This window comes from Rhipicephalus microplus, unplaced genomic scaffold (assembly GCF_043290135.1).
Source record: "Rhipicephalus microplus isolate Deutch F79 unplaced genomic scaffold, USDA_Rmic scaffold_16, whole genome shotgun sequence".
NCBI lineage: Eukaryota > Metazoa > Arthropoda > Arachnida > Ixodida > Ixodidae > Rhipicephalus > Rhipicephalus microplus.
The window spans coordinates 12,407,317-12,517,584 of record NW_027464589.1 but is presented as its reverse complement, the minus strand read 5'-3'; the positions used below and the strand labels follow the sequence as shown (position 1 = coordinate 12,517,584).

Here is a 110,268-nt window from a genome sequence, read left to right as displayed (position 1 = left end):
AGCGCGACCTGTCATTCTCTGACTATGCGACTTCAAGGAAGAGCAGGAAATTATGCGTAACTGTCACAAGCTTAAGGGTTCGCGCGTCTCAATCAGTGATGACTTTTCAAAACGCGTGCTACACAGCAGAAAGTGCCTTTAGGAAAGCGCTAAAGACGAGAAGTTGAGTGGAAAGCGGGTGCGTCTAGCTTACGATAAGCTCTACGTAGACGGCAAGGCGTATTACTGGGACGATTCCACTGATTCTCGTAAAGAGTGCCGAAACGCTCACCATTACGAGAAAGACACCAGCTTGGACGGCAGTGGAAATTTTTCTTGACAAGTTAACAGTTATGAATGTTAAGGCACGTAGTATCTGTAATAAGTCATCACTCTTTGAGGCTGCGCTCTTTGAACATGAACCGGATCTTGTAATTATGACAGAAACCTGGTTAAGCGAATCAGTTGAAAATACAGAGTTACTGCCTCCCAATTATACTGCCCGTCACAAAGACCGAGGATCCAGGGGAGGAGGTGTTGCCATTATTCACAAAACTTCAATTCATTGTACTGAAATTTTCACCCCACCGGAATTAGAATGCGTTGCGTGCACGATACAAATGAATGGGCAGTATCTTGTAGTCATCGCAGTGTATCGCCCACCTGGCACCCCTGAAGAATATATGATACTCCTTAATAATTTCTTAACTGATAAGTTTGGCCATTCTAATCATAAGATCATACTGGCTGGAGACTTCAACTTACCGCATATCGATTGGGTGAATTATCAGGAAGGTTAAAATGAACAAGCTGTGTCTCGAGTTTTTTTTTTTTTTGGATCTGGCTTTCTCCCTTGACCAAACACAAATTGTAACTACACCTACGCGAATCCACGAATCAGGAGAATCACTGCTCGACTTGGTCTTCTTGAGCAGATCAGACGCGCAATCCACATATAAATGTGAAGTATTAGAAGGGATATCTGATCACAAAATGGTGATCATGCATATCGATACCACGCGCACTCGGGTAAAAAAGAATAAAACTACGACAGTTCTCGATTTTTCTAAAGCAGATGATACTGGAGCAATCGATCATTTAGAGCAGGGGTATGATAATTTCACTCAATATATCTCTCTGAATACTACATCGGTAAATGATGCATGGAACAGGTTTAAATGCATTGTTTGGAAAGCAATAGAACTATTTGTTCCAAGACGCACCAAGAAAGTTAACAGAAGAAACCCATGAATTACGCGAAAAATAATTCAGAAAAAATGACTCTTGAAAGAACGAGGGCTAAAAAACCATTGTCAACAAAAACACGTCATTACGTCAGTTCTCTTTCTCAAGAACTCAAAATAGAAATTAGTCAAGCGAAACACCGGTACATGAATGAAACTCTTACTGATTTCATTAAAACATCACGGGGAAGATTTTGGAGGTGCCTTTTAGGACCAAAACTTGGCATCTAATTTTTGAAGAACGATAGTGTAACTATTACGACTAATTATAAGAAGGCTTGCCAATTTAATGAATATTTTGAATCGGTTTTCATTAGAGACAATGGTTCAACTCCTCAAGTGCGAATTTCTAATGAGCAATGTCTACCTGAGCTAACTATAACACAAGAAGGCATTCTGGGTCTCTTACATAAAGTAGATGTGAAAAAATGCCTTGGACCTGATCAAATTCCTAACGCTTTTTTAAGGCGTTATGCCGAGTGGTGTTAATTTTATCTGTTGGACATTTTCACAAAATCACTTCAATCCGGTGACGTCCCGATAGATTGGAGGCGTGCCAAGGTAATACCGATCCATAAACAGGGTTCCAAATATGACGTCACAAATTTTTGACCAATTTCCTCGACAAGTACTTGTTGTAAAACACTGGAGCACATTTCGACTACTCACCAAATGAAGTTTGTAAAGAAAATAGTATTTTAGGTATTAATCAGCACGGGTTTCGCAAAAGGTATTCCACAATTTCAATTCTTACTGAGGTTACGCATGAAATTGATCAGTGTTTGGATAGAAAAGGTGAAGTAGACATCATATTTATTGATTTCCGAAAAGCATTTGATAAAATAGCTCGCAGAAAGTTGCTTAAAAATTGTCTTGTTTGACTGGTGACAGTCAGCTAATGAAATGGAAAGAGGCATATTAGTCAAATAGACAACAATTTGTTGAATTGAATAATGTCTCCAGCACCAATAAACCAGTCAGATCAGGCGTGCCGCAAGGGTCCGTAATAGGCCCTTTACTCTTCTCTATTTATATCAGTGACATGGGTGCCAATTTTTCTCAGCAAATAGCTATAAAACATTATGCAGATGACACCATTGTGTATGCGAAGATAAGCTCCACTGACAATCAGCTGGAGCTTGATAACCATTTCCAAAAAAATTAGTCTTTGGTGCGACGAATGGCAAATGGAACATTCAGTTCCATTTGCCATTCTTCATGCGCATGACACGTAAAAAAGACCCGTTATCCTTTTCTTAAAGCATTAAAGGCACAGTGCTGACTGAAGTAAAGAATGTTAAGTATCTAGGAGTTCATCTTACACATGACTTGAACAACTGGTCCATGCATGTCAACAGTGTTTGCAATAAAGCCATGCGTAAACTTTGGTCGTTACGACGAAAACTTCACGATGCCACCCCGCAAGCTAAAACAATGGCGTATAAAATGACTATTCTTCCAGTACTGACCTACGCAAGTCATCTATGGAAACCATACACCAAAACAAATGCACTAAAATGTGAGCGTATACAAAACAAAGCCTTACGGTTCATCTTCAACTCCTATTCCAGAACTCGGTCTATTAGTGAGCTTAGAGACAGAGTCGGTTTAATGGCGGTGAAACGAAAAATGCAACATAATCGACTGATATTCTTTTTTCAGATATTCAATGGAGCCTACAAAGTTCACCTAAAGGAACACATCGCAGTACAGCCATTTATCACATCCAGAACAAAACACTCAAAACATATCACACCACTTAGCTACAGAACAGATTTATTCAAGTATTCGTTTTTGGTTCGGAGCATCTATGACTGGTATCAATTACCTCAATACATAGTCGAACATTGCGATTTACAAAGGTTCCAAAAGGCTTTGTCAGAATATTTGTAACCAAATTGCTTGTTCCTCGTCGGTGGAATATGTTCATGGTAATATATCAATATGTTCAATATGTACTATATCACTTCAAATCTTTTTTTCTCTTTTTGGTGACGTGTACGAGATGAATTCGAACATGTTTCTTTTATCCGTGACCTATGCGGGATGTATTCTGATATAGTTTTGCGTTTTTGTTTTTTGTTATTTTCATATAGTGTGCGTCTTCAGCGTACAGTGTGAAACTTGTTTCCACATATGTTTTTTGCACGTGCCAGATATGTAACCCCAACTCCTGTCTTGTCCCTGGGGCTGACAGTATGAATAAATAAAAAAAATCTCGGCCACAGCACCAGTATATCGGTGGGCGCGTACTCGTTTAAAGACCCAAGATTGTCAAGATTATTTCCAAGTCTTCAGCTACGGCATGCCTTTCAATCGAATGGCAGTTTTGTCACCTTAGCAACATAATCGACAAGAACGGTGCCGCGCGCGTACCGAAAGAACAAAAAGCTGTCGCAGTGTGCAGACTACGACTCGATATAGCAGTAATATAACAAGAAACTTTCGCGTTTGTAGATGATTCTTTGATACCTCAATCTTCTCAATTTTTTATTCGTTAACCAACCAAGCTTTAAAAACTGCAGGAAGTTTCCCCAGGGATGACTGCTTCGCCATCGTTTGTTATTAATTGCATTTGAACCATGTGTTGCGGCTTTGACATTTCGTTTTTGTTTTGAATGCAAAACAAACAAACCATTAGAATGCTTCGCGCGGACGTGTCAGCAATTACGTATGCAGGCGCATATCACGAGATCAAATCCCGGCCGTGGTGACAGCATTTTCGGTGGAGGCGCCAATCTCGTGGTTTGTGTAACTAGAATTCATCTTCATCATCAGCCTGACTACGTCGACTGCAGGACAAAGGCCTCTCCCATGTTCCGCCAGTTAACCCGGTCCTGTGCTTGCTGCTGCCAGTTTATACCTGCAAACTTCTTAATCTCATTTGCCCACCTAACCTTCTGTCTCTCCCTAACCCGCTTCCCTTCTCTGGGAATCCAGTTCGTTACCCTTAATGACCAGCGGTTATCCTGTCTACGCGCTACATGCCCGGCCCATGTCCATTTCCTCTTCTTCATTTCAACTATGATATCAATAACCCCCGTTTGTCCCCTGATCCACTCTGCTCTCTTCTTGTCTTTCAAGGTTACACCTACCATTTTTCTTTCCATTGCTCGCTGCGTCGTCCTCAATTTAAGCTAAACCCTCTTTGTAAGTCTTTAACGTGCACCTAGATTTAGGTGCACGTTAAAGCACCTCAGGTGGTTGAACTTCCGGAGCACTCGTCTACGGCGTCTCTCATAGTCGTAAGGTAGTTTTGGGACAATAAACCCCTGCTATCACTAATATCAAAGCACAGAAGTGCATAAAAGGCAAAGCGTGAGGTGACAGCCCATGCTAAGGTGGCGCCATCTCGCGGCTGTCGATACCACTGCGTCAGCCACGGCTCCTCCCTGAACATACTACCCCCAATTCTAGTACACTATAGCCCAGAATCCGGCTGACAAAGTCAATGTTGCCAGGTCTTGGTGAGGGAGCGTTGACAAAATCAGACAAAATCGCCTGAAATGTGGCCAGGGAAGTATTTATCCACAACAAAACTAAAAATGATTTCAAGCCTCATTAACAAAAGTGATATTTAGCACTCGGAAAGGCAGCGATGATGTAGTCAACAAGCAAATGTCAAAATCTACTGTCGCCCGGCTCGGCGAGCTGGTATCACGACCGAGGCCATGGCGCAAAAAACTGTGAAACGAATTTTTTTAATGAAGTAGCATGCGATTTATAGCTTTTATACAGCACCAGCTGGCTGTATAACCATCAAAACAAGCGTACTACTTCTTACGACTGTGCTAAGCTTGCGTTGCGCGTCACACGGGCACCTATCATAACGGAGGGAAGAAGACGGTCGCGATCTGCGCATCGCAATTTTCAACTCTCAGGTCATGATTTAGCTAACGTCTTCGCCAAACGTGTGCGTGATTCTTCGCCCAACAAACCTGAGGGGTCTGATCACGATCAAAAGACACCGTTAGACAGAATCAGCAAGAAAAATCAGGTGATCCACGCAAAATCGCGAAAACCAACATCAGCTGATCCGATTGCAGCACACACTCCATTTCATCATGCCGGAGTTCCGAATGGTATGCAGCTGCAGTAGTCTTGAACTCGACATGCGTGAAAACCACAGTTGTACGTGCGAGAATGACGCGTAAATACTAAGCGAGAACAACGGCTGTAAAGAGGCGAAGAAGCACACAATTTTCGTCATAATTAAATTGAGTGGTAGTATAAAATGCTAGGCGTTGCCACAAGGGTGGATTCAAACTATACAATTCAATACAATAATACTGGTTCAGCCACACCGTGGGTTCAACGCTTCCCCAGAAATAAACACTGGCTACGTTCTTGAAAACGTGACCTAGCATGACCACATGTGTGTGTACTTTTAATCTCAGGTGCACCTCGCTCTGATTGCGACATACACCAGACCGCGCGAACGCAATACGGCAGCTCGTAAAATACAATAACTAAGCCTATACACGTGTATGGTTTATTAGTAAGAAATGCGCAAAGCCTTATTAGTCTACCTACGCCTGTCCGCTATTAACTTAGTCCTAACAACATTACATGCATACACTCGGAAAAAGTAGCAGATTATGTTACCAGCGAGCGTATAAGCAAAACATCGCAAAAATAACGAGGACTATGAAAGAGTGTGCACAACACGAGCGCTAATTTTCAAAATCTTTGACAGATTAAGTGCTAAGGAAAGCTCTGCATCGGTGCGAAGCGATCTTTCAGATTTTCACTTGTGTTTTAAGGCATAGCAATTATACCTGCTTCTTTTTGTTGCAACGATATTGCTGCACACTACTTTATCACTGTTTCACATATTAAACCGTGGAGCCACCACAACAGTATGGGATGGTTCTTTGATAAAGAGCTCTAGTCTCAGGTCTCTGATGACAGAGAAACAAAGAAGAAATAATTTTGCATATGGCAACTCAACCATGAAATCGATCTACTACAAAAATTATATTAGAAGCACTATCTCATTTGCCTGCAATTAAAAAGAATTTTCGAGGCAGCCATACAAAATATTTACAGATTTTGCCAACTTCACTCAGCCCAATGTGTGCTTAGTGCTGGTGTTACTGTGTACTGCGAATGGTGATAAAGTAGAAATCAGGATGCTGACGGCATAACACCAACAGTCAACTGAGCCTAGCTGTTTCAACCCTGCACCTCACATTCGTATATGATGTCATAGATATATGATGCAGCAATTTCCTCCGAAATTGGCCTGATGTGGTTCAAACATAAAATACTTTAAGAAGATGTGTATATTTCAAATAAAATACTGATAGTGACACCGTTTATTGTGTCTGATCTTTTACATATGCCATGCGGCTTGAGAAATTCCGCACATACATTTCAGCATTTTCTCCAGCCTTCAATTCTGTCATGCTTGCCTCAACAACCTACTCATCGCGAGTTCATCCGATGAGCACAGTTCACATCTGAATTCTGTAATCCAACACCTGAACAAGGAACATTTGTCAGCATAAGCAGGTGTGCATTTGATGTCCAAAAGCTCACCTGTCTTATCCTTGTGTTGTCCGCATCCAGTATGTAGCTCTACCCAGGCAGATTTATAGGTGTTGAGAGCTTCCCATCTCCAAATAATAGATGCTGATAAGCCCTAGAAGCTCCTTCGTCTTATTTTTGTGAACTAGGTACTATACTAACAATTTGTACCATGTTGCCAGGCCATTATACATATTCCCTCCACTTCGTGCTATTGATACAGAGAAAGGCTACTATATTGAGTTCCCTTAGACCGAGAACTCCCATACAAACTTTTGGGGATCAACAGATGCTTGCATGACAGTATATGCTACTTCCTGATTATCAAATGAGAGTTTCACTATACATCGTCATATGACACCTTGAATGATATTTGTGCTAGATCACCGACTCGTCAAATGAGTACCTACATATGGTGGCCAATCAGTTTCCTGGCATGTCCTGAAAACTTATGCCCACTATCTGAGCAGCATCACAGCATTTTTTGCGGAGTCTGAAGCCAATAGATCCTCAAAAATGTCAATGAATCATGTGGTTGACCCTGTAAACATATCCAGCAATGGGACAATGCAACTGAATCTTGAACTGTCGCAAAGCAATCTACTCAGGTGGTACGTACACCCACGTGACGCTATACTACACCTACGTTATTTGCTTGAGGAAGTCTTTGGACTTCCCGTGTACTTGGGTGTATGTGAAAGACTTTCTAATTGTGATATACCTAATTGTGCTTACAAGTGGCTTAAATAGTTAATGATTAAGTTATTACATTATTACATGGAAGAAATAACGTGATTTCTGTGTCATAGATTATGTCAGTACATCTCTTATCGGTACATGTTACACTCCTTCACTTACAATCATGACATCAATATTCGCATGAACTACTGCAGATGTCAAACATATCAGTAACATATCATAGGAGTTATCAACATTGTCATTGATGCCCTGTAACATAGCCCAATCAAAATGTTAACCTGTCCCTGAGAAGTATACACCCTTAAAAAGTGGCAACTGGCTGACATGGCAACGAATTCTGCCATCTGCAAGAAATATAAGCTTCGACGCTGCTAGACTTTCAGTAGTGCAAAGTCGTTTGCCAGTAACAGGAGATATGTTAGCTTCAACACATGCTGTGACCCAAGAACTGACCATTTATGCCCACTTGCAAGCACAATTAGGCATATTACTACACTGTCTTTCGTGGCCAAATACACGGGAAATCCAAAGGCTTCCCCTGGCAGATAACGTAACGTGTATGGCATCCCGTGGGTTTACGTACCACATGTGTCGAATGCTTTGCAGCACTTCAGGGTTCAACAGATTGTGACATTGCTGGATATGTTTGCAGGTCCAACCACTTGATTCAGCGACGTTTCTGAGGATCTTATCGTGTCATTGACTATACTGCTTCCTTGGAAAAGACAAACTTGTAGGCTTCTGTTGATTGCATGGTTCAGCGTTGGGTAGAATATATTCTTACTCCGGACATTTCTAGGTTACGCACTGTTGCTCCTGCTTTTGTAGCTGCTGGCTGCATCACTCATGTCATCCTTGGTCCCAACAGATAGAGAAAGCCAATATGAACCAACAGTATCTCACCAAGCCCTACCTCCCAATGAGCAATGAAATTAAGGAAACGTACATGCATGACATTCAAGGCAGACATTGGTTACAACACTGTAAAAGTTGCTTTAGGTGTGACTGTAGGTCTACCCAGTGACCATGTTCTTTTACTCTGATCGACATGAAGCTCACCTTCCTGCCAGTGACTACGCATCTCGTCTATGTAGAACCTTCTACCTATAGCTGTGTGACAGCGCATTGGAAGGCACTTATGGTAGCAGTGAACTAGAGTCTTGTACACGCATGCATAATGAAATGATAGGGGCTAACCATCCATAATCGGTGTCATGCTGCCACCTTTAAAAACTTTTCTTACAAGTAACTTTTACTGAAGTGTTATGAAAACAAAACAGACGATTCACTTCTTATGGAAAAGTCATCGTCGCTGCACAAACGGCCTGAAACAACAAAAATATACCGCTTAAATAATATCAATAAACATTCCCTACATTTCCGGCTATGATTAAAATTGCATGTTAACTGGTTGTTGAGTCAATCTAGCTAATAAAGCCATTACCAGCATCTTTTCTTCAGGCAATGTGGAAATATTTTTTCTGTGCTTTATGCATTTGTTATATCTCAAATATTTATTTAGGTGCAAAAAATGCACTTTTGGATTTCTAACGTCTCAGTTATGATGGCTACAAATATAATGAATAACAGCTTTAATGTCATCATATGGTTCAGTAAATCTATGTTTTGCATGGGTTTGCAAAGTTGCTAGCTCTCGAGGGCCAGAAATAAAAAGTGAAAATGTAATATTAGTTTTTATTGCCTGGTACTTACGCTCAAGTGCTATGAAAAAGAAAGTTTAACTTCATGTTTTCTGTGAGGTTCACCCCTGCAACCAGACCTCACTTAAAGAAGGTTTAGGCATCATTTTAAATACCTGAATTTTCTATCAGTAGGAATAAAAGACGGTGTGGTCTTGCATCTTGAGCTTTCTTTCAATTGTAGATCAACAAGGTCGTGGCCCTAAGTCATGCCAAATTGTCTTCCCTAACTCATTCACATCATAAAAGCACTGAAGCTTGTAAAGCCACATTTACAAAAACTAAAGATTAAGACCGTGCATGTGCCCCTGAACAGTAAAAAGCAATCTTTACATAACCAATGTGATGAATGCTGGGAACCCTGTTGTACATCAAACGGTCCTCCAAACATTTTGAGAGGTATGCTTGGTCTTAACTCTGACATGGTTTAGTAATACAACTATAGGAGCCAGAAAGCTTGAATAGGACTCACACAGACTAAGTTGTTAGAGATTCCTGATGTTAAAACAGTACAAAAAAGAATATTGAAAACAAATGAGCCACTGGAACACAAGTTCCGATTCGTGGCTGAAGATTATTCAAAACTACAGAACACATATATACTACATCAACATAGCAATAGGCAAAATTGACCAGCAATCTAAAAAAATAAAGAAACAAGTTGTACACAAGAGTGAAGGATTTGTTTACCCTGCAGTATAATTCAAAGAAAGCTGATGCATAATTGTTTTTCATTTTGACTGTACCTTTTCAAATAGTACCTTTTTTAAGAAAAACATCATCATAGGCCAACTCAGGAAGCCTGTGCTCGCACACGTTACTCAATAGTCTTTTTTTCCTTCTTTGTCGTGCCAGTCTAAAAACCATAAAGCTTACTGGATCTCAAGATTATATATAGTAGTAGTTTCTCTACTTGCTTACGTGAAAATCCGCTAGTATGAGCTCTTCGACTCCACTGTTGCCATAAATGCCTTGTATCTTCTGTCTGAGTAGTTACTTTTTGAGTCAGCTCTAGCACACCAAAATAATGCTACTATTCAGACTCCCGGTAGCTTTAGTGCAATGAACTGAATTTGTCACCGACAGTAAGTTACTGCAGCAAATTTTCCCGTAGTTCACTGAATCAAACACATATTCAAGGCAAATGAAGTAAAAGGACAGCTAGTGATGACATTTTTCATAATGAAAAAGTTATATGGAGCAAGGCACAGGATTATATTTTAGGAAAGGCCATATAAATTGAGGAACATGTTAGCCTTATCTATATACACTTAATAATATTAATACTAAAAATGAACATGAGAGCCGAGTCTGCCAGAACTACACAAGAAAGCACGTTGATTGTCATTCTCTGATCACCTTCTAAGCCTCACTTTAGCATAAGCAAGCCTGGATTTATCCACTCATTACATGTAGAAAATTAGTAGAAACACAGTACAAATATTTCTCTATAGTATACACAGTGTCCTTAGAGCAACAATTTGTTTTTTTTTTGTTTCTAACACAGTTCAAATTTGCAATAATTAAAGGATATCTCAAAGTTTACATGGCTCTCTTACTGATATTTATGTCTTTCATTCTTTTCATTAGGTACGACTTTTACACTAATATGTCAACGTGAATATAACAAATGGCTCAGACGTGAAAGGTGGTCAAAGATGACCATGGAGACCATTGCTCATTTATTGCAAGAACACCATCTGCATGCAGCCCCACCAGTGCCATCTGTCTTTTTCAATTTGAACACATTCCCAGCAACGATGAAGGTGGTGAGCTTATTAGAGAAAAATTTAGTGAGACGGTTTCTATAAACCAGGAAGCAAGAGGATCACGTAAAGACGAGGTGTGTGTGTGTATATATATGCCCCTGTTTCACATCATGGCGATGGGCAGCAGGTCATCGGAACATTCTTATCGTGTTTAGGATGTCTATATTACGGTTGGGAACGTTGAGTGTTTCCAGTGTTCAAGATTTCTCGCGGCATCCACACTACCATAAGTTCATAGTTGTGGGTTGACGTGTTCATTGTGTCGCGTTGTAGTCTGCCCTCATGTCTCGTCCACTTGCGGTAAGCACTTTTGAGGGTATGTTCAAGAGTTGTACTGAAGCCATTGTTAGAAATCCAGGTCCAAGTATCTTCCATCAGTGCATAAGAGCCCGATTTGAGTATTGGCTTTCTTCTTTATCAGTGTGTATTCTTTTTGATGTTCTTGTGCAAGAAAGGCATTGGAGGTAGGTTTTCATGACTTTTCAGTGGTGTGCATGAATTTCTGGTATGCCTGAAAGGTTTTTTTTTTTGTTGTTGTTGTGGTGTTGTCTCAGACACGGCCACACAGCCTCCTGTTGCTTTATAATATTTCGCTTCGTAGGATTGCTCTTTGCATGCTTCTTCGGTACTTTGTACTATTATGAAAGCAGGTACTAGCAGGTGTTGACTGTGGTGCTTTTATTTGGTGTTCCACATACTTCAGCTAGCTTCATTTGCACACAAAGGAAGAAGTCAAAGTATGATGGTAAAATAATGCCTTGACTTTTCTATTGTTCTTATTGTATTTTAGCCAGGGTTGGCGACAGGATTGATATATACCGGGGGTGCACCCACGATAAGCGAGGTTCTGTAGGAGGAGCAGAGAGGCGGGGAACTTGGCCATTCCAGCCTGTGTAACTTCACTGCTGACGACTTCGTCGGACAGCTCTCCCTCATGCACTCATTGTTTGTCAGTTACTTACTCGCCTTATCACTTGAAGGCTGTTCATGTAATGAAGACAAACCTCCGTTGGTTCATGTTTTGTCATTTCCTGATGACGCATTCTCAGTATTTTTTCTCAGTGTACCCTTATTTTACTTAGCTGGAAGATCAGAACAGTTATAACTTTGAACTCTTAGCATGTTTTTATGGACTGTAAAAGTGATCGCCGCTCTTTTCTCCTGCATTCCGTTTTGGATGGTTGGCACGTCAGTGCTTCTCTCACCTGGTGAGCGTTTTGTAAGTAGGACTTTGTCGCTGCAGCCTCCTGGTACTGGATGCAGTGCTCACTCAGCTAGCCTTAATGGCAATGCATAAAACATAAAAAGTGTGGACTAATCACTGCAGGCGTGCCCTTTCTTGGTTGCAGCTGGTGTATCTTTGCAGTGATGATGTCCTGAGTATGTATTACTAGCTCGACAGGCAAAGCCTCTTTTTTTAATTAGCTGCAAATCACGTGCTCGCAGCGCGTCCAAACGTGCCCGCCGCGCCGAGGTGTCTGAATAAATAATATAAGGACTTCTGTACAAACGTTCCCCCGCTTCCGTCGGCCCCATCCCGGCTACGTCACAGAGGCAGCCCCCCGGCCTGGAAAGAATTACCTCTAGGTGGTGTTGGGAGGAGCCGGCCGCTGCGGGCGCCGCGGCGAGCGTGCTGCGGGTGAGAGCGAGAGAGTGACGTCAGCTTGCACCCGGGAGGAGAGCGCGCGGGGGGAGCGAACGTCAACGCGCAGCTGCAGCGTGACCCTACTTGGCTGCGCTCCTGCACCTCGGGCGAGGCGAACGTGTTTTGGCGCCTTCGTACAAACTCACCTACGTACGGCGTTACACACGGGAGTCAGAGAGCTGCTTCACATTTAAAGAGAAGGTGACAGTAACGCATTAGAAAATTGCAACAAGTTCCGTACGCGCAACAAGCCTTCCGATACCAAATAATGTTTGGGCATGGCTTTGCACAGCCATGCCCAAACTGCATAGTTTACTGCATGCATTTTTGGCAGCGGCGGCGGTGGCACCGGCATCATCACTTACCCTGACCATCCTACACGCAGGCTTTTCATTGTTTCCACGTGCGGAGACTTGACTGCTGCCTGGGGACTTCACGGCTGCGTCTGCGCGGGATGCTTCCTGCGTTGCCACATCATACCGTCCAAACAGCGCTTACCCTCGGCCTGGCTTTCTGAGTGACGTCAGTCCCCGTGACCTCGGATTCGCACATCTTCTGGCTCTAAAGGAGCCACATCTTCTGCTTGACCGGCATTTTCGGCAACGGCGGCGGCGGCACCGGCATCATCACTTACCCTGACCATCCTACACGCAGGCTTTTCATTGTTTCCACGTGCGGAGACTTGACTGCTGCCTGGGGACTTCACGGCTGCGTCTGCGCGGGATGCTTCCTGCGTTGCCACATCATACCGTCCAAACAGCGCTTACCCTCGGCCTGGCTTTCTGAGTGACGTCAGTCCCCGTGACCTCGGATTCGCACATCTTCTGGCTTTAAAGGAGCCACATCTTCTGCTTGACCGGCATTTTTGGCAGCGGCGGCGGTGGCACCGGCATCATCACTTACCCTGACCATCCTACACGCAGGTTTGTGCAGGACTTTTCATACCCCTTCTGGAACTTTTTTCCGCTGCTGCTGCCAAACTAGGAGTGTAGATGCCCAGTACTCAGATGCCCTCTGAACTCAAGAAGTTCCTTAAAGATATTCGACAGGAAATGCGTGACATGCGAAGCGCTATCGAAAAAGAACTCAGAAAAGAATTCAAAGATATGAAACAGTCTATCGACTTTTTCAGCACTCAATTTGATGCGATGGCGACACGCTGTTCGGCAATTGAAAAAGAAAACGCTTCTCTCAAAAAGGAAAACACTGCTTTAATAACCAATGGTGCAATTATATACAAATTCCAAATCCGGACGGAGGCGGTCTGTCGGTGACGTCAAAAAATGGGCGGTCGGCAGCGGTCGCGAGGACGAAGGGAAGTGAACAGCCAATGAGCGAAATGAAGCCTTACGTCATCATTTTGACGTGGACTTGGGGACCGTATAGCAAAGTGAAAAGTGTTTGTAACGTGTTGAAAAATGTTTAACTACTATTGATCATTATCAAATTGTGTTGGCACAAGTTTTCAAAAGTTTATTAAGAAATACGGCACAATATAAACGTAACTTTTTTTCGTTATTGTTTTAAAATAAAGCTACATTTAGCGGTACGGTACGTGGTGGCGCTAAGTACAACCCCGTTTCAAGCAGTTACTGTTTTCATATCTCCCCCACTATACAAACCTAAACGGCGCAACTTTCGAAGTTGTTGGCTCAGTCGAGCGCAATCGTGGCGGAGGTCAACTGTACCAGTAGTCAACAGCAGCAGCGGCTCATCGGCGTTATCCGAGGCTCAGCGCGCGCTGGTGCTCTCCTTTATGGACGAACATCCCCAGCTCGTGGCGAATGCCATCGAGCTGCGGCACGGCGTCACCGTCGCCGCACGGTGGCGGCTGTGGCAAGAGCTCAGCGACGCGCTGAACCATGAAGTGCCTGTGCAGGAATGGCAGGCTTGGTGGCGCAGGCCGGTGCACGAGGCCCGCCGTGACACCGCCGCCATCAGAGACGCACAAACGTGAGTGACCGTCGAATGGCACGGGCAATTTGTTCTGTGACATTAGTGTATATTTTCAGGGGCACTGGAGGGGGTTGGCTGCCTGGCTTCCGCGGCCGGGTTCTACAGTTGACTGGGATGGCACGCTTCAGTGGCGTTTTTGGTCTCACCTATCAACAGGTAAGCACTCTGCCGCCGCAGTATCACGGGTTCCTGAGCGGTACCATGACAGAGTTTGATATCTGAAGGGGTGCCTTTATCGGAACCTTGTTAAACGGAAATAAAGCGCACGAGAAAGTAATCAAAAGTGGGTAGGTTTAACTAAAATCTCAGTTTGCAGCACTTGCAGTACAAGGGGTATTAATTTATCATAAACACGCAATGACTGCGGGAGAGTGCATGCACTAAAATGGTAATACATGAAATCAATGACCACTGAATAGCTGCAGAACATTTCCGCAGATGTTTAGTACTTAAGGTTGCAAAATAGCCAGAGTAACGAATACCCACTTTCTGAAAGATCATGCTTACTACACTTTCCAGCAGGCGAATGTTCCCACTGCTGCAGTGGAAATGGATGTGGAGGCCACTGAAGCGGCTGTAGATGGCAGTGACACAGTAACACGCAAGCATCTGAGAACTTAGTGCTTTATTGAGTGCAGGACTGAAACCTTGAGCAGGGCGACAAGGTGCTCAAGGTGAGTAGACCCTTTGTTTACATTTTACATAAGGGGCATAAGCATTCTCCATGTTCTATTATGATGACTGAAACCAACTTGGGCTGTAAACAAGAACCGTGCATTGTATTGAGGGCATGGTATCGGGTATGTGCAATGATAAACTGCCGGGCAAAAAGGTTGGTTAGCCCTGGGGCTCTTTCATGGTGAGAGATGCATTTGAGGACATTAATAAAGAGCAGTTTCAACAAATGTTTGTAGGTCCGCACGAGGAGGGCATAGCTTGTACACAAAGCTTCCCACTTTCAAAGGATGCCATCAGGCCGGTTGATCTTCAACTGAGGGGAAATTGTTGTGCCCGTTGCAATTCTTGGCAGCAGGAGCAGCTTCCAGCCACGAGATGGTTAAGGGTTTACCGGCAGCTCACTTAAACATTTACACCATGACGATTCATCGCAGGTGCTGTGGGAGATGAAAAATCAACCACCCGCATCGCTTCTGCAGCACGGCGTGTGGCAGCGGCACAGGAGAAGGCGGCAGTGGTGCAGGAGGGCACTGGCCATGGCTGAGGGCTTTCTGCGAGAAAGGGGTACGTAGTTTAGTTTAATTTTTCGTCATGTGTTCAATGTTTTTTTCTTGTCATCATTCATTAATGATTTGTCGGTTTCAATGTGTTTAGGTGCTGCTGTTCATGTTCAATTTTATACGCTTCGAGAGACATATACATAGTTTAGTTTGTTTTTCACCATGTTTTCAACTTTTTATCATTCATAATTGGTTTAGTGTTTTTGATATGTTTACGTGTTACTGTTCATGTTCTATTTTATTCGTTTTTTGTTTGCATTTAGTACATATTAATAGATTTAGGTTAGCATTTACTTTGTACAAGGAGTGCAGCATTTTTTATGATCAATATATGCATTTCTCAATGTATGTTCGAGCTGTTCTAGTGGCAGTGTTTTTTACCCACATTTCAAAGGTGTCTAGTCATTCACACGGAGACCACGAGTGTATAGTTGACATTTTCTGTTAATGTTTCTGTGATATTTGTATTGTCCCACTGTGTTTTCTAGCTCACTGTGATTTTTATTCAGCATTACCACATAGTGTAGTAATGTGATATCTTTTTGCATCACGCTGTTTTGCAATTCACTGTGATATTTTCATTTCAGCACAATGAGGCTAAGATGCAACAACTACATTCTGAATCTTGTTTGGGAGCGCTAAGCTAGTAAGTGGTCATCTCGCACAGTTTCACAAAGGAAAATGGTCATCACAGCAACATGCCAGCGATTGATTTCATCTAGTTTTCATTGTAAACGACTCTTTTCGGGAATAAATTTCGAACGTGGTATCGTTTGGGAGCCGCGAGATCGCTGAGCGAATTATTCATGCTGTATGTTATCAAAACAACTCGCCTGTTGTTTGCCGTCTTGATTTGCGTATTTTTTAGCAGCATGACTGCAGTCGTGAGTTCAAATTAAATGTTATTTTGACATTCACACAATGTTTAGGACAATGAGCAAAAAAACAGCACAACTTGACGAGCACAATTGCTCGTCAAGCCTGGCGTGCCCAATTGAATGCTTGTAGTCAGTCACTACGAGAAGATATGGACTTATGTATCATGTGTTCATACAACATGTTACTAATGGAATCTCGATTTTTATGCGTTCTGGTGGAAAGAATTTTGAGACGTTGCTGCATTGTTCGCACAATTTTGTGATAGCAACATTCAGCACAGAGTGCCGCTCATATATGCTTGCTCCAATCTAGTCTGCTGTGACTGTGATCGCTAATATGGAAAAGGGTGTTTCTGTTGCATATTTCATGTGCCATTTAAAGAAAATGCAGCATTTTGACATTTCCATCTTGCTTCATATTGAAGCACAAGTAAGTACTTTGTGTATTCAAATGTGGCAAACACAGCCCTTTCATGTCTAGATGCACTAGAATCAGTGTAAATAAATTATGTGTGGCTGTCACACCTGTCCCGTTAATTAGGGAGGCAATCGCCGGGCTAATTCTAAGAGCCGAAGTATCGGCCCCCCGAACCGCACCACGAAAGCGTGGACAATTTAAGAGTGGTCCTTATTGGTGCGCCAGCGGACGCCGGCTGTGGTCCAAAGAACAAGTCAGAGCAGAGAGTTGATAAACAAAACAAATATTATATTCTCAGAAATGGCAGATCGAAAACAATACACAAAAATGCACACTCCACAATAGTTGCATACAATATGTCACCAATCAAACCAATCAATCAACGTACTACACAATACAATCAGCCACACTTGAAACAACGGACACGGACAACAATACGCACTACAATGTAGTCGCATGCATTGAATAACCAAGGCACTTAAAGACTAAAGAGATATAAAACCTATTCAGTCCAAAGTCCTTTGAACAAAAGTATGAATGATACTCTTCCGAGAATCACTCACTCAAAGTCCAGCGTTGTTGTCGTTCCGCGCCCGCGATGTTTCTCTTCCAGGAAACCTCCCGTCTTCAATTGGCCACTCTTCAAACTTCAACTTCTTCGTCGGAAATCCGTCGGCTTCCCACACGCAGCTCTTGCCCGCGTCTTCGCTCGATAGCGGTAAACCCACGCTCTTGCCTGTAGCTCGAGCCGTCCCTACGGACCAAAACTTCGCCGACTACACGGCGGAATCTCTACGCACTCTGGCGCTCACTTCCGTCTCCTCCTGTTCTGTCACTACGGGCAGAACCTTCGCCGACTACACGGCGGAATTCCTACGCGCTCCGGCGCTAACTTTCCGTCTCCTCCTCATTTCTCGTCTCGGCCGCTCGATTAAATACCTTCCGCGCCACCTTCCAGAAATTTCTCGTCATTTCGTCGGCGCGATACGCAGCGAAGGCTGGGGAGAGGCACGAGACGGTTCGACTGCCCTCTCCGGAGGATGATTCACTCGGTCTGACCCCGCCTCCTTCGTTCTAGAAAAATCGCGGTCTTGCTGGGCCGCCGATGTGGGGTGAGGAGGATCGTCTGCGAAGCCGTGCTTCTGCGGGGAGAGCGCGCGCCCGGGAGCCCTGGATGTTGGCTTTCTTTTTTTTTTACCTCGCGGCGTTTCTGCCGCCCGTTGTCGCAAGGATTTGGCGGCGCGCTCTTGTTTAGCGCTCGTTCTGTGACACTGCCCCCCCCCCCACTTTAAGAATATCATCTCATAATATTCAAAACCACACAAACGAGCGCGAACAGTCACCACACATTCTCACAGACAGTAACACAATCCGTCGCTCATGACACTTCACATTCACAATATATCTCTCAATACAATCGTACATTGTAGTTCAATTCCACAACACATGAAATATAGCCACAGGTACATGCCTACAACACTTCATCACACATTCTAAACAATACAAACGTACAAAGTTCTGTCTATCCAACAATTATACAACACTATACATCACACCATCGCACAGAACACTGACTCACTCGACATACACTTGAGACACAGGATAACAAGAACATTAACACAACATATGTCACTCAGCCCTGCCGAACACATTCTGATTCCACCTCAGCACCTATCTTGAGTACTTCGAACAGCGCTTGCGCCCCTTTTTGCGGTGCTCGCTCGATCTATTCTTGTGTTTCCACGTTCTTTTTCGGCGAGCCCTTTCCCACGACGATATCTGAGGCGTCGTCTCAGCCATCATTGTCTCTTCCGACACCGTTAACGCGTCATTACATTCGACGGGTCCTGTCTGTCTATTTACCCGCTTGATCATGCCTCTACATTTTGCCCGGCTGGCCAACTCCGTCTCCTTTACACTGTCGGTCGGTTGAGGTCGTGCCGACGTAAGTCCGGTTGCTCGGCCCGTGAACTTATTCGACACGATCGTCTTCTCCTTCGCTGTCTCTTGCGCCGCGGCTTCGCCTCGGGCTCTAGTGAGATCCGTCACGGGATGCTCCTCCACTGTATCTCGCGGCCGCTGTGTTGGCGAGGGCTCTAACTTCGGGTCTTCTCCCAAACATTCTGGATCACTTGGCCCTCGCGCCCCGTCGATGTTTCCGATGACAAGGTCATACAGGGGGGTCGTCATGCATAAAGCAGTAACCTTCCCGCTGAAGTACTGGGTTTCAACTTCAATTTCTGCTTCGGGAAGCATCCGAACTGTACGGTCAATTAAGCAAACCGGCTTCGTTCTGCCTGTCAACTCACTTTCCCGTACCAAATTTCTCCGCACGATAACAGTGGAGCTGCCGGTATCTCTTAACACCGTAATCTTTTTGTCGGCAACTTTTCCAGGCAGCGTTGGCATTCCTTTCGTAACACCGGTTGGCTGTTTTGACATTACAGCACCCACAATAGGAATTTTCTCCCCATTCTTCAATTCTACGAATCCATCGGTGACGGCATTATTATCAGATTTCGGTGCCGCTTGCACACAGGATACCTGGTGAGTTTGACTCGCTCCGTTTCGACATGCATCTGCTTTGTGCCCAGTCTGACCACACTTAAAACATTTCACTACCGTAGGGCTCGTAAAGATCGTTCGACAGTTTTTCGCGCGATGACCCACTCGGTTACACAGAAAGCATCGCTGAATGCTCTCTGGTGCACGCTTCTTTTCTTCGGGCGCCAATTTCTTCGAATCATCGGGGCACTCCTTCTTTACCTTGGCCAAATTAGTGCCACCTTGCGCTTCCAAGAATTGATCAGCCAATTCAAGCATTCCTTCAAGCGACTCAGCCTTCCTCTCTTTCAAGTACAGCGACAGGCTCGGGTGGCAACTAGTAAGAAATTGTTCTCTAATTAGGAGCTCTCTAAGCTCATCGTACTCCTGCGCTGTCCCTGAAAGTTCAATCCACCTGTCGAAATAATGGCAAAGTCGGGCGGCATATTGCGTAGCCGTCTCACCGTCAGCTGGCTTTCCTGTCCGAAATCTGTCCCGGAATCCTTCTACAGTAAACCTAAATCGCTTCAGCAAAGCATCTTTCACCTTTGCATAGTTAGCTGCATCGGTCGGCGTCAGCCTACCGTACACACTGAGCGCTTCACCACTTAAGCAAGTACTCAAAGCAGTTGCCCATTGATGTTCCGGCCAATTCTGGCTCTTCGCAATCGTCTCAAATCGGTGGAGGTACGCGTCTAGGTCGTCCTTCCTTTCATCAAACGCTACGAGCAGCTTGCTTGGGTTCAAGCGGAAGCCGTGATCTTCCCGTTCGCTGCTTTCAACTCTAGCTTGGACGGGAGTTTCACTTCGCTGTTGCAAACGGAGCCGCTCGAGTTCCATCTCGTGCTGCCGCTGCCGTTCCCTTTCAGCCATCTCCGCTTCTCTTTCTTCTTTCAGCTGTCGCTCCCTCGCTTCTCTTTCTTCTCTCGCCGTTTCGGCTGCCAACTTCTCTTTCTCCAGCTCCAACTTCAATTGCTGCTCTCTTTCTTCTTTCGCCCTTTCAGCTGCAAGCTTTTCTCTCTCTAACTCCAACTTCAATTGTTGCTCTCTTTCTTCCTTCGCCTTTTCAGCTGCCAACCTCTCTCGTTCCATCTCAGCTGCTTTTTCTTCCTTGGCCCTCTCAGCTGCCAACCTCTCTCGTTCTAACTCAGCGGCTTTTTCTTCCTTGGCTCTCTCCGCTGCCAACCTCTCTCTCTCCAACGCCTCTTTCTCCTTCTGGCTTACCCACTTCCGTAGTTCGGCGCCAGAAAGACCCATCTTCTCACCAAGAGCAACTAGCTTTTCGAGATCCATTGTATCTCACAAATAAGGCCTTGCCGCGTGCAAAAATTATCTGCCTAAATCAGTCTATCGGAACACTCCCCTGCACTCGATAACGAGAACACTGAACAACACACAAAATCGTTCCGATAGCAGTATCAATAACTCGAGGCTCTTTCTCACTACTTTGGACACACTGTGCACCAAAAGGTCCTGTCGCGGACGCCAGATTAATTGTCATACCTGTCCCGTTAATTAGGGAGGCAATCGCCGGGCTAAGTCTAAGAGCCGAAGTATCGGCCCCCCAAACCGCACCACGAAAGCGTGGACAATTTAAGAGTGGTCCTTATTGGTGCGCCAGCGGACGCCGGCTGTGGTCCAAAGAACAAGTCAGAGCCGAGAGTTGATAAACAAAACAAATATTATATTCTCAGAAATGGCAGATCGAAAACAATACACAAAAATGCACACTCCACAATAGTTGCATACAATATGTCACCAATCAAACCAATCAATCAACGTACTACACAATACAATCAGCCACACTTGAAACAACGGACACGGACAACAATACGCACTACAATGCAGTCGCATGCATTGAACAACCAAGGCACTTAAAGACTAAAGAGATATAAAACCTATTCAGTCCAAAGTCCTTGGAACAAAAGTCTGAATGATACTCTTCCGAGAATCACTCACTCAAAGTCCAGCGTTGTTGTCGTTCCGCGCCCCCGATGTTTCTCTTCCAGGAAACCTCCCGTCTTCAATTGGCCACTCTTCAAACTTCAACTTCTTCGTCGGAAATCCGTCGGCTTCCCACACGCAGCTGTTGCTCGCGTCTTCGCTCGATAGCGGTAAACCCACGCTCTTGCCTGTAGCTCGAGCCGTCCCTACGGACCAAAACTTCGCCGACTACACGGCGGAATCTCTACGCACTCTGGCGCTCACTTCCGTCTCCTCCTGTTCTGTCACTACGGGCAGAACCTTCGCCGACTACACGGCGGAATTCCTACGCGCTCCGGCGCTAACTTTCCGTCTCCTCCTCATTTCTCGTCTCGGCCGCTCCATTAAATACCTTCCGCGCCACCTTCCAGAAATTTCTCGTCATTTCGTCGGCGCGATACGCAGCGAAGGCTGGGGAGAGGCACGAGACGGTTCGACTGCCCTCTCCGGAGGATGATTCACTCGGTCTGACCCCGCCTCTTCGTTCTAGAAAAATCGCGGTCTTGCTGGGCCGCCGATGTGGGGTGAGGAGGATCGTCTGCGAAGCCGTGCTTCTGCGGGGAGAGCGCGCGCCCGGGAGCCCTGGATGTTGGCTTTCTTTTTTTTTTCTTTTTACCTCGTGGCGTTTCTGCCGGCCGTTGTCGCAAGGATTTGGCGGCGCGCTCTTGTTTAGCGCTCGTTCTGTGACAGTGGGATATGAAAACATGAAAACTCACCGCTCCTGTGTACTTCAAGAAAGGTCCAAGACAGCGCTGCTGCCATCTCTGAGCAGCACGTTGCGTGGTGTGAGCATATGGCTCCCCCTTGGCTCTGCATCGTCATCCTCAGCTGGTGGCATGTCCACGACATACTCGTCCAAGGTCCAGTCGCCTGCATGCAATGCAATGTTGTGGAGAGCAAAGCAAGCATAGATGATTTGCGCTGCCCGATCGGGGTTGTAGAGCATCGTTCGAAAGTGCTGCAAGCAGCGGAACTTGCTTTTTAACACGGCGATACACCTTTACACAACATTGTGCATGGATGCGTGCTCCTTGTTGTATCGGCCTTCGGAAGTGTTGCACGGTTGACTGTCAAGGACTGGAATTAGGAGCCATGGCTTGAGGGGATAGCCTGCGTCTTCTGCAATGTAAGCATAAAAGCTGAGTGCTCTGCCCAGATAGTACACATTAATACTTACCAAGCAGATATTCGCCAGGCTGCAGATGTGCAGCTAGGCGTGCACGCAGTGGGTTGTGTCTGCTGTACACATGGCTACGACTTCCACTGAATGATCGATAAGTGAAAAGCTACGCGTTGCTCTTGGGAAAGAACACTCGTAAATACCAAAGCCAGCTCGTGCAATTGTGATTGTAAGCACTTTCGTGTTGGAAATACTTCCCTGTCGTGTATATACTTCTGCTACGTCTGCTGCCCATATTACCGATTACCTCTAAAATGCACAATTCAATTGCGTATGCATGCCAGTGCAAAAACGGCAACTGGCTCACGCACAAAACACTTGCCACTTATTATTACCGAGGCCTTGCGAGCCACCATCTAGCTCGCACCCCATTCCCTGCAGGTTCTTTTTCATTCGTTGCATTATTACTTTTCCAGCTTTGGCGTCACAACTGAACAATTGCTCCGAAAGGCGAGTAATAAACGATCCTAACAGTACTTACGATCATGACGTTCAGGACATAATAGCCCCATCTGGACATGAAGCTTGCCGTGTCGGCCAGTCTGGATCCCTCTGGCTTGCGAATGGTGACCAACGTGCCATTGGCCTACGCCAGCACCCCCGGGATGCAACCGCGTAGCACAAACTCCACCTTTGCCTCATCCTTAGCAGCTGTTGTCAGTAGGAAGTCTGCCACCCTCTTTCTAGCAGCCACGGTAATGATCGCCTCCGTCACCTCGAGGATGGTGTTGCTCACCGCCGGCTGAGACATGCCGATGTGTTCCTCGCGACCAATGCTCTTCTGGAAGCTACCGGTGGCGAAAAATCGCAACGTGCACAACACCTTTCTCTCTGTGGAAAGGCCACTGGCTCGCTGGCATCCGATGATAGGGTCAAGTTCGTCGCACAAGCTACGCACTGTTCGTTTGGACAGACGAAATCATTGCCGGAACTCTTCTTCGCTGAACTCTTCAAATGCATCTTTTACCTCGCGTCGTCGCCTCTGCTCGGTTAAAGCTACCGCACAGGCAAGGCGAAGTACCGTGTCAGTGGGAAACGCCATGTTGTCTAAGTGCCCCGGTGCCGAAAAGTCGCACATTTTTTTCCATTTCAATCCAATCCAGGCCATCTTGCAGCCATTTCAATCCATCCGGTTGCTTTCGGACAGTCTCTCCGACCGTTCCTTCGCCTTTCTCTGAAAACCGAAAAAAAAAGAGTCACGTGACACCCCAGTCCACGTCACTAATAACGTCACAGCATTCGTCACAGCTTGTATGGGCCAATCGCGTGCGACTCAATGGAAGAGACCGCCTTTGTCCGGATTTGGAACTTTTACATAATTGCGCCACAAATGTCGGGAACTTGGACACCAGGTTGCTCGCTTGGAAGAGAGGGTGACTACCCAAGAGCAGTATTCAAGAAACAAAAACGTTGAAATTAAAGGTGCACCGTTTGTAAAAAATGAAAACCTTTCTGCAGTTTTAGGGAAGCTTAGTAGCCTTGTAGGTGAATCCGTCTGTGACAGCGATGTTGATGTTTGCCACCGTGTATCACGACAGGACGGTGGGTGTCCGAATGTTGTCGTTCAGTTTCGTTCGCGTACGAAGCGAGATGGTTTCATCGAAAAAGCACGGAAAAAGCGCATATCTGCCACTGATCTGGGTCACTCTGATGACACTTCCATTTTCATAAATGAACACTTGTGCCCAACGCTAAAGAGGCTTCTCGGACAGGCTGTAGCACGAACGAAAGAAAGGCAGTGGAAGTACGTGTGGACACGGGAGGGCATAGTTTTCGCGCGGAAAAGTGACAACTCACGTGTACTTCGCATATCTGTCGTTCAAGAGCTTAAAAAAATGGAGTGATCTCACTCTTGAATTCGACGTTTTCTCCACTACGGCCCTTCATCATGGCCGATACGCTACACACACCTAGCAACGTCAGCAGAATACTTTCTTCAAAGAAAAACAAATGTACGTCCTTCTTGCACTTGAACACGCAATCGGCGCGCAATAAGGACGATCATCTGAGCGCGCTGCTGTCCTCTTCTGGTTTTCCATTTGACATTGTAATGTTGAGTGAAACATGGTATCGCAACGACGAAGTACTGCAGGTGTCTGGTTATGTTACGCATTATCTGAATCGACGCGATAAAAAAGGAGGTGGCGTTCTACTGCTAACTAAGAGTACCCTGCATTGTGAAGTGTTGAAAGATTTTACTCGCACTACTACTGACTTTGAAATCTTGACTGTTCAGCATGGTCGTAGCATTTTTTCCGTAGTATATCGCCCACCTGTAGGAAACGTGGTAAACTTTCTCGAATACATTGACAATCTACTGTCCTGGGTTAATGATAACGAATACAGACTAGTTCTGGGTGGTGATATTAATATTAACATGTTTCATGACAGCCCGCTTCGCAGACACACAGTACGGGTGCTTGAATCAAATGCATGCACTAATACAATTTCCACACCTACTCGTATCCAAGGTAACTGCGAAAGTTTACTCGACATTTTCGTCACAAATATTGATGCACAAAACGTTGAATCGGGTGTCATCACGGCTCAGGTCAGCGACCACTTGCCCATATTTCTCATTGTGAATTCATCTATGTTGCCCTTGCATCCTTCCGCAGATCAGCACTACACATTTCAAGATATCAACCCATTCACTCTTGATAAATTCCGCGACGAAATCTCGCGCAAGACGTGTACGACGAAAGCGACTGCGACAAAGCGTACGAGTTGTTTTTATCCGCATTTAAGAACGCTTACGCAAAATCATTCAAGCGTAAAACAAAAAAAGCTAGAAAAGCAAGAAAGCCATGGATTATTGACAGTGCGTTGAAATTGATAGAGCAAAAAGATGCTCTTTTTAAACAGTTCTTAAGGACAAGAGACGCAGTAGTTTTAGCCGCGTTTAAAAAACTCCGGAATAAAGTTAATGGGTTCCTAAGGGCAGCAAAGACACAGTACTTCGAGAAATTGTTCCCTGCCGAAACGATAATGCGAACCGATGTCACATGGAGAAAGCTAAATAGTTTACTGCATGGAAACCAACAGGCAGATAATCTAGAGGAATTAACAGTAGACAGTGAGCTCATTTCTGGCACGGCCTTAGCTGACGCTTTTAACAACTATTTTGTGTCACTTGTAAATAGCTCCTATGATCCCCAATGCATAAAATATTTAAAACCCAAAATCGTTCACAGTGCATTCCTAAACCCGACAGACACTCAAGAGATACAAAGCATGTTTCGCAGTATTCAGAATAGTAAAAGCTGCGATATCGATGACCTGCAGATTCGCCCAGCAAAGCATGTACTAGATCTAATCGGTCCTGTCTTGGAGCACGTGTACAATCTTTCGCTGGCGAACGGCACATTTCCAAGACGCATGCAAATCGCGAAGGTAACAGCACTTTTCAAATCTGGCGACAAAAACAAGTTCTCGAACTATAGACCAATATCAATTCTGCCTATTTTTTGTAAATGTCTCGAGAAGCTGATAAATGTAAGAATAACCTCATTCTGTAACAAGCACAATCTTCTTACAGATTTTCAATTTGGATTTAGAAAAGGTCGCTCAACTGAATTAGCATTATTGACCCAAAAAGAAATAATTCTGCAAGGCTTTGAAGAAAATTTGGTTACCCTTGGCATATTCATTGATTTTTCAAAGGCCTTCAATACCATCAATCACAACACTTTACTAACAAAACTTGATATTTACGGCTTTAGAGGAACATTTCTGAAATTAATTAGAAGTTATCTGCAGTATAGGTATCAAACTGTTGTTATAGGCAATCACTATTCAAAAAATTTACCGATACGTGCTGGGGTCCCGCAAGGGAGCATACTTGGACCACTATTGTTTAACATTTGTATAAATGATTTAACGAATATTAAGACTACGGCGCGATTTGTTATCTATGCGGACGACACTAGTTTATTTATCACTTCTAGAAACGTTGCCGAACTCATCAGCACTGCCAATGATACTCTAGAACAAATAAAAAAATGGAGTTTATCAAACTCGCTAACTATTAATGTTGCCAAAACAAAAGGCGTGCTTTTTCAACCAAAGAATAAAAAACAAGTAGTCCATGGATGTCTCCAGATAGGAACTTCCGGGATAGAAGTAGTACCTTCAGTCAAAAGTTTAGGCGTCATTTTTCAGGAAAACATGTTATGGAATGAACATGTCAACACTATTGCCAATAAGCTTGCTCGAGTCACAGGTATACTAGTAAGATTACGCCTCTTGCTGCCATTGAAAGTGAAGCTCTTACTTTATAATTCTCTTTTTCTATCACATATCAATTATTGTCATCTCGTATGGGGCAACACAACCAGCTCAAACATCAACATTTTAGTCCTTTTGCAAAAGAAAGCCGTTCGAACGATTTTAAATGCTCCATTCGATGCACACACGGACCCTATTTTGACCAGTTAAATATGATACCATTAAAGGCAGTGTACAATACAATTTTGCAAAAACGGTTTTTAATAGAAAGAAAGAATAGCATGGGTTTTCTAGAGCAATTGTCAAGGCTCACATTAAATTCAAGCACGTTCAGTACACGCCACAAAGAAACCTGGCATGTTCCACATTATAGAACAAATTATGGAAAACAAATGCTACGTCATGCCTTACCATCTTTGCTAAACTCTCTTCATTAACTGCCATATTTCCCCTCCCGAAGGGTCTGGTTATGCCAATCATACATCTCATTCGCTATTGTGTTTTAAATGAACATGGATTTTATGTTAAAAGTACAAGGCGAAGCGTTTTTGAACTTTTGTATATTCATTAGTGAATACTTCTTATGCTCGTATGTTTACTATGTATTTTTGTGTATTTTTGTGTTGAAGGTGTATAGCGACGCGTTTCAAACTTTGTATATATATTTGTTCATTGTTTTCGGATGCAAGTGTTTTAAATTATCTCTATTTCTTACTGTGCGTGTGTGTACATGAATCTGTTCTTGCATTGCATTTTTGATCTTGCCCGCCAACTGTTTGTTGCGAAAGAAAAGGGGCAGAGACCTCGTCAAGCCGTAATGTGGCTTTTTGTCTGTGTCCCTGTTAACTGTACAATGTATAGATGCGAAATAAAGTTCAAGTTCAAGTTCAAAGCAACCATGGCCATGTCTTGCCCGATGTCCGCTGGACCACTGAAGGTCACATTGTTATGGCATGATGAACGTGAAGACACGCCTCGTGACGTGTCTCTGAAGCCTGCGTTTGCGCGACCTTCCACTATAGCCAGGGGGCCGAACACCGGGCCTGTGCCCCCCTTCCCCTAAAACTTTTTTCGCCATAAAGATCCAAATATGACCATTTCAAGGGGTGCCCCCTCCCTTGAAATCACGGAGGTGTCCCCACCCCTTGCTCCAACGAAAAAAATTTCTGGCTACGCCCCTGGCTGTGGCAAGTCAGACTTTACGTGACCTCCGTTAAATAACTCCGACTTTTCGAAGTGCCCTGCAAGTGCTTTTGGTTCCTAATGCAGTGTTTCCAGCGCCGTATTATCCAATGCAAGGGTTCAGAAGTCGTGTGCACTGTATACGTTAGAAATAATCCGGTCTCTCTCACCAAATGCACTCCTTTGTGCATGCGGTGACCGTCTGCTCTTCTTTTTTCTTCACTTTTTGTTCCCCATTTCCTGATTCTCCGTGCTGTGTAGTAAACTGGACGCTTGCTTTCTCATCCATATTTGCAGGGATGTAAGTCTCAATCGGCGATGTCTCAATCGGCGAGTGCGGCGATGGCGCAGTAGTTAGAGCATCCGCCTCGCATGCAAGAGGTCCGTGGCTCAAATTCCGGTGCCGCGCAACTCCCAACCGGATTTTAAAAAAAATCCGCGTGTTGATGGAACTGCATAAAGAGGCCTGAGTGCGGCCTCACCGGTAACCACCACCACCGGGAACGCCCTCCCTCACCAGAGAAGGATTGGCCACCCTGGTGCAGTATCTGGCCGCTATCTGGATTGGCCACCCTGGTGCAATGGCGGCCTGTCCGATCTCTGGATCCGGACAGGCCGCCATTGTAACCTGAACTTGGCAACGTTTAACGCTAGAACCTTATCTAGTGAGGCAAGTCTAGCTGTACTATTCGAGGAGCTAGAGGGTGTTAAATGGGATATAATAGGGCTCAGTGAGGTTAGGAGGACAGATGAGGCCTATACGGTGCTACAGAATGGGCACGTCCTTTGCTACAGGGGCTTGGCAGACAGAAGAGAACTGGGAGTGGGGTTTCTAATTCACAGAAACATAGCTGGCAACATAGAGGAATACTATAGCATTAATGAAAGGGTGGTAGGTATCGTAATTAAACTGATTAAGAGATACAAGATGAAGGTAGTACAGGCTTACGCGCCTACATCCAGCCATGATGACGCTTCAGTTGAAAGCTTCTATGAAGACGTGGAAAGGCAATGAGTAAGTTAAAAACACAGTATACTATAGTGATGGGCGACTTTAATGCAAAGGTAGGGAAGAAGCAGGCTGGAGACCAGGCAGTAGGAGATTATGGCATCGGTACTAGAAACGCCAGAGGAGAGCTATTAGTAGAATTCGCAGAACGCAATAATTTGCGGATTCTGAATACCTTCTACCGAAAACGAGAAAACCGCAAGTGGACATAGAGGAGCCCTAATGGCGAAAATACGAACGAAATAGACTTTATAATGAGTGCACACCCAGGAATCATGCAGGATGTGGAAGTGGTTGGCAAGGTACGATGCAGTGACCATAGAATGGTACCGTCTCGAATTCGCCTAGACTTGAAGAGGGAACGACAGAAACTGATACACAAGAAGCCAATCAATGAGCTAGCACTGAGAGGGAAAGTACAGGAATTCAGAGTGTCGCTGCAGAACAGGTACTCGGCTCTTAGTGGAGGAAACCAACCTTAGCATAGATACAATGAATCATAATCTGACGAGTCTCAATACAGAGTGTGGAGTTGAAGTTGGAGGCAGGGTAGTTAGACAGGACACTGGCAAGCTTTCCCAGGAAACGAAGAACCTAATTAAGAAGCGTCAAATCATGAAAGTGTCAAGTACAACAGACAAAATAGAACTGGCAGAGCTTTCGAAGTTGATTAATAGACGTAAAGTATGCGATGTAAGAAGGTATAACATGGAGAGAATTGAACACGCTCTAAAAAAGGGAGGAAGCGTCAAAGCAGTGAAGAGGAAACTTGGAACAGGCGAAAGTCAGATGTATGCACTAAGGGACAAAGAAGGCAAAATAACTACCAATATGGATAGGATAGTTAAAATAGCGGAGGAGTTTCACAGAGATCTGTACAGTAGCCGAGACAACCAGAACCTTAATACTATAAGAACTAACAGTAACCCAGATGACACCCCACCAGTAATGATTGAAGAAGTCAGAAAGGCTTTGGAGAGCATGCAAAAAGGCAAAGCTGCTGGTGAGGATCAGGTAACATCAGATCTGGTGAAAGATGGAGGACAGATTGTGTTAGAAAAACTAGCCACCCTGTTTACGAGGTGTCTCCTGACGGGAAGAGTACCAGAGTCTTGGAAGAACGCTAACATCATCTTAATACATAAGAAAGGATATGACAAGGACTTGAAGAATTACAGGCCGATGATCTTGCTCTCTGTAGTATACAAGCTATTTGCAAAGGTAATTGCTAACAGAGTAAAGAAAACATTAGAATTCAATCAACCAAAGGAACAAGCAGGATTTTGAACAGGCTACTCAACGATTGACCACATTCATACTATCAATCAGGTAATAGAGAAATGCTCAGAGTATAATCAACCACTATACATAGCCTTCATATATTACGAGAAGGCGTTTGATTCAGTAGAAATATCAGCCGTCATGCAGACACTGCGGAATCAGGGCATAGATGAAGTATGTATAAACTGTCTGGAAGAAATCTACAGGGGATCAACTGCTACTATAGTGCTTCGTAAAGAAAGCAACAGAATAGCAATGAAGAAGGGTGTAAGGCAGGGAGACACAATCTCCCCAAAGCTATTTACCGCGTGCTTACAGGAGGTTTTCACAAGCCTAGAATGGGAACAGTTAGAGATAAGAGTTACTGGAGAGTACCTTAGTAACCTGCGCTTCGCCGATGACATTGCATTGCTGAGTAACTCAGGGGACGAATTGCAACTCATGATTACGGAGTTAGACAAGGAGAGCAGAAAGGTGGGTCTTAAAATTAATGTGCAGAAAACGAAAGTAATGTACAACAACTTCGGAAAGGAGCAGCGCTTAGAGATAGCTAATAGTGCACTTGAATTTGTAAAAGACTATGTCTACTTAGGGCAGGTAATAACCGCTAAGCCGAACCACGAGATCGAAGTAACTAGAAGAATAAGAATGGGCTGGAGCACATTCGGCAAGCACTCTCAAATATGACAGGTAGATTGCCGCTATTCCTCAAGAGGAAGGTATATAACAGCTGTATCTTGCCGGTACTTAGCTACGGAGCAGAAACCTGGAGACCTACAAAGAGGGTTCAGCTTAAATTGAGGAGGACGCAGCGAGCAATGGAAAGAAAAATGGTAGGTGTAACCTTAAGAGACAAGAAGAGAGCAGAGTGTATTAGGGGACAAACGGGGGTTAGGGATATCATAGTTGAAATAAAGAAGAGGAAATGGAAATGGACATGAGCCGGGCATGTGGCGCGTAGACAGGATAACCGCTGGTCATTAAGGGTAACTAACTGAATTCCCAGAGAAGGGAAGCGGGTTAGGGGGAGACAGAAGGTTAGGTGGGCAGATGAGATTAAGAAGTTTGCGGGTATAAATTGGCAGCAGCAAGCACAGGACCGGGTTAACTGGCGGAACATGGGAGAGGCCTTTGTCCTGCAGTGGACGTAGTCAGGCTAATGATGTTGTTGATGATGATGATGATGATGATGATGATGATGATGATGATGAAATCACGTGCGAAGTGTACTATTGTCGCGGCATAATCTCCTAGGCCCGTTTCTGACATCGACTGCACGCAAGAAGTGGATAGTCTTAGCCACGGACTATCTCACTCGTTACGCTGAGACTTTCTCGCTGTACAGTGCAACAGCTCTTCAAGTTGCCATGTTCTTCATCAACAACATACTCCTCAGAAATGGTGCGCCCAGCGTCGTAATTACAGATCGTGGCTCAGCTTTTACTGCAGACCTAGTGAAATGTCTGATGCGAATGACCCATACAGACCACAGAACTACAGCATACCATCCTCAAGAACTACAGCCTACCATCCTCAAACAACTGGCCTAACGGAGCGCCTCAACAGAACTCTCACTGATATGCTTAGAATGTATGTCGACGTCGAACATAAACTGTGGGGTGAAATATTGCCCTACATCACGTTCGTATATAATACAGCCGTTCAAAAAACAACGCGAGTGACACCATTTGAACTTATATTCCGCCGAACAGTCACCACTCCACTGGATGCCATGTTATCACTGAATGATGAAAGCAGCAATCTACCTGGCCTAGACGACTTTTTGCAAAGAGCCGAGGAAGCACGACAGCTGGCAAGATACAGAATACGCCGCCAACAGCGTATCGACTCCTACCGGTACAATCAGCGTCGTACCGAAGCTCATTTTCAACCAGGTGACAAAGTATGGATATGGACCCCAGTGCGTCACCGTGGACATTCTGAAAAACTTCTTAGCCGCTACTTCGGGTCTTACGAAGTAGTTCATCGTGTAAGTGATGTAACGTACCAAGTCAGATCCGCTATACACGGGAGCTCAAAACGCCGCAGCCCTACAGAGGTTGTACATGTAGTCCGGATGAAGCCTTACAACGAAAGATCATCGGAAAACCAGTGACGCCTACCACGAATCTATTCATTGCCTGACACATCTGGACGATGCGTATGAGGAGGGGGATTATGCCGCGACATATTCCCTGCATTCAAACAACGCGTCCATCAACGCGCGCACAAGGACATTCAGGCGCGCCGTCTAGTGTTGCGCAGAGACGATGATGATAGCACGAGAACCCAGCTGGCCTCGGCTGATGTGCACCACATGCTCGGGACTACTCTTGAAGAGGTAGAAGAAGGCAGATATCTTTGGTGTTCTGCTGTAACGCTCTACGACCGTAGTCCCTTTGAGTTGTGGGCACAGGTTCGCTCTTAATTAAATACGTTTTCTTACACCCCGAGTACTTCAACATCGTTACACTATTACCACTTGCTAAGATTATAGCCCCTTCAGGTGTGAAGTAGGTTGCGCTGTCAACAAATGTGGGAAATTCAGATAACACAATCACAAGGCACTCAATGTTACATTCCAAGAAAGAAAACTATGTGTTCTTTAATGTGAGGTTCAGCAATCCAATAAAATTTCTCTGAAATTAAATACATCATTGTGCTGTAAGTTAAATTTAGTTTTTATATAAAAATGGAAGTCATAAACTCTGGATATGTGTGCAATTAGTTTTTAATGCATTATTTCGGGAGAAGAAAAGCAACACTTGAAATTGGTTTTCGAACACGATTTGAACGACCAATCAAATATAACAGTTCCTTCACTAGAGTGATCAGCTACGGTTGTGCGCAGCAGACTGAGGTCACATCAGGACATACTGACTAGGAAGAAGGTACAGTTCATCTAACGAACTGTTTTTTTATTTTACTCTGGCCTAAAGTTGACGAAGCTAGCACAAACAAATTGCATACGCAAATTTCGCCACTGATGCTAAAGCATTATGTCTGTTTCTCTTAGAAAAATATTTCCATTTGAAAACATAAGGTCGCATAAACCTTGACGAAATGCTTGCACATGGGCCGTGGACTTATAACCTGTGATATAGGCGGAACTTTGCGTGGTGGAGGGATAGGGGGAATGACGTCCTTGGTCTTAAGTGCAGGCAAGTCGAGTATGTGTTATTTGGTTTTCTGTATCCCATTGCTGAAAATTTCAAGGGTGGGCCATTTGCCCAGTGTCCCATTCTTTGGCTACATCATTGCATAACTATAAAGCACCCGACTTGCACTTTTGTGCCTTCAGTGGCTCATCAATTAAACTGCCTCTCTGGTGGACGTGATCATTTCAGCCGTTGATAATACAGCTAAGCTAAACCTCTTGATCTGCATGTCAAACTAAAAGTGAAAGGGTCGTTTCAGTTTAAAAAGCCTTGAGGAAAATGTTCATATACCACATGAATATGAAAACCAATGAGATCTTCATGCGTGTAGAGCAGTATAGGTCACAAAGATATAAAATATGGTAAGGGTGATATGCACCAGCTACTTTGGCCAACTGAGCCGTTCCTTGCTTTTAGTTTGTGTTTTAATCTCCCACTGATTATAGGACGTCCTGAAGACACATACACCGCAAAATTGCACACAGAGTATGCGATAGTTAAGACCAATGAACTAGTTATTCGCTGATCACAACAATCCTGTTTGCTCTTCTGCACTGAGTCTGGAGAAAGGAAACTATAAAAATATGACTGAGCTAGACTGAGACACACTGTGAGAAATAAATCGCAAGATCTCACATGCCAAATATACAAAACTGCACAGCTGCTGACAACACTCACTTGTAGCTTAAGATTTATTCATTGATATTGTCTTTCATTTGTGAGGACCAGTCCTGACACCAGCTGTCAAATTATCCGCCTCATGTCGTGGAAATTACAGCAATTTTCGACACATTTTCGGGTTTGTAACGTGTACGTCCATTGATTTCTCGAAAGACAGCCAGCTGGCCTTAGCCACCCAACTAAATGGAAAATTATTGAAGGACCGCGAGTGTGAATTAAAACTCTCAACTTTACAGGAACAAGGTTGCCAGATCTGTGCAGAACACTTCCTTTTTTCCACTGACTTAAAAAAAAGCAGGAGGGAGGGGAGCGGAGAGTAGTCTGTGGTTCTGTATTTGATAAAACAACACGACGCCGTAAGCGTGCGTGTTTCTTGTTTAAAAACGATTTAGCCTACGTGTTGTGTGTCCTATGCTTGAGCACATATGAACTCATGGAAACGATTTTTTTGCGCGTCGTATAGCGTGTTCAATTAGGTCTACGTACTGCGTAAGCTGGCTGATATTTTGGGTACAGTAGAGCAATGTATATATATATCAAAATAATGTACAAAGAAACGTTCCACAACAAAACTGTAACTCCCGACGACCCACGGTGACAAGATGCCCGACGCCCACGCACTCCACCATGCTTTACCAACCGTTCGCTGCAATGTTGTAGGTCATTCGTGTGGTCATTGCGATACATGATGCGAGCGTCGGTGCATGCGTCAGATTACGGCGAATGCGTGTGTTGAAGATTCAATCACCGTAACGCAACTGATAACTCCAGTTCCCACACGTCAAGCACTTGTGTGCCGTTAATAGGTACAGCGCTGTGAACGCGAAAAAAATGATCGCAGTTTCCCGAGTGGGAACACTGGTTAGCATGCGGAGCATATATGTTGAACTGTGATAAACGTGGTTTGTATTTGTGACGTGCGTGTGTGTTATGAGGGAACACGAGTGAACACGCACACACTTATGCTGCGAAAGACGATGTTTATTGATGAGACGCTCTGGATATTCTGCACCTTTGGCACCGCCACCGGGGCACGCTCCCATGTCGTCGTACACCCCACCAGCGTGCGGCTGACGGCGTTCAGCCGCACGCTGGGTCGTTCAAGTCGCTGATTTTGGGTAGAGCTTCGATTTCGTTTTTGTCGTAAGTTGCGGCGGCGTCGTCGTCGTGGAAACGTTCGAGTCGGCTCTAGTCTATGCGTCTGTACAGTGGGGTGTTTTTCAAGTGTTTAAGCCCAGCGTGGATGTTGCTGCGCTTGACCAACCCTCGCTTGTACGTGGCCTTGTTCACCAGTTTCCGCTTGACGTGGACGTCGATGGCAGCGTGGTCTGGAGTTGGTCGAGGCAGACACCTAACGACGTCTGGAACTTCGATAGGGACGTTCACTACCTGGCCCTTGATTCCGTACTGTCGTTGCCGTGAGTCAGGTGTCGTATACTCATAAACGGGAGTCGAGGAGCGATGAGCCGTTCTTCGACATCGTTCAACTCGGGTAGATGTTCCGGTCGGGGTGGGTAGCGGTAGCCGTAACTCACGCTGAGCGATCAAATTTCACCAGCAATTAACGACTGCTTGTACGTAGCACACGCGACGTAGTTGGCAAATTCGTCAGCGTCGCTTCCAAACGCATTGCAAAGAACCGACCACGCTTTGAAACGATGCAGTTCATTCTCCCCTCGGGCACGCCCCGACACTGTGTTATTTATAGGGAGCCCCGGCCCCGGCCTGCGCATGCGCGCGTTAGCATACAGCTGGCGCACGAACAACTAAACGTCGCGCGGCGCGTCAAGAGGCGAAGCGAGCGCAGCGCGCGCTGTGTTGGGAGGAGGAAGGAGTGCACAGATGGCTGGTGGAGGAGGAGGGAAGGCTGCGGGCGGCTACGGCGCATGACTAGCCCCTAATATGACATGCTCCGCATGTAAAAACCAAATCGGTCATGGCGATAGCATAGCAGGACACATGATACGATACACTTTGCGTCCGATATCCGCGAAGTCCAAAGCGCTTGGCGTGGCATAGCCGGCGTGATGCGACAAAACAAACGTTGGCGTACGTGCACGACGGGTCACATCGAAGTGGGTCACATACGGCAGTGGCATCTGCGGTTGCTTCATCGCACAGATCTGCACAATTTTCATCTGAGAAAGCACTGCATCGGACGTCTGACAGGTGACAAACTCGAAAAATGTTTATCAATCATCAATCATGCATATCAACAAGGTGTGCATGATTTAATGAGAAAATTATATTACTCGTGTTCCCAGCATATTACTGTCTTGAACTTGAAAAATCGACACGTGAGTCGGACGAGAACAGCGCCAAAAGCAGCAGATGCAGTAATTAGCCCTTACTGGTCCAATTTTATGCCAACAAAGTTGACTCTTTAGCCGACACCTGCAATAACGTTCGAACGATGGGCCAATAATGCCAGCCTAATTGCATGGCTCCACCCATATTAGCTGCTGGTTGTACAACTCGGCTTATGTGGCCGTTCAAATACGCTAGCACGGCCAATATTTGCGGGAAGTTCTGAATGCTGGTCAAACATCATCGTTCTAAATATTCGGCTGGCACAGCCAATATTGGCGGAATGTTGTCCATTCTGGTCCAACATTGCTGTTCTATTAGGCTGGCACAGCCATTATCGGCAGTACATTGTCAATGCTGGTCCAATATCGCTGTTCCATTCAGCTGGCACAGCCATTATTGGCAGTACGTTGTCAAAAATGTGCCATTCTTGGGCCATAAACGACCAATCTCTCCCCAACATTGGGCCAACATTCTGTGCTGCCTGTGTAGCTTCTCTGCCCTCCAATGATGTCCATCCTATATCACCTTGTACTCCCTGATTTGGTGTACTCCCTTGAGCTCCTAAAGCAAGCCTACCTATTCCAGGTTGCTTAATTTATAATCTTGCTTGAACTTCTGATCTCATGCACAAGATCGCATTTCCCAACGTCAGACCAGGAACCGTGACCCCTTTTCATATTACTCTCACAACAACATACCTATTGTAATTCTACAGTGACCGATTTTTCATCGCTGCTGCATGGCTGTTTCCTTTAGTCATTACGTATATTTCGTGTTCCCTTAGGTACTCATTCCCTTGCTTATCCATACGACCAGATATTTGTATTTATTTGTTATCTCTAGCGTTACCTTCTGTATCGTAAGCTCACTACCTTCATTATCATTAAAAATCATGACTTCGGATATTTCTTTACTGAATCTGAAATATATTTCCCTCATCAACGCAGATGTCCATCAATCTTTGCAATCTTCAATATTTGAAACAATCAATCTTCCTTGTTGTCGGCTATTAGCATTATATCATATGCGTACACCAATGCTGGTAGTGCCTGTTCAAGGAGTTTTCCTTGTTTGACGTAATAGAGGTTGAAGCCAAGTCTACTTTCCTCTAGTTTGGCCTCTAATCCCTTAAGGTAAATCATGAGTGACAAGGGTGACAGAGGACACTCTGCCTAAGCCCCCGTTTTACCTCTGTGGGCTTGTATATCTGTTTTTCCCACTTTATAACTACCTTGATACTTTTATAGATATCATTTAAAAGATTAGTGACTCCATATTTCACACCTAGTGTGTCCAATATTCCCCACAAGCCATCTTGAACCACGCTATCGAACGCTTTCTTGATATCCAGAAATGCTAGCCACAGGGGCCTGTGTTCCTTTTCTGCTGTTTCCATGCACTGCGTCAGTGAGAACATATCGTCTTCCAATCTCCTGCGTTTCCGAAACCCATTCTACAGTTCCCCCAGCACCCCCTCCTCCTCTATCCTTGCCTGCAGTCTGTCCTTTTTAATGTGCATCGCTAGCCCGTACACCACTGATGTCACTGTTATGGGACTATAGTTGTTTAATACAGCTTTGTCTCGCTTTTCTTTATAGATCATGCTCAACCTGCGAAGTTTCCAGCCATTAGAACTTCACCATTGATGATAGTTTTGCTCAGCCTCTCTCAAAGTCTGTTTAAACTTCGGACCCAATGTCTTAATCAGCATAATTGGAATGCCATCTGGGCCTATTGATGACCTACTAGGAACCCTCTTCTCAGCCCTTTCTCACTCTTGTTGTGAAAATGGAGCCATTGCGCCACTTGATTCCTCGTTGTCTATTATGGTGCGTTTCTTTGTTGAAAAATTTCTCGCAAACAGCCGCACTACCTCCTATTGGAGAAGCAGATAAACACTTCGCGATTTCCGGCCAGCAGCCAGTGCAGCGGCTTTCGAAGCAGTGTTCTCTGCAAGCACCGAGTCAATCGACAAGTGGTTCTTCTTTTGCGTGTTTTTTAGAAAAGCTGTGAAATGCGCAGCTGTAGTGTATACTCAGTGCAAATCGCGGGCACCGCCGGATGCACCTGGTGGCACGTTTCATGTGTATGCGCTTTACTGTTGATGGCATTTGCTTCCCGAGCTCTCAGCTGAACGCTCCGTTGGTTCTGACTCATTATGTCAACTGAGAACAAACGTGAACTTTTGTTTTCAGTGTTGTAGGCATCGTGTTGCGTTTTTGAAGTTGTGTCGTTCACACGGAAGGACAATAAAGATTTCTTGTTACCGGACTAAGTGTGTATGCATCGTTTGGTGTGCCCTCGCTGCGTGTTAGTTGTGTGCGCACTGGAAATACACTGGTTAAGTGCACTGATGATTATTTGTGGGGTTTAACGCCCCAAAACCACCATATGATTATGAGAGACGCCGTAGTGGAGAGCTCCGGAAATTTTTTGACCACCTGAGGTTCTTTAACGTGTACCCAAATCTGAGCACACGGGCCTACGACATTTCCGCCTCCATCGGAAATGCAACCGCCGCAGCCGGGATTTGAACCCACGACCTGCGGGTCAGCAGCCGATGGTTAAGTGCACTAATACGTATGCAATGAAGCTGTGCTTTCTTACCGACGTGAAGTACGTCAAGAACTAGGCTTACATTGCATGGAATAACTGAAAAGCAAGCTCTAAAAATCGTGCATTGCCACACTGACGCTATATACGAGGAAAGAACTGATAATCGGCTTGTAGATCAAAAATTTGGCTAAGAAAAAGAGAGAGAAAAAAGTCTTGCAGCAAGTTGTGTTCCAATACCATAATGTAGTGGCTGAATGATTATCATTTCGACACGTACTGGTGCTTTCTGTGCCGTTGCACAAAAACCCTCCACAAAGTATTTTGCCACGCCGTGCTCTGGCCTAGCTCGCACGAACAGTCGGGGAAAGGTGTGCTTGCAACATTTTACTGCATGCAAACCATAACATACGCGTCAAACTAACGCCGGGACTATAGAAGCGAAACAGCGCTAAAATTCGCCACGGAGCGTCTGCTGTTTTGTTTGCCCCATACCAACTTGTTTGCCCCATAAATTTGGCTTCACTTCCGCCACACTTTTCGCAATGCATTGAGATATGATATTGCCTCTCCTTAGTTTTTCCTTCCTTTATGGGTCAAAGGCTGATAACCCCCTAAAACACGAAGACGCGTGACATTTAAGGCTCCCTAACTAAAATTGTATAGTGCTGCCACCTACCGGTGGTCTTGCGTTCTAGAAAGCGTTCCTTTCTTCAAGAAACAGCTAAATGGTGCCCATATCTCTTACTGAAAGAAGTTCTTCGAGACAACTAAAGTAGTACCGTTCGTGTCGAAGTGCATGTTCCTCCCCTCCCCTGTGCTAGTTAACCTTGGTAGTGCAAGTGACATGTTGTTTGTTCTAAGTCGCGTGTTTTATTTTACTTCTACAACGCCACTGGCCTAACCTCCACTGTGCGCCGGGAGAGGGTGTGCTTCTGCACTGTCGGACTCGACTCTTCTCAAAGCGGTGAACAGAGTCGAGTCAGGCCGTGACCTGTGTCGCTAGTTTTCTGACAGACGTTCTAGCGGCGCTGCTGCAGCTTCTGATAAAGGGCGCAGAGGTGAGGGAGCGTGATCTGCGCTTCCTTAGTTTTTTTATGAACTTAAACTAAGCGCCTACTCCTGAATTCTGTCGCGCAGAATGTCAAATAAACGTTTTATGCTCTCGCTTAAGACCTAAGATTATCGTCTTTCTATTGACATTTGCCTGTGAAGCACATTGATACACCACATTTTTTTATAGTTCTCAACAAAAGTGAAATATTGACGTCAACATGAGTTATAATTACGTCGCCACCTTACGTCACCAGAATCGGTGACGTCACAATAACGCCATATGACTACGACACCTCACATTGCATCGTCGTCACTTGTATTGAGGTGAGCCCTTCGCGGAGGCCCTGTCAATCAAGGCGGGGTGCAGAAGCGAATCAACCGTTTGACGAGGATTTGTGAGGGTGTAGGGGCCAGGGCTGGACCCCGAGGGCAGCATGCAGAAAATAACTATGCCTGACTCCGAAGAGGGTTTTTGATACTATAAAGTTTTGTTGCATGCCAGGGGCATGCCTACAGAGAAAACATTCATGTGACAAGTGACGTGAAGGACAAAGAAAGTTTCGGAAATAAAGGTGACTGCGCTTGAGAAGACGGACGCATGACACGTAGCATAGCACTCTCGCGAAGCCCGCCTGGTTGGCACTGCAGGCGTGCGTTTTCGTGGCAGTCATGTTCTTCTGTCTGCTTCTACGATATTGTAGAATAATAACAATTGTTAACATCTCAAAACTACCATCTTATTATGAGAGATGCTGTAGAGTAGGGCTCCGGAAACTTCCGCCATTCGGGGTTATTTACCTGCGCATAAATCACACGAGCTTCAAGCATTTTCGCCTCCGGCAAATTCAATGAACTTGGAGGCCATGTTGTGATGCTCGAAAAGTCTTTTCTGCAGTTTCGTTCGTCATGGATTTTGGCAAATGTCGGCTTTCGGATTGTTGTTCCCGCATATAAATAGTACCATGCGTTGAAAATGGCTTGAAGGTTGGCGAATTGGGCTGGTTGGTATTCCATGATCAGAAACTTATTAGCGTTACACTGCGAGCTGAGGATGCCCCGCCGTGGTGGTCTAGTGGCTAAGGTACTTGGCTGCTGACCCGCAGGTCGCATGATCGTATCCCGGATGCGGCGGCTGCGGTTCCGATGGAGACGGAAATGTTGTGGGCCCATGTGCCGAGATTTGGGTGAACGTTAAAGAAACCCAGGTGGTCGAAATTTCTGAAAAATCTGAAGCTTTGATGTGCAAGATAGACTGTTCGACACAAAATGGTGGCGCATGCATTTAATGTGAAACAAACACCACAATATTGTGGCAACACGCCTACACAAACCTACAGAACCGGCTGCACAAGACCAACGACCACCTTTTACGTGGCTATTTGGAGCAACTACGCACGTTGTGTCATGTAACTTATTCAAAAAGAAGCTGGAACGTTTGCCGTTGCATATTGTAATTTCACTATCGTGGTAACGCGAAATAGGGCTCGTTTTGTGAGCTTTAAACATCTCGTAACCTGACCCGCGTTGTTTTTCAGCTCCGTACGTCTTCCCAGGCTCGATAATGCTGCACTCACAGAAACTTGAAGGAAATGATTTCTTCCGCTTAGTCCAGGAACATTTCCAAAAGTTCATAGTTCAAATCATACTGTTGAGCAAGGTTTAACCTAGAAAATAAGCAGCATAATCAAGGTGGAAAAATTACGGGACCTTGAAGCTTTGTCTTCAGGAGTTGAACGCGATAGCGAGTCCTGTTCGTAGTGAGTACATCAAATACTCAGTGTAGGAAACCTTTTCAAGTTTGCTATGTAGCCGCTACTTGGCCTTAAGGTAATAGGCGCACAAGCGTGTGTGCATTTTGTAGCGAGATAATGGCTTTCAACTATGAAGCCATTATGATACCTACTTATTCTGACGCCCATTGACAATGTGCGCTTGACCACACGTCATTAGTGCGATATTTTATTTTATTTTGTGAAGCATCTATACAGGACGCTTCTGTCTGTGAGGCGTGAAAGCGTCTTTCACTGCAATTTCAAGCAGAGGAAGTTCTTTTCACAGTTTTCACAAGCAGAGGCAAGGTCGGGTGTAGAACAAATGCTTGTCACGCAAACGACTCGGGTTTGATCCCCAATAGGACCCAAACAACCCTCGTTGCCCCACTCTGCTCCGGGGTTTTTTTTATCATATATTCTTTATTTGCGTCGTTCTAGATTTTTGTTCGTGCATCAGATGATCAATTTTCGCTCGCAACCAATGACGCAGGCGCCAACGCCGACACACCGACACCCGAATTTTCGAAAAAGGAGCTCTTTAACGCTTTTGCGTTAAAAATTACAAGCAAAATGGCGCATGCACGCAGAAGATAGCACAAGTTGTAGAATGACTCGTTCGGATCGAGCGCAGTAATCAGAAACTTTGCGAGTCTGATTTCAAATGATTTTAGGCAAGCTCAATATCAATAAATTTGAGTCCATATCAGTAAAATTTTGGCGATCTTGGCTGAGAGTGATTTTCGTTCAGGAAAGATTCGGAGAATATGTGAGCCCGAAGCAACCGCATCCTCAAGAAAAAATCACAGCATACCTCCGAAATGAATGATAACAAGTGGGGCAATGCATGGATGAATGGACGGAAGCGCGAACAGATGCACGGACGAAAGGAAAGACAGGAAGACGAACGAACAAACGACGTGCGGACGGGTGAACTTACGCACGGACGGACGCACAGATGAACGCACGGAAACAAGGACAGACTGACGAACACTTCGCCCCCCTCATCATCATTCACTCCGTGGATATGGTGTGACACTTTTTTGATTGACGTGCAATGCAATTTTATGACCTTGAAAACTGGCTATAATGGCTATACGGAGCGGCATGGGACGTGCGACCCATTTATTTATTTATTTATTTATTTATTTATTTATTTATTTATTGTACCCTCAGGGCATACAGCATTATAGAGGGGAGTGGGTTTAGAAGAAAAAAATACAATTGAAACGTGAAAAACAAATCACATTCAGTACATGTGTACAACACTCGAGAACAACGTGTAAATGAAGCACCGCGACAACAGGAAGCACCGCGACAAATCGAACAAGGAATCAAAAAATCAAAATCAAACGAGGAAGCACCGCAAAAAAAAGAAAAAAAAGAAAAAAAATGAAAAAAAATTACAACATGGCACAACGTATTTGCGATACACAAATGAACGGTAACCGAACAGCAGCAAACAAAACCAGGGAAAAATAAAATGCGTTGAGCACATCAATGCATAAAATTTTCTAGTGCCGCCCGAAAGCGTTCATGATTAGTAATCGTGACTAGTGACGCAGGCAGGTTGTTCCAATCATGGCATGTTTTTGGTAAAAAAGAATGGGAGTATGTTACGGTGTTTTGGCGCGGAATATGAACCTTGTAATGATGGTCGAGGCGTTCAGATAGGAAAAAAGGAGGATTGAGCCAACGTGATTTAAGTATGGGGTTATGGTGATACGCTTTATGCAGCACACAAAGGCGAGCAAGTTTCCGGCGAGTAGCAAGAGGAGCAAGGTCGAGGCTGGATTTCATGTTAGTAACACTGGAAGTGCGGCGATAGTTAGAAAGTATGAACCTCGCGGAGCGGTTTTGCACAGCTTCAATTTTATTAGATAGTGTTACATAGCCAGGGTCCCAAACTGAGGAAGCATATTCAAGCCTAGGGCGCACGTAGGTTATATATAGCTGCTTTTTTAAGGAAGACGGGGACAGCGAGAAATTTCTTTTCAAGTAGCCTAGCATGCGGTTTGCATTAGATGTTACATATTCAATTTGGCGCGCCCAGGATAGGTTATTGGTTATGTGCACACCGAGATATTTGTAAGATTCAACTGACTCTAGTAAGGTATCTTTAAGAAAGTAATCAGGGCTAGGTAGTTTGTTACGCGAAATTCTCATTGATTTACATTTAGAAACGTTAAGATCCATGTGCCAGAGGTTACACCAGGAAATAATGTTGTTAAGGTCGGATTGTAGACAGGCAATATCAGTATCGTTAGTAATTTTACGGTAAAGCACACAGTCATCAGCAAAAAGACAAACTGGAGAACAAATGTTAGAAGGCAGGTCGTTAATGTATATTAGAAACAGTAAAGGCCCCTGCACAGAACCCTGAGGTACTCCTGAATGTACCGACACCTCGGGAGAGTCAGTTTCGTTAATGGATACAAACTGCGTGCGGTTAGCAAGAAAGATTCGAATAAACTGTAGTACTTGTGGATCAATTTTCAAATGGCTGAGTTTATGTAATAGTAGCTGGTGATTTACTTTATCGAATGCTTTCGAAAAATCTAGAAATATACAGTCAGTCACAAAACCTGAATCAAGATATACATGCAGATCGTTAGTAAACGTGATTAGTTGTGTTTCACACGAAAATAATTTCCGGAAACCGTGCTGCGAGTAATGGAAGAACTTATTTGATTCTAAATGCTTAACAAGATTGGAAAAAATTATGTGCTCAAGAATTTTGCGTGGAACTGAAGTAAGTGAGATGGGTCGGTAATTCGAGGGGTTATGTGCGTCGCCCGATTTGTGAAGGGGTACCAACCGGCCTGTTTTCCAATCTTTAGGCAAGTAACCGTCATCGAAACATTTAGTGTAAAGGCAATATAATATAATCGACATATACTCTTTAGTATTCTTCAGAAATTTTGAATTAATACCGTCAGGGCCACATGAAGAAGACAGTTTCAGGCTGCTGATGACGCCAGAAATTCCAGTTGGATCGAAAACTATAGGGTCCATTGGGAAAAAATTTACGCACTGAAGATCTGGAAAATTATCTACAACCGGGTTACAAAAAGACCTGGCGAAGCTATTATTTAACAGCGATGCGCACAGATGGCTAGAAACTGGTACACCGCGGTTATCAACCAGGCTTATTGTGGTGTCGTTTTTAGGCTTCATTATGCTCCAGAAACGCTTAGGATTTGTCTTTAACAATAACGGTAGAGTTAACTGAAAAAAGGTACGTTTTGCCGTTAGAAGGGCCTTGGTGTAAGATGCGGCTGCTAATTTGTAGGCTGACCAGCGTTGCGGCCCAGTAGATTTCTTGGCAGTACGATAGAGCCTGGCTTTCTCGTTAGACAATCGTTTCAAATAACGGGTAAACCAGGGAGCATTAGTGTTACTATAAACGCGCCGCAACGGTATATGTTTGGTGATTAATTGATAGACCTGTTGTTTGAAGGAATTTCATATGTAATCAACGCTTAGTTCTCTATAACGTGGCAGTAAGCTATCAAGAAAAATACAAAGCCCCGTATTAATAGCTTCGAAGTTGGCTCTATTGTAGTCCCCGATGCTTTTTATGCGCTTCTGTTTTCTTGTAGCAGGAAGGGAAAGAGCGAACTGCAATACGTCATGGTCGCTCAAGCCGGGGATGTGTGTTATTGACGAAATAATATCTGGGGAAGATGACAGGACGAGATCAAGCAAAGACGATGATTTCGGTGTTACACGGGTTGGCTGATCGACAAGCTGGGATAAGTTAAAAAGGGAGCAAACGTCGAGAAACGATGATGCATCAGCAGATGCAGGTTCGACTAAAGGAGTGGAGTGCAGCCATTGAATATTGGGATAATTAAAGTCACCAACCAAAACAATTTCTACTCCTGGATATTGTACCACAATTTGATTCAAACTATCATGAAGACCTTCACAAAAACCGGTAGCAAAGGATGGATACCGATAAGCGGCGCCAAGAATAATTTTCTTATAATTGAACGTTAAGCAGCACCAGATAATTTCAAGGTCTGTAGTTACAGAGACAGCAAAAGATTTTAGCTGGTCACTGATTGCGATTAGTACACCACCACCTGTCCTGCCACTGCAATCACGTCGATATACCACAAAATTTTTGTCACACTGAAATAACTCATCCACCGATATTTTGCTCGTGAGCCAAGTCTCCGTCAGTACGACGATATCGGCTTCAGAATCATTGATTAATGCGTTAAGTCTATCCTTCTTTTGATATAGGCTACGGATGTTGGTATACAGAACAGAAACATTGCGCGTACGGCCACTACCCCTCACACTATCCTAGCTACCGTTGGGCTGACTATACACACGTCCCGAACGCGTCGACCGCGGTGATGTAGAGCCAGACGGAACATCCGGAGAGGCAACCGCAGGAAGAGAGGAAACAACTGCACTAACTTCAAGAACAGAATCTGCATCTGCACAGTACCGGTAGTGTTTCCCGTCTGCAATAAGCTTGTTGTGGCGCAGTTTGTACGAAGTTTTCAAGCCTTTGCCGAAGTCAAGCAGCTTTCTACGTGCAATGCGCGTAGAAAGAGAGAAATTTTCTCTTATGTTAAAATCTGTGTTAGTTAGCAAGGATCTTTTTGCATGAATAAGTTCTTTAGTTTTGAAAGAAGAAAATTTAACTACAATGGGACGGTTTTTGTCAACTGAATACCGGCCTATCCGATGCGCACGCCCAATGTCGGTTGCAGGAATTTGCAGCTGCAGTATCTCAGAAGAAAACGAGATAATCTGGCCTTCAGATTCCTGCCAGCTTTCTTTAGGACTGTCTTTAATTCCGAAAAACAGCAAGTTATCTCGCCTCAATCGATCTTCTGCCTCATCAAGCTTTGCGCGTAACGTGGTTATTTCTTCACGCAGACGGCACCTTGGAACATCAGCACCAGCCTGATCTAGCTGGCAGAGCTCAAGACTGGCAGCCTGCTTTTCAACGGCTTCTAGGCGGGGGCTGATATTCGCAACAGTAGATACCATCGATTCATGACCACGTTTTAGTTCGTCAATCGCCTTTGCCATGCTGGATTGATTAGCCTCAATCCTTATACAGCGCTCGTTGGTTTCCTTAACTAATTTCAGTAATTCGTCTGGCATCCCGAGATTTTGCTCGATGTCCCCGCATATCACCAAAAACAATGCACAAAAAGGTTCAAGAACGGCTCCTGGGCATGGAACCACGACAATAAAACGGTTGTCAGACTTGTAGGATCTACAGGTCAGAAAGGAAGGATGACTGACCTGCGCAACAAACAAGAGGCGTAAGAACATCGCTCCGGCCGTGCTTCCATGCCCACTGGCAAAGTGGTCCGTGGGACGCCCTTTTGTATGGCTTGGCGGGGGGTGGAGCGATGACGTAGATGCTGGTAGGCTGAGTCCGAGAGTATCTTGCGATAGCTTCGTTGTGGCAGAGCTGGTTGCATTCCTCGATGATAGCAGACTCGAGATACCGGTGGGACAGCGAAACAAGTCCGCCATAACCGGGTTACTACTCGAGGCAGCAGTACAGGACTGCGTCACGGGGACGGTGCTCAGCCAAGGGCAAACCATGACGATCTGCGCAACAAACAAGAGGCGTAAGAACATCGCTCCGGCCGTGCTTCCATGCCCACTGGCAAAGTGGTCCGTGGGACGCCCTTTTGTATGGCTTGACGGGGGGTGGAGCGATGACGTAGATGCTGGTAGGCTGAGTCCGAGAGTATCTTGCGATAGCTTCGTTGTGGCAGAGCTGGTTGCGTTCCTCGATGATAGCAGGCTCGAGATACCGGTGGGACAGCGAAACAAGTCCGCCATAACCGGGTTACTACTCGAGGCAGCAGTGCAGGACTGCGTCACGGGGACGGCGCTCAGCCAAGGGCAAACCGTGACGATCTGCGCAACAAACAAGAGGCGTAAGAACATCGCTCCGGCCGTGCTTCTATGCCCACTCCAAGTCTCCATGGCGTAAGTAGCTTCGCCCCTCAAAACCGACATTGGTGAGCTTCAGTGAACTCACTTGATTTTGCCAACCTGCGCATATATGTGCACCTGAATAATTTTTTCTGTAAGCTTTTGGCACAGAGTTGCGAATTTTTACGCTATCTTTTTGAGCCACCATTATCGCCCCGCCGCGGTGGTCTAGTGGCTAAGGTACTCGGCTGCTGACCCGCAGGTCACGGGTTCGATTCCCGGCTGTGGCGGCTGCATTTCCGACGGAGGCGTAAATGTTGTAGGCCCGTGTGCTCAGATTTGGGTGCACGTTCAAGAACCCCAGGTGGTCGAAATTTCCGGAGCCCTCCACTACGGCGTCTCTCATAATCATATGGTGGTTTTGGGACGGTAAACCCCACAAATCAATCAAATCAATCAATGAGTCACCATTATCGTTTGGTTTAAAGAATACAGTACTCAAAATGTCAAATCAGCTTGTGATGTAGTCTTATTTTATGGTTGAGCACTGTCTAGACATATAGCAGCACTCTCAGTCTACATGCACTAATTTTAAAGTGTATTGCTTATGACACTTTCAAACAGACATGCATGCTGAAGTTGCAGGAAAGTTGGTCTGATTATCCATTAACTGGTATGTCTCAATCGGGCAATGCGTATTTCTGTTTCGCGCATGAACTACGAGACACTGGTACACAAGAAAAGAGAAAATGGCGTCATATCACCCTACATACGAGTGCCTCCACGGCGTGACCACGTGCGACTGATGTTCCGACGCGTTATAAGTGCAAAAAGAAAAACAAGGCGAGCTGTTTAAATTACAAGCACATCTGTCGTCCATCTATCCGTTGCTTTGAAATCGGTATTGTTTTTAATCGGTGTGCGAAAAACGTACAATTGCCACTCACCGTTCATCCTATTGTCATTCTCCACAGCTTTCCGTCTGCTCAGCTCACATAGGCGTTTAGCTACAATGCACGGCATAGAAACAATACGCACGCTCAACTCCCTCTTACGGATGTCGTTATAGGAAATCCAGTATCTTGCTCCTAGCAGGCGACGCACTGAAAATGTTCGACAGTAACAAAGCAGTCACTTTGAGCACAATCTCGTGGTGCAAGTACCTGCCTGGCATTCGAGCAGTAGTTGTAGAAATGCTTGATCACCTAGCGCGTAAGTATACAAATATATGGATACGCACAGCTCAAGAACGATGTTGACGCTAGAAATTTTCTTGAAGAAAAGCCTCCTGTAAAATACGGTGACCAATACCATTGCGATCATCTGAACACTACGCGTGCTTTTGCGTCCATTCAACCAGAGCTAGCACGCGTGTAACACCTTTTCCCAGGCTGCATCGCATGGTGGCAATGGCTTGCGGTAGAACCTGAAGAAGGTTTATTTGACAGCACCCATATCGAGTGGCACAAAAACAAAGAAAACTTATCAAGAAACGAGTTGAGAAAATGCTCTCTAATGACGTCATCCAGCCTTCCAATAGTCGATGGGCGTCTGTCATAGTGCTGGTTAAGAGAGAACACACGTTGATTCTCTGACGACTACCGGAAACTGAACATTGTAATCAAACAATATTTATACCCTTAAACACATATTGACAATACACTAGATCGGTTGTGGTGCTTAAAATATATCTCCACCTTGAATACGCATCAGATATCGCTCAGCACCTACGAGACAACCTCGGTTTGCAACAGTTTATACAACACTTGCTGGGTGTCGACGTTCAAGTCCCACGCATATTCTCTCGAGAGTTCCCTGTGTTCTGTTTTCGAGAAAGCGTCGCTCACAAGAGAAACTTCGAGCACAACAGGGAACCTACCAGAGTACTGCACGGGCCGGGCCGTCTGAAGCATTTTGCTGTGGACTTGGGTCATGCTCGGGCTTGAAATTTCTGGCTTGATCCGGGCCCAGGCGTGATGCTACGGGTCTGGGCGGGGCCCGGGCATGAGGCTGTGTGCTTGGCCACACTCCCACTCATTTGAAAGCCTAAGTCAGGCCTTCTAACACAAGCGAACTATATGCACTGCATTGTATAAAGCTATATGTGCATAAGTGACGTGTTGAAAGGGTTGGTGGAATTCAAAGCTCGCTATGATTAACTCCGTGGTAACTTAGTATGATGCGACAGAGAACTGCGCTGATCAAATGGAAAACATACTGTTGGAAGACGTCAATGTGGCCAAGTTGTTTGAGGTTGTTTATTATTAAAGCCCTTCAAAGAGGTCAGCGGGTAGCTTGCGTGCGACAAAGTAATACACTGCCGCTTGTATTGATGTGCGACGCAATACTGAACAAGCACCAGAAGTGTGAAAGCTCACGTCGAGGACAATAATCTTTTTGAATAGAACGGCCCAACGGAGAGTTTCACAATATGGCAACGTCCTTGTGGCCACCTCTACGCCAACTTTGCGTTCTTGAAGAGATGGAAAAAAACTTGTTAACGACAGAGTACGCGAAATGTTGATTGCTCTATGTTACAACCGGCCCCGCAGCTGGGCCGCGCCCCAAAATGCACGAACAGAGTGGCCAGGGCAAAAAGAGAGCGTTTATTGTCCGGCTTGGGTTTTTATAAGAACGAAAGGTAAAGGAACGGGAAGAGGGAGATAAGATAGAAAGCGCGCGCAGCGTAGACTGGCAGCGCTTGTTTAGCGGTGGCCAACAGTTCGTGGCATTCCTTCTTCCTTAGAATCCATAACGCTCTACTGGCTTCTTGATAGGTGTGGAACGTCTTAGCTCTGGGGGCGGGTAGCCCGGAAGACCGGGTCAGTAGCCGTTGGAGCTTCGCAATCTTGTACTGGAGGGTCCGGGCTTATCTGGGGGCTAGTTAGAGCATCTGGACTCGACGGTTCTTCGATGCTTCTCCGCCTGAGCTGGTCCATGTGCTGGTGAACAAGCCCGTTCTCCGTGTCGACAGACACGATGCGTGCACCAGAGGTTGACCGGACCTTCCCAGGTGTCCACTTGTCACCCCGGTCGTAATTGCGAAGGTACACAGGATCTCCCGGTGCGAAGTTCCGCCCGGCGCTGTCAGCAGAGTGGACATCCCCTGTTGCTCGGCTCCTGGGAGGAAACACATGTCTAATCGGGTGCGGAGCTGGTAACCCAACAACATTTCTGATGTTGAGCGCCCGAACGGAAGCGGCGTGTTTCTATAGAGGCACAGTGTTCTAGCCAGCGTATTTGACAAGTCGGCGTACCCCACACTTCTTTAGTCCGTCTTTGGTGGTTCGCACCGCACGTTCGGCGAGTTCATTACTCTGTGGATGGTAGGGGGGTGCCCGCACGTGAACTACCCCGTTCTGTTGCAAGAACTCGTTGAACTCCCATCCGGAGAATGGCGTGCCATTATCAGACACTACTGTGTGTGGCAGATCGAATCTACTGAACAGCGTTCGCAGGGCATCGACTGTGTTGCGCGAGGTCGCGTGAGCCAGGGGAATGGCCTCAATCCATTTACTGTGAGAGTCCACGACGACAAGAAGCATCTTGTTTTGGATCGGACCCGCGAAGTCGACATGCAGTCGCGACCATCTTTCCTGCGTCTCTGGCCAGCGAATGGGTGCTTGCGCGGGTGGCATGGGCAACGCCTGTACGCAGTGCCGACACACAGTGGCTAAGTGCTCAACATCGTGGTCCAAGCCAGGCCACCAAAATTTTGACCGTGCAACTGCCTTCATTGCAGAAACTCCTTGATGAGCTCCATGTAATAACTTCAGTAGCTTCTTCCTGGCTTCCGCCGGAACCACAACACGATGACCCCAGTGAAGCAAGTTATGCTGCACGGACAGCTCGTTCCGCCTTTTGTGATACTCCCGCATCCCTGTGCCTTCCTCCGCAGTGCGTTGTGGCCAACCTTGGATGACGTACCTGCACACACTTGACAGTACGCCGTCTGACTGCGTGAGGGCTTGAAGCTCTTTCATGGGCACCGCCAGCTCGTCCCACTGGTCCACGACGAGGACGTACTCGGCCGCATCCTCGTCGTCCTGCAGCGCCTGTTCAAGAAATTGGGGTAACCGGCTTAATGCATCCGCGTTGAGCATAAATTTTCCCGGCTTGTACTGCAGTTTATAGTTGTATGCACCAAGTAGTAGCGCCCATTTTTGTAATCTGGCTGCCGCCATGACGGGGTTCGGACGGTCGTGCCTTAACAAGCCGAGCAACGGCTGGTGATCCGTAACCAGAGCGAACTCTCGCCCCAACAGGTAGTCCCTAAACCTAGTAACACCAAATATCAAGGCTAACGCCTCGCGCTTGATCTGAGAGTACTTTCTTTCGGCAATTGTCAGCGTTCTCGATCGAAAGCCTACGGGTCGCTTGTCGCCTTCGGTGTGATGAAAAAGTGCAGCACCAACTCCGTATGGGGATGCATCACACTCCAAGAAGAGCTCACGGTTCGGGTCAAAATGAGTGAGTACGGGTGCCGCGCACAACGCATTTTTCACCTGGACAAAGGCTTTCTTTTCTTTGGTGCTCCACGTCCACTTAGCGCCCTTTTCCAGCAGTTTGTACAACGGTGCTAGAATGGTAGACAAGTCAGGCATAAACTTGTTATAAAAGGTTACCATGCCCAGAAATGAGCGTAGCTCACAGACGTTCTGTGGCGAGGGGGCTAGCCTGATAGCATCCACGTTCTTTTCCATGGGATGCAGTCCGTTCGCGTCAATACGGTGACCTAGATATGTAACAGAGGGCTCGCTAACGCGGCACTTATCAGCTCTAAGCTCAATGCCATGTTCACGGAAGCGCTCGAGCACACCCATCAGATAGCGATTTTGGCTGTCACCCTCTTCCGCTATCAACACGTCATCTAGGTACGCTTGCACTCCAGGCAAGCCCTGTAGGATTGATTCAATCCGCCTTTGAAATATCGCCGGTGCCGAAGCAATCCCAAACGGGAGGTGGTTGAAGCAAAATAGGCCCTTGTGGGTCTATTATCACGGCCAATTTGCGAGACTCTTCGTCTAGCGGGATCTGGTTGTAGGCGTCGCGCAAATTCAAAATGCTGAACCACTCCCCCCCCCCCCCCCCCCTAAGTGCGCAAAAATATCCTCGATAAGAAGCAGCGGGTATTGTTCCAGCTTGCAAACTAAGTTCAAAGTAATCTTGAAGTCACCGCAAATGCGAACTGTGTCGTCTTTCTTTAAGACTGGAACAATAAGCATAGCCCATTTCGAGTGCGTCACTGGTGATATAATGCCAGCTGCCACGAGTCGATCTAATGCCCCTGAAAATTTATCCAAAAGAGCGTAGGGTATCTTTCTTGCCTTGAAAAACTTTGGCGTCACTCCAGCCTTGATGTGAAGGCGCACCGGTGGGCCTTTCATGAGTCCTACGCCCTCCGTGCACAGGTCAGAGTAGCAGTCCAACACAGAAGCCGCGGGCGAAGACTCCGGGCTCGACCCGAGTGGTGGCGCAGCTACGTGGAGTACTGCTGCGCCCTGCTCTTGTAGTTTCTGCAGCAAATCACGACCGCACAGGAGAGGACCTTCGCAGTCCAAGACGATTAGGTTACAATCAACCTCCGCCGATTTGTGGCATACACGCATTGACAGTACTTCGAGTACGGGTAGCTTCCCCAAATAGCACGCCAGCTTTATCTTCGGCTCCTGCAACTTCGGCCATTGATGACGGTGGGCTTTCTAGGTTGCTCTAGGAATGACGCATACGGGCGAGCCGGTATCAACGTCCATCTTCAGCTTTACGCCGTTCCACGTGAACGTTTCCTGAATCGGTGGCACCAATGAATTCTTCGAAGTTACGGACCAAAGTTGCGACGCGCTGCTATCACTGTCGTTGGTTTGGGCTGTTACATTCAACGCGTTGTCGATCCTTTGGCACATGCATGCCAAGTGCCCTTGTTTTCCACATTTGTAACAGTGCCTCCCGCGCATTGAACAGGTCGCGCGCTTATGATTACGCTTTCCGCAGCACTCGCATGGCTTTCCGCCTTCGTTTTTCTTCTGGCCTCGCGGCACCCAGCGTTGCTCCTTCATTGCCGACACTGTTACCGGGGGTGTTTCTCGATTTATGTTCTCCGCATCTAACTCTGCACTTTCTGCCGCCAACGCAAGTGCCTCTGCTTCTTGTAACGTCAACTCAGGTTTCGCGAGCAGCTGCTTTTGCAAATTTCTTGAACGTACACCGCACACGATACGGTCCCTTAACGTCCTATTCAGCATGGACGAGAACTTGCAGTTATGCGCTAGGCGCCGTATTTCCACAATGAATGCGTGAACAGACTCTCCTTCCTGCTGGTTTTGGTGGAAAAACTTGAATCTTTCTGAAATTTCGTTTAGTCGTGGGTCATAATACTCGCTTAGAACTTTCACTACCACATCGTAGCCGAGTGCGTTTGGCTTCTGCGGTGCCACTCAACCACATAGCACATCAATCGTTCGCGACCCAAGTGCGGCTACCAACAGGGCTCTTTTCTTGGCATCGTCAGTGACTTCGTTTGGTTCAAAATATGCCTCAACCTTCGCGAGGTATGCTTGCCACTTATCTGTGTCGTCGTTGAATTCCGGGAGCCGGTGACTCATGCCTGTCGATGGGGTGGCTGCTTGCCCGCCTTCAGGAAGCAGCTGGGTCTCGTTCTTTGTTGAAATACTCGTCGCCACAGTTACAACCGGCCCCGCGGCTGGACCGCACCCCGAAAAGCACGAACAGAGTGGCCAGGGCAAAAAGAGAGCGTTTATTGTCCGGCATGAGTTTTTATAAGAACGAAAGGTAAGGAAAGGGGAAGAGGGAGATAATATAGAAGGCGCGCGCAGCGTAGACTGGCAGTGCTTGTTTAGTGGTGCCCAACAGTTCGTGGCACTCTACATCTGTGCTTGCCACAAGAAGCGAGCACAGAGCAGCCGGATAATGAACTCCCAGTGAAGTATGCATCTCTTGATGAGTTTAGGGAGTGACGCAATGCTGTGAAAACAAAAACAGCTGAGAGTGGGCTCGACAGTTACCTTCGGTATAGTGATTCTTGTGAAGACATTGAAACACTGTTTTAATGGGGAGAAGCCCATTGTCGAAAATACCATGATTTTTCACTGCTTGCGAAAAAACGAAGTGCTTTGCAATCCATCCATGGGCAGCAGCCGCGAACGCTATTTTAGTGCAAATGGGTACGTAGTTCACGACAGCAGGACCATTGCTGGTTTTGCCCTAGCAGATTTGCCTTTTTCTAGATTTCTGCCTTGTTTTGGCCTTTTCACACTTGATTGAAGATATGTGTGGTCTGTCGTCCCAAAACCACAAGTTTTTATGAGAGACGCCGTAGGAGAGGGCTCCGGAAATTTCAACCAGCTGGGGTTTTTTAACGCGCACCCAAATCTGAGCACACGGGCCCACAACATTTCCGCCTCTATAGTGAATGCAGCAGCCGCTGCAGCCGGGATTTGATCTCACAACCTGCGGGTCAGCAACCGAGTACCTTAGCCACTTGACCACCGCGGCGGGGTGGCCTTTTCGCACTTGTATTGCTGTGGCGTCATTTTATGGCGTGGTGTTTTTGTGTCCCGGGGTGTTATTTTAAACGTAGTTGTTATGTTTGTTTCATGAAGTAGCGCAAAACCTTTTATCTAGAATCGCACTAAGTTTAGTCCGTAGCAGCTCGAATAAATTATTATATTGCATATGGAGATTATTTTGTAGTGATGAAGTTAGAATAAGAGTTGTTTAAATTTCATCTGCTGTTTAAATCTGCTTGCCACAAAACGTTAACATTTTTTTTCTTGCTGCGAAAAATGCTTAATCTGAAGCCCCCTTTAAAAATCTTATAATTGAAGTTACCAATGCGAGAGTAGCAAGGTGCATTAACAAAAATATTCTGGGTTTGCTTCTATCTGCTTTTTCACAGTAGGTAAGGTTCTGCTATGTTTTCTATTTATTGTACTGCCATTGTAATGTCTTGCCATGTGCCATAGAGACCACAATTCAATTACATTTCTCGGTACTACGTGCGAATACTGCGATATGGATATGAGACATGCCGTAGTTTCGACCAGATAACTTTCGACCACCTGGAGCTCTTTAACGTGCACCTAAATATATGTAAAGGAATTTGTTGCATTTCACCCAATGAAGGAAGAAAAAAGAAGTAAGCGAGCATTACGTCACACGAGTGAAGCCGACCGTGTCGGCTCAACAAGTGGTCAAAACGTCCGAATGAGTGGTAGGTTTCAGTACTGTCTATGGTGTTGAGCTTCGGACTCTCCTGCGTGAACCGATCGCTGGTCTCCGCTAGTCTCCGCCGAACAAGTGCATTTCGATGAAGAGCTACCGGGTGTCGTGCTTCGAATCATCAGCAAGTCTCGTTGCTGACGTTAGCTTGACTAAAAGGTCAGAGGTGAGGCCGACACTGCTGGACCAAATGACTTCAAAGTGACTTGGCCTCCCAAGGCTTGCGGCGCGACGTCGTACTCCCTCCATACTATTTCTTTCTTCCCTCCTTCACCCCCATCAAAATGCTGTCGCTGTAACTACACGCATCGCACCCAAGCTTTTGAAATTAACAGCAAAACAGGTTAAACACTGAGTACCCCCATGCCAAAACAAAATTTCAATGCATGCACACATCAGATTTTCCGCCTGATCACCCACTATAAAGCTCAAAGCATCATTGTTTATTTATTTACTTCATCATACTGCAGGCCGAGGTTGCCGGCCTGCAGCAGGAGGGGAGTACGTATATAAGAACAATGACGTGAACAAGCGCATCTGGAATGTAAACGTCCAGAAATAGGATTTACTTCAGGAACTAACAATTGCTTGTAAGAGTGGCACCAAAAATAGTGCTATCAGAAGGTTGTAAGTTGTGGAAAGAGCCAGTATAGCAGCCAACACATAAGAAAACAAAACTCTAGCATCCTTGATTCACCGAAAAAAATATTCTTCCAGACTGTGTTTGTTAATGAAGTTTAAAATCGCTGTTATGGCTTCGTCATTCATGTTGCGAATCATGACATTGGTGATTTGACCCGCCCCAGGCGCTGTGCTGCGTTTCATGCTGACGATTGCCGCTCTGACCTCGGAATGCGTAAAAGGTGCATCCAGTTGAGTTTGGGAGCCCAGTGTATCTGGCCTGGTTAGGGGCTGTGATGGCTCGGGCACCAAAACACTTAATATAGTTGTCTAGAAGGAGGTCATCTCGTGTGCCTGGATATGTGTGCAATAATCTTTCTAGAGATTTTTGCCTTCGTGTTTAGTTTTCAGATGGTCAGTCAAGGCTCTGAGGATATTCCGTTTCTTTGCTGTTCCTAAGGTTCCATTTAGTGAATCGCAAAATTGTTCCCAGTTGGCTGTCGCGAGTTGATTAGCATACTGTTCGGCTTGCTGCGTTATTTCTTTAATTTTTGCTTTGAGTTTCCTATTTCGCTTTTAATTTTCTCATCTTTTAGTGAGGTGTCTTCTTGCTCTCCACAGGTGGAGAAGGTGACCGTCTACTTCAGGGGTGTCATCTGTTCTGGCGACAGTTTTGGTGTGCATTTGCTTTTCATTTCGAATTACTTTGCACCACTCGTCCAAGTTGTCTATGGCAGTCACGTACGCTTTTAGCGATTTTCTGTATGCATGTCAGTCTGAACATTTAGCTGTGCCGTCGTGTTTGCGGATTCGGCCGGTGCGGATTGTGGTGCTTAGTACTTAATGATCACTGCCCAGGTTTTCAAGGGTGTTGTACCAGTCCACGCTGTGGCAGTTTCGTACTATCGTCAAGTACGGACTTGTGTCCATTGATACGCTGTTGCCTATTCACGTTGGTATCGAAGGGTAAATTAACAGCGTCATTTCCAGTTTCTCTATTTGTCTTGCGATGTACTTACCTTTGGTGTCTTGCATTTTATATTCCCAGCTTGCATGTCTGGCATTGAAGTCCCCAATTATAATTAGTGGATTCCCTTCCGCCAGTTTTGAAGTCTCTTGAAAGAGCTTGTCGAACGTTGCTCTCTTTTTTCTTGGGGGACTGTGGATAATAAGTACGAAGGCGCTCTTTCCATGGCTCCCTTTGTAGGTTATTTGTGTTATGATATGCGGGATATCCGCCTCTTCTATTGGCGGATGACATATTGCTGTAATTGAGTTATCGACTAAAGAAGCAACTTTCCATTCTGCGTCCCCGGCACTGTAAGTTTTGTAGCCCCGTCATTTTGGTTCTGCTTCGGCTTCCTGGACTTCTATGACAGCAGGTGGCTTTTGTTGCGACGCCACCAGCTGCAACAGTTGCTCTCTTTTCCGCCGGAAACCATAGCAGTTCCAGTGTTATATTTCGCACTTTTCTGACCGCTGCGTTTGATATTTAGCCATTATGCGTCTCCTGGTTTATGACTGACAATCCGGGCCTGTTGTAAAATTTCTCAGCTTTTTCTCCAATGTTGACGCCTGCGGCATGCTCTCGCAAGGCTTTCGTGAGTTCGATGTGTTGTGCATGGATTTTCTTGTCCAGAATCTCGAGCTTTCTATCTACTTTTATCATTACTTCCTCTATAATTGTCAGTATAACTTCCTTTAATGTTTCTTTCAGCATCGACGACGTAAATATTGAACCGCCTCCTGCATTCGGTTGCGTCTGCAATTTCTGGCCACTCCGGGCGGGTATAGAGTTTTGTTGTGGGTGCTGCGCTTGTTGCTTTTTTAGTTCCCTATTTTCACATTCTAGGTCACCTATTTTCACCCGCATTATCTCTAATTCGCGTTCTAAGCGCGTGAGTTGTGGTGTTTGGTGTGAGTGTATGAATAATTTCGCTGCCCAGCTCACCTGGTTCTTCGCTTTTTTTTTTCTGCGCCTTCTTTCCCTACTGCTGTTGTTGCTTTGCTTGGGCCGGCTTCGGACTCTCCTGCGTGAACCGATTGCTGGTTTCTACTGGTCTTCACCGAACAAGTTCATTTCGATGAAGAGCTACCAGGTGTCGGGCTTCGAATTATCAGCAAGTCTCGTCGCTGTTGTTAGCATGAATAAAAGGTCAGAGGTTAGGCCGGCACTGCTGGACCAAATGACTTGGCCTAGCTTCAAAGCGACTTGGCTTGCCAAGGCTTGCTGCGTGACGTCGTGCTCCCTTCTTACTATTTTTTTCTTCCCTCCTTCGCCGCCATCAAAATGCTGTTGCTGTCACCACAGGCATCGCACCCAAGCTTTAGAAGTTAACAGCAAAACAGATTAACCACTGAGTAGCCCCGTGCCCAAAACAACATTTCGATGCATGCACGCATCAGATTTTCCGCCTGATCACCCCCTATAAAGCTCAAAGCATCATTGTTTATTTATTCATTTCATCATATTGCAGGCCGAGGTTGCCGGCCCGTTGCAGGAGGGGAGTACGTATACAAGAACAATAACGTGAACAAGCGTATCTGAAATGTACACGTCGCCCCGCGTCAGTGGTCTAGTGACTAAGGTACTCGGCTCCTGAGCCGCACATCACGGGATCGAATCCCGGCTGTGGCGGCTGCATTTCCGATGGAGGCGGAAATGTTGTAGGCCATGTGCTCAGATTTGGGTGACGTTAAAGAACCCCAGGTGGTCGAAATTTCCGGAGGCTTCCACTACGGCGTCTCTCATAATCATATAGTGGTTTTGGGACGTTCAACCTCACAAATCAATCAATCAAATGTACACGTCCATAAATAGGTTTAATTCAGGAACTAACAAGTATTTGTAAGAGTGGTACCAAAGATAACGCTATCAGCGGGAAGTTATAAGTTGTAGGAAAAGCCAATATAGCAGCCAACACATCAGAAAACAAAACACTGGTATCCTTGAGTCACCGAAAAAAATATTCTTCCAGACTGTGATAAAAATCAAGTACTTCAATTACAAACTCTGGGAGCGTATTCCATTACAAGATAATTCTCGGAAAAAACTTTAATTGAAAGCAGTTACAGCTGAGGCTAGTCAGCAGGGTTGAAAGGGTGGCGAGAGCCAGTGGTGCCTTGAAATCGGGGCCTGACCACGCAGCGTTGCCCTGTTTCAACGGCAATAAAGTCTTTTTTGCAAATAAAGTTTCGTTTTTTTCTACTAAAAGCAACTGTAGGAGCAAATATAGGCTTCTAACTATATGTCGCCATGTGACTTGTTCTTCTTGCCGCCAGCCACATTAGAAAGGACAGCCGTGCTATATTGACTGTCTTGCTCCGAATGATATCTTTCTACGCCTCTTCAGGAACATAATCTTTCTGTTCCAAAATAGCTCTGTGATTGCCTCGTTTCGTCGATACTTTCCATAAAAAGCCGCCTTCCTTTGAATATTCTTAAACTGGTGCATGGTAGGATGCATGGTTAGATGAATAACTTTATTACGGTCCCCAGCACATGCATTTAGCGCGCAGCAGGTCACTTTCTCGGGACAGAGACCTTGCCCCTCCACCGTGTCGCGGGCCCAACGGACAGCTCAAAGCTGTGCTTAAAAGCCCGAGATCTGTAGAGTTCGGTCCCACTCTTTCTTAGCGATCCTGGCCTTCATTGCTTGGGGGGGGGGGGGGGGGCTATCCCAGAGCAAGTGAGCTAAACTAGCTGTATTTTCACTATAGCGACGCGCAGCGTCAGGGTGTGCGTCCGAAAATATTTTGTGCAAGAAGAGGCCAGGCACGGATATGTGCCCGTCTGAAGCAGGCTGTTCGTGGCCACTTGTGCTTTATCGAGTGCTTTGTGCTGCAGAGGCATAGTTCTCCTAGTTAACCGATAGTGCTGCACGAGATCATTATAAGTGATGAGGGCATCATACTCACTCTCCCATCCTGCCGAGAAAGAGTCTGGGCCCACACAGTGAGTTAGGTCTCGTGTAAGCTCATGTGCGATCTCTTTGAGGTTGGGCAGTGGCCCCTTCAATACTCCAATGCCTGAAACCAATGGATGTAATGCGGGGTAAGGTGCTGAGTGTCATGTATTCCGCCGACTGTTGGGGATATGTTCTCTGTTCTGAAGGACAGGTTTGACATTTTGAAGTCGCAGTACACTAAGGTTTTTTTCATCTTCCAGGAATACCAGGCTGATGGCTGCCTGCTCGGCCACCTCAGGACTATCCGTTTGGGCCGTGCACGCGTTGATAACCACGCCATCTTTGTTGGCCTTCACTGCTATATAGGCTCGTCTGCCAGGATATTTGTCTGCGTTCGTAAAGCAGCATGCACTTTCGGAAGCCGCTGACTGTCGGATAAGTTATTTGGCTCGAGCAAGTCTCCTGTAGATGTATTGCTCTGGGTTCATATTCCTGGGAAGGAGTAGTATGCTAATTTTTTCCTCTGCTCAGGTGTCAGTTCACGGCTATTACACTTCATCTCCCGAGGCATGACGCCAATTTTTCATAGGATCTATCTGCCCACAGGGGCGCCACACATCTTGCTAATCTGTGCCCGTTCTTGTGACTCTCCAATCTCGCTTAGATTGTTGTATAGACCTAATGCTTGACTACGCGTGTCCTAGTGCGCATGGGTAGCCCCGTGGCTCTTTTCGCAATCTTCCGAAGAAGCACTTCTAGCTTGTCTTTTTCCACTTTGGTTCAATTATGCATGGCTGCCATGTACACAAAGTGAATTATCACGAATGTTTGGGCCATTCTAAGCAAGTGGTCTTCCTTGAGCTTCTGATGCTGGTTGGCCACTCATCTCAGTAAACGCGTGTCGTTCCCTTGCCTTCGCAGTGAGCTTATTGACTGGGATGGTATTCCAGATATTCACCTCTATTTTCATGCCCAACATCTTGATGTGACCGACCACAGGTATCATGTTGCATTTAGTGGTGTAAAGGCGACGTATGGTTAGGTGCCTGTGTCCCAACCCTTTAATATGGGCCTTTGCCTCTTTGCTGTGTATTACGGCAGCTCAAGCTTGCTCGGTGAGCACCGCGAGCTTGTCGGTTTAGGTATTCCTCAGTGGTTTGGGTTGAATTTTGTAAAGTGCACTTTGTTTGTCCTTCACTACCCTTTACCACCCAAATATGCATGGGTAGTATGTTAAAGGTTCTCGATTTTACTCAGTTGCCTGGGCAGTCCTAGCATGACCAGGTTGAAGAAGGTAGGGGATGTTACCGAGCCTTGCGGGGTACCACTGTCGCCCAGCTCGACTGGCTGTGACTGCGGAGACCCGACCCTTAGCAATGCCTCCCTTTCACCGTGGAGGTCCCGAATATCGTCGTGAAGACGTTGTCGAAGTCCAAGTATTGAGATTTACTGTAGAATGAAGACATCCTGTTTGTTATCAAAGGTCATTTCTCTGTATGGGCCTAGGATGACCTCTACTCCTCTTGTGCTGTCTATTATCCAACTCTTGACTAACTCTATAGTACCTTGCATTGCCAGCCCCTAACGAAAGGAAATGATGTTGGGAGCGTATATCTTGTTGTTCTCTTGGTAAGGCCTTATGCGGGTAAGTACCGCATGCTCCATGGTCTTCCCTAAGCACGATGATAGAGATATTGGACAAATATTATCCACGCTGAGAGGTCTGCTGGGATCTGGTAATAATACCGTTTTCGCTCTCTTCCATTCTATGGGAACTTTGCCAGAGCGTTAAGTCTTGTTATCTATCGCAGTGATCTTTTCCGCACCATCCTCCTCAAGATTACGGAGGGCCTTATTAGTGATGTTATCCAGCCCCAGTGCGTATCGGCTGTTCAGAACTCTGACTGCTTGTACTATTTCTTCCTCAGAGGAGTCGGCATCAAGCTCCGGACTAGGTTGCCGCAGGTATTTGAAGTTAGCGCCCTAGGTAGCTGCCGCAATCGCCACGGGGAGGTACATGGTCGTCAGGGTTCTTACAAGCTCATCTGGTGTTTCGGCCTTGCATGCCTGGTATAGCAGCTTGCTCAAGGCATTCTTCGGTGATGTCTTAGTGTTCGCGCCGTTTAAGAGGTGTTTAAGAAGGTCCCAAGAGCCGCCTTTGCGCACCTTTCTATCAGTCGTGTTGCAGACTTCGTTCCATTGTTGCTTTGTCAACGTGGAGCAGCGTTTTTTAATGCTCCAGTGGAGATCCACAAATTTCTTTTGCAGCCGACGGTTCAGGCGTTGCCCTTTTCATCTTTGCAGCAATCATAGCTCGGCTTCAAGCATGCGGGCAAGTCTGCTGTCCATCTCTCAGTTTTCAGGTTGGTGATGACTGTTGTCGTTGCCGCTTCGAGATTCACGCTGAGTTGCATCATTTACTCGTGCAGGAATGCTTTCGCGTTCTCCGCGGCCTGATCAGTCCTCAGCTCTCTGAATTTGTCCCAGTTCACTAGCATTAACAAGGTTTTCTCTGTCTTGTGCGAGCCTTGTGCGAGCGTAGTCATCACGTTGACATAGCGGTCGCTGTCAAGGTAAACCTTTGTATTATATCACGACGCTCTAGTAATGTTCTTCATGAAGGCGAGATCGGGCGTGCTGTCCTTGCAGGTGCGATTTCCTATCTCGTTGGTTCTGTCGGGTCGGTTATGAGCCCGAGGCCAGTCTCGATGCACTTTACCCACAGATCTTTTCTCTTAGGTGTACTGTGCGCGTATGGCCAGGTCGGATGCCGGGCACTATAGTCTCCCGCCATGAGCACAGGGTTACTGCCTGCCAGATGTGTGGCCTTGGTTAGGAAAGCCGGGAGCATCTGCCTGTGGTGCTTCGGGCTGTTGTACACGTTGAGAATGAACGTTGGCTTGCTATGCTGCCCCTTGCCAGCTACTTCTACCATAAGATATTCGATGTCAATATATGGCATATGATTGTCATGCTCTACAAAAGTGAGCTTTTTATGCACCAAAATAGCGACCCCCCTACCTTAGTAAAGTTTAAACAAGATAGCATACTCTGGGACATGGAGTAAGAGAAGAGAGGAGCGCCGACTCCGCCGGTGCCCCACGCTTTCGCGCAGGACACGGCGTGCAAGGTGCACGCGGTGGTGTAACTCATTCATTTGTTTCCTCCTCCGCTCCTCTTCTTGCTTTCACACATGCTTCTTCCTCTCTTGGCACGTATCTCAATGCGTAGCGCCACTGTACGCTTAAGAGCGCACGCACGAACTTGGGGAAATCCATGGCGGTGGTGGCGGGAAGCGGCGAGCACGGAACATGTCGTCTGCTAGAAAATCGTTTTCTCGGCTGCCTCAGTGTGGCAACCAAACAAAACGTATATACGCATACTTATAAGGAAATACGAAATAAAAACTTCGTACCACTTTTTTTACACATAAGTGGAACACTGTTACAGATGTTTAGACAAAGCACACGAAAAATTCTGCAGAAGAACAGTGGCAGAGCAGACGTACGCTTGTTTTCCACACCTGGACTCTTGAGCAGCTGTGTTGGCCGGACATTTTCGTTTTACACCTTTGTCCATAATGCCAGTAGTGCGCTTAGTTACGCTCTAAGGGACAAGATATCTTCGTATTTGTGTTGAAAGATGCGGGGCAACCGGACCGAGGACAATGAAGAGTTTCGTTCCCAGCTACAGGTCTGGTTATGGCAAAGGATGCGAGAAGATTTCGCTCTTCGCAGCCTCATCTGATCTGCTGCTACTGGATCAGTGGCGTCGAAAAGTACCCGTTAGTAAACGTCCCCTGAAATCATAGGACAACATATGTGCTCGTTATTTCGAGAAGCACCTCATGTTTGATAGGTGCTTTAGTGAACACAAAGGGAACGTTTCACTAGACTTAAAGTAAGTGCCTCGACTTCAAAAAGCAGCAATTTCTTTCTTCTTTTGGATAAGCGTGGGTCAACTCAATGACGCTAAATACCAGGCAGAACCAACAGATTCGATGATTTGATTGATTTGTGCGGTTTAACGTTCCAAAACTGCAACGTGATTATGAGAGACGCCACAGTGGAGGGCTCTCGAAATTTCGACCACCTGTGGTTCTCTAATGTGCACCAAAACCTGAGCACACGAGTCTACAACCTTTTCGCCCCTTCTGATTTGCAGCCACCGCAGCCGGGATTTGATCCCTGATCCTGCGGGTCAGCATCCGAGTACCTTAGCTACTAGGCCACCGCGGTGGGCCTGAGAAAACCAACAGACACCGGTGCCGAAGAGCGTGAGGACATCAATTTTTCTACAACCGTGCACAGAGTGGGCGCCTTTCGTTCACCAAATATTGTCAATTCTCAGCCTTGTCTACGAGAGGACTCCTTCAGTTGGTGACCTGGCAAGGATCTAAGAAACAACAGCTTGAGTGCGCCTTCCAACGAACAATTTGCGGTAGAAAGTGATGCAAGCAGCTCTACTGCTATAAGCGACAACAGAGACCCTCTGTGGCCAGATTGAAGCACACTTTTGCAAGAGGTCATTCAGCACCCAGAAAAAGTCAAGCTTCCTACTTCACAGGGCTACCACAAGGTACAAGACATTTTCATAGAAACAGATGTCTGGCACTAGTCACAAATAAATAAAGAAAACGTGAAATCCGTGTTACTGCTCCCGCGGTTTTCGCCACATAGTTTTGTTCAGAATTCAATCCAAGGCTTTTTGTGCTGATCCCGACGCGATAAATACGCATCTACTGCTGCATGTACGTATAATGCGTTCAAAGCTAGTTATATTATCTTCTTAGCTTGCACTCTGATATAAGGCAAAGACAGAGATTATTTGACCAGGCAATCTAGAAAAAATGATGTCATGAATGATTTCTGTGCGCTGGGTGTTTTTTATTTAATTGCAGTTGATCTTGCATATAGTTAGTAGCCTAGCTGAGGGCAGCGAAGTTGCAGGTACTTCCTAAACGTAACCAGAAAACGTGAATAATTGGTAGGATCGTTTCAAATGATAATATTGCTGGCAGTAACTTTTGAAGAAATTTTAAGGCTATCTCATGCATACACTACAAATACCAATACTGTTATTTACTCACGCTTGTAATTACTGTTCTTTGATCAAAAATTACCAGGGTTTTCTTGTCTTCCATTGCAGGTGGAAACGTTTCATGGAGCCAGCATTGTGCACAGCGCAATCTCAGTTGTAAGTGAAGACGCAGTTCCGGCTGTAACGAAGTGCATCTATGCTTTCGAAGGCCTCCATGAGAAATTATTTCAGGCAGTTATTCTGACCTGCAACTTGAATAGGATTGTCAACCTTGGAGAGGAGCCGACTACTATGGAAGACTTTGAACGAATGGTAGAGATCCAACATGATACAAAGATATGGAAGGGTGGCCCCACAAAAGAAAAATACCCAGGCGTGAAATTTTGGTGTACCTACATTGGCTGCTTATGTGCGTGGAAGTACAAAAAAATTCGCGATCTACAAAACAGACCAGTGCACGTAGTGCAAAAAACTTGCGGGCACGTTGCGTTGTCACGCGATGCGCAAACAAAAGAGAATGGATGCTTCCAGAACGACTGCAGTGCAGCCTTTGATGAGGAAGCCCAAGTTTGATGTTTTGCGCATACATCAAACATTGTTTTACAAAAAAGCTTGGTCATCAAACTGACGGCTAAGAGCATGAGAAGGAACTAAATGTGTATCAAGAAAGCATGAGCAATATAAGCGAGGAAAAATCTGAGTCCCTTCTACAGCGACTGCCGGAAGGTCAACGCTTTGTCGTGGAAGAACGCATAAAACAGGACACGTGCATTTCATCAAAAGGCCGCCGCAATTTGGACACGTTTCTGACCTTGTGTCTTTTAATGCGAATTTGAAGCCCCTCTGCATACAAGTTTCTGAGGCCCAACGACCTGATGCCTCTTCCCGCCTTGTCTACTGTGAGGAAATATATATTGCTCGTGAGGCTGGAGTGCGGATTCGATGGCAAGTTTTTCAAAGCATTCTAGAAGAAGCTGCTGAAAAAGAAAGAGAGCCAAAGACGCACAATACTTGTATTGGATGAAATGCTGGTGAGGTAATCCTCAACCATTCTTTCCTGCAAAAAACGAAAAGCGCGTCGCCGCTTGACTGTAGTTAGTCACAGCCGTAAAGGTGGGACACATATTAACGCCAATGAAAGTACTTGAAAGCGCAGTTGAAGTTCAACCTAAAGGTAACAATAATAATGTAACTGGAATGGAACGTGGCAAAAGTAGGAACTCTCTGCAGGTGGCTGAGCAATATAACAAAACTAAAGTATTTTGTGTGTGTTTTATTAGAAACTTGCGTTGCTTCCATCGAAATTGGGCGCCATAAAGCAGGTATCGAATCTGCTATCTCAAAATCAGCAAGACAATTATCCAGCATTTAGGAGCTAGTAGCCAATGTCTTTTTTTGTTCGTAGACACGAACAAAAACAGACAAGACACACACCATGGAGGAAGAAAACCTGAGGAGAGGCCCTATCGTATCCCAATGCTTTGCGAAAAGTGTGGCGGAAGTGACGTCAAGTGTATGGGGAAAACAAACCGGTATGAGGCAAACGAAACAGCAGACGCTCCGTGACGTGCTCTCAACGCTGGTTTGCTTGTGGGCGTACTTAAAGTCCGAGCGTAAACTTAGCACATATTGCATGATTTGCACGCAGAAAAATACTGCGAGCATACCTTTCCCAGACCATTCGTGCGTAGCAGGCCTTAACGCGGCGCGCTGAAATACTTCGTGGAGTGTTTTTCTGCAACAGCACAGAAAGGGCCGGTACGTACCGTAATAAAAATAATTCAGCCCCCCCCCCCCCCCCCGGCAGTGACTTATCCGTTCTGCTCAACGTAAGGCCTTTCATTTTTTCTCTCTTTGCCAGATTTCCCGATCTACGGGCCCAATAGCAGTTCTTTGCTGTCATATAGGGTCAGTGTGGCAATTTCGATTATGAGAGCCTGCTTTGTAGCTATTCCGTGAAACGCCAGCCTGCTATTTGACGTACTTCACATCGATAAGAAGGGACTACGGTATTGTATACGCGATCGTACACGTAAAGTGTGTAATTACAGAACGCACGCAAACAACAAGCAGTGAGCGATGCATGCAACACTCAACACTAAATTTCGCGTGTGTTCTCAGTTGACACACTGAGTAGGAGCCGACGTAGCGTACAGTTAAGAGCTCCGTATGCAAGTACCAGGCATTATTGATCAACAGTCGAGCGAACATACGTGGAAAGTGCCACCAAGTACATCCGGCAGTGCATGCTATTTGCAACGAGTATACATTACCGCTAGGCATCACACAGTTTTCCTAAAAAACACGCAAAAAAGCAGCACTCGTGAATTGACTCGCCGCCGGCACAGAACACCTACCACTCCGCCGCCGCTGCTTCCAAGGCTGCTGCGGCGGCTCCTTGCCGGAAATCGCAAAGTGTTTATTTGCTTCGCCGCTAGGAAGCAGTGCGTGGCTTTGCAATGCGAAATTTTGGAACCATCTAAACTCCCTAAGAAATGAGACGAGCCTAAAGCAGAGGTTTATAACTACAGCCCAAGGTGCTAGGCTAGAAGGGGACGAAGTTATTGAATATATAAGAACAAGGGTGACAGAAAAATTTCAACAAAGAAGTGCTTTATGCACCACAGTAGACAAGGACGAACCAAGTGGTGCAATGGCTCCATTTTTACAACGTGAGTGGGAAAGGGCTGAGAAAAGGGTTCCGAGTAGTACATCAACAGGTCCAGATGGCATTCCAAGTATGGTGATGAAGACATTAGGTCCGAAGTCTAAGCAGGCTTTGAGAGAGGCAGTGAGCAAGCTAATAATCGATGGTAAAGTTCCCGATGGATGGAAACTTAGCAGGATGAGCATGATCTATAAAGGAAAGGGGGACAAAGCTGACATAAAAAACTACCGTCCCATAACAGGTACATAAGTTGTCTACAGGCTGGCGATGCAGATTATAAAGGAAAGGCTGCAGGCACAGACAGAGGATGAGGTGCTGGGAGAACTGCAGAATGGGTTTCGGAAACACGGGAGGCTGGAAGACAATCTGTTCTCGCTGACGCAGTGCATAGAAATAGCAGAAAAGGAACACAGGCCCCTGTGGCTAGCATTATTGGATATCAAGGGAGCGTGCGATAGCGTGGTTCAAGAGGAATTGTGGGGAGTACTGGACGCACTAGGCGTGGAACATGTAGTCACTAATCTTTTAAAGGATGTCTATAAAAGTATCAATGTAGTTATAAAGTGGGAAAAACAGGTATCCAAGCCAGCAGAGGTAAAACGGGGGCTTAGGCAGGGGTGTCCCCTGTCACCCTTATTATTCATGATGTACCTACAAGGATTAGAGGCCAAATTAGAGGGAAGTGGACTGGGCTTCAACCTCTCTTTCGTCAAACAAGGAAAACTCATTGATCAGGCACTACCAGCATTAATGTACGCAGATGATATAGTGCTAATGGCCAACAACAAGGAAGATTTGCAGAGATTGATGGACATCTGCGGTAATGAGGGAAAAAGGTTAGATTTCAGATTCAGTAAGGAAAAATCAGCAGTCATGATTTTCAATGATAACGAAGGTAGAGAGCTTAGAATACAGGAGGTCACGATAGAGATAACAGATAAATACAAATATCTGGGCGTATGGATAAGCAATGGGACCGGGTACCTGAGGGAACACGAAATATACGTGACCACTAAAGGTAACAGGAATGTAGCAGTGATGAAAAATAGGGCACTGTGGAATTACAATAGGTATGATGTTGTGAGAGGAATATGGAAAGGAGTCATGCTTCCTGGGCTGACGTTCGGCAATGCGGTCTTGTGTATGAGATCAGAAGTTCAAGTAAGATTAGAAATTAAGCAACGTGGAACAGGTAGGCTTGCTTTAGCAGCTCACGGGATTACACCAAATCAGGGAGTACAAGGTGATATGGGATGGACATCATTTGAGGGCAGGGAAGCTAGCAGCAAGATAAAATTTGAGAAGCGATTGAGAGAAATTGGGGAAGAGCGTTGGGCTAGGAAGGTTTTCAGCTACTTGTACATGAAGAATGTCGATACAAAATGGAGGAAGCGAACCAGGAAAGTGACTGGTAAATACTTAGAAAACAGCAGGTGGCCAAACCAAAAAGAAATATCGGTTAAGAAGAAAGTGAAGGAAATGGAGACTGACATGTGAAAAATGGGCATGATTAAGAAGTCCGCACTAGAGATCTATCGAACCATTAAGCAGGAAGTTGCCAAGGAAAGGATCTATGATAATACTCGGGGTAGTTCTCTATTGTTTGGGGCCAGGACGGGAGTACTGCGAACCAAGACATATCGGGCCCAATACGAAGGGGTAGACACAGTATGCAGTGCGTGTGGAGAGGAAGAAGAAACTGCCGAACACTTGATAATGTTCTGTAAAGGGCTTCACCCTATAGTTCAGGATGATGGCGCTGAGTTTTACAAAGCACTGGGGTTTAGGGACTGGGAGGGCAAAATAGACTTTAAGCGGGTATACTTAACTAGAAGGAGGTTATCTAATTGGTGGCTAAAGTCAAGGCACGAGTGAAAATTAAACCCTTCACTGCAGAGTACGAATCTTCAAACTCACGTTTTAAAGTAAAAAAATAAATCCAGTTATTGGTTCATTAGGTATTACGGCTTGGTGGCGCTAGCCACCGCCCGATCTAAAGGGTACAGCCATATCCATCCATCCATTCATCCATCCGTGCGGCAGCTTGAAGAATATGACGTCTTGGCCTCACCTCAGTTTTTCCTTCCTCCATTACACACACAGACGTTATGTATGTGTCACGCCATCTTTGTCCTTCTTGCGCGTTAAGGTGGCGGGACCAATCCCTTCTCGTACTAGTTTGAAAGAATACACCAGACGACACCACTCATCCACGCTTGCAAAAAGCGAGAAAATTGCGCGCGCAAGTACGGTCAGCGTCGCCTAGCGCGTGTGTTATATGTCGCGCGAGGCGGCGGAAACTGGCCGATAGAAAGCAAGGAGCACGAATGCAGACGGCGTCTTTCACCTACAATTCGCCAACTGTGGCGGTTGGTTCAACGACACGACCAAAGGTGCCTCAGTGACAGCTGACAAACGGAAACCGGCGTCGCTTTACTAAAGTGTAAACACACGCGCATACGCACGCACATAAACAAACACAAAATCTCGCTGTCTCTCTGACTCACTCACGTCCATGGAATAACGATTGAACATGACATCAAACAAACGCTTTGTAGCGTTTGAGTGCACTGAGCTCAACTATCTGAATGCAGATTTCGCTATGTATTGACAAACAAATTTAATCAGGACCCGTTATATAGAGTGGTTTTTTTGAAACCATTCGACAAGTTGAAGTGCAAAATGACCATCCCACGAGGCCAACATTCCTTCAGTTGGACCACCTCCTGTCTGCGCAAAAGTTAATAAAACCCCTAAAATACGCCAACTGTGAAATCAACAACGGCGAGGAGAAGCCCTGGTCAACTCCCAAACACATCAAGTCGATTTTCGCCTCCAGTGAAAGGCCAGAGACCAAGATCGGTAACCTGAGAGCAAAGCTAGACAGACTAATCAAAACAGACCTTCAGGAATGTGATATTTTTCCCCAGACAGAGGGCGATCCCGCCATAATATACTGCATAATATACTTCCTCGCTGGATGGCGCAAAAATTTGGCCAAAAAACTAACTGTGAGACGTGCAGGGACGCACTTGATTAGACTTTGGAGCCCGTCAAAGAAAAAAATTTTCAGTCACAATGCCACCAAAACATGTGGCAAACTAGTGTTTCCAAACGAGCACCTGTACAGAATATTACATGCGGCCGAGGACTGCTTTTCTCGTGATGCCAAGTCAACTACTGTTTACGAGGAAACAATTGAACATGTACCGTGGACACACAGTCTCAGCTTCCCTTGTGAAGCTCACAAGAAAGAAGCCCTAGCAGGAATTCTATAGTGCTACGTTCTAATGAGAATGCGGCAATTTTGCTCGTAAGAGAACCGAAGGGTGCGGAAAGCGTCAAGATAAAAAAAAAAGAAACATGCGAAGCACCTTCGAACTTGATTACCGCTAAAAAAAGAAGCGACAAGCACCACCTCACAAGCTTCTTTCTCTGTAATACAATACGGTACCCTTTCCTAGTTTTTCTTGCCATGTAAGTTTTATACTCAGAAGCCATGTTTTTTATTGCACATAAAAGATTTGTTACACTTCTTTAAGCACCATGTTTTTGCAATGTGACCTCATGTATTAAGTTTATGTATATATTATGCCTATGTATGTTGTAGTGGCATTGTATAATTCTGTCTGGTCTACGTTAAAGATGCCAGGCATTTGGCCTGTTTCAAATAAAAGAAGTAAAACGATACATTGGGTTATTTCTTCTCTTGACGTCAATCCACAAACTGCAATAGTTACGCGCTATACAAGAAAGAATTGGTAGCAGACGTAAGGCGTGCGTGGAACAGACAACAAAACAGATAGGCGAGAACATCCATGAACACGGCCATGCGCGAGTCCGTGCTGTTCCTATAAGAACGACAGACGGAGCCCCCACCCGCGGCTCTGCTCGAGGGCAGCGCCTCTCCTCCGCTGCTCTCCTTCATTCGTAGCGCCACTTTGCAGGGATTCGCTCGCAGGATTTCAAGCTGGACGGTTGTGCCCTCGCGATCTCCGACTTCAGCGTAGCTCCCGCCGACTGGTTCGCCCTCCGCGGTCTCCTGACGCCGTGTAGCTCTCGCATTGTGGCACCCCGCCCTTGGACTGCTTCGACCGGATCCCCACTTTCCTATCTCCTTCTTTTTCCTCTCGTTGGCTGTCTTCTTCTGCTTCTACTTTCCTTCTATTCTTTTTATCCCTCCTTCCCCCCACCCCTATAAGGCACTGCGCCGTGTCGCCTGAAGGCAGACAGAAATTAGGTGCCTTTTTCCTCTTCATTCTAATCACTACCACCACCGCCACTTTGCAGACGAACCGAGAATCATGAAGTGGCATTGAAAGATGTGTCCCATTCAGACAAGCGGAGTCGGCGCTCCTCTCTTATCTTACTCCGTGCCCTAGGATGTTAACGTGCTAGGTGAGTGTCTCCTGCAGCAGAAATACGCTACGTTTTTTTTTCTTTTTTCATGTGTCATAAGGAACTGCTGTAGCGTTTGTGCCTTGCCTCCAAGTCCCAAGAGGCTCTGGTTCAACGTGCGCGGGCGGCGTTGCTTGCCAATGGAGCCCCGGAATAGGGGTTCCACCTAGTGCTGTGAGGGTAGGAGGCCAATAAGGCCCCAACCCAATCACCTCTCTGTAACCATTTAATGGTTATTAAATGTTTTCACCACCACCACCCACCAAGTCCTCGACAGCTCCACGGCTATACTATGACGTCGTTAGTGGGTCCTGCAATCATGAGGAGCAGTATGTACATCGGCGTGACCATCTGGCATTACTTGGTTCGTTGGCTGACTGGTCGCTGTCCCGGAGAAAATAGTCATTCGCGGTCACATGTAGCAGCCACCACATTGTCTAGAAACGCATCAGTTGTGCTGCATTATTCATTGCATTTTTTTCCATAGCTGCCAATTTTTTTTGGAGACTGTTTGAATTAGTTTGTAAGCTGGCCACATTCGTTTCCAGACGAGCAATGGTGAGTTACATGCCGGCAACTGACTCCGTTAGGTGCTCGACATTATCAATGAGCGCACTCAGCATATCACAGATCTGAGAGCGAGCACATCCAGCTGCTATTGATTCTTCTTCGCAATTGATAGCCATGCGTTTTGTAGACCTCTCGCTATCAGTTTCATCATGGCCTTCATTACTGCTCTGTAATAGTTAGGATGTAGGCCCAGTCGTTACACAAGCCGCATTGTCACTCCTGAGCTCCTCGAATTCTCTGAATCTCGAGTCTTTGAATCATGAGTGTCCGAATCACGGTTACCATATGCGCGTTCTCATTTTCTAGCTTAGACAGTGTATCAATTATCACATGCCCCAGTTGCCTTGTTTGGGCTGGTTTCCTGCATGTGGTAAGCTCACGTTGTGCCGGTTGTCGTCGAAATGGCTCCTTCGCGTCGGTCCTCCAGGAATCGCACCTGGTTCGTTCGACTGCCTTTGGATGCGAAAAACGAGTGTTCCCTGCATTGGTCATGCCCTCTCCACCGGAATCTGTCTCAGAAAGGAATCGGCCACAGGAGCCGGACGGTCTACTGGACCTGAAGCACCCAGTGCATCTTCAGCTTTCCCGGAGTGGTGGCTCTCCCTCTATTTCCGTGCACCCAGCCCACTGGTCTTCCAGCATGGCCCCGGCTCGATGGATTTAAAACCCAGTGTTGCCATGTGGTGCCTCGGTGTCCTCAAAGCTGCCACTTTGTCCCATTTTCTGCGTCGTACCACGTATGGTACCTGGTATCTTCGCTTGCAGAGGTGGTCCGCGGTTGCGTGGGTGCTTCCACAAAGTTTGCGGCTTGGCGTACAACAATGCTTTCCCTCCGGGTTAAGAACTCCCCCAGGCAGCACGCCGCCGTTGCACCAATCTTGGACCAACATCGGCTTACATCGGCACCGACGTCGGAAGTGCAACTTCTTCCAATGTCGGGCCGACGTTCAAGCCTATGATGGGCCGACGTTTTACCGATGTTTTAGCCAGTATCCAACCAACATTGGGCCGACGAAGGCCCATCGTATTGCCGACAAAGCTGCCAATGTTCGGCCAACATTGGGCCATATTTCAGCCAATCACATGCCGTTTTTACGCCAATGTTTGCTGCACAACGAATATTGGCTACCGATGTACGACCGACATTGGACCAATCCAGGGCCACATTGCAGCCAATCAAATGCCGTTATTACACCGATGTATCCTGCACGACGAATATTGGCTACCGATTGGCTTGCCATTATGTAACCATCATTAGTAGGGAATTTTTCTTACCGGAAGATTAAACAATATGCCCCGATGACCCGCTCTTGTAGCTTTGCAGCCCTGTATACTTGGGGCAACAAAAAATTGAATGCTGAGAACTGAAAGCAGTTACTCGATCTATTTCATCTTTTATACCTCATTCCCTTTGCTAACCCTAGAAGTGTAGTTTATTTACTTACCAATCCATCTTTTGCAATAGCGAGTGCTTTATTTGGTACTGGTATTTGGTGCAGCAGATCGAAAAAAGTCCTTAGGAAGTAAATTCTGAAAGCATATGTCCCCCACATGCAATCTCCACATATGTCCCCCACATGATAATCGAGAATATTCATACAGTTTAGAGCATTTTTTTGCAACTAAAACATGGTGATGGTGCTTCCTACTCAGCATAAGCTAGTTGAACAGTGCACCACCGACAGTCTTCAGACCATTTATTTTTTGTTTTTTTTTATTTATTAGGTACACCAAAAATATACACATTGAAAAAAATATATACACAACTAAAAAGGGCCCGCTCTACAGGTCAGGTTGTGTTGGGGCACAGTGGCCGTGGTGCTGTCAAGGCCCTGGCCGCTGTGGCTGGGCAGGAAGCCAGCTGCCGCGAGCAGCCGATAATCTCCACTCTGAGAGTGGGGATCATCGGGCTGCTCCCCAACAAATGCTTCTCTGAAGCGCCGCTTCCTGCCCCCACAGCGGTCACCAGACCCTGGCTGCCACTTCTTAATACAGTTGAGGGCCTCCGCCTGGTCGCACCGTGCTTTTTGGCAGATGACATCTGCATACAAGAACAGAAATACCATAGCACACATGAAGCACTGCAGTACAGAGAATACACAAGGGTACACACACATAAAACAATGAACAAGTCTAACCTGTCACTAATCTACAGAGCCTCAGGTTCACAAAGGCCCTTTTCCCTTTTCTGCCATGAAGGCTGTACAGCACTTGCACATCATGTGCCAATACAGCCTTCATGGCATTCACACCAATTTCTGGAGGCCATGTCCCCCAATCTGCAGAAGGTGCTCGCGCTGTAAAAAAATGCAAGAAGCATAGATGGGGTAAACGCAACAGCACATGAAAATGTTTTCATGATAAAAATCTGCAAGAAGAGGAAACTGAAAACAACAACTTGAATTTTTGGGCATCACAACATTTCATTGTTTTTACGCTAACTTCAGCTAGCTTGACCTAAAATTGTTTCCACATCAGCCCTCTCACACTCAGTGTGAGAACCTTTCAGAGTCCTTCTCTGATATGCCTAGTTTTGCTGTTATGAAATCAAATACAACACTGTTATAACCCTTAATAAATATTGATTCTAGCTATGAAATAGTATAATTACTTTGTAGAGTGCTCAAATTCCAATACACTTTTCTTCGTGGTTACAATGTCTTTGCCTGAATGTTGACCAGGAGTAGCTTCTACAGGTTAAAAACGATAAAATATGTGGAGTTCAAAAAGAAGCTTGGACATGTTTTTAATCAATGCATTGTAAGCAGAGCGCAACAAGATAGATGAACATGATCAAGGCGCACTAAGAGGCAACCTTAGAGCGACCAAATCTTGGTCATAGATGAAACTGATAGAAAAATAAAGGTCGCACTAGATGGTCGCACCATTTGCTGTTTATATTTTTCTGTGATAGCCAACAAAGAGGCATGTCGCTATAGAAATCTCATCACAATAAACAAAGGTGCATTTTTCTTGACCCTGCAAAATGGGGTGCATGTTAGATTTTAAGGGGGGACGCGCCCTTTGAAAACCGAAAAATCGCGAAAAAGTCGATTTTTTGAAAACCACATACTCGGGCAGTATGACTCATAAATTGCCTCTACTGTAAATATCAATGTCTAATTCATCGCGAAAGTACGTCAAATAAATTTTATAACATGCCGCGGCAGCCGGCAAGCGGCGAGCGAGCGCCAAAAATACCCCAACTTCGCGCGCTCGCCATTTCCCAACCGCTCGGCCGATCGCCGCCATCTTGATGTTGTTTTGCTCGTGAATTCTTGCGCTTTTTTTTTTCGCCACCCGCGGCAGTGGCGGTGGCGCTCCGAGGCGGGAGTCGCTCACGATTGGGGGGCTCGCGGAAGCTTTCGAATGTCCCGCTGCCTGGATGCGAAGCCGCAATTGGACAAAGCGCGCGCTTCTCGAGGGAATGGGGGAACGCGCGGCTCCTATTGGCTGCTGCGCGCGATGACGTAGCTGCTTCTCCGGCATGCGCCGGCTCGTCGTCTGCACCGGCGCTTGCAATGCCGGCGTTCTTTGTGTGCCCCGTTTGCCATCATTCCGATCGGTCGTCACACGTGCTCCTCTATCTTTCACCGTCTTCACGAGACGATCTTCTACCGTCTTCACGAGACGATCTTCTACCGTCTTTACGAGACGATCACTACCATCTTTACGAGACGATCACTACCGTCCTCACGAGACGATCTTTCGCCGTGTTCATGGGACGCGGATTGTTGCGCTGACGGTCACGATGGGCATTTCGAAGTTCAAGACTCGGCACGCGTTCGGTTCAAGAAAGCGTCAGCTGAAGCTCGTACGCATGGCGAAGCTCACCTGCACGCCCACGCGCGGTGACAGTTGCACCGATGCTTCCGCTTCATCTTTTCAAGACGGTTGCGTCGACGTTTCTAGCGACGAGACTTCTACACCATCGGCACAAGGATCCGTCGTGACGAGTGAGGCTGGTGTTTCGTGCTCAAGTGCACCTGGTGTGTCGCGCTCGCCAACCGCATTGATTCCGGCCCCGAACAGTGAGACCGCGTTGTCGACTGTGCACTTCCAAACACGTTTTCGGACATGCGAGGAGTTGGCGACGGCAGAGAGAGAACGTGCTGCTGTGCAACGAAAGCTTGGCGCTATGCCAGCGACCTAGAGGAAGTTTCAAGCGATGATGCCTGAACCCGAAGCTGCCACCGCTACGACCGAAGGCGAGAGATATTTCCTCGTGCAAGGGGATGCCCTTAGCGACATGCTGTCCAAGACCCCGCGCCCGCGCTGCCTCGCGACCGAGATGAAAGTTCAAGGAGGCACCCAGCTTGGACTTGCCACGAAGCTTGAGCTGGTATGTCCACATTGTGGAATAGTTTCAAGTTCGTGGAGCTCTGCTCGTCAGAACGAGTCAAGGGCCTTCGACGTGAATATAAGAGCCATTACGGCCATGAAACAAATAGGGAAGGAACAGACAGCCCTCAATGACTTTTGGGCAACTATGAATGTTTCCCACCGTGGCCTGCACCACAGAACTTTCCAGAGGCACCTGAAGCAATTCGGAGAACCACAGCAACAGACCCTGGATAAATTCTATGAAGAATCGGCTTCTGCTGTGAAAAAGGTGTACAAGGAGATGGACCCATCTTTCTGCAAGGACATTACAGTGAACTATGATGGCACGTGGCATAAGCGCGGACATACATCTCACATTGGAGTTGGTGCAATCATCGAGTATCACACAGGCCTCATCTTGGATGCTGTAGTTTTATCGAATCAGTGTCTCGGCTGCCAGGTAGGACCGAAGCCTGAAGACGAGGGCTATGCAAGCTGGTTGAAGCACCATGTGTGCCAAAAAAACACTGATGCCAAGTCTGGGAGGATGGAGGTTGAAGCAGCTGTAACTCTGTTCTCACGTTCACTGCCCAAGCATAACCTCCGGTATACAACCATTGTATCTGATGGGGACAGCGCCACATTCTCTGCCCTTCAACAAGACAATGTTTATGGGCTAGTCCCTATTGTGAAAGAAGAATGCTTGAACCATGTCCGGAAGAGGATGGGCACAGCCCTACGTAATCTTGTGCAGAAAAGCGAACAGGCTCTGGGAGGGAAGGGCAGATTGACAAAAGCCCTTATTGATAAACTCACAGACTATTATGGCTGGGCACTGCGGAACAATTCAAACAATGTGGCTGCAATGCAGCGTGCAGTGATGGCGTCATATTATCACGTCACCTCAACTGACGAGGATCCTCACCATGACTTGTGCCCGGAAGGTGCAGACTCGTGGTGCCGTCATAATGCCTGCAAGGGGAATGGCGTGCCACCTCCAATGCACAAATACAATCTTCCGGGCTACGTTGCAGAAGCGCTGCTGCCAGTCTACCAGCGCCTTTCGCAGGCTTCTCTACTGCAACGCTGCCTGGGAGCAAAGACGCAAAATGCATCGGAGTCATTCCATTCTGTCCTATGGTCCTTGATGCCCAAGGAGCAACATGCATCATTGATTGCTGTCGAGACAGCACTGCATGACGCAGTTTTGCGGTATAATGCCGGCTGCTACAGGGCCACCCAAGAGTTGTCATCAGTGGGACTCACACCTGGCCACCTAACCATTCAACGAGCTGCGGAGAAAGACTCTCTGCGTCTGAGAAATGCTCCGAAACGGATGAATGAGAAGCAGGAAAAGCGACAAAGAAAAAGAGAGCCTAAGGACACATCTAGGTACTCTGCAGGGTCATTTTAGATTATAATAAATGTTTGAAACTTTCTAAGTCAATTTTCTCAGAATGACTTTTTTGGCCAGTGAGGCTGCTTAGTCAGGTGATCTCTCTGGAACTGCTGGTCTGATTTCTATCAGGTTTTTTTTATTATGCACCTTAATGAAATGCCCAGGGCAAGACAAGCCCGCTTTTTCAATTTATTGTGTCTGTAATTTGTAATAATTAACTAAAACTTCATTGATGAGAGCCAAATTGTGAACACTAAATTCAGTGCTCTGCTAACATTTTTTGGCAAGGAAATTTAAAAAAAGGGCTCTGTCTTGCCCTAAAGCACCTATCCAGGAATCATCATAGTGAATTTCACAGTGCTAGCACATTTTTCAAATTCTCCAGACCCTGACTAAGGGACCATGTGGACTACCCTGATAAATGGCTGTAACTTGGGAACCAGTGAACATAACTGCATGAAACTTTGTGGTTATTCAAATGGCTTTGCTATTAGTGTACCCTGAAAATTTCATTAAGATATCTCAACAAACAAAAAAGTTGCCCTTCGAAGGTAGCCTCTCCCCTTAAAAAAAGAAAGAAATCGGCTAACACAAGGCAGGGTGAACTGTAGCTCAAAGTAGAGAGAGCCGCAGCGGACACGAAATAGGGTGATAAATGAACAAAATTACTGAATGTCTGTTTTAAGCAGAATATTGCTAGTCAGTGCCCATCAAACACACGATGCCGCCTACATCGTCTGCTAGCTTAGGACAGTTCACTCGGACTTCACAGACTATAGTAAATACAGTCGAATCTCATTAATTCCAACACACTTAATTCGAACTGACGCTGTGATCCTATCAAAGCTATACCGCGCTCCGAAAATGCTCTCAGCACCCCGCCCAATCCTGCTGTGGCACTTCAGACACCTCATTACTGTGCTTGAAGAAAAAAAATGAAGAGAAGGAAAGAAAAGACTTCGGTGGAATGTTTGTTAAATACCAATCTGCGACATTCCTGTGTCACGCTTCGGCTTTTTTCGTCCCTGCCACGTAGAGACCCTTCTCCTCTTAACACCGTGCACGAAGAGAAAGAAGGAAAAAAAGCTGTCACAGAGAGTTGGCTCTCTCTCATGCCGATCTGCAACGCGCCAGTGTCACGCTTTCCTGTTTTTCGCTCCTGCTATGTAGAGACCCTTCTCCTTTCAACACCGCGCATCAAGAGAGCAAAAAAAAAAAAAAAAGCTGCCGCGGAGTGTTTCTCTCTCGAATGCCGATCTGCTTTTCTCCAGGTGGAGACGCTCCTCCTTTCTCATCATGTGCTGGCCACGCTCCGGCTGCAGCGCAGATCGTAACAGTGGAAACAGTTGTGGTCTTCGAAGAGTGTCAGCACTGGACATTGCCGTGCGCAACTTCTTTTGCCAGAAGAATACTGAAGCCGAAGTACAAATGCTTTGCAAACTGCACGCAAAACTGGTTGACTCGTTGCAAGGCCAACGTGTACAGACATGTATTGATTACTTTAATTATTGACGAATGTCCTGTAACTTGTGAATAAAACTTCCTCATGCACATGCACCACTGCACGGTGAGCCCTCCGCTCATTTACCGTAATTACTCGATTCTACCGCACCCTCAATCGTAACGCGCACCTGGTTTCCATGACAAAAAAAAAAAAATAAGACATCGATTGCAACGCGCACCCATTTTTCTCGTTGGCCCGCTTGATCACACCACTCGGGAAAACGACTCCTTTTGAGAGCGTCTTCTGTTTAAATATGAGGTACAGGGGAAGCTTGTGCCTATCTGACGTGCAACGGAGCATTGCTGTCACTATAGTTTTACCGTGGCCCGATGTCAGCACACGAACTTGCTTCGCCCCCTTCTCCTCGACGGTTTTGGTGCCAGGCATGTCGAAGTAAAGAGGCGTCTGATCGGCATTCCCGATTTCCCCAAGCAGGTAGCCGTTGTTGTGCCGCAAGTTTAGGAGGAACCTCTGAAGACTCTGAAGCTTTTCTTCGTACTCCTCCGGCAACTTCCGGCATATGCCCGTTCGCCTTCGGAGAGAAAAGCTTTTCCTCTTCATAAAGTTAGTTAGCCAGCACCTGCTCGCTTTAAACTGGCTCTGCATTAGCCCTTTTTCTAAGGCTAACTGCACAGCCTGCACTTGGAGCAGTTCTGGCGTCACGGGCCGCTGTGCCGCTCACTGCTTAATCACATACTCGCCAAGCAGCTTTTCAATTTGGGGAAACTGACCCTGCTGTGGTCCACTGAAGCTTTTGCGTGAATCTTTGCTGTCGACAATATCCTGCCTTTGTTTCCGCCAGTCCCGCACGCACGTTTCGGGAAATCCGAACGACCGCGATGCGGCCCGATTTCTGTCCGTTTCGGCACACGCGATGACTTTCCTTTTAAAAGTAGCATTGTGGTACACTCGTCGAGTTTTTGGAGTCGGCCCTACCATGCCGTCGATGCTAATGTACAACAAGATGACGAACTCCTCAGCACACGTACGAAGTGCCGCACATGGAAAACACATAGGCAGAAATGGCCGACGCGCCATGCCAACGCACGTAGGGGGCGGCCATTTTGGAAGTGCCGATGGCAATAGAATGACCATATTCATTTTTTTTGTACTCGATTCTAACGTGCATGCGATTTATGAACTCGCTTAACCGGAAAAAAGGTGCGCGTTAGATTCAAGTAATTACGGTAACTTTCATTATTTTCAACTTCTTTTAATTTGAACAAATTTTCTGGCCTCTTTGAGTAAGAATTATTCATATTCGACTGTAGTACAGTGGCTCATGAGATTACCTGACTAGTTTGTTTCCCGAAACACAGTATCTTAAAGCAGTACTAAATTTCTGCATGTTACATAGGCATATTAAAAATCAAGGAATACACACCAAAGCCGCAGCCAAAGCTTCACTCTGCACAGCTGCTTCTGCTGCCTCCACTTCTCCAATTGTACCAGCTGGCAGCCGGGAAAGGTCAGCAGGGGGCTGTGCTGGCTGGGCGTGCTGAGGCACGGACAAGAGCCGTACCTCGTGCTTCAGCTGTCACACCTCCTGCAGAACCTCTTTTAGTTGCTGCCGGATGCCAAGTTGGACCCGCAGGATCCGTAGCAACAAAGCTGAAACATACAAGAGTACATACCATATTTGCTCGCACAATTTGCATCCTCACATAATTTGCTCACCAGTATAACTAGCCAGCCTGCTTTACTACAAGAAACTTTTTGCTCGCATACTTTGCCCTCCCCAACCAGCCCGAGCCACCTTGCCAGCACACACACAGCCACATTTGACTTCATGATGCTCTGGTCAGGCACATCTCTTGTCGAGCAGGCGAGTGCAGTCTTACGCAAAATCAGCTGAGTGCAAGGTTCCTTCTTCCATGAACTTTTATGCTTTTCCTAGAATATCGAACTTGAAAACCGAAACCTGTTCATGTGTAGTCCGAAATGCTTAAAGGTTTGCCTCCTATCTTCCCACCTCTTCGATGGCAAGAATGTATTCCCGAGACACAGCACAGATGTTGGACACGTGCAAGGACCCGTCACTTCAACAAGATGACGCAGGTTTTCGCACTCATATTCTTTTTTTTTTTTTCAGTTTCGCAATTTGTCCATTGTGTTTTTACCGTTCCTTTGTGATAGGCTACAATAATTATATATGTGGCAGATTGCTGTTATAAAGCTTACCGAAAAAAACTGAAACCGTGCCACCGCCAAGCACATCAGCGTGGAGTTCTTCGACATGCAATATTCAGTATGGGAGCCAGCAGAAGAGTGCATTGAACAAGACTTGGCATAGAAGCTTGGGTGTGTTGGTTAGATATCGGAGAGAACACAATGCAATAGAAGACTGGAACAAGGAATGGGGACACACACACATGAAGGGCGACACACACAGCACTGTGTTGGCATCGCGCTTCCTTGTCTGCATCTTACTTTGCGTTGGGTTCCCTACAAATTGGAGAGTACTTATGTTCTCTGGTATAACCCTATCGTGGGAACTGGTTTTTGTGAGCAATGTTCGGAAGAACTTCGAGAAAATGGGGGCATTTGAACAGGCTTAGCAAACAATAGCAATCCACTTTGAGACAGCTGTGACAGCGCCTGCAACATATATTCCCAGTTGGGCTTTTAGGCCAGCAATTCCTACTAGCTTTGCACATAACCGGATCAACAAAAAAAAAGTACACATAATATGCGAGTATATACCGCATTTCACTCTGTAGCTTTGATGAACCAGGCAGATACACAAATTTATCCAAAACTTCATTGATTCTGTTGCAAAATTATTCAACGAAAAATTGCGATTTTATCAATGTTACTATACGATTGTGGCACTTTACCATTGCAGCTTTCCGGGAGGCACACATAGTGCAGCGTTAGTTCACCACTCACAGTTAATTGTATGCAGTAGGTTGCTCACAGCGACTGACAGCATGCAATGGTGAACATCTTGCACACTTGCACCGCTGTTTCAGCATGCTGGCTTCCCTATACGCCTATCAATTGATGTTGATAAAATTGGGAAGATCAACAAAGACTACACAGTGCCCTCTGGCCACCCTATACCCCAAACCTCCAGCCAACAAACAAACAAACAAAAAAAAACAGAAGTATGCAGATGAATATTATTCTTAATGCAGCTGGAATGAAGTGTAGTTTTCACCGATTCTGTGTGTTAAGTCAATATGGAGTGAGTTAACTTCATAAAGTAGCTTTTCTCATAACAGTGTTCACTTCATTGTAACACAAGGAGTGACTTCATAGCATCTAGAAGGAAAAATAGAATCTTCAGTATTTGATTGAAATGTGAGGATCCACCTTAAAACAACAATAATCTAGAAAAAGAACTCATTACATTCGAAAAAAAAATGATAGCCCAGTTGATCCCTTTTACAAAACACACTGATGTAACAGATAAACGGGGATAAGAGGCACCAGTGCGCCAACAGTAAAATACAGGTTGATAAGAAAATGCATATGTAGTACCCTGCTGATAAGAGATGCCTCATTTAATAGAGAAGAATCGCTCCCCGGTGCATTTCTCGGTACATCGCTCTCAAGTGTAATACCGACTTTACTGGCTGTCTTGCAACTACAGCAGGAACAATAAGTTTTTATGCACAGCAGCAGTATACAACTGGTCATGCTTTGGTACAGTTAAGTTTATCATGTCACCACCAATGAAAATACTTTATTTTCAACTTGCCTGCAAAGATGTCACCGTGCAAATAATAAATGGCTCAAAATGAATTTTCCCAGCTTTTATTCTACTCAAATACCTAAGGGCGGCACTTCAAGAATATGAACAGACATTAACATATTTCTCTAAAATACCAGAGCATTGCACTTGAAGCTGCATTGCCAATATATAAAGAACACCACATAGATTCTCTCTTTGTTTTTTGTCATGGCTACAACTGTTTAGGCCATCAGAGGTGCCGCCGACGGTGTAGCAAAACCGCAAAGAAAGGAAATTAAAACACGAGAAATCGCCTTGGCCCACATCCTATGTAAACCTGCAAACACTACAGACTGAAGATAACCTTTGCAGCATTTCTTGCATAGTCTAGTGTCACACATGTCCCGTTATGAGGGAGGCGATCGCCGGGCTAATTCCAAGGGCCAAAGTATCGGCCCCCCGAACCGCACCACGAAAGCGTGGACAATTTAGAAGTGGTCCTTTTTGGCGCGCCAGCGGACGCCGGCTGTGGCCCAAAGAACAAGTCAGAGCCGAGAGTTGATAAACAAACAAATTATATTCTCAATAATGGCAGATCGAAAATAATACACAAAAATGCACACTCCACAATAGTTACATACAATACGTCACCAATCAAACAACGTACTACACGGTACAATCAGCCACACTCAAAACTACGGACACAGACAACGATACGCACTACAATGCAGTCGCATGCATTGAACAACCAAGACACTTAAAGACTAAAGAGATAGAAAACCTATCCAGTCCAAAGTTCTTGGAACCAAAGTCTAGATGATACTCTTCCGAGAATCACTCACTCATAGTCCAGCGTTGTTGTCGTTCCGCAGCCCTCGAAGTTTCTCTTCCAGGAAACCTCGCATCCTCAAATGGCCACTCTCCAAGCTTCAAACTTCTTCGCCGGAAATCCGTCGGCTTCACACACGCAGCTGTTGCCCGCGTCTTCGCTCGATAGCGGTAACCCCACGCTCTTGCCTGTAGCTCAAGCCGTCCCTACGGACCAAAAACTTCGCCGACTACACGGCGGACTCTCTACGCACTCTGGCGCTCACTTCCGTCTCCTCCTGTTCTGTCACTACGGGCAGAACCTTCGCCGACTACACGGCGGAATTCCTACGCGCTCCGGCGCTAACTTTCCGTCTTCTCCTGCTTTCTCGTCTCGGCCGCTCGATTAAATACCTTCCGCGCCACCTTCCAGAAATTTCTCGTCATTTCGTCGGCGCGATACGCAGCGAAGGCTGGGGAGAGGCACGAGACGGTTCGACAGCCCTCTCCGGAGAATGATTCACTCGGTCTGACCCCGCCTCCTTCGTTCTAGAAAAATCGCGGCCTTGCTGGGCCGCCGATGTGGGGTGAGGAGGATCGTCTGCGAAGCCATGCTTCTGCGGGGAGAGCGCGCGCCCGGGAGCCCTGGATGTTTGTTTTCTTTTTTACCTCGCGGCGTTTCTGCCACCCGTTGTCGCAAGGATTTGGCGGCGCGCTCTTTTTTAGCGCTCGTTCTGTGACATCTAGGGACTCCACATTTTTTATTTAGATGCGAAGCAGCCTGTGTAACCTGTCCATCCGTGTCTCCATGCTAAAGCGCCCCACTGCGTTGCCCAGCCGCAGTTGTTGGAACGATGCCAAGTAGGTCAAGCCATAGCTGCACATTGACATCACTCTCTCCCTCACCCGCAGTAGCTCCCAACAAACCCAGGTGGTGTTGCTTCTTCCCCCGCTCGCAACAGACTTTTCTATCGCTTCACCCTCTCCACCACCCGCAATGCTCAACCGCCCGTCGAGTAAAAACACTCTTTCGGCTCCTTTATCTGCGATGAAACTCCAACCCGCCTCCCGTGTCTTTGCGTTTCAAAGAAACGTTTACTCGAGTAAAGGTTACACAGTTTCACTTCAACCTGTTCTTTCAGTGCCCGCCTTGACGCCTGTTTCAGCCAAGTCAACATCGGGTATACCACTGCTCCTTGCCATCCCATCATGATTCTCTTTGGGGAGATGGTCAATAATTTTTTTTTCTGTGGTACTGCATCACCTACAGCACTTCTGAATGCTATAACAGTGTTGAAGCCCGGACGATAAACAAAGAGAGAAAATTCCCAGCAGGTGCGCTAATACGGACTGTGCAGGCTGACATTTGGCCCATCATGCATCAGGCACTTCGTAGATGCGCCTGTGCAGCCGGGAGCCCTGCAGTCAAGCATGCTGAGCAAGACTGTTGACCACTGTACAATGACACATTGCCACAAAATTTCAAAACTTCATTTCACAGACTTCTGCACAAGATTCTTACACTCTTGCATGATTTTTGCACAAGCTTCTCAATTCTTGCGTGGTTTTCGTCACAACATATAAGTGTTGGAAGTTGTATGTCCCCAAAAACTTGCACAATACAAATAGCATACATTAAAGTCCATCACTTAATACGTGCATAGTGTAACAATGAAAGGAAACTCACGCATGGTTTGCTCCGAGCCTTCCCCCTGCGGTGCCTCCTTGTGCCTTGGAAAGCACTGTACAGCTAGAGCAAAGTAGCATCAGTCCAGTGTTTATGACAGGTTAACAAGACAACAAAACTAACCCCCATATTCATAAACGCTCCTCGACTCGACTTTCACCCTTCACTTGACAGAGTTGAGCACTGTGCCGCTGCTCATCTGAAAGCGATGCTGCGCTACTCGAGAATCACAGCAGATTATTGCTGACATGCAGCGGCTTTCTCTGCCTAGAGGCGGCGCTCCCATCGGCCATCTCAAGTGAAGGTGAAGCGTTGAGTGGAGGGACGTTCTAGAATACGGGGGTAAGATTGGTTGCAAGAACACTACAATTGACACACTTAATTTTTACACTTCATCTATATTGTACAGCCACACACATTCTGCATCCTTATAATGCAACATATCATACAGGCTTAAAAAGTAAACACAGTAGGCTGCTCAAATAACACCTACACAAAAAATTACCCAAACGTGGCCATCCGCAAAGTACTTTTATTTGAAACTCACAAAACTTTTGCTGTGATGGAGAATCAATAAGACAGGTTACTTTTGGAGGCACATGAGACCTTGGCAGCTTTCATAAAGTACGAAAAACAATATGCTGTGTGTGTGTGTGTGTGTGTATGTACACATGAAGCTTCCGCCCTTACATGCGGTTTCTTGAAAGAATCGACTATGAATTTTTATGGCACCTGTGTCCTTCAGCGCAATTGAAAGCCTGCTGATCAGTGTGTGTAATCGTGGAATAGTTACATGAAAAATGGCGTGAAACACCTAAAATAAAATTTTTCTAGCTAGGAAATACACAGCTGTGTACACACAACACATGCTGCAAACAGTGGGAGGTGACCACAAGAGTGATTTGAGTGTAAACGGCAGTATTCCGCATTCATGCATTGTGTCATTTTCAACTGTTGCCCAAAAGCAGCACCACTTCTCAGCGTGCTACTTTTTTTTTACATCATAAACAGCACAGAATACAGCGAGGATGAAAACAACATATGCAATCAATTTTTGAACACTATTTATGGTGCGCATAAAAAAATTAGGCCTTCGTACAACGACGAATTCATAATTTGCCTTCACAAACCTTCTGTTAGGCTGCACCACATACAGATCTTTCGTGGCTTTCAAAAAAGATTTGAAAAAATAATAACCGTGTTTACTCTCGTCATGAACGCACTCACTAAGTCAACCCCATTTTAGTCGCCAAAATTATGATTTTTTTTCATCCACATATTAAACACACACCCTACGTTCATCCGCTGCAGTCCCACGTGCTCCCCCCCCCATCCCGCCTTCGCTTGCTGCCACGTGCCATTTCATTTTTGTTTCTATTTGTTCAAGGCACGTCCCCTGTCGTTTTTAATTATCTGTTGTAACATATGTGGCATCATCTTGTTCCCGAGGAACAAAGCAACACCCTGGATGCCATTTACACAGTTATGTCGCAACACCACATCAATTTGTGGGAAACGAAAACTTCAAATGCATTTTTGTCAGTTTCATGTTTTTAGACGTAATACGTAGCCTTACGGGGCATTTTGACATGTTTCATTGACTCACAATAACAAGTTTGATACCAATGTGCTTTATTGAATAGATCGGGATGATAATGCTATTCATATTCTTCTATACCTTTTTCACCAAATTGTAATTCTTGACGATAGTAAACAATATGTGGCAGAAATTTTTCACTCATGTATGTATCCATTTATTTTACATTCGAAATTTGTTCCAAACTATTAAATTAGTATCATAGGCTATGCCAGCTCCTTGGTAATCTGCATATGTACTTTTTTCTTGTGTTTGACACCGTAAAATTGCCAAAAGCCTCGTAAGAAATATTCTAATTGTGTATTACAAAACTGTGACATCTTCTGTTCTAACGCAGCCATCGAAAATATACTTATACATTTGGAATTTGCAGAACTGAATAAGTGTAATAAGTTTCATTCAATTCAGACAAATAACAAAAAAGTTTTTGAAGACCGACGTCTCACGTTAAAGGATAGTGAGAATATAAAGCGGCGAAACACTTTCATGGGGTGCACAGGTGGTGCGAGGATAGCTTGCAGAAGATAGCACCATCAAGCACTGAGGATGTGAAGTGTAACAGAGAATCTAGTTTCTACTGTTTCCAAACAGTGTTTGCATATGTGAATTGTAAAAGGTTAAGCTTCATGACGTATTTTTTTTGCATAACCACTTTTTTGCTCATCCCTCAAAAGTTTTCATTAAATTTACCCCACATAATAAGCTCACTCCCACCTTTGATTCGATTTTTCAGGAGAAGATGTGCATTCATTACGAGAGTATATACAATACTCAAACTAGAAAAGGTATGTTTCAATCTGTAGCTATATTCAAGATCTTTTTATTATCACCAAGATCAAATCCATGTGCTGGCTGGTTATCGGTTCTTTTAACTCAATCCTCAAAGCATGATACAGTCGAATCTCATTATTTCGAACACGCTCAATTCCAACTTCCGGTTAATTCGAACTCACGATGAGGCCCCGTCAAAGCTATGTGTATTCCAATAGGCGAAAACACCCGGTAATTCAAACGCCCAAGAACTTCCGACGATTAACTCGAACATACCACGCTCCGAAAATGCTCTCAGCACCCGGCCCAATTTTGCTGCAGCACCTGCTGCACCTCACCGCTGCCCGCGAAGGAAATGAAAAGGAAAAGAAAGGCTGGGGTGGAATGTTTGCTCTCTCAAATGCTGATCTGCGACGCGCCCGTGTCACGCTTCTCCCTTATCCGTCCCTGCTAAGTATCCCACCTCCTTCCAACGCTGCGCACAAAGAGAAAGAGGGAAAAAAAGAAAGCCGTCGCTAAATGAATTATTGTGTGGTTAAAGGAAAGGATAAAGGCACTATCTTCTGCAGCCCTTGCAGGAGCACGGCTCTGCGCCTTAAGGGGGGGGGGGGGGCTTTCACGATCTGGTTGCAGACATGCTCTTTTCCCTTCCCTGCCATGTAACCCTTCTTCATTCAACGGCGGGCGCGAAAGAGAGCAAAAAAAAAAAAAAGAAAAAGATGCGGTAGAGTGTTGGTTTTCTCTCAAATACCTATCTGCTTCTCTCCCTGTGCAAACCCTCCTCCTTTCTCGTCACGTGCTGGCCATGCTACAGCTGCGTGGCAGAGAGCGGGAAGCTCCGCCATGCAGCGGTCATTGTTGTCATCTTTAAAAAGTGTCGGCGATGGACATTTTTGCGCGAAACTTCTCTTGCCAGGAGAATGCTGAAGCCGAAGTAGAAATGTTTTGCAAAATGTGTGCGAAATTGATTGACTCACTGCAAGGCAAACGTGTGCAGACGTGCATTACCGATTACCTCAAATAATACCAGATGTCCAGTGATTTGTGAATAAATGCAAGTCTTCTCAAACTTCCCCCTCGTGTGCTAGCTCAATGCACATGCACCACTGCATAGAGAGCCCTCCGTTTACTTAGCTTTCATTATTTCGAACTTCTTTCCATTCAAACAAATTTTCGGGCCCTTCGAGTTCGAATTATCGAGATTCGACTGTACCATACATCTGACTGTTACCACTGCCCACTTTATAAGTGTATTGCCGCTCACAGCCTGCACACAGGATACAGAACAGTGTGATGCCAGACCCGCATGATGAAAAGTGCGGCACTGGTGCATGTTGGAAGTGCCAACAGCATTTTTTCTTCAGCATATGTAAAAAGAAACGGCTAGTGAATGTGCACTGGTGCACACAGCAACACAGCGGCAAGATTCCCGCCACTTGTTAGAGGGACACTAAAGTCAAGTAACATTTTACGTGACAGTGAAAGCTCAATGTATAATGTCTAAAACAACAATATTATCAACAGCAATGCCCTACTTACCAAAAAACTAAGGCAAATGAATGAGAACACATGCGTCAAAATAACACATTGATCCTGATAACATCAGTTACAGCCTACAATTATCACTAATAATCAAACTAGCTGTACTAAATAAAGAACTTTTGGTGCATCAAGAGACTTAATAAAATGCTGCTTGTTCGTTTCAGTTTGATTCACGGAAAAAAACTGCCAGACGTTACTACGGGGAATGGCGCGAGTGGTTCAATAGTTCAATTTTGACCTGGTTAAACTAGACTGATCATGCCATCTAGCTTGTTCGTCTGACGTCACCGGGATCATTTTGATAATATCCTACTGCGGCACGTGTATTCTTGTGCATTTACCTTAATTTCTCGGCAAATAGGGCACTGCTCTTGATAATGCAGTAGTACCGCGTTATAACAAAGTGTGAAATGATTTTCTCTGCGAGGCAGGCTGCTGTGATATTCAGTGGCGAGCACATTCTCTTTCGCTGCTGGCTAATGGTTGGTAGAAATGAATATGGGCTAAAATAAACTAATGCTATAACGAAGAATTTAAGACTCCCCCTTCAGATTCGTTATAACGAGGTTTAACGGTATTGTCATTTTATACGCTGTCATACATTGAGCTTTTACTCTGACGTAAATTGTTAGTTGACTTTAATGAAAAAAACAATTTCGAGCACTTTAACACAGTATTAACACAGGTGTTGTTCACTGAGGTATCTTTGAGAATTACTCTATGAATTACGAGGTTCCGGCAACCCCACCACAGGCGATGAACCGCCCTCCAGTCTATTGTGGTCTTCATTGCCTAAAAAGAATGTTTATGCATGTACATTTATTTTAAACGACAGTTAGATATGAAACAGATAAGTGGACCTTTTAAGGTTGCATGAAGTGGCAAAAGAAGCTTATACCGTATCCTTAAAAATAAAATACTGTAGTAATGAAAGCCCCATTTTTTTCCCTTGGATTCAATGAGCACTACCACATTTTGGGGCATCAAGAATAGGAAGCTAATATATGACCCCAGGTTCCAAATAGCCTGGAAATTTAGGCACTGTATTATTCATAAACATTGTTTTTGGTTTACACTTCAGCTTGCAGATTAGATCCCAATGGTTCCTTCAGGTTAACCTCCCAGCTAGCTCAATTATCGAAGTGGTCATCATCTCTTCCAAACTTGTTTCACCTTCTTTAACAGGCATGGTAAGCAGGCACCAGCTTACAATTTTATGTAAGCAAAGAATGAATCTTAGCAATTACCTGATTGCTCCGTTGTGTCTGCCACTAGGCCGTACTGTGCACCAGTGGTACGGCGCTCGGCTTTCTCAAGAGTGCCTGCGAACGAAAGATTTTTTAGAGCAAATCATAATAAAGGCAACATAGGGTCACGCAACTAGTTAAAGAGTGCCCGTCTAGTTCTCAGAAAGACAAACGTCCCTAGAAATAAATTTGCAACCCTAGAAAATATTGACAACAAACTGGCACAGCTATGATCAGAAACTGAAGAATGACACCAAAACAACCGTTTTAAAGCAATGAAACTTGAGCTGTTTGCAGAACTTTTTATGAAGATTTTAAAGATATAATTAGTTTTTTCGCAAGCTGCATACTTTGAGTCCCGCAACGTGACAAAGCGAAAACCTTTAGCCTCCCCCCATCCTCTTTCCACTACTAACTGATCGTTCATAATATTTTAAATAAAGTATAGAATGCAGAAAGCCAATTAGGAAGTGTATACAAAATATGTAATAGACGTGAAAAATTACAACATAGAAAGTCTCTGTTTATTCTACTCTAGTAAAAGTTTACATAGAACTAATTTCTTTACTATATAAAGATACTGAAATTGAAACAAGATAACCGCATTTCTCGTACTTTGGAACAGATTGGGTGAACTGTATGCAGATCCAAGCACCAGAAGAACCCGAAAAAAGAGGGGCACATTGCAAAAAATGACAACATTTATTTTGAGAAAAACGAGTCGGTTAAAACTGATTGTTTATTTAATAAATATGCAATTAAATGGAATGAAATTTCCACACAAAAAACAATAATATTTCTTGTAGTGGCAACTGCCACTAAAATGCGCCAGCACCATAAGCTTATCCCTCAAAGCTCTTTCGAGCAGACTCCTCACACACTTCGCTCACAAACAAAGCCATGAAACGCTTCCCAAACACTATCTGGCAGAGCCTTGTGCACTGCAAGCTATGTGGAATTTCAACAGGAGTTTGAAATCTAAACAAAATCCAGTGTCGAGGGACACAACAATACCGATACCTTTGTGGCTTTTGTGGCCGCGTTTGTGCCACACACCGTCATACATAACGGCAATGTGATCCCCACCAATGTCTCTCACTGTGAGCCCTTTCGACCTCACAAGACTGCCACAGACGACGTATACTGCCAAATCACAAGCTTTCCAGCTGGTGGCTGTAAATGACTGATGATGCATTGGCCAAAGTTCAAGCCAAAAATTGCCGCAAATCGGACCAACTGCTCATAGCCCATTCCTACAGGGTGCGCTGCCACAACAGCTTTCCCACTGGCAGCACAGCTATCGCTTGAGCTACACCTTTCCGGGTCCATAACAGAGATAAACACACGAGAAAAGCTTTCAACTGTGGTGCTTGACGAGACATGAACCCCGCAAGTAGGCTCTACATTACACACAGTGGTTATCCCCGACCCATAACGCACAATATAAAAGCCAGTCGCGGCATTAAAGAAAACTGGGTAAAAGCATGATTCTGTTTATTTCTTGCACTGAAGCAGTGAAGAAAACAGTAGTTATTTGAAGAGTGAGGCTTGCCTCTTTGCCTCATGCGATCGACAATGGCGAGCGGTGGCGCATTATCAGGGGTAAGGGGCCCAAAGACTGCACACTAACAACTTTTTAACAACTAACTTGTGCTCTTTGGACACAATTTTAAAGCATTTTTGATTGAGTATCGACATATATATCTTCTTTCGGTACAGTAAAGGTTCTATTTTTAACAGGTGAGAACAAAAATTGTAAATTTTTTAGAAAACTCTTGTTTTTCGACCCACATCTCTCCTTAACAGTTCTAAATGTTTCTACATGCTTTAAAAGTTATCAGTCGTACATATTGTTAGCAGTCAGTTTCATGACCCATGGAAGTGTCATGTTGCAGTACATATCTTAATATGTGTTTATACTATCAATGAAAAAGTGACCTGTTTAGAAACACCAACAATTTGTACAAATTCACTAAGCTGGTGCTCATTGTAGCGGTGTTCATTGTAGCGAATTCAATTGTAGACTGCATGCTGGGACAGTTGGTTGCAATCACTTTTTAACTTAAATTACAGCAAAGCTCAAGATTAGGACAACAGGAAGAAAAGCTACAACACAGTGCCGTGCTGTCAATTCACTCCCTGTTGCTTTCGTTTTGTGTTGCACTGCAACCAAGGTAAAGATAGATCACAGTTTTGCAAAGCGGGCGGCAAACCTAGCAAGTGGTGACAAGTTAAAGCTAAGACAGAGTTTGTCCGTGCAAGGCAACTATTCGGAAGTTGCCACAGCAGATTATCACAATGTGCTCTCACTCTCGAATAAACACCCAGAGCAACAAATTTTCAGCAGCAACTTCACTCCCAAAATATCAGCACAACTAAAAGCGTCACGAGCACAATTCTCAAGAACTCCATGGACCGAGCACCTGCCTTTCGTTTTACTATGTCTTCACACAGCGTTGAAAGAAAACACGCAGCGCTCGTCTGCAGAGCTAGTTTTTGGCACTGCACTTTGTGTACCTTGCGAATTTTTTACTTCAGAATTGAAGTAAAGTACCATTGAAGTACACTGCTATGCCGATTGCCTGCGAACTACTATGACTACTGCCGCAGTACCGCCACTTCGTCATGATTCCAAGACAGCTTATACCAGCCGCATCTTCATCCACTATGATGTTACTTAAAGTCCTCAAGTGCGATTTGAAGTACTTTATACTTTTAGTTAACGAACACAATTAGACAATTCTTATAGACTGTTTGAAGCTAGCTCATGTACACATGTCAAGCAGAGAGACTGCTTGATGGCAACATCTTGCTTGCTATAATAGGTGGCCATTTAGGGGACCATGTGCATGGTGTCAACGAAAAAGATCAAGAGTCTCAGAAGCTCCGACTTCATGACAGTGACATGAGTTCAGTCACCCAAATAATTTGTTTGTTTTGAGCCTTCTGTTACCACATGGCTATTGCTATGCCGAACATCGGTGCCACAAGGTGTCTAAATTATTTTTAACCAATTCATATATATTCTGAAGAATTCAAGCCCAATATTTTTTCAAAGCGTGGATTCATCATCACGAAAATTTTCATAGAGTAAGTTGCATGCGCCAGAATGAGAAGGCTGTGCAATGCACAGACGCATGATGCATGCCAGTCTCCGGGGATATGTACGACTAATTACTTGGCAGTGTTGGTCCCTGTTCTTCAGCTGGCGTCGGCTACAGCCTCAAAGAAAGTAAAAGTGTTAGGTGACTATGTACCTAGTGAAAGATCCATGAACAGTGGTTGTCACTGTGCCGAACTTACAGTCTCTTTTCATAAGTACCTACCATAGCAGGTTTATATTATGCTTTCTATGCCCTCCCGAAACGAGGGGCAAAGGAAAGGGCAAATAGAAAAATGAGGTGAGAAAAGAATTAAGGCAGCTTAGCCCTGCTGCTGCTAAGCCTGAAGGAAGTGTGGAGCCTTTTTTGTTTCTCTTTGGTTTGTTTTCCTCCTCTCCCTTTTCCTCACTTTTTTCTGTATTTATCTTTGTGTTTCTATTTCTTTTACTTTGTATCCTTTCTTTCCTTTTCTTATTATTTTTGCCGGCTTCCTCTCGTAATTTTCACACATGGTTTGCATTGTCATGTTTGTGGAGCGATAAGAAAGAAGTGCACGCTTGAGGGCTCATTTTTTTGTTAGACAGAATATTAACGCTGCACCTAGCCATAGTAGTAACGTCCCACCTTAATATCATTGTCGAAACACTCAGAGAAGAGGAAGAAGACTTCTTTTAAGTGTGAGCATGCGCTCAATATGCTGTATGTAGATTTGCATGTGTCAGGCCAAGCAACAGTGATAGCATACAACAGCCTTACCACCTGAAGTGCTCTGCATTAAAAAAAAATGGGAAGAGATACTGAGATAAAGTGGCATGCCTAATTTGGTGTGTGAAGAGAAAACACAACAATAAAACAAAGAAAACTAAGGGACAAGGAAGGTGGCACATGTTAATGTGCCCAAATTTCGGGTTTTTCCTAAGTGAAAAGTTTTTCTTTTTTTTATAATTAGTCTGATGTGCCCACGGTAAACACAAAAAACTCAGAAACTTCACTTACAGCAACGAGCCACAAGACAAGCTGGGTACTTTTGCCAGGCTGCAGTTGGGTCCACCCGGTCTTGAACCAATTCTTCGACCCGAACACCCCTCCTCTTTGGAGGCCAGTGGCACTGGGCCCGGTCTTCCGTTAGCCACGAGAGTGGCAGAACGGCCACTTTATCTTGTTCTTCCGGAAACGTCACGACAGCAAAAAGCTTTAGCGTGCTGTAATCAAAGTGGTAAAGTTTGTAGCCAAGATACCGCGTCAATTTTGTTCATTCACTGATAACGAACTACATGTCAAGTCCAGAGCAGCTCTAATAAAGAAGACGCCTCAAACTTCAAGAAAAAATTCAATGTTTATGAATAATGAGAAGAGGTACCAAGTGCCTTACATGTTATGTTGTAACCGTAGATGGCAACATACACTGAAAATGGTAGCTTATAATTTACATGAATGAAAAAGAGAAATTATAGTGTATAGAGTGCTAAAAATGAAAAAAAACTGACATCTTTCACATTATGCTACAAAGGTTTTTAATTGCTCTCTGCATTATGCCTAATGTAAATAAGGATGTATAGGTATATTTATTGATATTCGATAAAACTGCACACTGATGAAATGTGACAGCACTGTCTGTACAAAATAGCATAGATTTTTCCTGAACACACTGCAGCTGACAGCTTGTTCGACCTTGTCTAGTGTGCCATACAAAGTACTGCCACATGCAACAGTGATCTATTCTGTGCCTAATAGCCACATGGACAATGTGGAACAGCACAATAATTGGTAGTCTTAGATGTACAATGAATACGTCGAAGCTATGCAAAATGGCTTAATTGGTGCCACAGGTGCTCTGCTATGTAGATGCACCATTAAACTAATATTTTTGATCAACTGTGCATTTCTGAAGTTTACCTTACAAGTACGTGAAACTGGCATGCTTCTTGATCTACGATACACATGTGGCTTGTCTCACTTTGAAGGAAAAGTTAGCATACAATGGTGTAAATGCTTAGAATTTGAAATATTGAGGCAGCAGCACACCGGAGATGAAAACATGGTAAAGAAACGAGTGCTGCCTTATTACTGGCAAGTTGTCACTTATATGTACAAATAAATTTTGTGAGCTAAAAAAAGTACAAAAGCACAGCGAGACAATGATGTGGTTCAACCTGTGGATTCGCTTCATTTATCACACCATATGATGAAGCTTCCTTTGGTAAAACTGCCCAGATAAGAAAAAAAGTTTGCTGTCCAATGCAGCAACTACACAAAGTGTGCACGTGCATCTCGCAGTGCCTTTTCGTCACTTCCCAAATGCGCCACCGACATGCCCGGGCACCAACCGAATCTATCGCCTTCAACTGCCATGTTGTCTCCTCGTGCTTGCACCCGTTTAGTTTTGCCTCACGATGCAAGTTTGAGAAATTATGAGCTGCTAGTGAGGCAAGTTGATTTAGTAGTCCACGCAGAGGGAGCAGAGCTTAGGGTGTTTCTTCGCTGAAAGTTATTACCTAAAATTGAGAACGCACATTGCGATTTTCCTAAAAGTACCAGCGTATTTGGCTGGTGCAGATTAACAAAAGCTACTTGAAGAAACTTTGCAATATTTGCATCTTCAGGTGCAACTTCATTACAGGTAAGTGCCATAGCCAAGTATTTACCTGCAAACAGATATAGCTTACCAAGATACTGTACATACAAACTTGTCCACAGTTAAAATCATGATGGCGAGGAAGGCGGTTAAAATTGTGATGGCGATCGCGGAGATTTGGTATTGCATTGAAACAAACTGTAAAGAATAGGAAACAATATTAGTTCACTTTGAAGAATAGCCGATCGGTTCAAGTTGGGCGTCAGAATTTTTTTTAATTAGTCAATTAATTCTATACACGGTCTCTATCATGTTGAGTGACTCCACTGTACATAAGCGTACAACAAAAGCAAAATACAAAGTGAAAAGTGTGTTAAGGCATACGCGAAAAATAAAGTGATGACTGGAATTACCGCGGCACACACCACGCAAAGTCGCTATCTGCCTTGTATAATATTTTCCTCGACTATTTCCACAAATTGCAATCAAAGAGGCTCAAGCTCAACATCAGCACTGTTTCAAACACTTGGGGGGGGTCATTGCTACTTTGGTGGCGTGGGCCGCGACAATATATTCATAATATTATATCTCTTGTAAACTTGCCTAGCTCTGCATGACTAGTTTTTGATGGGAGCTGCTGCGCTTCGCACATCCACTCTTAAAATTGCGGCTCGAGTGATTTTGAGCTTTCACTTGTTTTTGGGCCAGGCAATTTGTAGTGAAAGCAAGATAATAGGCCCTCATAGGTTGTGGCGGGCAGCCGGTGTACGCCGTGGCTGGTGTATGTGTCGCACATCTTGATTATCTGGTCTTGTATCGAGTGAACGAGCAAGGCCTTCCTGATCCAATGAGCTCGTTAAAGTAAGACAACAAAAAACCACAATGCTTCCACGTCGTTCACAGCAACAGATGACGAGCCCCCAACAAACCGCACTACAGCACGTGAACTGCCGTAGGTACCCAGAGAGTTACCCGGGCATGGCGGGAGAGGGCGACAATGGCAGAAGTGACACCAGAAGAATGCTATGTATAAAGGGGACATTTAAAGACTTTTTTCCCATTTTTAAACTTCATGCACTGTTCTGTCACAATTTATTGCTCCGAATAGTTGTATTTTGGAAAGGGCACTAATTCATAAGCCCAATGGTTCAAGGATAGGTGCATTTAGGGGGCCCATTCTACGTTTTACTTATGCCCTTCGAGAACTTGCTTACAGGGCCAAAGTCCTGTTTCAGAAGGAACACGCTAGTGCATGGCCAGCAGTCCGTCAAGCACTAGTGCTGGTGAGATTTGGAAATGCAGCGCATGTGCATCCTCATCTGCTACTTCTCTGCTCATGCTCTCGGGGCTTACTTGCGAGGCACGGTCCTTTGCACTTTTCATTCTCACACTGTAAATCAACTGATACCAACTCTGCCTTTCATTATTTAATAAACCAATATTTCATGGTCACAAGAATGAGCTTAAAATGTTTGCTACATCAGACCTGAACAGCATTTTGAGTCATCGAAACTTGCCAGTTGCAGCGAGCATTATGCGAAAAATATGATGTGCTTTACGGTGACAACTTGCAAAACACTGCAGCAACGATTAAAATCATGCATTTTTTGTGCTCACGGGAAATCCCTGAAGCAGGAGGCACTGGGCTAGATAAATTGCGCAGCTAATGGCGAATTCCATTGAGAGAACAGGAGTAAGGGTGCCGAGCAGAGAGGAGTAGGGGGCAGAGCACTGAGAGCCGCGTCACTCGACCTGCCACTGGAATGCGGCACACCTCCGCAGAGCAGGTGTGAGGGAATAAAAAGGCGAGTGAGGAGAAAGGTTGTGCATCCCAGCGTCCTCTGCTGCAAAACACGTGCGGTCTGATCCGGACGGGCAAGGAAAGCACGTGTGGCAGTGGTTGGTACAGCGCACTCGCTTGCGCGCTATCCTGCAAAGCTGCTGCTTCGTATACTACTACATGATGGACTCGGAAGCTCAGCGCATCCTACTGTCTTTAATTCAACACCAGGCACCATCTAGTACGGAAGGTAAAGTGAATTTGATTGCTTTTTATTTGTTTCAGCGCACTTGTCGCGCATGCAGCATGCAATGCATTCTTGCGCGCGTGGACCTAAGCCCACTATTCTTTATCATATCAGAAAAACACCGTGGATATGACAGCTTTATCAGACTGTTCATGCAGTTACCAGCTGCTGCTGTCATCAGCAGTTAACAAAACGTAAACAATTCTAGAAGTACTGCAGTACACTATCCTGTTGCCAAGTTTCCTTGCATGAGTAATTAATCCTTAATTCAAAACAAACTTACATTGCAGACCCCTCCATCAGCAACAGAATGATTCGCAGCGTTTTAAGAAAAGTAACTGCGAAGTGGCGTGTAGCAAGTGTCACGTGGGTGCAGCTAAGTATTGCACGCAGTAACAATTTATTTTTATTTCTGATTTTTAAGTGGCTAATGTCTCCAGACGGCAGATCAGCATCCCACGTGATACGGTGAAGCCATACATCTCCTCGGAAGCACGATTTCTTATCGCAGGGTCGAGATGCTACATATGATAAGCGATATTTTTTTTTAATTATCAGTGATTTGTGCAGTGTTTCATGCAGCCCTGTAACATGATGAATTGACTTTTTTAGAATTTGTTTTTTGCTTGCTCTAATCCGCTTACCTTCGAGTGTAAGGCATCCGAGTTTGCATAATGTAGCTGACTACTTGAGAAACCATTTTCATTATATAACTGATTTGATTACATTTCCATCATTGTGTGAAAACAGATGCAGTTCTGCGTACAAATATGGCTGGCGATGTGCCAAGGCGAGGGAGCGAAGAAATGCGCATGGAGCTCAGATTGCCATGCGTTGAAACAGGAGGTGGTAAGTATTAGTATTAACATTATTGCGAGGCACTACATTTACTGCTCATTTATATTTTTTAGATGGCACAGATACTCTGCACCTGCCAGCTCCCACTGCATCAAGATCAGCTGACGGGGAGACTGGTGCTCAAAGCAAGCCATCAGGCTCTAGGAGAGGAGGTGGAGGCAAGTATATTAACACTGAGTGTCTACAATTGCCTCAGCAAGTGTTCTTGGGTAAATCTAACAAGCATGCATCAGAGCGTGTAAAAGTGTACTTGTAGGAGTGATCCTTAAATGACAAAAAAAAAAGAGAGCATGGAAAGCAGACCACTACAATTACTGGAAGACTGGCACAATTTGCATATTGCATTTACATGCACAATACCAGAACTTATCACTTATGTATGTTTGCTATTCTGCGCAAATGCTTGTTTTGTTGATTAATGCTTGCTGATTGATAATTAAGCTCAAGTGACCGTGCTGTGTGTTAAATTATTCAATTATAAGTAATGCCTGCACAATGACCGACAGTTTCCCAATAAACCATTTATGTGTTGGTTCTTTCTTATTCTAGCTGCTGAATGGACAGAGGGGCAAACAAGGCTGCTCCTAGAGTACTACCTCAAATATTTCCCTCAGATTGGCCCATTTAAAAAATTCAAAAACAGGAAGCAAGCCTTTAAACAAATATCGATGGACATCGAGGCTGTGCTTGGCATAGCCAAAACCCCAGAACAGTGTGAAAATAGGTACAAAACAGTAATTAGGCGTCGGAAGGCGTCTTCCGACCATAACAAAAGGTCTGGTGCTTCACCCACCCCTGTGCCTTTTGACGACGAGGTGAAAAAAATTGAAAGCATTGATGACAGCATTGAACCGGAGGTAGAGCGAGACGCCTCAGGGGCTACATTCAAAGCCTCGCCCGAATCTCCGGCCGTGTTGTCACCTGCCAACACCACTGAGGAAAATAAGACGCAGTCCTCAAATCCCGACACGAAGCCACGGGTAGGAACTGCACGCCTGGCACACATGCAGTTGTTTTTTACTGAAATGAGGGCACTGCAAGAAGAAAAGGAGGCTCAAAAGGCGGCCAGACGTCAAGAAAAAGAAAATCGAAGAGCTGAAAGGCAGGCCGAGCGACAGGTGCTTCGTGAAGAGCGGCGCAAAATGCATGAAGAAAAAATGGAGATTCTCCGTCAGGCCTTTGGACTTCCAAAATAAAGTGGTAGTTTTAAATAAATAAACGTACTACCCAAAGCGATTACTTAGTTTCAATGTCTTTTATTTTCTAGTTTGGCACAATACACTACCTTGAGAAAATGCAAATGGGCCAACAGGTGTGTGGTAAGGACAATTTTTCCCAACCTTGAAGGTGTTTTAACGAGTTCAGCTTTTCAGGTGGGCCTTTGGTAAGCATATATTTGCTCACAACTGCATAACACGTAAAGGAATTCCTTGTTTCATGGCTGCTGGTTCTGCAACCCCATTTTTATCATCAAGTGATCTCTCTTGATGCTAGCCAAGCCACGTAATAGGCTATCCTGTTGGGCTACACTACTGCTGCTTACTTGAACTGCAGAAGAGCTTGAGTCTACATTTGTTGTTTGTGAGGTAAGTGACAGGTCTCGTGACAGGTTCTCTGGCAAATCTCCACAATCAATGCAGAGGTTGTGAAGCACACAGCATGAAATGATAAACTTGGACATGTTATCCACTGTCCACATATCCAACCTGTGCAGTTGTCTGAAACGATTTTTTAAATCGCCAAAAGTATTTTCAATAAGCACCCTTGTCCCGGAGAGTCTTGCATTGAAGGTTTTTTTGATGCTGTCAAGATTCCCATAGTCTCGAATTGGTGTCATCAGGTACTCCCGGAAAGGATATGCAGCATCCCCCACTATATGGTACTTGCTAGAGCACAGTTGTGGCAAAACACTTGAAATCCTGGACCGACGGAAAATGCGTGCGTCATGAATTTTGCTTGGGTAGCCAGTGCTGGCATCAAGAAACCTCTTCTTGTTGTCACAAACACCTTGAAGTGTCAAGGATAGGTAATGGTGCCGGTTTATATAAACAGATCGCACTTTCCTGGCTGGGCACCTGATAGGCATGTAGCTTCCGTCAACACACCCAATTGTGTCTGGGAATCCCGACAGCTGCAAGAGAAAAAAATGTGCACACACATAGTCAAATAAGCATGGCACTAAGGGTAATGAAAGGTGCCAATAACATGCGGAAAAGTTTAAAACAAACTGGAGACTTGAAGCTCATAACGGCGAGTGCAATACACTACCGGTACACATGATTGAAATTAACTGGCTATTTAATTGTGAAGCATCTGGGAAAAATAATTGTAATAACTTATTTAAAAGGTGCATTCTGGCACTAACTAATTCATAATTGTAATAGTAGAGCGGTAAAGAACACATGGGACCGCACGAAGGGGAATTAATGACACATACAGAGTACATACAGAGTGCACAAGTAACTGAACTCTAGGTTTATTCACTGTACATGCAGGACAAGTACTAGATGTACATCACTAAGCAGAAGATGGGAAAATAGAAGAGATATGAAACAGCATCACATGGTCAAAACTACTCAAGAAAAATGTCCGATTGCTGACAGCATTTGTAATACACATGAAGGAGGCTTGACTGTGTGGTGCTCTTTCATATCTCTTGCATTTTTACATTTTCTGTTCATTTGCAGTTCTGATCCTGCATATCAGTTGCTTTCAGTCCTTATTGTGGTTTGAGTAGGTGTAATTCCTCTTAGTCTGGTCCCTTGAGTTGTGTAGAGCTGTATGACATTGGTGTGAAAAAAACTGTAGTTTATACCTTAAATAGCATGTTTACAAAAGCATAGTTACCTTCTCAAAATCCACAGCAAGCTTCTGCAGGTCACTGGGGAACTTGATTACATTCGGTGCTATGTCGAGCAGGAATGCAGTTACTCGGCCCATCATTCTGTGGTGAGTGCTTTCTGCGACTTCAAAGCGGCCAGCGACATCTCTAATGCATGCTTTGTTGGCTGCATACCTGAAAAGGAGAGGATACTCTAATTAAATAATGGAATTAAGCTTGCTGTTGCTGTCAATGACTGAATAATGGTGTTAACAATGCTGTCGCTGTCAATGAAGCAAATTAGCAAGACAACTGAAGTCAGAAAACACGATTCCACCTTTTTGGGTGACACCTTAGAAACTCAAAATATTTGATTAGTAGAAGCACTATCTAAATAACAAATTCTAATTTTAATTCGCGCATTACATTTATAAGTGTGGAGATGAAGCTCACTGTGAACCTGCTGACACAGCCGATTTGAAATGCTTCGTGAGCAAAAGTTTTCATGGTTGTTTGTAATGATGCATCATGAATTATGCTTTGCCACTGATTCTAGTAACGAGAATTTTGTGAAGCTCAGTGTGTAGGTGTACAAACTACGAAAGCATTTCACAAAATACTATAACTCTATTACGTTCGACACTCGCTAGTAGCATTTAACAAGTTTAAAGCAAGGTGGTCCAATGACATGCTGCGAATTAGGTACATTTATTTGCAATATTTCATATGCCTCTAACCCACTATAAAACGGATTATGCAGTGACCTGATGACAGCGGCATTCCTAAACGTACGGACACTCACCAAAGAAAGGAGAGAATGTGTTCTTCAGCCGACTTGGCAGGCAGGCCACCATGATCACTGTTCTGAGGGCAGTGCGGTGACTTGGCGAATTCTGCTGCCAAGAAGTCCACGACCGGCCGCGTGACGCGGAAATTTCTTTTGAACTGGAAGAAAACAGGCCTTTAAGCAACCTAATTAAAACAGAAGCCGAATGACTCACCTCCTCGTCGGAGTAGCTAGCCACCGTCTTTGTAACATATGCTTCCACTTTCGGCCTTCGCTCTGGCAGAGAAAAGAGCTGCTGAAACGCTGCTGCATACACTTCGTCGTCATCGTCGCTGCTGCTTGAACTCGACTCGGACGTAGAGCTCCAGCAGCTATCGCTGCTGACATCGTCTAGCTCGTCAAATACTTCGGCAAGACGACGACGTTTTGCTGCCTCCGCCATCCGTGAATCTGAAGGCAGGCAAGGTGGACGTTCACTGCCAGAATCTGCCGCTACGACGTTAAAATCGTTCGAGCCCGAGCACCACGCACGCTTCGCTGCCGCCATAACCGCCCGACACGACGCCGCAAAATGTAAACAAGTGAGGAGGATTGCTGAGAGGGTATGTCCGGACATGACGTTCCAAACACGTGGTTTCCTGCGTTTTCCACTCACTCCGCTTTTTAAGAGGGAGCAGACAGAACTGCTCCTGGCTGCTCTCGGCGCAGCAAAAGCGCTCTCGCTCTACCAATGGATGACAGTGCTCCTACTCCTGTTCGACCACTGAAACACGCCGCCTCGGAAGAGAGCACTTTGAGCGTGCTTTTGAGTGCACCTGCTCTCCCAATGGAATTCGCCATAAAATACGGATGCGCTTTCCAATGCTGTCATGCGTACAGGCGGAGAAATGGCAGACAAAACTGGGCGCACCCCGATTCTATGCGCATGCGTCCCATTCACAAGCCTTGCTGCCAGTTAGCACCACATGGCTCACTGTCCATGAGCTCGCTTGTTTCCTGTAACAGTGGACCATACGGTACACCTATTTAAAAACGAGGATAGAATGTATATAATGCAGCATCTGATGAAGCCATGATGATGTGTTGCTGATGAAATCTGGAACTCTAGTTAGTACCCTTATTGTTAACCAGCCGACCGACTAGCAAAAAGATTTGCGACTGAAATGATGGCATCTACACCTGCCCTTAAAGGGACACTGAACAAAGTTTTTGCCGCCGAGATTTTCAGCCAAAGTGAAAGATTGGGCAATGAAATTCAGACAATAATAATTTCAAGCAGAAACTACCAAAAAGTACTAAATTTAATGAGCCTTTTACAAAATGCCGCGTCTAGCCCTCAGACACGGCGTTTTCTAAAAGGTCGCGACATTTATTTTTCAAGTTTTTTTTTGTTATTCAAGACAAATCTACGGTGCATTGTTCATAGAAAACAAAATTGCCTCGGTGAGATTTCTTTGCGAGCAGCTTACTAATTTTAAGGCAGGCACGTTGATTCGTGAACTGAAGGATGCGAGTGATCGATGTTGCCTGCTAGTGGCTAGGCGACAAAGGCTTTACCTCACGTCCTGGTGTAGCTAAGTCACGCAAATGGAGCAGAAAATGTGCATTATCATTTATTTCACCTAAATATCGCACGTATGTGACTTATTGCCGGTGACAGGTGATCAGGATGAAGTCGACAAGTTGCAAATCTGAACAAGAATTCACTCGAATGAAAAACCAACCTATACTCACGTGCACGGTGAAGTCGAACACGTCGTCCGTCAATGTTGTCGCTGATGCCCGAAGGAAAAGAGAAGAGGACAAGCGACGGGGTCGTCTCTTTCTATAAAGTCGGCGGAACTGCCAGAACGGCCAACACAAAAGGCATCGGGTTGACATTCCTCCATCTGGGCATCAGTCGCTCCACCCGGGCATGCAGCTGCTACTGGTTCTACTACTATCCTCTTCCCCGTGCCTCTTCCCGACATTGCAGTGTTGCTGCCATACTCGCGAACCTTTTTAAATTAAAGCACGCAATCATGTATTATCGTGCGCCATACTAAACTTAAAAACAGTGCGTTGGTACATGAGATCACGAAGCGCGGTCCACGCTATCACAAGAGCAATTAGGAAAATGAAACAAAGAAAACAAAAATGTATAAAATATTTTGTCTCAATACGATCCGCAATGCAGTTTCCTGCAGCGGATTTTGGCTCTGTATGAACGGCCAAGCCAGTGCCAAGCCAAGCTTGCGTCCCTGATCAGCTGTTTGTTTCCATCGAGAATTCAAAGCCCAGTGAACTGGCAATTTGTTTAGATGATATTGCTTAAGGGCTTGAAATTGAATATTTCTCTACGTACTGCTGCTGTACTTTTCCTCTCTGTTTCCTGACCGCAGTGATGAGATTGAGGAGGTTACAATTTCGAAAACAGCAAGTGCAGCTCAAGCATTGCTAGTATCGCTGTTTCGGTAATAAAATGTTACAAAGATTTTGCCCCGCGACCTGCTTGCCGTGTTCGAGCACCCAGTAGAAATTTACGGTGCCGCGTTTAAGAGAGTTGAATAAAATTGCAATATTACGAAAGGAAGGCTCTGATGCAACATCGCATTTTATCAGGCCTACACCTCCCACACCCAGACGAGTGAAACTCGTCGATATTGTCTTGCAAAGCTGTGTATAATATTTAAAACACATTCTTTAGCCCACGATGAATTGTTCTCTCGTGTGGCTTCTCCATTTGGTACTGTCATGTTAACTTACAAAGGCAATTTTCCATATTTAGTCTCTTTAGATGTTGCAAAAGCTTGACACGTGGTGTGTATGCCGTACTGATAATTCTTCTCGTAACCTGGGTCCGCCTCTTTAAACAGCGTCGCATTTTATTGCTCGCCATTGTGTTTGTCTTACACTGTAAGCTAGCTGTGTGATTTCATCAATATTCACGAGTGTTCCCTGACTATACAAACACGTGCGTCTTATTTGGTGCGGTGCACGTTTGTATGTAGCAAAACATGTCATTTCGTCAACGTATGTCTGCATACACTTGCATGCCCTGCAGTACGTGTACATAATTAATGCAGTAAGGACTGCAATGCATAGCCTTGCATGGGACATATATTACATGCACCCTCAGAGAAATGTTGTTTGTTATGAGCCTACTGTTTATCATTACATTTTTTTTTTCGTTAAAGTGTCATCTCAATATAAAGCAGCTGTATACAGGCACGAGCTTCAGCAGCTTCCTCGTTGTTCCATTTTAAATAAAAACACCAAGCCTACCCGAATCAATGATCTGTTTGCTATCATTACTGTTATGTGTTCTAGGATGTACGCAAGGACAGTAGTATACAAAAAATAGGGAGGGGATTGAATGCCCTGCCTGCATGGCTGCGCTGTTTCACAAGATCAGGCGCTGCGCTGTGAAGCTTCCTACCGGCCTGCAGAAATTCAAGGGAGCGTACGATAGCGTGGTTCAAGATGACTTGTGGGGAATACTAGACACACTGGGTGTAAAAGATGGAGTCACTAATCGTTTAAAGGAAATCTATAAAACTAACAAGGTAGTTATAAAGTGGGAAAAACAGGTATCCAAGCCCACAGTGGTGAAACGTGGACTTAGCCAGGCGTGCCCACTGTCACCCTTGTTATTCATGATGTACCTACAAGGATTAGAGGCCGAATTGGAGGCAAGTGGACTTGGCTTCAACCTCTCTTTAGTCAAACAAGGAAAACTCATTGATCAGGCACTACCAGCATTAATCTACGCGGATGATATAGTGCTAATGGCTGACAACAAGGAAGATTTGCAGAGGTTGATGGACATCTGCGGTAATGAGGGAGATAGGTTAGATTTTAGATTCAGTTAGGAAAAATCGGCAGTCATGATTTTTAGTGATAACGAAGGTAGTGAGCTTAGAATACAGGAAGTCGCGCTAGAGATAACAGATAAATACAAATAACTGGGCGTATGGATAAGCAATGGGACCGAGTACCTGAGGGAACACGAAATATATGTGACCACTAAGGGTAACAAGAATGCAGCAGTGATGAAAAATAGGGCACTGTGGAATTACAATAGTTATATTGTTGTGAGAGGAATATGAAAAGGGGTCATGGTTCCTGGGCTGACGTTCGGCAATGCGGTCTTGTGCATGAGGTCAGAAGTTCAAGCAAGATTAGAAATTAGGCAACGTGAAATATGTAGGCTTGCTTTAGGAGCTCACGGGAATACACCAAACCAGGGAGTACAAGGGGATATGGGATGGACATCATTTGATGGCAGGGAAGCTTGCAGCAAGATAAAATTTGAGAAGTGATTGAGATAAATGGGGGAAGAGCGTTGGGCTAGGAAGGTTTTCAGCTACTTGTACATGAAGAATGTCGATACAAAATGGAGGAAGCGAACCAGAAAATTGACTGGTAAATACTTAGAAAACAGCAGGTGGCCAAACCAAAAAGAATTATCGGTTAAGAAGACAGTGCAGGAAACGAAGACTGACATGTGGAGAATAGGCATGATTAAGAAGTCCACACTAGAGATCTATCGAACTTTTAAGCAGGAAATTGCCAAAGAAAGGATCTATGATAATACTCAGGGTAGTTCTCTACTGTTTGAGGCCAGGACGGGAGTATTGCGAACCAAGACATATCGGGCCAAATACGAAGGGGTAGACACAGTATGCAGTGCGTGTGGAGAGGAAGAAGAAACTGCCGAACACTTGATAATGTTCTGTAAAGGGCTTCACCTTATAGTTCAAGATGATGGCACAGAGTTTTTCAAAGCACTGGGGTTTAGAGACAGGGAGGGCAAAATAGACTTTAAGCGGGTAGACTTAATTAACTAGAAGGAGGTTATCTGAATGGTGGCTAAAGTCAAGGCACGAGTGAAAATTAAACCCTTCACTTCAAAGTACCCGTCCAACTTTACTATTTAAAGGGGAAAAATAAATCTAGTGGTTAGTTCACTAAGCATTACGGCTAGGTGGTGTTAGCCGCCGCCCGATCTAAAGGGTACAGCCACATCCATTCATCCATCCAGCCATTAAGAATATGCTCTCTGGCCTCTGGTTTGTTGCTCCAGGCCTAGTGAGGTAGATTTTCTGGCCTCACCGTTGAATTGTTTGCTCAGGTTGTGGCTTGCAAACGTTGCGGTTTTGGGATTTCGTATCATCTAGTTCTGTCATCATGTCCTCCAAATGGAGGCTATGTCACAGTGTGAGGAGGGAGTACGACAAGGCGCTGATAGAATGAGCTATCAGTCTTACCAGGCAGGCGGTTGAGAGCGCACCGAGGCAGCTGACGCACACCAGCAGTATCCGCTTCCTGTATAAGACAGGCTAGGGAATTATAGAAACACAGAGCAGAAATAAACCCTTGTGCCTCTCTCAGGCACTCACAAGGCGGAACCTGCTTCGAACACTGAGGACCGAGCTAAGCAACACCATGCGTGACGATAAATCATGGTCTCCTATTGCAGTAATGGTTAAGGCACGCGTGCAACTTAAACCATTGTCACGCAACATCAATTCACAACACCATCGAAGTGAATCCAAGGCACGTGCTGATTATTATGTACGGTACTAGCGCTAAATTCATGCAGACGTTTAGTTGGCGCTGCAGTAGGCCTAGTTGAAGGAATAGCCACAGCTACTGCTGTGATGGAGAACGGGCTCATTAACATCTTCATGTAGATTAAAACGGCTTACCCCGAAATGGCTGGGAGTGTCACGCTATCCCTAGCAGTGGCACATGCAGTTGCGTATTTTACGATTACAGAAATGGTGTACCGATTTCCAAAGCACCTATCAATACTTCTGTCAAGGCATAGCACCAAAGATTTTATCGCACATTTTGGGAAACATTCCTATTTCTCCCCATCTGGTGGCTAGGCAAGACTACGCCCAAGAATAAGCATGTTAGTATGTATGTCGGAGGTATTTCCATCTGAACCCTGAAAAATTATTTCCCTTAACCCATGGAAAAAAAAGAAAGTTGAATTCACACCTGTCATCACACTGCACCCCATCACAGGAATGGTATCAGATTGGCCTGGCGCTCAATACTCCCTTACGCTTAATCAGAGCTCGGTCTGGCACCAGCTCCAGACAAAACCATTTATAATCTCCTGTCTGGCACATCAGTTTTACTCTGCTCTCTCTCAACCAGAGTGCACCACCTGTGGTTCACCCCCGGTGGATCTTTTTCACTG

The 110,268-nt window shown here is 45.3% G+C and overlaps 2 protein-coding genes and 1 long non-coding RNA gene across 3 annotated transcripts; 2 read left to right on the top strand and 1 right to left on the bottom strand.

The window, feature by feature from the left end:
* The first annotated feature begins 47,673 nt into the window (after positions 1 to 47,673).
* LOC142784976 (uncharacterized) lies at positions 47,674 to 72,073 on the top strand. Its single transcript, XR_012888803.1, has 2 exons — positions 47,674 to 47,964; positions 65,826 to 72,073. It is a non-coding gene; the product is annotated as an uncharacterized LOC142784976 (long non-coding RNA).
* A 2,976-nt stretch (positions 72,074 to 75,049) lies between these two features.
* On the bottom strand, positions 75,050 to 99,412 carry LOC142785000 (uncharacterized). The gene is made up of 6 exons (XM_075883421.1): positions 99,357 to 99,412; positions 96,004 to 96,209; positions 91,907 to 91,981; positions 86,750 to 86,812; positions 81,964 to 82,190; positions 75,050 to 75,394 (listed from the first exon to the last, which is right to left on the bottom strand). Exons 1-5 carry the CDS (start codon positions 99,410 to 99,412, stop codon positions 82,117 to 82,119), a joined length of 474 nt encoding a protein of 157 aa, XP_075739536.1. The 3' UTR covers positions 75,050 to 75,394; positions 81,964 to 82,116.
* On the top strand, positions 99,243 to 100,723 carry LOC142784999 (uncharacterized). The gene is made up of 3 exons (XM_075883420.1): positions 99,243 to 99,612; positions 100,360 to 100,458; positions 100,521 to 100,723. Exons 1-3 carry the CDS (start codon positions 99,543 to 99,545, stop codon positions 100,721 to 100,723), a joined length of 372 nt encoding a protein of 123 aa, XP_075739535.1. The 5' UTR covers positions 99,243 to 99,542.
* Positions 100,724 to 110,268: the final 9,545 nt, after the last annotated feature.

Excerpts from the sequence above, each read along its gene's own strand:
- LOC142785000 (XM_075883421.1), bottom strand. The coding sequence starts at position 99,412 with ATGCACAACCTTTCTCCTCACTCGCCTTTTTATTCCCTCACACCTGCT. Across the intron at positions 96,210-99,356 it reads CTCACACCTGCTCTGCGGAG|CACGCTAAAGCTTTTTGCTG; the intron begins GTGTGCCGCATT and ends CTTTGATTACAG. Across the intron at positions 86,813-91,906 it reads AGACACAACGGAGCAATCAG|CTGTACAGTGCTTTCCAAGG; the intron begins GTAATTGCTAAG and ends ACTTTGCTCTAG.
- LOC142784999 (XM_075883420.1), top strand. The coding sequence starts at position 99,543 with ATGATGGACTCGGAAGCTCAGCGCATCCTACTGTCTTTAATTCAACAC. Across the intron at positions 99,613-100,359 it reads GGCACCATCTAGTACGGAAG|ATGCAGTTCTGCGTACAAAT; the intron begins GTAAAGTGAATT and ends GTGTGAAAACAG. Across the intron at positions 100,459-100,520 it reads ATGCGTTGAAACAGGAGGTG|ATGGCACAGATACTCTGCAC; the intron begins GTAAGTATTAGT and ends TATATTTTTTAG.